At 46.2% G+C, this 144179-nt stretch overlaps 2 protein-coding genes across 2 annotated transcripts in view; both read right to left on the reverse strand.

Annotated features, from left to right (window-relative positions):
- Positions 1–9565: 9565 nt before the first annotated feature.
- On the reverse strand, positions 9566–110760 carry LOC137504676 (cytosolic phospholipase A2 gamma-like). Its single transcript, XM_068233258.1, has 12 exons — positions 110682–110760; positions 106474–106517; positions 94919–94941; positions 84340–84424; positions 76564–76709; positions 74043–74235; positions 70616–70706; positions 66107–66247; positions 54606–54659; positions 37829–37873; positions 13708–13755; positions 9566–9801 (listed from the first exon to the last, which is right to left on the reverse strand). The coding sequence occupies exons 2-12, from the start codon at positions 106486–106488 to the stop codon at positions 9566–9568; spliced, it is 1077 nt and encodes a 358-aa protein (XP_068089359.1). The 5' UTR covers positions 106489–106517; positions 110682–110760.
- A 28387-nt stretch (positions 110761–139147) lies between these two features.
- LOC137504677 (cytosolic phospholipase A2 gamma-like) overlaps positions 139148–144179 on the reverse strand; it is a 63813-nt gene continuing 58781 nt past the window's right edge. Inside the window, exon 17 of the mRNA XM_068233259.1 lies at positions 139148–139710. Coding sequence (XP_068089360.1) covers positions 139508–139710 — 203 coding nt within the window. The 3' untranslated portion in view covers positions 139148–139507. The remainder of the gene's footprint in view (positions 139711–144179) is intronic.

Below are 144179 nucleotides of genomic sequence, written 5' to 3' on the forward strand. Positions count from 1 at the left end.
GTGAGAGTGAGAGTGAGAGTGAGAGGCAAGGCCATGCCTGGCTACATATCCTTAAAGGTGTATTTTGATGCGATTCCGGAAACTTCCGTCGGAATTATAAATTTCCGCGGAATTCCGTTTGAGAAATTCCGTTCCGACTAACAAAATCGGAATGATCAATTCCGACCGGAATCACGGAATTAATAATTCCGCGGAATTTTCCGACCATGCCTGGTTTCAATCACTACTAAATCCAATCAACACTAAATTCAGCCAATAACCTTGTGCCTGAGTGATTGATAAAAGGGAGAACCTTATTGACTTGTAGGAAACGGGTCTATACAGAGGTTGCCCTGGTAAATTCAGTAAAGTGTGGATCAAATGGACAACCCCTCCACTATTAATATATTTTAGTTCTTGACCTTGCAATTTTGCCAACATGTAGCATATCATTTTTAACACCATAATTTACATACATAGCTAATGGCACACTAAATTATGATGGCAGACTAAAATTACTGGCTCAAAATTTTCCTATAAACACATGCACCCCCAATCACGAGGCCAGCAAGTACCCTCAGAGGTTGCATATTACACCCCTCCTTACAGCTCACCTAAACATGACATAAAGTAGCCTATACCCTTGGACTTAAGAATGCATATCCCGGCAAATAAACTAAGGTGGCAGTAGGTACCCCAACTCCAAACTAAGGGGGCAGCAAGCACCCTCACCCTAAATGAGGCTGAATGAATCCACACAGAGTGGCAAATGTCCACAAATGTACTCCTAAATTGCATGTTAAGGGACTTTCATGCAATATTTTTTTGGACAGCGCTACGATTGGATGGTTGTCTGTCTGTATAGATATCTGATTATTCCACTAAAAATAACAGTATTAAAAGTTCATAACAAAAAGTTCATAAAGATGCAATAGAGTAGATTATCCACTATGCACGCTTGTCTGTTGTGTGCGTTTGCGCTCTGTAGGGAGGGTTAAGCAGTTTCCCTTTAAAAGTCTTTTTAGTGTCACTCAGTAGCGCTCCAATTTCATCAAGGTAAAACCCATAGGAATTGCACTCACCCGTTCTTTATTAGAGAGGTCCCGATCGGTTCACCGGCAAACTTCGGTGGTTCGCGTTCGCCTGCCAAAAGCGAACTTTCCCGGAAGTTCGATTCGCCCCATAATGCTCTATTGAGTAAAACTTTGACCCTCTACATCACAGTCAGCAGGAACATTGTTGCCAATCAGACTGCACTCACTGGTGGAGCCCCACCCCCCTTATACAAAGCAAGGTCCTTGAGCCATTTGACTCACTCGTCTGCCTATACTAATTAGTTAAGGGACAGCTGCTTCCCACACTCTGCTAGGGAGAGTTTAATTAGCATCTTGTAGACTTCTCCGCCCTTCTACCGGAGGGAGGAGGGTCTCTTCTGCCTGGGAATTCCAGTATTTCAAAAGCCAGCTTACATACCGTGGCTGGGGATTGAACCCAGGTCTCAGTGTATGGTAGGTAACTAACATATCCATTATACCACCAACACTACTAGCTGAAACTAGCCTAGCATGTACCATTTATGCTCAATCCAAGAGAAATATTAGACAAGACAAAAAACATTTATATCACACTTTTCTCCTGGCGGACTCAAAGCGCCAGAGCTGCAGCCACTAGGACACGCTCTATAGGTAGTAGCAGCGTTAGGAAGACTTGCCTAAGGTCTCTTACTGAATAGGTGCTAGCTTACTGGACAGAGGAGAGATTCGAACCCTGGTCTCCTGTGTCAGAGGCAGAGCCCTTAACCATTACACCATCCAGCCACTGCTTAAGGATATGTAGCCAGGCATGGCCTTGCCTTTTGTGTTCAGTTGTCCAAAGAGAACCTCAGATAGCCAGGTAGATTCATCTCTCTCTAGTAGGGATGGTCACCGCTTTCCGCGGAATAGTATTTTTGCGCATAAATGGTACATGCTAGGCTGGCTTCAGCATGTAGTGTTTGTGGTACAGTGGCACTGTACTACATGCTGAAGCCAGCCTAGCATGTACCATTTATGAGAGAGAGAGCGAGAGAGAGCGCGAGCGCAAGCGCGAGCGCGAGAGAGAGCGCGAGAGAGAGAGAGAGAGAGAGAGAGAGAGAGAGCGCGAGAGCGAGAGATCTACCTGGCTATCTGGGGTTCTCTTTGGACAACTGTTGAACACAAAAGGCAAGGCCATGCCTGGCTACATATCCTTAAAGGAATACTATCAAACTTCATCAATTTCTGGCAGTAGCATAAATCAAAATTCAATCAACAGTCTGATGGAACACAGCATATCTTTTTGCTGTGCAGTGTCTTATTTTATTTATTTTACCTTATAGATTGCGTCCCCTGAGAAACTGACGGCGACGGGGAATGGGGCAGCTCATTATATGAGAGGGGATTCCTCTATGACAGTGTAGCAGTGCTTATCCTACTTTCCCCACATCATAGCGCATTATTCAGCACATGACCCGCCTAAGTAGCCTGCTATGAGGAGCGAGAGACAAGACAACCTCTCTCGCTCCTACTCTGCCCAGCCAATCTGCCCCAGGAGGCTTCTGTGTGTCGGGCTCGGGCTGCCGCCGCCGCATCGTCATTGCTGTTTGCTACGGAACGGCAAACACATTAGCTGGAGGAGGGCGTGTCATGAGCCTTCCTCCCCTTCCGCTCCTGCTTCCAATGCTTTCAGGAGCAATGACACGCACTCCTCCAGCTACTGCTGTGCTGCCTCCTGGCGGAATTTAATAGACAGCCAGGAGGGTTAAGCAGTGGCTGGATGGTGTAATGGTTAAGGGCTTTGCCTCTGACACAGGAGACCAGAGTTCGAATCTTGGCTCTGTCTGTTCAGTAAGCCAGCACCTATTCAGGAGACCTTAGGCAAGTCTTCCTAACGCTGCTACTGCCTATAGAGTGTGCCCTAGTGGCTGCAGCTCTGGTGCTTTGAGTCTGCCAGGAGAAAAGTGTGATATAAATGTTATTTGTCTTGTCTAATTTTTCTCTTTGTTTGAGCATAAATGGTACATGCTAGGCTAGGCTAGTTTCAGTTAGTAGTGTTGGTGGTATAATGGATATGTTAGTTACCTACCATACACTGAGACCTGGGTTCAATCCCCAGCCACGGTATGTAAGCTGGCTTTTGAAATACTGGAATTCCCTGGCAGAAGAGACCCTCCTCCCTCCAGTAGGGAGGAGGGAATAGGTAGAAGGGTGGAGGGTAGAAGGGTGGAGGTCCAGGTATTAGAACCCTTGAAACATGATTTCTATCATTTTCCCAGCCAGTAGAAATTTTACTAAATTTTGAAGTTCGCCTCCCCATTGAAGTCTATTGAGGTTCGTGACATCACTATTCCTTATGACCACTGTGAGATTGGTCACAAATAGCTTGTGTGTATGTTGCCTCTGCGGGATCTCCACTCTGTAGGCGGGCTGTCCAGTCCTAGATAGTTGATCCTTTCCAGATGCAGTGATATGTCTTTCACCTAAAGAAAGAGGTCGAATAGCATAATTCCGTATGGCATAAAAGGTTTTATTAAAAACTACACACTTTGCAGTAGTAGTAACAGCGCATAGAGTATTAACGGGCTCCTGGAGTCCCAGGTAGGCTCACTAGGGTTTCCACGTTATCCCCCACTGCTGTCTACTCCGTGCAGGCCTTCCTGGATGTCCGTGGCTCCACCCAATGAGTTTCATCATACGCTTGACTCATCAGGGGCGTGGTTTGCCAACGGACTTGTGGTATACATCTTGAGCACGCTAGGTCATCCTCCACGCTGGTGGGGGGGGGGTTCAATTGGCTGCCGCAGGTGGGAGTGGTCATGTAGTTTGTCTACTATGACCGATGTGTTCCAAACTAAGTACGCATGCTGGTGCAAAGGAGGGCAGGGAGATGCTCTGGCGCGTGTTTAAATCGGCATAAGCATCACATGGTTAGAAATCACAGAAATGCCAGCTGCGCTCCATTAATGGAGCGCAGACTGGTGTAAAAGACATCTCCTCCTGGATGTCAGCTAGGTTCCTGAAGCTTAACCTGGATAAAACTGAACTCATAATTTTCCTGCCCCGCTCTGCACCACCCCTCCCAGATATTCACTTCACTATCAACAGCACTACCATCCGCCCTACCGCCCAGGCCCGCGCCTGGGCGTCACCCTAGACTCTGCCCTCTCCTTCAGCCAACATATCCAAAATGTTACCAGAACCTGCAACTTCCACCTTCGAAACATCTCCAAAATCCGCCCCTTTCTGACCACAGACACTACCAAGCTTCTCATCCATGCCCTCATCTCCCGCCTTGGACTACTGCAATGCCGTACTATTAGAGTTGGGCCGAACCTCCGATTTTCGGTTCGCGAACCGGGTTCGCGAACTTTCGCGGAACGTTCGGTTCGCGTTAAAGCGCGAACCGCAATAGACTTCAATGGGGATGCGAACTTTGAAAAAAAAAAAATTATGGTGGCCACAAAAGTGATGGAAAAGATGTTTCAAGGGGTCTATCACCTGGAGGGGGGCATGGCGGAGTGGGATAGATGCCAAAAGTCCCCGGGAAAAATCTGGATTTGACGCAAAGCAGCGTTTTAAGGGCAGAAATCACATTGAATGCTAAATGACAGGCCTAAAGTGCTTTAAAACATCTTGCATGTGTATACATCAATCAGGTAGTGTAATTAAGGTACTGCTTCACACTGACACACCAATCTCACCGTGTAACGCACCGCAAACAGCTGTTTGTGTAGTGACGGCCGTGCTGGACTGGTGCGCACCATGGCGAGAACAGGTATGCAGTGGCGGGTTCACTAAACAGGTATACAGTGGCGGGTCCACTGAACAGAACAGGTATACAGTGGCGGGTTCACAGAACAGGTATACAGTGGCAGGATCACTGAACAGGTATGCAGTGGCAGGATCACTGAACAGGTATGCAGTGGCAGGATCACTGAACAGGTATGCAGTGGCAGGATCACTGAACAGGTATGCAGTGGCAGGATCACTGAACAGGTATGCAGTGGCAGGATCACTGAACAGGTATGCAGTGGCAGGATCACTGAACAGGTATGCAGTGGCAGGATCACTGAACAGGTATGCAGTGGCAGGATCACTGAACAGGTATGCAGTGGCAGGATCACTGAACAGGTATGCAGTGGCAGGATCACTGAACAGGTATGCAGTGGCAGGATCACTGAACAGGTATGCAGTGGCAGGATCACTGAACAGGTATGCAGTGGCAGGATCACTGAACAGGTATGCAGTGGCAGGATCACTGAACAGGTATGCAGTGGCAGGATCACTGAACAGGTATGCAGTGGCAGGATCACTGAACAGGTATGCAGTGGCAGGATCACTGAACAGGTATGCAGTGGCAGGATCACTGAACAGGTATGCAGTGGCAGGATCACTGAACAGGTATGCAGTGGCAGGATCACTGAACAGGTATGCAGTGGCAGGATCACTGAACAGGTATGCGGTGGCAGGATCACTGAACAGGTATGCGGTGGCAGGATCACTGAACAGGTATGCAGTGGCAGGATCACTGAACAGGTATGCACTGGCAGGATCACTGAACAGGTATGCACTGGCAGGATCACTGAACAGGTATGCACTGGCAGGATCACTGAACAGGTATGCACTGGCAGGATCACTGAACAGGTATGCAGTGGGCTGAGGGCTCACTGAACAGAACAGGTATGCAGCCAGGAAAAGCTAAGCCTAACTAATCTTTCCCTAGAGACAGACAGCAGCTCGCCCTACTCTCTCTAATGCAGGCACACGAGTGGCCGTAATGGCCGCCGCTGCCTGCCTTATATAAGGGGGGGTGGGGCTCCAGGGACTAGTGTAGCCTAATTGGCTACACTGGGCCTGCTGACTGATGTAGAGGGTCAAAGTTGACCCTCATGTGCATTATGGGGCGAACCGAACTTCCGCAAAACGTTCGCGTGCGGCACCCGCACGCGAACCACCCAAGTTCGCGCAAACCACGTTCGCCGGCGAACCGTTCGGCCCAACTCTACGTACTATCTGGCCTCCCCTTAAAACGCATTGAACCCCTTCAATCAGTCATGAATGCAGCAGCTAGACTGACTTTCCCACTACTATGCTTCCACTTCTCCCCTCTGCGAAGCCCTACACTGGCTCCCTATCAGCTTCAGTTTTAAGGTTTTGTGCCTTACCTACAAATCTGTGCACAAGACCTGCCCAACCTACATTTCTGATCTTGTCAACAGATATATACCTGCCTGTCCCCTCCGGTCCTCTAATGATCTCAGTCTGACCTCCCCACGCATTTCTCATTCCCATGCACGCTTACAAGATTTCTCAAGAGCTGTCCCCACGCTATGGAACTACCTTCCACTCCCCCTCAGACTCGCTCCTTCAACACCTTCAAGGAAGCCCTCAAAACACATTTCTTTAAATTAGCCTACCCCACATCTACCACACTCTGTCAATCACCCTTTCCACAGTCCTACCTTGTGTTCCCCCCACCCTTTAGATTGTAAGCCTTGGCAGGGCCTCCCCCTTCCCTTAGTATCAGGGATGAGCAGAAACTACGCCAGTGCAAATGTACGCATTGTAGTTCATAGGCGAAGTTTCAAACCTACGCTTACGAATTTACGCGTAGCGAAGTACCGCTACGCGTAGCTTACGCCCACTATGCGTAGTTAACATGTGTATTGCGTAGTGAACTACGAATGCGTTACTCGCGTCTAGTTTTCCGCATGTGATTGTATGCATACAAATTTACGCATTGGAAAGGGGAATGTACGCATAGAAGGGTTCCCAGTGTATGCATTTCTAAAGAAATTAATGCGTACAGTTTTCAGCATACGGGCATAATTATCCGCATACACAACGCTTCAAAACTACGCGTAATTGCGTATTTTAACGCGTATTCTATGAAATGCATACGAAGCGAATATTTGTTTTCGAAGCCGTAGTTTGGCGAAGCGTAATTGCGTAAAACTACGCGTATTTCCAGCATAGCGAAGTTGGCTGACTACGACCATCCCTGCTTAGTATGTCTTTAATTTTACTACCCCGGCAATTACACCCTTCTCATGGTGGACTAACTTGTACTCGTTTTGCAGGTCTCTGTAAACCGCATTTTATACCCAGATTGTATGCATAACCTTGTGCTATGTTGTATAACCGTTTGCTACCTCTGTCTGTCACCCCTTGTTGCAATGTATGTATCCCTATTTACTGTCCAGCGCTGCATAATATGTTGGCGCTTTATAAATACAAATACAAATAATACTAATACTACTAATACTAATAATACCCATTGAGGCTTCAGGGAATTTACGTCACAGGCGTCTCACAAACAGTTGAGACTTGGAGCGCATACAGCCAATTGAAGCGCACATGTCCATGTCAAAAATGGGAAGAAAGAGCCCCCCCCCCCCCATTTGTAAACAAACAAAAAAAAAAAGAAAACAAAAAAAAGCACCTTAGGGAGAGCCTTTTTTACAAAACATGATGGCATATATATCCTGGTTACAAAAAAATATGCATTAAATACTATTCTCATATATTAAACTAGGGACAGGGAATACATTAACTACTATGCTCATATATTACATAAATCCATGTATGCTTAGCATTTAGCAATATAGCAACTTACATCTATAGCAATAGTGTCCTCTTGATTGCAAAGTCCCCATGTCATAGATCCATTTTGTTTCTTTGAGCTCTCTGGTTTTGTTGCAACCTCTCCAGGAGTATTTGGCCTTTCCAACCCCACAAAATTTTAAAGAGCTTGGATCAGTTATGACATTTTCTGTAGTGTTCCGATATACTGCGTTACTGTGAATCCTCGCCTGATATTACCAATATGTTCTCTGATTCTTTTCAGTAGTCTGGTGGTTCTGCCTATATGCTGGATATTACAGGGACACCAGACCATATAGACTACTCCCTTTGTGTTTCAAGTTATATTTTGCTTTATCTTAAATGATTGCCCCTTAGCAGTTGATGTTACTTTACATTTTACCAGGGTTGCTTCCCTGCACAAATATAACTTGCAACACAAAGGGAGTAGTCTATATGGTCTGGTGTCCCTGTAATATCCAGCATATAGGCAGAACCACCAGACTACTGAAAAGAATCAGAGAACATATTGGTAATATCAGGCGAGGATTCACAGGAACGCAGTATATCGGAACACTACAGAAAATGTCATAACTCTGATCCAAGCTCTTTAAAATTGTGGGGTTGAAAAGGCCAAATACTCCTGGAGAGGTTGCAACAAAACCAGAGAGAGATAAAAAAAAAAAGAAACAAAATGGATCTATGACATGGGGACTTTGCAATCAAGAGGACAATATTGATATAGATCTAAATTGCTATATTGCTAACAGCTGAGCATACCTAGATTTATGTAATATATGAGCATTATAGTTAATGTATTCCCTGTGCCTAGTTTAATATATGAGAATAGTATTTAATGCATTTTTTTGTATCTAGGTTTTATATGCTAGTATTTATAATGACTAATAGAAGTGTAGTTTTACAAGCTACCACAAGATGGACCAATGTGACACAATGAGGAACCAATAGTGGAGAGAACGCTAGTACTGTAATTTTAACTATTTGGATTTATATGCCATCATGTGTTGCAAAAACGGGCTCTCTAACCTATGCTACCACTAAGGCATTTTTTTGTGCGTTTTTAATGTGGTTTACAAATAGGAGCTCTTTTTTTCCCCATTTTTGACATGGACATATGCGCTTCAATTAGCTGTGTGTGCTCCAAGCCTCAGCTGTTTGTGAGGCGCCTGTGACGTAAATTTCCTTAAGCCTCAATTCATGCGACGTTATCGGCGCATACCCATTAAGTCTTTTACAACAGTCTGCACTCCATTAATGGAGCGCAGCTGTCATTTCTGTGATTTCTAACCATGTGATGCTTATGACGATCTCAACACACGCCGGAGCATCTCACTGCCCTCCTTTACACCAGCATGCTTAGTTTGGAACGCATCGGTCATAGTAGACAAACTACATGACAACTCCCACCTGCGGCAACCAATTGAAACCCCCCCTACCCACCTGTAGGGGCGTGGAGGATGACCTAGCATGCTCAATAAGTATACCACAAGTTCGTTGGCAAACCACGCCCCTGATGAGTCAAGCGTATGACGAAACGCATTGGGTGGAGCCACGGACATCCAGGAAGGACTGCACGGAGTAGACAGCAGCTGGGATAACGTGGAAACCCTAGTGAGCCTACACAGGAGGCACGGAGGAGAGCCTATTAATACTCTATGTGCTGTTACTACTACTGCAGAGTGAGTCGTTAATAAAACCTTGTATGCCATACGGAATTATGCTATGCGACCTCTATTTCTTTAGGAGGTAACAGACATGTCACTGCATCTGGGAAGGAGCAACTATGAGGACTGGACAGCCCGCCTACAGAGTGGAGATCCATCAGACCAGAGGCAACATACAAACAAGCGATTTATGACCAATCTCACAGTGGTCATAAGGAACAGGTGAGTGCAATTCCTATGGGTTTTACCTTGATGAATTTGATGAAAGCGCAGCACTCCTGAGCGACACTAAATAAGGGACTTTCATGCCTTGTGACGCAACGTTGGCTGCAGACCCAGAATGGCCGTTCGCTTCCAATTTCCAGCTTGTAGCTGCTTATATGTTTGAGCATTACCTTCCCACGCAGTCAACTTTTGTTCAAATGTCATCACAGGTAAATCATGAAATGTCATTGCAGGTGAATAATTAAAGGTCATCCCAGGTGGATCATCCAAAATCATTTTTCTTATGAGCTCACATCCTCTGCATTCACAGGGCACTGGAAGAGAGCACAGATCAATGACATACTGCATGAGCGGTCACACTGACAATATTAAGTCCCATACTCACTGAAAGATTGGGGAACGATCCATCTTCCTACCCACAAGCAGGGGTGTTGCTAGCCCCAAAGATCAGTGGCACGTGCCCTGGATCTATTCTGGGGTGCCCCGGATGTCCCCCAGTCAGAGTCGGCTGTGGTGCCTCAATGGCGGGCATGATGGGAGCTGTGGTGCATCAATCGAGGTTATGCTGGGTGCTGTGGTGCTTCTATGTGGGCATACAGGGTGCTGTAGTGCTATGCTGAACATTTTAATACCTTTATGAGGGCATGCAGGGAGCTGTGGTTCTTCTATAGGGTTATGCTGGGAGTTCTAATGAGTCAATGGGAGCATGGGAGTGGGTCCACTAGAAGGTCAGAGAATGCTATGGGGGACTGCCAGATAACATGGCCATGCAAGCCAGACTAGCTAGCACTGAAGTCAGGTAACTGCCTAGACACTGCCCATTTATGTGATATGCTGCATTTTTTTTTTTTATGTAATGGAGAGGGGGGCTTCATCCAACATTTTGCTGGGCAGGCCTACTTAGACCACTGTTAAGTTCATGTAAATTTGGCTCCACACATGACCACACCCACATTCTTGTGCATGGCCACACCCATTTTCCATCTGTAGTGCCAAAAAGTGCCACCAATCTCTTCAGATCCTAGCAACGCCCCTGCCCCCAAGAACATTTGTCATCCACACGACAGGCATTGCACTTTTGCGCAGGAGGAGTCAGGGATTTGAAAGATCTGATCAGTCATGACGGTCAAAATTGCAGCATGTCACAAAATGTTAGTTTAGCTGTGCACAAGTATCCATTTTGCAAAATTTCAGCAACAATTACTCATAAGACTCGTAATAGACCAAAAAAAAAAAAGAAGACAGTGAGCCCGATATAGTGTAGTTGTAAGGCAAGTATCGTTATACTCACAAACAAGGGTTAAAACTTAAACAACCCTGTAAATGCAGGTGAGACCCTGCTTTAGGCAGTCAGATAGGAGCATACAGCTATTGCTGTCCAGGTCTGTGCCAAGCGACTCTGCGCTTACTCATAAACCACCACCTTGAAAGATAGCGAGTTGGGTACATAAGCTTTAGGGTAAGCTTGTACAAAGAAAAGCCCAGAGCCCGATAGTGTAGTATGTCAATATACCAGAGTATCAAAATTTGGGGATAGTAATACAAGTCAGGGTTAACTCCAAGGCAACCACTGTAAAGGCAAGTGGGGATAATATACATGACCCCATTTGGGTTAAGTTACTCCCTGTAGTGAAACTGACACCCCTCAAGGGTGGACAAAATCTGCAGGGAAAAAAAAAGTGTAAAAAGAAAAAGTCAAAAGAGGCACCAACAAGCATAAAATGTATCAAAAATGGTTAAGAGGAATTAGTGGTGACTTCCCCAATGCTGACCCAAACACAGCAGGATCATCCACAATGCAACCTAGGCAGGTGCCTGGGGCCTAGTGGGTATCAAAGGGCCTAGAGGCTGCAACCTTCTCTGATCCCTCTACACAGAGGTGGCCTTAGAGTACGCGGAGCCTGGGGCGAGTGTCATATGCAGGGCCTAGAGACATATGCTGTGGCTACACACACACAGTGGAAACAGTATAGGTTAGATAGGTAGGTGCCTCCTGTAGGTGCCCTGCAGTATAGATGAGGTAGGTGTCCCACAGTATAGATTAGATAGGTAGGTGCCCTGCAGTACAGGTTAGATAGGTAGGTGGCTGCAGCAGTGGGGAGAGCGGGCATAATTAAAAAGCCTCTTGCACACTGCAAGCGATTCCGGTTTTTAATCGGTTTTTACATCCAATTCGCAGTTTGCTCCCTGCACTCTGCAAATCGGAATCTGAATCGGATGTAAAAACTGATTAAAAAGCGGAATCTGAATCGGAATCGCTTACAGTGTGCAAGAGGCCAAACTCCCGTTTCTTCCACTGATGCTCACAGCTTCCATCTCCTTCCTTTCCGGCATCTGTGTATTGGTAACAGCGCCCCCTGTGGTGACATGCGGTCATGTCATCACAGGGGGTGCTGTTACCAATACGTCAGATGCCGGGACAGGAAATAGATGGAAGCTGTGAGCATCAGCAGAAGACAGGAGAGTTTTAAATACTATGCCCGCTCTCCCCACCGCCGCAGAGGGTGCGGGGCCTCTTCGGGCCTGGGGCGTTTACCCCACTTGCTACCCCCAAAGGCCAGCTCTGCCTCTACAACTGCAGATTACAAAAGGGCCATAAGGGAGAGCAAAATCTACTACCTTGCCTATAGACTTGCCAATTCGGGTCATCATTGGAGAAGTCAGTAAGTCGTAATGGACAATGAAGCAGAATAAATGGGCACCGGCAAATTTGGACGCAACATGCACAGCCATAGGCTTAATGTGAATTGTGGCTCAGAAGCTAATTCGGGTGGGTGTGAGCAGGGCTGGTTCTAGATGAAATGGGCCCTGGGGCAGAAAAATAGGGGGCCCCCCCAGATGACACTTGCTAACAAACTGGCTGGGTAGCAAATGGGAATCCCCCACCCTCCCCGAGTCCCCCCCCCCTTACATACAAAAAAAAAAAAAAAAAAAAAAAAAAAAAAAAATTTAGTGGCAGGCCAGGCATCAGGATCTCCCCACCACATTGATTAAGCTGTTGGGTGGCAAATGGGAATCTCCCTCCCTCCCCTAGTCCCCCCCCCCCTTACACATACAAAAAAAAATTTAGTGGAAGACCAGGCCCAGGCAGCAGGATCCCGATTCCCACAACCAACTAAACCCCTATCACCACCAAAGCCCCCCCCCCCCCCCACACACATACCTCCACACGTTTTAATATATTGATTTGCCTGACTGACTTACCATTCATAAATAAGAGTCAGTCAGGCTCCGGACAGGCTCACCGCACGCTGATGCCGCCAGCCAGTGATGACGTCACGTCAGTCACATGACGACGTCCTCTCCTTTTTCCTCGCAGGCATGGACGTCCGCGCACTGACGTCCATGCCTGCGTGATGTGCATCCAGGAGGTGGAACCAGCAGCGCTGAGTCACGGATGAAGAATGGACGGCTTGGGCTCAGGACGATGGGTGGTATCCATGGTGACCAGACGCTGGAACCGGCGGAAGTGGTATCTCTTTCTCCCCGCTCGGCTCCCCAGCTCTGGCACAAATGGTTTGTATACACCTGACCCACACACCCACCCAGGAGTCAGCAGCGGAAGCCCAGGACACAGGCAACAGCAGCAGGCTGCGCAGATTTTTTTTTCGTTTGCTGCCAGCGGGGGCCCCCCAGGCGGCCGGGGCCCTGGGGCAGCTGCCTTCCCTGCCTTAATTGTAGCGCCGGCCCTGGGTGTGGGGGGTGTTGATGTTCTCAAAAAACTAGGTCTTTATGAATCTAAACCCCGCCCCCCTGCCACACACACACCACTGTTGTCCTTAACATAGCTAGCGAAATTGGCGATTACTACATGTATGGAGGCTTTGCTGTAACCACTAGTCAGAATTTTCACTTCCATGCAATTTGCAAAACTCTGGCCGAAACTTTCATTGAATCATCTGAAGGGCAAGGAAATTCTTGGGAGACAGCAAGAGGCTGTATTAGTATGCAGCCGGTCAGTTGGGTGCAGAATGAGCACAATGACTGCTTACCCTGCTACTGCTGAACTTCCCCACAGCATACTACCCTTCCCCCTCCAAGTTGTAGCAACATGGGGGAGCAAGACACCTTCCAGCATCCGATTTACAGATATGCGGGCTATAACCTACCGATCTAAGGCAACAAATGCATTGCCAGGAAAAAAAAAAAAAAAAAAAAAATCATGACTTACATGGAAAAATTTAATTCAAAGACAAAAACACCACAATCCACCCCCTTACCTTCTTCCGGCGGTTCTTCTCCGGTTACATCCTCTTGTAAGGATCTTCCTGAGTAAGATAAGGAGGTAACACACAAGACAAATGAACACTGGTATAGATGCCAAAATCACAGCATATAATACATTTAAGAGCAGTGGCACAACGTCAAATCTCGGTGCCCCCAATAGTCACACTTCCCTTGCTGCCCATCACGGCCTGGGACCACCCACCCCATGCGATCATAAAAAAAAGTGCTGCACCCCTATAGTTATGTCTGTTTAAAAAAGTCTACTTCTGCAAAACAGTACAAAATCTGGCATAAAATGCAACAGATCGAGAGTGGCATCACATGGTGTGTGGGGTGAGGGCCACCAGGATTTTGCACAACCCCCCTCCCATTGGACCACCACTACAGATCCACCAGGAGCACCTATGTTCCCCCAAGTAGTCCTGTTATTCACCCCCCCCCCCCCCCCTCCCAGGTCTGGCCCCCTGCAACACTAGTCCTTAGGGCTGGTTCACACTGCAAGAGCTTTTTTTTTTTAAGTGCTTGTGATTTGAAAAAGTGCTCGCTAATTTAATGCTAGAAGTTTGTCCTCACTTGAGCAACGCAATTTTTTTTAAATGTATTTATAAAAAGACACCCCACACACAGTTCTAAATATTTAGACATGGGTGGAGAACCCCTGGTACCCCCTCATCAAGTATACATATACCGTGTTTTTCAGACTTTAAGATGCTCCTGACCATAAGATGCACCTAGGTTTAGAGGACAAAAAACAGGGGAAAAAAAATAAAAAACCCAGCTACCTACTGGTAGTACGGTTTCGACATGTCCTTCAGGATTGCTTCCTCCTGAGAGAAGACTGCTCCACCCCTAAAGGTAACAGGCAAATAATTAAACTAATCAGGCCTGGCCCATATAATCTCCCCCTCCTCCACAGTAAACCAGTTTCATACAAGAGAACTATACACCCATATACATAACACATGTAAATCGTAATATTTGTAAAGGGTGGGTTACGGTAGCCATCCTGAAGGACTCATCAAAACCCTTCTAACGGTAAGTAGCTGGGTCCTTCTCTCATTGTCCTTCAGGATGGATTCCTGCTGAGAGATCAGTGAGAAATCTTACCTTAGGGAGGGATCATAGCTTAAAGCACTTTGCGACGGAATGTTTGATCCTGGCTTGATAGGAGTTCCATTCGGTCTGGTCTTGCAAACTTTGTCAAGCACTACAAAGTCGTGGCTCTGCATATCTGCTCGAGTGAGGAGCCAGACGTCTCTGCCCATGATGTAGATAATGATCTTGTGGAGTGTGCATTAATACCAGTCAGGGTATTCAAACCTGACTAAATTAGAGTTGTGAGATCCTTAATCCATCTGGATATCGAATTCTTAAATACTTGTAGACCCCTACGCTTGCCTGCATATGCTACAAAACAATTGACTACTTTTCCTCCAAGGCAGAGTTCTTTCTAAGTCTATCAGAACTGCTCTACGCACATCCAAAGTACTTAATGCCACCTCTGTCTTTCTTTGGATTTGTTTAAAAAGGACGTTAGAACAATTTCCTGAGATCTGTGGAATGCAGATGCCACCTTCGGTAGATAGGAAGGATCAGGTTTGAATACAATCTTATCGTGTATAACCATATACGGGTCTTTAATGGACAGGGCTTGAATGTCACTCACTCTTCTGGCCGATGTAATGGCTACCAAAAATGCAACCTTCAGTGTTAAAGACACCAGTAAGAGGTTCAAAAGTATTACACAAAAAAATAAAAATAAAAAAAGGATTTCTGGAACATTTTTCCCTTTGTCTCCATGAACAAAACACACACACACACACACACACACAGTGTAGACTCGCCTACACCAGAGTTGCGATCACTGTCTGAAAGCCCTTGCCTCCTTACAGAGGTGGCCTTAGAGTATGCGGGGCCTGGGGCGAGTGTCATATGCAGGGCCTAACGACATATGCTGTGGATACACACGTTGTGGAAGCACACACTCTGTATAGGTTAGATAGGTAGGTGCCTCCAGTATAGGTTAGATAGGTAGGTGCCCCGCAGTATAGATTAGATAGGTAGGTGCCCCGCAGTATAGATTAGATAGGTGCCAGCCTGCAGTATAGATTAGATAGGTGCCCCGCAGTACAGATTAGATAGGTAAGTAGGTACCCTGCAGTATAAATTAGATAGGTGCCTGCCTGCAGTATAGGTTAGATAGGTGCCAGCCTGCAGTATAGGTTAGATAGGTGCCAGCCTGCAGTATAGGTTAGATAGGTGCCAGCCTGTGGTATAGGTTAGATAGGTGCCAGCCTGCAGTATAGATTAGATAGATAGGTGCCAGCCTGCCTGCAGTATAGGTTAGATAGGTGCCTGCAGTATAGATTAGATAGGTGCCAGCCTGTATTATAGATTAGACAGGTGCCTGCAGTATAGGTTAGATTGGTGCCCCGCAGTACAGATTATATAGGTAGATGCCCCGCAGTACAGATTATATAGGTAGATGCCCCGCAGTACAGATTATATAGGTAGATGCCCCGCAGTACAGATTATATAGGTAGATGCCCCGCAGTACAGATTATATAGGTAGATGCCCCGCAGTACAGGTTAGATAGCAAGGTGGCTGCAGTGCTGGGGAGAGCGGGCATAGTTGTTAAAACTCTCCGATGCTCACAGTCACAGCTACCATCTATTTCCTCTCCCAGCATCTGTGTATTGGTAACAGTGCCCCCCTGTGGTGACATGCGGTCACGTCATCATAGGGGGTGCTGTTACCAATACACAGATGCTGGGAGAGGAAATAGATGGTAGCTGTGACTGAGCATCTGTGAAGACACGTGAGTTTTAACAACTATGCCCGCTCTCCCCAGCACTGCAGAGGGTGCGGGGCCTCCTCAGGCGCGGGGCCTGGGGCGATTGCCCCACTTGCCACCCCCAAAGGCCGGCGGATTTGCCACTCAGAATCCATGCTGTCAGCATGAACTGGTCTGGATTCGTGTGAATCTAATGCCCCTGAAATAGTAGGTCTGGTCTGGGATCCAGATGCCCAGGGCCCTTCAGAGTTAGCTTCTGTACAAAAGGGAACCATGCTCTTCTCGGCCACCATTGGGCTATGAACAGGACTTAAGACTTCGATGTTTCTATCCGCCAGAGTACCCTTGGAATCAAATTGAATGGGGAAAGGCGTATAGAAGGCCCCGTGGCCATGTCACTGAGTGCATCCAGTCTGCTGGGTGAAGATGAAGGGTGAAGGGAACAGTAAATCGGCCAGCTTTGTGTTGGCTGGAGTTGTGTAGCCCTTTCAAGGAATAGAATGTGATGTGTTAATGTATTGACATGTGTAATGTAATATTTGCTTGGCAGGTGAAATTTCACCTTGTGATTAACCACTTGAGGACCACAGTCTTTCTACCCCTTAAGGACCAGAGCCTTTTTCTCCATTCAGACCACTACAGCTTTCACGGTTTATTGCTCGCTCATACAACCTACTATCTAAATGAATTTTACCTCCTTTTCTTGTCACTAATACAGCTTTCTTTTGGTGCGATTTGATTGCTGCTGCGAGTTTGTTTTTATTATAGTCATCAAAAAAGACATGGTCAAAAAAATGATTTTTTTTTTACTCTGTGCTGACATTTTTCAAATAAAGTAAAATTTCTGTATACATTGTCCAAATTTATTGTGCTACATGTCTGATTTAAAAAAAAAAACAAACAAAAAAAAAAGTTCCATTTCTGCTAACTTGTGACAAAAAAAAAAAAAAAAAAAAAATACAAAATAAAAAGAAATCTGCCACGGACTCACTATGCTCCTCTCTGAATACCTTGAAGTGTCTACTTTCCAAATGGGGTAATTTGTGGGGTGTGTTTACTGTCCTGGCATTTTGAGGGTGCCTAATTGTAAGCACCCCTGCAAAGCCTAAAGGTGCTCATTGGACTTGATGAGTTCATAGATTTTATTTTGTCACAAGCGGAAAATGACACAAAAAACAAACAAAAAAAAAAAATTTCCGCTAACTTGTGACAAAAAACAAAACAAAAAAAACCTTATATGAATTCGTCATACACCTAACAGAATACCTTGGGTGTCTTTCTAAAATGGGGTCACTTGTGGGGTTCCTATACTGCCCTGGCATTTTAGGGGCCCAAAACCGTGAGTAGTCTGGAAACCAAAGGTCTCAAAATGACTGTTCAGGGGTATAAGCATCTGCAAATTTTGATGACAGGTGGTCTATGAGGGGGCGAATTTTGTGGAACCAGTCATAAGCAGGGTGGCCTCTAAGATGATAGTTTGTATTGGGCCTGATCTGATGGATAGGAGTGCTGGGGGGGGGGGGGGGGGTGACAGGAGGTGATTGATGGGTGTCTCAAAGGTGGTTAGAGGGGAAAATAGATGCAATCAATGCACTGGGAAGGTGATTGGAATGGGGTCTAAGGGGGATCTGAGGGTTTGGCTGAGTGATCAGGAGCCCACATGGGGCAAATTAGGGCCTGATCTGATGGGTAGGTGTGCTAGGGGGTAACAGGTGGTGATTGATGGGTGTCTTAAGGTGTGAGGGGGGAATAGATGCAAGCAATGCACTGGTGAGGTGATCAGGGCTGGGGTCTGAGGGTGTTCTGAGGGTGTGGGTGGGTGATTGGGTGCCCTAGGGGCAGATAGGAGTCTGATCTGATTGGTAGCAGTGACAGGGTGTGATTGATGGGTGACTAGATGGCAGAACAGATGTAAACAATGCACTTGAGGTGATCTGAGGGTAGGTCTGCGGGCGATCTGATGGTGTGGGAGGGTGATCAGATGCCCGTAAGAGGCAGGTTAGGGTCTGATCTGATAGGTGGCAGTGACAGGTGGTGATTGACGGGTGATTACAGGGGAGGATAGATGTATACAGTACACGGGGGGGGGGCAGGGGAGGATCTGAGAGTGTGTTTGGGGGGTGATCAGCAGCCCCCAGGGGGCAGTTTAGGGACCAATCTAAAAAAGTAGTGTTGACAGATAGTGACAGGGAGTGATTGATGGGTGATTAGGTGCAAACAGGGGTCTGAGGGGTGCTGTGGGCGATCAGAGGGAAGGAGGGGGCAGATCAGGGTGCTTACCTTGGTGGCTGCAGCCTGCCCTGGTGGTCCCTCGGACACTGGGACCACCAGGGCAGGAGGCAGCCTGTATAATACGCTTTGTATACATTAAAGCGTATTATACACTTTGCATGCGGTGATCTGGGAGCTAGTAACCCGCCGGCGCTTCCAAACGGCCGGCGGGTTACTGTGCAAGGGGCAGAGCCTGTCGCATCACGCGATCGGCGCATAACCACGCCCGCCGCCGCCAATGGGCGTATTGCGGTCGTTTGGGCCCAGCCCTTGCCGCTGTGGGCAGTCGGCAAGTGGTTAAAGAGTAACTGTCAGGCTGCAGAAGCTAATTTAAACCTCTATTCTCCTGTGTTAAACAGTTTAGAAGGAAGCTCAAAAGCCATTAGTGAAGATAAACATTTCAGTTACCTTTGATGTGTGCTTATCTTAACCTCTGTTATAGACCCATAAAGCCGCAAGCCGCAGCTAAACTGCAAAGCATTCTGGGGCCCTCCCCTCGGCTGCTAATGAGACGGTACAGGAGCTTCTAATCAGTCCAGCGCGCGAAGCACTGATAAATCTCGGGCAGACTACTCTGCAGGAGTCAGCTATTGTTCCTAGCCACATGGCTCATTAATATTCACTGCACACCGTGTTGTTCAAGAACGAGTGTATCTGTGATCAGAAGCAGGCAGGACATGACGACACATTTGGCTTCACAAACATGGAGCCTGCCATGAGCTGTCAGGAGCATCTATCTCTGCATATACTATATACAAATTCTGTGAAATCCAAACGTGGACAGTGAAATGCATATGTAATGTAAGTACAGCCAATCTTTAGCTACTGATATATGTGTTTATTTTCTCTGAGACCCTATACCTAACAGCTCCTCTTTAAGAGACTTAGCCACTGTAGAACCAAATAGGTGCATTAGATATCGCAAGCATGGAGTCGCATTCACTTGCTGGTCGCTTAGCAACCTATACACAGAGCGGGGAAGCTTCTGGAAACAGCGCGAGAGGCCACGCAGGAGACAGCATGGTGACATAGAACTGGTTATAACCAGTTTCCTCAGCCTCACAGCGCAGTGATTCAGGCAACGGAGGCCCGCAGAGCAGCAGCTACCTCAAGAGGCCCAAGAGGGGCCCAGCGGCAGCTATCTGAACACAGAGAGGCAGCATCTTAAAGGAGAGATGACATGGCGACAGCGGGGAACAGATAGACACCCTGAGCCAGAACCAAAGATAGAGCTGAGAGGCTATGAGCCAGATGAGTATGAGTGTTGCTACTTCATTTTGCAACAGTTCAGGATCACAGTAGTAGTCCATAAGAAAGAAAAAAAAAAAAGAAAGAAAAAAAAAAAAAAAGAAAAAAAAAAAAAAAAAGAAAAAAAAAAAAAAAAAAAAAAAAAAAAGGAATTCAGCGTTAATTACCTGAAGAGAAAGACAGTTAACGGCAGTATACTGAATTATTTCCTCTGATCAAGGTGGCCAATATGAATCTGCCTGTTCTGAACTTAAACAGTAACCTCTTCATGATAAACAGTTCAGTTCTGCAATACAGCACTATGATTGCCTGAAGAATTAAGACTGCACAGGTTACTTTCCAGTTATTGTGAACTATGCTGCCAGAGAGTGAATAGCCTCCATGAGACCCCTCAGTTGATGTGTATGCTCAGCCCCCAGTAGTGATTGTGACTCAGGGACTGATGCAAGCTGACAGGCAAATGTCTCACAGTCTCTGTACAAACAGCCTAACAGTAAAGTGAATAATAAGTGATAGATGCTCTACCAAAGTGCAAGGCCTGTGAAGAAGAAAAGTGTTTAAAGAGAACCCGAGGTGGGGTTCTGACAATGCAATCCACAGAGGCTGGGTCTAAATAGCTGTGCAGTTAAGGCTATTCAAAACCTGCTTCTTTCCCAGACTGGCCGGAGCCACTTAGCCAGCCATAAGAAAAGCATGGGTGGTATGATTTCCTGTCGGTATACGAAAACCGGATGTCGCACAGCTATAAAATCCATATCGTCTTGTTCGGTAAAATCTGGCCATTGTGCTGATAGGACATTGATTGTGATAGCGGTTATTGAGATATGAATCTTCTCAGGAGCCTGACCCGCTGGCTTAGCCATGTCTGATGTCATATTAATCTGTATTTTCCAACAAGTATGAATCTGTTACCCCCCTAAATATAACGTATATGGTTGAGGAGTTACAGCATTTCATAAGTTTAGCCCTAAAATCTCTCAGAGGGAATGAACTGTCATTTGTTGGTAACTCAGAGGGGGCCAGCATTGCCACACCTCCAAACCAGCTTCCTCAAAAGTATCTGCAAGGGGCCCTCCCCTCAGTCCTCCACCCTGAACCACCATCTTGATCTCATCTGTGCCAGCTTGAGGATATGCTGGCATCCACCTGGTCTGAACTCTGAACTTTGATTGAAACCAAGAACTTTACAAGTTTTCCCACTAAAGGACATCTTTCCAGGAACTAAGTATTTTTTCTCCCTTTTATTTCTCATACTGGCTGTTACTGTTTTATTAATTGTTGATTTTAATTATTGTCTGTATATATTAATTTATATTGCTTTCAATAAACCGACGCTATCGTCAGTTGTTCTAGCTACCCTATTATTCAGCACACACAGAACTGATCCCAGGTCTCTGAAGAGACGCTACTATTGTTTGTTGTTGGCTAGACAGAATACAGCGTGTTTTAACCGTTTTTATTTGTAGATCTAGGCTCAGACAGTCAACGGGTTCCTCTGTCCCATGGTAACGGAGGTGGTGGCAGCTACCCTGGAATCGTGTGTAAGTTGTAATTACCGTACCTCACAGGCTCCCTTCTGGTTTGTCTGCGGCCAATTCCCAATGGGTCCTGCGCATTGACTGCGACCAGAGTTCGCACGATCCGTGCGCTGGCACCGTTTGGAAGGCCATTTGCGGTCTGACCACTGAGGGCTCCTGTGACAGTGTTTGGCAGCAGTTGGGACCTGTGTTGTGCTGAAAGTATCCAAGATAGTGCTAGCGCTATCCAGAAACGAACTAATTCGTTGGTGTAGCTGGAAGGCAATATATTTTTTATATATACAGAGAGACTGTGTAGCCAATACCCCTCCCCAAAAGTTTTATTTTATTTGGCATGGAAATGTCCGGGAACTACAACAACATGTGCCTATCAGACCTGCAAAATCTTTGCCGAGCGAGAGGCATTGACGTCGGTCGCAGGAAACAGGACCTGGTAACGGACTTGTTTCAATGGGATACCCAGTAACTGAAGGAGCTGGATGTGACTGCTGAGGTAGACGCCGGCCCATCTGACCCAAGACAAGGGGAACCAGAGACTGAAGATTCTGCCCGTACAGAGGTTGAGCATCCTGCGGGCCCTGTTGCAACAGTTACGCCAGAGACTGTCAGTGTGGACCCCAATCCCAGAGTTTCTGAAAGTACTCGCCCGGAACTGGCCAGTACTGGACTGTCCATGGGTGCTGACCCGGTAAAGCAGCAGGCATTACGAAACCTGATGGAGACTGACCTGGAAAAGTACATGCAGTACATGGAAGCCCGTGAGAAGCGGGAACGCCAATCTGCTGCTGCTGCAGAACGCCACGCAGAGAGGGATGCCACTGAACGGGAGCGCCAACGACATCATGAGCTAAACATGGCAAAAGTGCAACAGGCCAGCCGGAGTTCTCCGCCCAGCCTCCCTGCTGAAGGAGCTGCACCACCCGTAAGTGCAAAATTTAAATTTGCTAATATTGAAAAAGACACAGACATTGACTTGTTTTTGCGATCTTTTGAAAAAGCATGCCGTCAGTATCGTCTGTCCCAAGACCAGTGGGCCAGACATCTGACACCTTTGCAGCGCTACAAAGCGCTTTATGCTTTCGCAGAATTGCCTGCGGAGAAAGATAATGATTATGCCGCTATAAGACGCTATCATTACTAAGTACCAGCTGACGCCAGAAGCCTATCGCAAAAAGTTCAGGGCCTGGCAGAAAAAGTCTTTGATTCGTACCGAGATGTGGTCAGCAGCTTGCTCACCACACTCGGCCAGTGGACACTAGGCCTCACCAAAGGGTCTTATGGTGTCCTGGAGGACTTAATAGTCCTCGAACAATTTCTGAACATTTGCCCTGCTGATGTAAGACAGTTTGTGCTGGAGCGCAAGCCTGCGTCAGCAACTGTCGCTGCAGACCTCGCTGAGACCTTTCCAACTACCCGGCTGTCTGATACACGCAGAACTGTCCCATCCAGCTGGAGAGGAGGTCAGCCCAATACCCCGGCAGACTCTCCTGCCCCTGTGAGCCGTCAGCCACCGAGGCCACCCAGCGCAGCTGCTGCACCCAGGCCTGCAGCCCCTGGGGAGGTCACCTGTCACCACTGCCGCCAGCCCGGACACATGAAATTCGACTGTCCGGAGCGGAGACAGACATCACCAGCACCTGGATCATCTGCATCACCTGCACCTCACCCACAGCAGAGGCAACCCGCCAGCGAACCACAGCCTGGATCAGATTTTGTTCTGTTTGCCCGCGGAAAGGAAATCCGCGACCGAACCGACCAGCAGCAGCCTGTTAGAGTGAACGACAAAGTTGTCACCGGATTCCGAGACACCGGAGCTGACATCACGTTAGTTCACTCACACCTTGTGCCATAGGAGAGCATCAGCTCCAGCCGATCCCTTGCCCTTACTGGAGTAGAGGGCACCCTTTTACACATAGCCCACGCGAGAGTGAAGCTCGACTGGGGAGTAGGGGTCCAAGAAAGGATTGTTGGGGTTGTGAACGATCTCCCAGTCCCTGTGTTGCTGGGGACTGATTTGGGCAAGCTTGTGTCCTACTACGAACCTGCCACGACAGCCTTGTCGCTCACGGAAGGAGACGGACTCTCCACCCACCACCAGGTACTTTATACACTTGGGGGAGCACCAGGGGGAGGTGGGTTGAATGTGCCCAGTTCAAGGGTACCTGGTTCAATAGTGCCTGCTTCAAAGGCACCTGAGTTTGATGTACAGACTGTGTTGTGATGATGATGTAACTGTACCTGAGTTTACTGTACAACCTGTCTGTAATGAAAAAATGTCTATACCTGTCAATGTCATTAATGCATGCAACGATGATTTGAGTAATGCCCGTCTGTGCCCTTCTGAAGGTGTACCTGTGCTAGCAGTACCGCGCAGCTGTACTGCTCAGAACCCGAGCTCAGAACCCGAGCTCAGAACAGGTGGAGGGGGTTCCGGCCTCCTCCCCCTCCGACCGCAGGGATGAGACCTTTCAGCCGCTGGCCTCTTGTGAAATGAGCAAGTTGGCTGAAACTGACAGCGTCCTCACAGCAGCACTACAAAGCGACCCAAGCCTGGAGGTGCTCAGGCAGCAAGCCTCTGAGTCCCTCGCAGATGGGGCCGCTTTCAAGGTGTACTGGGAAGGTGTGAGACTGTACAGAGAGTCTGTACAGCCCCCTACCGGTGGATCACATGCGAATACCAAATGGCTTGTGGTCCCGAGTGCGTTCAGGGGACATGTGCTGAAATCCGCACATGCTAATCCTCTGACAGGGCACTCAGGTGTTCGCAAGACACTTGCCTGTATTTGGAAACAGTTTCATTGGCCCGGGATGAACAGGGATGTAGCCAAATACTGCAAAGCATGTGCCGTCTGTCAGGAGCGGGGGAGGTCCAGGGATTCCCGCGGGGTTCCCTTAGGTCCACAGCCGCTTCGCAGGGAACCCCTGCGTGGGCTGGCTGCTGACCTACCCAAACCACTGCCCGTTGTCAGCAGTCCTGGCAGACGCCCCATCCGAACGCAGTGGCGCGAACGCCCTGGCCGGAACGGTCCATGTCGGGTCAAGCCTGAGGGTAGCGGACCGCGACCTGTCCAGGGGAACCGAGCCGCCGGCTCCAACAGGTTTTCCCGCCGTACCGGCAACCTGAGACCCGTCAGCCAGGTTAGCGGCGCCGCCACACATCTTGTGGGTGTGTGGCTAAGCCGCAGACAAGAGGGGGGGGCTGTCACAGACGGTTGCGGGGCCTCAGACGCGTCCTGGAACCACACGTGAAGAAAAAGCGATCGCACTCGATTCTCTGCATCGATTGCGCTTCAGATCACTAGAATCGGGATTGGGTAGGAACCTCTGCTTAACTGCAGGATGGCTCTTTTGATATGCTAATGAGCAGGAACAATCCCTTGTGCTCAGGAAGCCAATCCCAGCAGGGGGCTATTCAAAACCTGCTTCTTTCCCAGACTGGCCGGAGCCACTTAGCCAGCCATAAGAAAAAGCATGGGTGGTATGATTTCCTGTCGGTATACGAAAACCGTATGTCGCACAGCTATAAAATCTATATTGTCTTGTTCAGTAAAATCTGGCCATCGTGCTGATATGACATTCATTGTGATAGCCCATCCGGTTATTGAGATATGAATCTTCTCAGGAGCCTGACCCGCTGGCTTAGCCATGTCTAATGTCATATTAATCTGTATTTACCAACAAGTATGAATCTGTTACCCCCCTAAATATAGCGTGTATGGTTCAGGAGTTACAGCATTTCATAAGTTTAGCCCTAAAATCTCTAAGAGGGAATGAACTGTCATTTGTTGGTAACTCAGAGGGGGCCGGCATTGCCACACCCCCAAACCAGCTTCCTCAAAAGTATCTGGGAGGGGCCCTCCCCTCAGTCCTCCACCCTGAACCACCATCTTGATCTCATCTGTGCCAGCTTGAGGATATGCTGGCATCCACCTGGTCTGAACTTTGATTGAAACCAAGAACTTTACAAGTTTTCCCACTAAAGGACATCTTTCCAGGAACTAAGTATTTTTTCCTTTTATTTTTCATACTGGCTATTACTGTTTTAATAATTGTTGATTTTAATTATTGTCTGTATATATTATTTATTTATATTGCTTTCAATAAACCGACGCTATCGTCAGTTGTTCTAGCTACCCTATTCAGCACACAGAACTGATCCCAGGTCTCTGAAGAGACACTACTATTGTTTGTTGTTGGCTAGACAGAATACAGCGTTTTAACCGTTTTTATTTGTAGATCTAGGCTCAGACAGTCAACAGGTTCCTCTGTCCCATGGTAACAGAGGTGGTGGCAGATACCCTGGAATTGTGTGCAAGTTGTAATTACCGTACCTCACAAGCTCCCTTCTGGTTTGTCTGCGGCCAATTCCCAATGGGTCCTGCGCATTGACTGCGACCAGAGTTCGCACGATCCGTGCGCTGGCACCGTTTGGAAGGCCATTTGCGGTCTGACCACTAGGGCTTCCTGTGACACAAGGGACAGAGACTGCTTAGCAGGGATGCTTGGATACCACTTTTCACTATCTGGAACTAATTCAGATCCGGATATCCAGATATCCGATCCGGGGCGGATATCCGAATTTGACATTTTTATACCTGACCTGAATTCGGGTATCCGACCCCAGTATCCGTCCGGATTTGGATATCCAAATTGAAAACGGAAATTGTCTTTTCAAGGCTTCTTATCCGTTTTAGAAGCTAACCTCTCTCTTCGTGGAGGCCAGCTATGCTCACCACTATACCACCAACCACTACTGATGTCGCAAACCTCCGATTTTTGGTTCGCAAACCCTGTTCGAACTTCTGCGGAAAGTTCGGTTCGCGAAAAAGTTCGAACCGCAATAGACTTCAATGGGGAGGCAAACTATAAAAATTTAGAAAAATTTCTACCGGCTGGAGAAACATGTTTCAAGGGATCTAATACCTGGAGGAAGACATGATTGAGTTAAAAACACATCAAAAGTCCCAGGAAAAAAAAAAACAAAAAAACAAAAAAAAAAAAACACATTTCACAAACCCCTATTTTAAGATCAGAAATCTCATTCTATGTTCAATTACAGGCCTACACTACTTTTCAACATCAGGCAGTGTATCCTCCTCCTCCTCAAGGGAGGAGGGTCTCATCTTCCAGGGAATTGTAGGCTTTTAAAAGCCAGCTTACATACCTTGGCCAGGAATTGAACCCAGGTCTTGGCCAGGAATTTACCCAGGTCTTGGCCAGGAATTGAACCCAGGTCTGAGTGCTTGGTAGTCAGCTCTCTTAACCGCTGGTCCACCACCAACCCTACATGATGAAGGCAGCCTAGCATGTACCATTATGATTATCCTAGAGAAAAAAAAATCAGCTTGCTCTCTCGGACTTTATGGTTTTAAGCTGAAAATTCACTTCAATGGCATCAACGGATACCAGCAGAATTTCACAGGCAATTTCGGAATTCTGCCGGATTGAAAAAGCAATTCTGTTCCGACCAAAGAGTCGAAAGAAATCTACATGGCTATCTGGGGTTCTCTTCGGACAACTGTTGGAACACAAAAGGCAAGGCCATGCCTGGGTGGGGTTAACCACCAACCTTTTAGTTAACAGCCAAACACTAACCATTTGTGCCACAAAGACTGTTCTACTCCTGGCCAATGTGAGTTGGCTTTTGACATACTATACAGAGATCATAGATCATAATAGTACATGCTAGGCTGCCTTCAGCATGTAGTGCTGGACCAGCGGTTAAAAGAGCTGACTACCAAGCACTCAGACCTGGGTTCAATTCCTGGCCAAGGTATGTAAGCTGGCTTTTAAAAGCCTACAATTCCCTGGAAGATGAGACCCTCCTCCCTCCGGGAGGAAGGAGGAGGCAGGAGAGGGGGAGTAAAGTAACAATTAGCTAGGAACAAGCCTATAAGAGCCTAACTAAACTCTCCCTAGCAGAGTAGGTCAGCAGCAGGCAGACTAGTGAGTAAAACTGCACAAGGTCCTTGCCTTTTATAAGGGGGGTGGGGCTCCAGGAGTGCGTGCAGTCTGATTGGCAACAATGTGCCTGCTGACTGATGCAAAGGGTCAAAGTTCTGTTCAATAGAGCATTATGGGGCGAATCGAACCTTCGGAAAAGTTCGCATGCTCTTGGCGAACGCGAACCACCGAAGTTCGCCTGGAACCGTTCGCGAGTCGCAACATCGCTACCAACCACACAGCAAAGGACAGCACTTTGAAGTCTGGAAGATTCCAGGGCAAGGGTGAGGAGGATGAAAAGCTAGGTGGCCATGTAACCCTTCCTGCTAACCTAAAGCTTACTTAGACACTCATATGAGACATGCTGGGTGCAGGGCTGTGTGGTGAGTCAACACATTGGCTTAAGGCTTTACCAAATCCAATGCTCCATTATGGGGAAGCTTCTCTGTTTGCTGTGTTTTTTTTTTTTTTTTTTTTTTTTAAAGTGTGGTGTCACAGTTCACTCATCTCTTCAACCACAAGAAAAGCCTAGGAGAAGAAGTCTTAGCTACCGTAATATCAATGTTACGGCAGGCCCTTATAACACTTTCTCTTCCAGGGCTATGGAAACAGTTTTGCCCATGCGATAAAGCAAGGTGCAAAAATGAAATCATACCTAGCACAGGAAGGTTTTGATCCATCAACCTCTGGGTTATGGGCCCAGCACACTTCCACTGCACCACTCTGCAGTCTGCTTACATTTGTATACAATCTTCAAGTTTAAAAAGGGTACATTAGTTCCCTTCACAAAACCATCCCTGGGTGGACTTGAACCACCAACCTTTTAGTTAACAGCCAAATGCACTAAATTGTGCCACAGAGACTAGTTGCTGCTACATGATTTTATGGGGATGTATGTGTGTCTTTTGGAGGGAGGAAGGGAGGAAGCAAGTCTGCTCCAAGAAGTTTAACGCCACTTTTACCTACAACAAAGCATTCCCTGTGTGGCAGCAGAGTGGTGCAGTGGAAGTGTGCTGTACTGGGATTTATATATAGTGCTGACTTCTTCCGCAGCGCTGTACAAAGTATATTGTCTTGTCAATTAATGGTTACTCAATCTAATCCCTACCATAGTCGTATGTATTGTGTAGTGTATGCATTGTAGTCTAGAGCCAATTTAGGGGGAAGCCAATTAACTTATCTGTATGTTTTTGGGATGTTGGAGGAAACAAGTGAACCCGAAGGGAATCCAGCGCTGCAAGGAGAAATTACTAACCACTACGCCACCTTGCTGTATACTAGATGCATATACTATGTGTTACTAAATTCTGCTATCACTATGCTTTAATATAAGATAAGGGACACTGCCTATTTATGTGATATGCTGCATATTTGTTTTGTGTATTGTTGGAGAGGGGGCTTCAGTGGACATTTTGCTGGCCAGGCCTACTTAGACCATTGCTAAGTTAATGTAAGTTTGGCTCCACCTGTGACCACGGCCTCATTGCGGTCTGTGGCCACGACTGAAAGAGGAGACAGTGACACTGACAGTAACGACTGAAAGCGGGGCGCTGCGGGGAACTGGAGGTTTGCTGAGCGATCATCGCTCAATGACAATGCAGGCACAGGGCAGCTGCAGGAGGCAGGTAGAAGCCCCAGGTAAGTTAAACTCGTGTTTTGTTTTTTACTTATATTAAGGTTCCCTTTAAAAGCCCGTGAGTGTGGTGGGACAGTATATGGCCTAAACTTATGGCTCCAGGCCACGCATATAACATTCGCGCCAGGCCCCGCGTACTCCAAGGCCGCCTCTGCTGGGGGAAGGGGGATCAGCCATGACGTGGTCTGCCGTCAGCCTTTGCTTCCCCAGGCTGACCATCCCAGCAGCACTTGGCAGTGGCGGGCCTTCACACTGCTGCTGGGGAGGGTGGAACCAGACCACAGGAACCTGCTAAACTTTCCCTGACCCTGCTGCGGGGTGGCACCATCTACTGGATTGCTGCTGTGCCCGATGCTGCTGTCCCTTCACCCCCTTCCACCAAACTGACCCAGTGCCCTGTGAAGGACAGATAGCGGCCTGTCCCGAACCTGCTGCTCTAGGAGTCCATGGTCACATGGACCCGCTCACCCACCGCATGATCCAGCCTACGCTCTACGTTGGCCATCGCGAAGCGGTGCAGTGCAGGGATGGCCGTGCATGAGAAGTAGTGCCGGCTAAGTATTGGCCAATCCAGCGCACGCGCATACATGTCGCTCCCCTCCTGCACAAAGGAGTACGGGAGAAACTGGGAAGACATGGCTTGTGCAAGCAGGCCGTTCAGCTGGCGGATGCGATGGCTGCTGGGAGGCTGAGCCCTGACCACAAAGGACTCGTTTAGCAGGGTCTGTTGGCGTTTTTGCTTGCAAGGAAGAGGAGGGAGCAGAGGAGACAGCTGAGGAGACCGCTGAGGCCTCAGTGTCGACAGGAGTGGCAAAGTGGGTTCTGGTGGTGCTTTTGGCCGGAGCACTGCCAGCGCCAGCTTCCTTCAGCCTCTTGAACTCCTAATTCTCAACAATGCTTTTTGGCCAGATGATTGATGAAGCTGGAGTTACCATAGTTGGAGGGGTTACAACCTCTACTCAACTTCATCTGGTACACATTGCAAGTGACAAACTGGCTGTCCACTGCACGCAGGTCAAAAAACTGCCAGATTGGGGATAGAAATTTGCCCTTACACCCTGAATGGGCTGCTGCTTCTTTCTGCCTGTGGTGGTTGGGCCTGGGGTTGAGTGGTGTGGCTGGTGGTAGCGGCAGAAGATAACAGCAGGCTGTGGGTCCCGCATTCCATGCCCACTGCTGCTCCTGCCAATGTCAGCGATGCTGATCCTCCGTGCCAGACCCACGCATGCCTCCTCTTCAGACTCAGAGCCAACATCCCCCTCCTGTGGTTGGTAGTCACAGTCCTTCAGCTCGTCATAATCATCAGCATCATACACCCCCCTCAAACAATTGCTGGGATGTTGATGACCCCATTTCCTCTTTTGCCAACACTTCAGGCAAGGAAAACCCCCCGCCCCCCCAACAATATCCATCACCATCTTAGACTCCTCCGCAAACCCCAGTGTGGCCAGAATGTCCTTGTTAAAGTCAGTGGTGGTAACAGCCCTAATTGTGCTTACGGTGTCTGACTCTGGACTACAGAGCGTGTTGACTGAGGGTCACCATGTAAACCCCAGCGGGCTGCCTACCCACGAGTCCCCAATGCACTGCTGCTACTCCTGCGAACAGGAGTGGTGGTGGGGGTGTCTGTTGTAGAGCTGGTGGTGGCCTGCTCATCCACCATCAGCTGCATCACAGGCTCAGCATTTTTCTCCTCCAATTTGCGGCGCCAACCCTGCTGAAAAATGGCCACTACATGCTGCTGCGCCTCTGCAGCGTGACTTCCCCCCATCAGCTGGGCGCCCAATGCGTCCACGGCCAGTGGCTAGCGGCAGAATGGACACTGGTGCGGCAGAACGGCTGGCGATTAAGTCACCAGATGGATGTGGGGTACTTGTGCTTTATTGAAATTGGGGTAATTGGTGTTGGACTTGAATGAATCTGCACGGAGTGACAGACAGCCGAGTAGTAGAACACAGTGTGCACACTGTGTCACACACACACTGGCATGCAGAGGCAGCAGCACAGCAGAAATGCAGTAATCTAATCTGTACTAGTAAACCAACACAGACATAGAGATGAGCGTAATGACCTAATTACGATTTTGCGAAATTTCGCGTAATTAGTGTAATTACGATTATGGCCGTAAGTACATAATCGTAATGAAGAAGGATTTCGCGAAATTTCGCATAAGCGTAATTTTCGCGTAATTTCGCATAAGCGTAATTTTCGCATTACAGTCGTATCATGCCGTAATTTCGCATTAAACGCTACCGTAATTTCACGTTAAACCGTAACGCTCCGTATAATATAAAAAAGCCGCCGGCGTAGTTACAATGTAACAAAGTTGTTACATAACTTTGTTACATTGTAACTGATAGAACATTTCCGAGGATATTGCGTGGGATCATTTATTTAAAGGGACAGGTAAGTATTAATAGTTAAGAATATTAAAGGACTTTTTTCGTGGTTATGTTTTTTGTTCAATTAAAATACTTTTTCTATGTGTTTGTGTGTTTATTTACTTTTAACTCTTAAAGGAAATGGGTAAGGGGTACTACAAGTACCTCTATACTCATTTCTCCTGGGAGGGGGGTGGGCATCTGGGGGACCCCTTTTTAAAGGGGACTCCCAGATTCCACCATGAACCCCCCACCCAGGAAATCGCGGCCTCCACCTCCACCGCCCATCGGAGGTGGAGAAGAGCCCCTTGTCCTTGGATTGGACAAGGGCTCGGAGGGGGAGGGGAAAGCTTGGCTGCCCCTCCCCTTCCGAGACCCCCTCAATCCATGGACCATGCGGGCTGGTATAGTCAGGGTGCGGAGCCCCACGCGGCCGGTGCTCCGCATTCTGGCTATCCCAGCCTGCATGGGGGACAAGGGGTTATGAGGTCTGGGAGGGGGGACCCCACGTCGTTTTTTTTTTATATTTCCCACACTCAGAACGAAGTAAGTAAAACTCTTCCCACTTGGGGGAATCTATGAAAATAATACACTATTGTTACCTGTGCAAAAAAAAAAAACTGACATTTTCCGCATTTAAAAGACATTTTTGCCCTTGAAACTTAAAAATCGATTTTCTCAAAAACTATAAGGTGTTTTTGAAAAAAAATTTTTTTCCTCTTATTCCCACTGATCCCCTTAATATACCCTAGGAATTTGGTGTTCCTAAACTTTAAGCAGGCTTTGCTATTAACCGTTAAAGTCGGCGGGTTTTTAAATGTATACATTTTTACTTTGAAACTTTAACATCGATTTTCTCAAAAACTATAAGGTCTTTTTGAAAAAAAAAATTTTTCCTCTTATTCCTCCTGATCTCCTTAATATATTCTCCAAATTTGAGGCTCTTAGCATTTAAGGGGGCTTTGCTATTAACCCTTAAAGTTGGCGGCTTTTTTATATTATACGGAGCGTTACGGTTTAACGCGAAATTACGGTAGCGTTTAATGCGAAATTATGGCATGAACGAAACGCGAAATTTCGCGTTGAAAATTATGCTTACGGTATTTTCAATTACGATTTTAATGGCAATTTCGCTACGCTAATTTTGCATCGTAATCGCAAATTTCGCATGCGTAATTATAGTAATGCGAAATTACGAAAATTTCAGCTCAACTCTACACAGACAGTACTACTCTAGCACTGCAGTACTAAATAACTACACAATACAGTAATCCCTAGGCCCTAAACTGCACTGTTTAGCTAAGGCAATAGCACCAGACCTGGCCTGTGTGCACAAACAGCACACACACCTAACTAGCAGAGCTGCTCCAGGCTGCAGCAGAGTGTCACAGACACACTAACTAAAATCACAACACAACTACTAGCTAAACAATAAAACAGTGTTCTAGTACAGGTGTTAATGTGCAAAAACGCTGGGTTTAACACAATAAAATGCACTTGCTTTAGCCAAACAGCACTGGAGTGTCTCAGTGTGCAGTCACAAAGCAAGGACGAGTTGCCTTAAAGAGGAACTCCAGTAAAAATATTGTAATAAAAAAAGTGCTTCATTTTTACCATAATTATGTATAAATGATTTAGTCTGTTTGCTCATTGTAAAATCTTTCCTCTCCCAGATTCACAGTCTGACATTTATTACATGGTGACATTGTTACTGTGGGCAGGTTATGTAGCAGTTTCTAGCTGTTCTGACTGTTACAGACAGCTGTAAACAGCCATTTCCTGTCTGTGAACATTGTTACATTGTGGCAGTTTGCCAGGAGTACCGCGGTATTCAGAACTTCTTGTGGGAGGGGTTTCAGCACAAAATCAGTCACACAGCGCCCCCCGATGGTCTGTTTGTGAAAATCATTCTATTTCTCATGTAAAAGGGAGTATCAGCTACTGATTGGGATAAAGTTCAATTCTTGGTTGGAGTTTCTCTTTAACATGGCCGCCTCTTTATACAGGGAGGGGCTGGCCAGAGTTCCTCTGATTGGTTGCTAGGGCTTATGCTGGGAGCCCTCTGATTGGCTCCAGGAGGTCATCTCCTTAGTTACAGTATTCGGATCCAGTTATCCACCGGATATCTGGTTATGCGACCAAATAAACCCATAGAGCTATCCGGATTTGGGCTAGGTATCTGGATTCTGAATCCAGCCGGATAGCTGAAAAAAAGTTTGGATATCCGTGTTACCCGGATATTCGAAATCCGGATGAGCATCCGAGACACTTAGAGATTATTATAGAGGATGACATTAACATCAATTAAATCAAATTACCTTAGGGACTCTTACTTTTTTGTTAAAGGAGTTATCAGGGATTTTTATAGAAAATAAACACTACTTACTGGGGGCTTCCTCCAGCCCCAAGCTCCCAGGACCTCCCTCGCCGCAGCTCTGCCTTCAGCAGTTCGCCGGAGCTCCGACCCAGTCCCCGGCGATGACGTCAGAGCGACCTCCAGGTCGCTCTGTACTGCGCCTGCGCGAGCGGCGCTGTCAATCACCGCCACGTGGGCCGGAGCGGACTGCGCTCTGACATACTACACACTGCTCTGTACAACATGGAGAGAGAGGCAGGCCCCTGGAGGAGCACAACAGCCCACAGAGCTCTAGTGGGCACTGTCAGGGATAGCTCTAAATTGATTTCAAGTAGTTACCTAAATCGATATGACTCAGATTCGAAACATTAGAGCACCTGGAGGGAGGGTTAAATTACCCATGCTGCAGTCTGCTTGTAACACCTTTCAATTGCATCCCACACTGCATTCCAAGTCGCATTCACATCACTACCATGCTTCCTCTTTCCAGGTTGAAGTGAACACCACTTGGAACGCAATTGAAAGGTGTACAAGTTAACTCTCCCTCACCTGCCCCTTCAGGTGCTCTGATTAAACCACTTGAGGACCACGGTGTTAACAACCCCCCCCCCCCCCTAAAGAACAGGCCATTTTTCTTACATTGGGCCACTGCAGCTTTAAAGAGGAGGAGTTGGCAGCCATACTATGCCAGATAAACAAATTACATATATAAGTAGATAAATACTAGCTCTACTTACATAACGTGTATTGCACGGTCCAAGTGTTGATTTCAGTGAACTTTATAAAATAAAAAAAGGTAAATTGAGAGAATTCTGTACGCTGGCAGAGGCCATCTTTACTCCCCCCAGCTGAAGCAAATGGTGAGGTCATTTCCTCCCTTACTTCCCCCTCCTCCCCACACCAATAGCGAGCTTGATTGGAAATGCAGGGAATTCCTAAGGAAATGGTAGCAGAGACGGGGCTCCCCATCGGTGCAATGTGATGGTGGCAGCCATTGCCCTCATGAGTCGGCTGAGACGCCTGTCAGGCTGGAGTGTAGGGAGGGGGCAGACACGGACAGTCATGGGAGGTGGCCAATGAGAAGAGAGAGCGAGTGAAACAGGCTGCAGCCAATCAGGCTGAACTAGCTGTGTGTTCAGAAACTCCCGCCCCTACCCCAGCCTGCACTGCAACTTCTCTTTTGTGGCTGATTACTGGCTGCGTACTAAGGAGCTCGGGACAGGAGGATTAATCTCTGCAATAAAAAAAAAGTAAGATTGATTTTAAAGAGAGTCTGAAGCGAGAATAGATCTCGCTTCAGACCTCATAGCTAGCAGGGGCATGTGTGCCCCTGCTAAAACGCCGCTATCCCGCGGCTTAACGGGGGTCCCTGTCCCCCCAAATCCCCTCCGTAATGCGGGGGAGCGCTTCTGCATTGGGGCAGGGCTAACCGCCGCAGCCCTGCCCCACGCGCGTCTGTCAGACGCGTATCTCCGCCTCTCCCCCGCCCCTCTCAGTCTTCCTTCACTGAGAGGGGTGGGGGAGAGGTGGCAATGCGCGTTTTATAGACGCGCTGGGAGGCAGGGCTGCAGCCGTTAGCCCTGCCTCCAGGAAGGAGAAAAAAGCGACCAAGTCTGCGACCAAGGTTTGCGGGGGGTGGGTTGGGGTGAAGGGACCACCGTTAAGCCGCGGGATAGCGGCGTTTTAGCAGGGGCACACGTGCCCCTGCTATATATGAGAGCTGAAGCGAGATTTAGTCTCGCTTCAGTGTCTCTTTACCACTTAAGCCCTCAGTCGTTTTCACTTTATGCATCCGAGCAATGTTCACCTCCCATTTATTAGCCTATAACTTTATCACTACTTATCACAATGAACTGATCTATATCTTTTTCCGCCACCAATTAGGCTTTCTTTGGGTGGTACATTTTGCCAAGAGCTACCTTACTGTAAATGCATTTTAACAGTAAAGAAAAACCTGAAAAAAATTCATTTCTCAGTTTTCAACCATTATAGTTTTAAAATACAAGCCTCCATAATTAAAACCCACGTATTGTATTTGCCCATTTGTCCCGGTTATTTCACCATTTAAATTATGTCCCTATCACAATGTATGGCAACAATATTTTATTTGGAAATGAGCATTTTTTCCGTTTTGCATCCATCACTATTTACAAGCTTAAAAAAAAAAAAAACACACCTTTAGACATTTAAAAAGTTTAGACCCTTAGGTAAATATTTGTGTTTTTTTATTGTAATTTTTTTTACACATTTTTATGTGGGTATTTTTGGGAGGGTGGGATGTAAATAGTGTTTGTTTGGGGTAAATGTGTATTTTTACTTTTCATTTACATTTAGATGTAGTTTTACTTTTTGGCCTCAAGATGGCAACCTTGAGTTTGTTTACATGACGTCACTAAGCGTACAATGTACACTTAGAGGGACATTATCGTAAGAGAACAGAGGCGCCAGCAGGATAAAAAGGTAATACAAATTTTAAAAATTTGCTGGGAGGCAGTGGTGGACTTACCTCCGGAAAGCAGACTCAAACCACTGTCTGAATTACCCAAAAGATGCAACGCGTTTCGCAGGCACAGCCCGCTTCATCAGGCAATAAGATAGGGGACAAACAGTAGCTCGTCAGTAGCACGAATGGCACCTCAGAGGTGCCATTCGTGCTACTGACGAGCTACTGTTTGTCCCCTATCGTATTGCCTAATGAAGCGGGCTGTGCCTGCGAAACGCGTTGCATCTTTTGGGGTACCAATAATAAATGTATTTGTTTAATTCAGACAGTATTTTGAGTCTGCTTTCCAGAGGTAAGTCCACCACTGCCTCCCAGCAAATTTTAAAATTTATTACCTTTTATCCTGCTGGCGCCTCTGTTCTTACGATAATACTGTGTCCACCCCTGGTGGAGGGGTGACCTACCCCTACTTTCCTGATCTACAGAGAGCGACATCTTAAGCCTGAGTGAGGACAGGTCTAATCTCCTCACCTGCATCTACAGTGGTTGCCTAAGAGGTAACCCATGATTGTGAGTATATTCATCTCACACTTACATTTATCCACGGTTTCCAATACATACTACACTATATTGGGCTCTCGGTGTCTCCTATTTATACTTAGAGGGACATAGGAGTCAGAAAAAGCGAAGCTTCGAGAGAAGCTGTTGCTTTTTATGCAGGGGAGAGGAATCAGTGATCGGGCACCATGGCCCGATTCATTGGTTCCTGGGCTAACGATCCATGGCCAGGAGCGTGCTTGCACGCGTGCGATCGGCCGCAGGAGCGCACAGGTCCGACGCATAACTACGTCAAGGAGGACAAAGTGGTTAAAGTTATGCATTGCCTTTTTAGCATTTTTTAATATGATTAACCGATAGAAATAGAGAATTGATTTTGTTTTTCTTAAGGGCTCGCTGCAGGGCCGCACAACTCAAAACACAAGTGATTTCACCAACACCCCCCCCCCCCCCCTCCTTTCTCCCCACCAACAGAGCTCTGTTGGTCAGGTCTGATCGCTCCCATTTTTTTTTTGTAAATTTTTTTTTATCATTTTTCTATTAAATTTTACTATTTTTGTGTCTGTCCCTCCCTCCACAAGCCAATCAGCATGATCGGCTGTCAGACTTCAGCTTATGACAGTCGATCACTTCCTGCACTACAGATCTTAGATCGCAGCACTGTACAGGGTTGTTAGACGACACAGTTTCGCTGTCTAACAGTCCGAGCGGCGATCGCTGCTGGGATAATGAAGGCGGACCTCCGCCTTCCTAGCGGAGGTGCACGCAATCTGCAAGCCCCATTGAAAGCCATTCAAGCGGTCCTGGGGCTGCCAACAGCTTTAAGTGAGTTAAGGTTTCAAATATGAGTAATTTCAAGTAAAAAGCTACTCAAAATCAAATTTGAAGCTCATCCCTGGGCACTGTACAACAATGTAGGATTAGTAAAGGAGTTTAAGGACTCACCTTTACGATTTTGAAATTTCCAGGGTACCAGCCGTTTTAGCAAATCTGTAAAACAAAATATTTTTTAATAGTGTATGCAATAACAATAGTTCATAGTCTGCTAAAACTATACTTCAAGCTTTGAAGTGTACTACAGCTGACTAACCCCCCCCCCCCCCCCCCCATTTACTTTTAAACAATGCACATTGCCTGGCTGTCCCGACCATCTGCTTCCATTATTTTAGCAAAAGACCCTGAGCAAGCATGCAGATCAAGTGTGAACAAAAATCTGACAAGATAAGCTGGATGTTTGTTTCAGGTGTGGTTGAGAGTGCTGATGCCCGGATGATCAGCAGGACTGCCAGGCAACTAGTATTCTTTAAAGCAGTAGGATCAGCCATACTATTCCAGGGGGAAAAAAAAAAAAAAAACACATATAAGTAGATAAGTACTTGATCTACTTACACAACACATGTATTGTACTGTCCACGTTTTGATTTCAGTGAATGTTATATAGTAAAGGACGAGAATTCTGTTCCTGGTGGGGGCCATGTCTTTTGCCCACAGTAAAAGGCTAACTCATGATGTCATTTCTGCCCTTTACTTTTTTCTTGTCTCCTCCAATCACTGAGTCACCTCAGCCTTGCTTGTAAACACAAGTGAGTAGGGGGATCAGGTTTCAGATAAGCAGCAGACAGGGAAATAAAGGGAAGAGGAATATATTATAGATCAAAAGAACCCCCAGCATGCAAGTCTTTGGCATTGACTACTAAAGAGCCAGTGCTCCTAAGGTATATGATAACTCCAAATCATAACAGCAGAAAACGTTTTGAAAGTTTTGAATGCAGGATTAGCCTCTATCACTTAATACACTCAGACCAGTTGCTGTTGAAATTTGATTTTTATGGTGACGATACCGCTTTAAAAGAATATTGCATCCTCTGAATGTCTCACCACAGGATCCAGTTCGGAACTACGTATAATTAAACCACGCTACAGTGGAGGTTGCTTAAAGAGAACCAGAGACGAAGCACCCTCATGTATTTTATTACATTTATCAGTGGGAACATGACAGTAAACACCTACCATGCTTTTAGTTTTATTCTTATCTGCCTAATCTGTCTGTTATCAGCTGAGATAAGAATCCCCGACTGAGCATTCAGTCTAGGTTTGACCTGGAATCATTACAGCTGAGTCAGTCTTTTCAAGCCCAAGCCTGCCCCCTTATGGCTCAGCTTTGCATACTTAGAGCTCTGATGACATGGGAGGGGCTGCTGCCGAGAAAGAAGCTCTGAAACAGACAAGTGTATCTGTGCAGCCTGTCATCTACTGTATGCAGTTTAATGTCTATGAGAGACTTCCTACAGGCAGCCACACAGCATGACAGAATAATAAAGTTGAAAGCACACAGATGAATGGCTGCAGCAGCCCTGCTTGTCTATAGTCTCAGAGGCTAGACAGCACATCCAGAACAGCTTATAACCTGGAAGCAGGGGGATATGAGCCGGCGGCCATATTGGATTTTTTCTGGCGCAATGGATAAAAATAAAAATAAAAAAACCCTCAAAAAGGCACACCAGAGTGGTGAAATTATCAGGTAGAGCATTTATTCTTTACAAGCTATCAACTGATGTTTATTTTGTGTGAATAGTTCATCTCTGGTTCCCTTTAAGCCCGATGTGGTGTAGTGGCCGAGATCTCTGCTGTATAAACACAGCAGAGTTCTGTAACATGAACACATTTTCATTGGCTCCTGACCACTGAGCCAGTCATAGTGATTGGAAGGGGGGGGGGGGGGGGGAAGGCCTCCAGTCCTGAAAGGGACCAGAGGCTCCCATGCGAAATGAGTTAAACTGGTGAGTGGAACTAGAACTGATGCTTGGTGTGTGGACTGTTAAACTACTGCTGATACCCCTGATCAAGTCCGCGATCATACAGTCCAGCACCCCCACAAAAAGGTGTGCAGGCAGTGCAGCCAACCACTTACATATTATTGGTTGCACCGAGGGGAGGAGGGAAACAATGGTGACAAAGGGGAACAGAGGGGGAATAGATGGGATAGAGGAGGCACAGATTACACTGAAGGCACAGAACACTGAGAAAAATAAGGGGGACAGAGCTGGAACAGTAACAACTTGCGAACAGATTCAGGTTAAGAATGAACCTACAGCTGACTGGTAATCGGAAAATGGATTTCTGAAGAAATACCACAACTATTTTTAGCCCAATGATAGAACTCTGAAGCACTGGACCAATCAGAGAAACAAATTTTGGCATTTGACCATCCTTAGTGGTAAATGGAAGGTCCTCAAGGCGACCACCAACTATAAGCCCCCCCCCCCCCCCCCCTCAACATGCTACACCCAGCATAAAGCTAGGTGAAGAGTGCACTGATTTCTACTCTAGGTTTGAGAACCAGATGGCACCAGCAGGGCTCTCGACCCCTCAATCACTGATGCTGCACCAAACTCATTTGCGCCAAGGGTGTGTGAGATTGAGGGTTAACGTTATCTGGCTACACCAAATCCCAGGAGAGCCCCTGGTCTGGATTAAGTTTCACCGGTGTGCCTAACCTGCTTCCAGCAGCTGGCTCCTGTCATCCCCATCTACACCAAGTCCGTACAGGAGGGCAAAGTCCGAGTGCTTCAAGGAGGTCCACAATCATCCCTGTCCCCAAAAAGCAGGGCATAGCCAACCTCATTAACTACAGGCCTGTTGCCCTTACCTCATGAAGACCTTGGAAAGGGTTGTTCCGTCTGACCTGAAGCTCTTCATGATGCCCTGACTGAATCTGTTCCAGTTCACATACAGAGCTAACAAGTCCACTTATGAAGCCATCAACATCTGCCTAGAGCTCATTGGTGATTACCTGGACAAACCTGACAATTTACATCAGAATCCTACTGGACTTCAGCTCGGTGTACAATACAATCTGCCCCTGCATTCTTCAGCGCAACCGGGCATACTTTGTGATCCAAAGTCGTAAGGGCGGGTGGACCGTCACTGGCGTAACAATAGGGGAAGCAGCCCCTGCCCCCACGGGGGGCACGCTCATGGCCATTTTGGGGGAGCAGGAGGGGTCGCAGCATGAGGGGAGAGCTTTGCACATCCCGGATGTCTCCAATCTGCAAGGGCTTCACATTACTTCCTGTTTAAACAGGAAGTAATGTGAAGCCCTTGCAGATTGGAGACCTCCGGTGGTGAATGGAGGTATTTATAGCTGCTGCCTCCGCCGCTGCTGCCACTTAGATGCAGGAAGGGAGCGCAGAGGAGAGAGCCTGGGGTGAGGGGGGGGGGGGGGGAAGAGAACTGTCCCCCTCCCCACTGATGTGCAAAGCTCTCCCCTCATGCTTAGACTCCCCCCTGCCCCACCCCAAAATTGCCATTAGCAGGCCCCGGGGGAAGGGGGGGCCCGCTCAAATTTTTGCAGGGGGCCTGGGGACTTCTAGTTTCGCCCCTGATCATGGACTTCCTGTCCAAATGGATCATGGACTTCTTACCCAACTTGACGACTTGGGATCTGTTGATCAGGATCTCCTCTCAACCAAGGGTTACCAACACAGGTGCCCGACAAGGCTGAGTCCTGTCCCCGAATCCAGTTTTCCCCTCTACACCAATAACTGCAGATCAACAGTAGACTCTCGATCATCCAGTTCATTGAAGACACCACCGGTCTTGTAACCAAGATTGATGAGCAGGCCTATCATCGGCAGTTTAACAGAATATGCGTTTGGTGCAAGGTAAACAGGCTGGTCCTCAATAGATATGGCCTGAACGGTTCGCCGGCGAACTTCCGGTGGTTTGCGTTCGCCATCTAAGGTGAACTTTTCCGGAAGTTCGGTTCGCACCCATAATGCACCATTAGGGTCAACTTTGACCCTCTACATCACAGTCAGCAGGCACAATGTAGCCAATCAGGCTACACTCCCTCCTGGAGCCACTCCCCCCCCCCCCCTTACAAAGGCAGGCAGCGCCAGCCATTACACTCACTCGTGTGCCTGCCCTGCACTGATTAGAGAAGAGACAGCTGCTGTAGACTCTCATAGGGAGAGATTAGTTAGGCTCTTGTAGGCTTCTTATTGGTAAACTAGCACCCCACAACAGCTCTTTGGAGAGCTAATCTTGTTGTTGTGATCTATTTTTTTGTGTGTATGCAACACAAGTGTCAGTGGGACAGAGAGCCTTGATAATCCATACTATGTGTGCGCGCCACTGCCAGGCCCAGCACATTCAGTGACTACCTGTGTGTGACAGGAGCACATTGTAATACCCATTACTGCACATACCTACCTGTTGTGTTCAGTGCACCCACCTACCTACATAAGTGCACACAGTGTGATATACCACTCCGTGCATACCTGTTAACTGCACATTGTATTAGTCAAGTCAGTGCATACCTTTCACTTCACCCCCCCCTCCCCGATATGGACAAAACCGGTAGAGGAAGAGGTAGAGGCAGACCCAGAGGAAGGCCACCTGGCAGGTCTGTGTGAGGTAGTGTTGATGTGATTTCGTGTGGCCCGGGCCCAAAGTACAGTGCTCAGAAGAAGGCACGTGCCTTCAACTCCCAAGATTGACAGGACGTGGTTGACCATTTAACACAGAACACATCTTCCACAGCCACCAGCACTACTACAAGCACCACATCAGCTGCATTTGACACGTCGCAGGAGTTATTTGGTGGTGAAATCACTGATTCACAGCCACTACTGCTACAATAAGATGAAGGCGCTAAGCAAGTTTATTTATTTATTTATTTAAGCAATATGACAATACAGGAATACAAGAAAACCAGATCACACAGCACAGTATGAGTACAAGGTAATGCTTAGTCAGTCACTGGATGGGAGCATGGAGTTAGGCAAGTTAGGTTCACTCAAATGCATAGCATGGGTGCACAGTAATAGAGGTGCATGATCAGGTAGGACACAAAAGGAGTGAGGACCCTGCCCAAAGGCTTACAATCTAGAGGGAGAGGTAGGGACACGAGAGGTAGGGGACCAGAGTTCGGCTGGGTTCAGAGCAATTGTGAGGGGTGGTAGGCAAGAGTGAAAAGGTGAGTTTTGAGGGCCTTCTTGAAGGTGTTGAAGGAGGGGGCTGCCCTAATGGGTGGAGGTAGGGAGTTCCATAGTGTCGGAGCGGCTCTTGAGAAGTCTTGGAGGCGTGCATGGGACTGGGTGATGCGGGGGACGGTCAGGCGAAGTTCATTGGAGGAGCGGAGTGAGCGGCTTGGTGTGCATCTCTGAGTAAGATCAGAAATGTAGGTTGGACAGGTTTTGTGGATGGATTTGTAGGTCAGACACAATATCTTGAATCTGATTCTGGACTGGATAGGAAGCCAGTGGAGGGATTCACGGAGGGGAGCCGCCCTGGTGGAGCGATGGGAGGAGTGGATAATTCTGGCAGCCGCATTCATGATGGACTGCAGTGGGGCTATTCGGGTCTTAGGGAGTCCAGACAGAAGGGCATTGCAGTAGTCGAGGCGGGAAATTATGAGGGCATGGATGAGGAGTTTGGTGGTGGCAGGGGTCAGGAAAGGGCGAATCTTACAGATGTTACGAAGGTGGAAGTTGCAGGACTTTGTGAGGTTTTGGATGTGGGGAGTGAAGGAGAGTGCGGAGTCCAGGGTGACACCCAGACAGCGGGCTTGAGAGGTAGGGTGAATAGTAGTGTGGTTAACAGTGACCTGCACATCTGGGAGGTCCAGGGATGACCGGGGTGGGAAGATCATAAATTCCGTTTTGTCTAGATTTAGTTTTAGGAACCTAGCGGACATCCAGGAGGAGATGGCAGATAGGCAGGAGGAGACCTTGTCCATGGTAGTGGTGGAGATGTCAGGGGTGTGGAGATAGATTTGGGTGTCATCTGCATACAGATGATAGTTAAAACCCATGGAGGAGATAACCTTGCCAATGGAGGATGTGTATAGGGAGAACAGTAGGGGGCCAAGGACCGAGCCTTGGGGGACTCCCACTGAGAGGTGGTTGGGGGTGGACGAGGACTCATTGAAGGAGGTCGTGAAGGAGTGGTTGAGGAGGTAGGATGAAAGCCAGGTCAGGGCGAGATTGTGAATGCCCATGGATTGGAGGGACTGGAGGAGTAGGGGATGATCTACTGTATCAAAAGCTGCTGAAAGGTCAAGGAGGAGGAGAATGGTGTATTTACCTTCAGCTTTAGCTAAGGCAAGGTCATTGACCACTTTGGTGAGAGCCGTTTCGGTTGAGTGGGCAGGCCGAAATCCAGATTGCAGTGGGTCTAGTAGTGAGTTGGCATTGAGGTACTGGGTCAGGAGTTTGTGAACCAGACGCTCAAGGAGTTTTGAGGCGAAGGGGAGGAGGGAGATCGGGCGGTAGTTGGAGGGTAGCGAGGGGTCGAGGGAGGGTTTCTTGAGCAGAGGCAGTACAGTGGCCTGCTTGAAGTCTGAGGGGAAGGTGCCTGTGGATAGGGAGAGGTTAAACATGGTAGTGAGGACTGGGGCCAGATCCGTGAAGTGAGGCTGAAGTAGATCAGAAGGGATAGGGTCAAGGGGGGAGGTAGTGGTATGGGAAGTCTGCAGTAGGTGGTTGACCTCCTCAGTGGTAGTAGGAGTGAAGGAGGTGAGGGGAGGATAGGGTGGAGAAGGAGTAGGTTGTGAGCAGGTGGGAGGTGAAGATTGAAGATTGGATATTTCCTGACGGATGGAGACTATTTTGTTGGTGAAGTGGGTGGCTAAATCTGTGCCAGAGAGGGATGAAACAGAAGGTGGGGGGGGTGGGTTTAAGCAGGGAGTTGAAGGTGCTAAAAAGACGTCGGGGATTGGAAGCTTGTGCTCCGATGAGCTTGGTAAAGTATTCCTGCTTCGCATGAGCAAGGGCAGTGTGGAACTGCTGCAGGTTAGTCTTGTACTGTAGGAAATCCTGGTTTAGTCGAGTTTTCCGCCATTTTCGTTCAGTGGCGCGTGTTTCCCTCTGAAGGTTGCGAGTATGGGTAGTGCGCCAGGGCTGGGGGTTAGGGGGTCGGTTGCGGCGGAATATTGGTGGAGCAGCTTTCTCTAGGGCTGATGAGAGAATTTGGTGATACTGAGCTGCAGCAAGATTAGGACAGGTTAGGGTGGGGAGAGTGGAGGATAGGCCATGGAGGGAGTCAGCAAGGATGCCAGGGTTGAGCTTGCGTAGGTCTCGCTGCCATCGACCAGGTGGGTGGGTAGTTTGGAGGTGCCTTCCGTGAGGAGGTTGAAGGCGAGAAGGTAATGGTCTGAGGGTGGAAATGGTGCGATGTCGAGGTCTGCAATGGTGGTGGATTTAGTGAATATAAGGTCGAGAGTGTGACGTGCAGTGTGAGTGGGGGCGTTGGTGTGTTGTACTAGGCCATGTGAGTTGGCTATGGTGAGTAGCCGGGTCGCAACAGAGTTCTTGGGTTCATTGATGGGTATATTGAAATCCCCGAGGATGATGGTGGGGAGGTCAGAGGAGAGGATGTGTGGGAGCCAGGAGGCAAGGTTGTCGAGAAATTGTCGTGTGGAGCCCGGAGGGCGGTATAAGACTGCAACAATGGCTGGGAGGGGATTGTAGAGGCGGATAGTGTGGGCCTCAAATGATGTGAATTGTAGGGAGGAAGGTGGAGTGAGGACACGGAATGTGCAGGATGGGGAGAGGAGCAGACCCACCCCTCCCCCGGTCCTGTTGTCTGGTCTGGGGGTGTGACTGAGGTGAAGCCCCCCGTATGAGAGGGCAGCCTCTGCGGCAGAGTCAGAGGGGGTGAGCCATGTCTCAGTGAGTGCGAGGATGGTGAGGGATTTGGAGAGGAAGAGGTTGTGGACCTCTGTAAGTTTATTGCGGACGGATCTGGCATTCCAGAGACCGCAGGGTAGGGGGAGCATGTGCTTGTGAGTGGGATGGATGGAAATGAGGTTGGGGCGAGGATGGGTGTTGAAGTTGTTTGTGGACAAAGGGCTGTGAAGCGGGTCAGCAGGGGATGCTTGTCTGGCAGCAGGCTGTGGCCCAGGGTTAGGCGATATATCACCAGCAGCAAGTAAGAGTAGGAGGGAGAGAGTAAGCAAATGTGAATGGGATTTAAATGTTTGTGAGGTTTTTGAGCTGCTGGAGGGAGAGAGAGTTTTCAGGAGAGCTAACAGTTCATGAAAAGCTGAGTAAGGTGAGCAAAGCAGAGCAGATGAAATGAATATGGAGTGAGGTACACTGGGAGGATGCATATTGCAATGCAACTTGTAGATGTTTGCAGACAGGCAGAACATAAGAAAAAGTGCAGTAAACATGGTAAGTGTCAATGATTATCAGCAGGAAATTTCCAACTCCTAAACAGTTTATATGAGTAAACACCACCTCATTTGTCTGAGTTAGGCGACACTATGGACGTAATGTGTGAGGATAATGATGAAGTACCTGCTGTTGGTGCAGTTTTATGGGGTGTCTGAGGCAAGCGAAGCTGGGCAGGATGACGATTATATGGATGCCACGTATGTTCCCAATAGAGATGAACAGGGGGACAGTTCAGAGGGGAAGTCAGTAGGAGGAGAAGAGTTCCTGAAAGAAGCAGGGGGGGGCTCGTCATAAGAAACTGGTGGCAGTGTCCGGTGCCATGTATCGCGACCTATGGACAGCCAGCCAACATGCCCTTCAACGTCAGCTGCGGATGCCACCATAGAGCCATAACCCCAGGGGGGGCTCAGCAGTTGACATTTTTTTAATGTGTCAACCTCCTGATCATTCTGCGGGCTAGCCAAAAAGAAGGGAAGTACAATATCTTGGGTCCTATGAAAGGATGTAGACACCTTGGGCAAATAAGAGGGATCTAGTCTAAAGACAATCTTATCAGCATGAACTACCATGTACGGGTCCTTTATTGATAATGCCTGGATATCCCCTACCCTGCGAGCCGAGGTAATGGCTACTAAAAAAAGCAACTTTAAGTGTAAGAAACTTTAAAGGGACTGAATCCAATGGTTCAAATTTGTCAGAAGCTAAGAAATCCAACACTAATGACAAATCCCACGGAGGAACCAGTTTGAGGAATCGGTTGTGAACGTTCAACCGACTTCAAAAAATTCTTAACATAAACATCGGCAGACAGCCGTCTAGAAAGAAAAACTGAAAGAGCCGACACCTGAGCTCTTAGGGTACTGACGGTCAGGCCTAACTGAACTCCATGCTGTAAAAACTCCAAAATTGAAGAGATGTTTGACCTGGAATCATTCTGCTTCCAAGCCAAGAAGGTGTACCAAACTATTATACTTCCTTCTAGTAGCTGGCTTCCTACAGGCTAATGTCTTAACCACAGCCTTGGAAAAACCCTGACTACTCAACATCTGCTCCTCAGGATCCACGCAGTCAGGTTTAAGAATTTTGGATTCGGATGGACCCGGCCGCTCTGCAACAGCAGATCTGGTCTGCACTGAAGATGCCAAGGGCCCCGGAACACTAGGGACTGCAGGAGTGGAAACCAAGCTCTCCTTGGCCACCAAGGAGCTATTAGTATCACCTCTACCCCCTCTGTCTGAATTTTCCTGAGGACTCTCGGTATTAACTTGAACGGAGGAAAATGCGTAAAGCAGACCCTCCGGCCAAGGAATCGACAGGGCGTCTATTCTGCTTATTGAAGCAGAAGGATCCAGGGTACAAAAATCTTCCACCTTTGCGTTCTCTGGATTTGCCAACAAATAGAGTACAGGAACTCCCCCAACACTCTGACCTCCCGGAAAGTGTCCGGATTGAGTTCCCATTCCGACTCCTCCACTAGGTGCCTGCTTAGGGAATCCGCCCGTCTGTTGTGAACACCCCGAATGTGGACCGCTGATATGGACTCCAGATTGGTCTCCGACCAGGCCATGATTTGAGATGTCAGGTGCTGCAGGTCCGGCACCCTCGTGCCTCCCTGCTTCCTGACATAGCAAACAGACAAAAATTGTCCGAAAATACCAGAACCTCCGAATTGGAGATTATCGGGAGTAGGGCTTGTAACCCCAGCAGAATTGCCCTGAGTTCCCTGTAATTCGATGACCTGTGGGACATCTGTTGGTCCCACAACCCCTGAGCTTGGTGGCCTAGGCAGTGGCCCCCCAGCCCCAAGCACTGGCGTCTGTACAATTTCAACGGAACTTCCTGAGTCCATCTGCGGCCTTGATTCAAATTAGCTAGCTGACCCCACCAGAGAAGGGAATTTATCACCTCTTCTGGCACTATCACCATCCTGTCCAGTGAGCGATGATTCCTGTCCCAATTCGCCAAAACCCAAGTCTGAATCTCCAGAGAATGGGCCTGGGCCCATTCTACTGCCGGAATGGCAGAAGACATCAGACCTAGGAATGAAACCAATCTCCGAAGGGAAACTCAAGGATTTAATCTGATTTCCTGAACTGTATCTTCTGTTCTGGTAGAAAGACACGTCTGACCATCGTGTCCCACCTGAGACCTAAGAAAATCAGCCTCTGAACCGGATCTAAGTGAGACTTCTCTGAGCTCACTATCCATCCTAGTCTGTTTAAGAGCTGAAGAGAAACCTAGCTCCCTTTGCAAGGCTTCCCGAGTCTCTGCCATAAAAAGAAAGTCGTCTAAGTAAGGCAGAACCCTTACATCGTGGAGATGCAGAAAGGACATCACCTCTGCTACAACCTTCGTAAAGATCCTGATCTGATCTCTCGGGAATCGATGTGATCGTAAACCGGGAGGGAGGAGATATAAATTCTATTCTGTATCCCTGCTGAATTAAGCTCAGAATAAACTCGTTTTTCATTATCTCTCGCCAAGCTGGCGCAAAGTAGAGAAGTCTCCCCCCCCCCCCCCCCCCCCGGGATCTGCCCGTCATTTTGTGGACTTCGCAGCAGCTGAGGTCTGTTGAAAAGGAATGGCCTGCCTCTGCCTACATTATAGGTCCATCTTTTATTCTGTCTCTGCCCCCTATTTGTCTGCTCCTGCCTGAAAAAGGGCTTCACCTTTTTATCCGGGAACTTCCTGGCCTTATTGGAGGATCTCTCCAAGACAGAATCTAAATCCTTTCCAAACAAAAGGTTACCCTGGAATGACATTCCACAAAGCTTCTGTTTGGAACTAACATCTCCGTCCCATGTATTCAACTAAACGGCTCTTCGAGCCGAGTTGATCAATGCTGCCGTTTTAGCTGCTGCCCTGGGAGATTCAGTAGCCGCATCCGCTAAAAATGCAACAGATTTAATTATAACTGGTAAGCTCTCTAAAATCTTTGCATGTGGAGTGCCATCCTCCAAACGTTCCTGAAGTCCCCGAATCCATTTATCTAGATTACGGGCTACACACACTGAGGAAATGGCTGGCTTAAAGGAGAAAGATGTTGAATCCCATGCTCTTTTAAGAAGGGCCTCTGCCTTCCTATCCATTGGGTCCTTCAAGGCCCTCATATCTTCAAAAGATAAATCTGTATCTTTTGAGCACAGAGAGAGAGAGGAGCATCCAATCGCGGACACTTAAACAATGATTCATGCTCCTCTACATTGAAAGGGAATCGGCGTTTGAACGATCTCGGAACAAACAGCCTTCCCTCCAGATCCTTCCACTGGGCGGAAACACTTAATCGCTCTGTGGACTGGGAAAACTCGACCTCCCTGATCCTCCAACCCCCTATAAATGTCATCCTGAGGAGTAGAGGTCGATCTAGGTTCTTCAATCTGCTCTGAATCATAGACCGCTTTAAGCAGTTCTGAAGTATCCTCAGCATTAAATAGATATCTAGGCATCTTAGCCCCCAAGTGGTCTCCCGAAGCATCTGACTCAACTAGTTCTCCTTCATCAGACTCCTCAGATATGTTGTCCAATGATAAAGGTGAGGAATCCTCAACCCCACTCGCCTGTGAAGCCCCCATCTCCCCCAGTGGAGCACTCAGAAGCACAGGCAATGGTGAAGGCTGATCTATGGAGACAGAACTAGTGTGAGGGCTCTGAGACTCAGAAATAACCACAATAGGCTGAGTAGTGGGTACTGGAGGCAAGGCTGCAGATGCCTGCGAAAAAGGAACCATTTGTACTGGACAAGGAGGTAGAGCTGCTCTAAATGCCGAAAATGTAGTAGCTAGCTCCTGTTTCATAGATTTCATTAAATCTAATAATGCAATAGTAGTGCTCTCAGGCCTTGGCGTATAAGACTGACTTATTGTAGCACTCTACACACAAAGTTTTTGAAGACCCCTCAGGTAGCCTGCAGCCACATTTAGTACACTTATTAGTCTTCCTAGAGCTTTTAAGTGGTTTCTGTATAACAAGACAGAAAAAGAAAAACCCATAAAGGGATATTTAGCTACTGAGCAAAATAGAATAAAAAAATGCAGCTATGTAACAATAGCTACAACACCTTACCGGCTGCTGTCCTGTCTCCCCAGTGACAGCCGAAGGAGTCTGCTGTGTCTCTGGAGTGGGCTCTGCTGACTGCTCCATAGCCCCTGCAGAGTCTCACTGCCCTTAGTGCAGTGTTCGCGGCGTGCTGGGTGGTCCGCTGCGTCCACGAGGATGCTGGAGAGGCCTCTGCGGTCCGGTGTGGCTGAGCTGCGTGAGGACGGAAAGTATAATGCCGACACGCGCACAACGCGACCGCCCCCTTTAATGCATGCGACCAATCTTCCGCATGACGCCATGCATCGCGTCACTTCCGGCTCCAACTTCTGGAATTTCAGATGCGGAAGAGGAGTCCCGCATCCACCCAGCCGCCATGCCATCTGAAAGAGCGGTGGAAATGGAAAAATCCTCTGATTCCTCCCACCCGAACAAGCGGATACAGGTATTGCTGCCCCCAGCTCCACCAGTTAGATCACGCCCAGCGCTGACCCAAACCGCTCTTCCTTAAATAAATTCTCTCAATAAGCCTGGCTTATACACAGTAGGTGCCAACAGGCTCCCCTACCACCAGGAACAACTCCATAGGTGCTTCCGTGGAGAGTCTGGGAAACAAACAAAAAACTGGAGGAGATTGTGGAGGGGTGGGATTTATACTAATTTGTTTTAATTCTTGTCAGGTGTTTCCGATTTCGGAGGGGAGACTTACACAATCTCAAGAGGGCCGTCCTGGAGGACGTAGGGAGGAAGGACCTTCAGCGCAGCTGGAGGCATTGTCACTAAGCGGAGAAGTCGCCCAAGTCACAAAAGTGTTCAGTACCTCACCTTTATCAAAATGAATGAGGCATGGATCCCGGAGGGCTACTGCCCGCCCCAAGACTAAGTCAATCCACACAGTCTCTCTCTCTACACAAACAGCAAAGGACAGCACTTTGAAGTCTGGAACATTCAAGGGCAAGGGTGGGAAAGATGAAAAGCTAGGTGGCCATGCAACCATTCCTGCTAACCTAAAGCTTACTTATAGACAGTCATATGACTGTCATTCATTCCCTTCACAAAACACAAAGCCATCCCTGGATGGGCGTGAACCACCAACCTTTCAGTTAACAGCCAAATGCACTAACCAATTGTGCCACAGATGCTGTGCACACAATCACTGCTAATTGGCTATCTGGGGTTTTCTTTGGACAACTGTTGAACACAAAAACACAAAGCCATCCCTTGGTGGGCTTGAACCACCAACCTTTTGGTTAACAGCCGAATGCACTAACAAATTGTGCCAGAGACTAGTTGCTGCTAAAAGATTTTATGGGAATGCATGTGTGTCTTTTGGAGGGAGGGAGGAAGTAAGTCTTAAACCAATGTGTTGACTCACCACACAGCCCTGCACCTGGCATGTGTCTCATATGACTGTCTATAAGTAAGCTTTACTTTAGGTCAGCAGGAATGGTTGCATGGCCACCTAGCTTTTCATCCTTCCCAGCCTTGCCCTGGAACCTTCCAGACTTCAAAGTGCTGTCCTTTGCTGTGTGTGGTTGGTGGTATAGTGGTGAGCATAGCAGGCCTCCACGCAGTTGACCTTGGTTCGATTCCTGGCCAAAGTATGTGAGCTTGCTTGAGAGAGTGAGTGAGTGAGTGAGAGATTCAGCGATCTCATGAGAGATTCAGCGATCTCATGAGAGATTCAGCGATCTCATGAGAGATTCAGCGATCTCATGAGAGATTCAGCGATCTCATGAGAGATTCAGCGATCTCATGAGAGATTCAGCGATCTCATGAGAGATTCAGCGATCTCATGAGAGATTCAGCGATCTCATGAGAGATTCAGCGATCTCATGAGAGATTCAGCGATCTCATGAGAGATTCAGCGATCTCATGAGAGATTCAGCGATCTCATGAGAGATTCAGCGATCTCATGAGAGATTCAGCGATCTCATGAGAGATTCAGCGATCTCATGAGAGATTCAGCGATCTCATGAGAGATTCAGCGATCTCATGAGAGATTCAGCGATCTCATGAGAGATTCAGCGATCTCATGAGAGATTCAGCGATCTCATGAGAGATTCAGCGATCTCATGAGAGATTCAGCGATCTCATGAGAGATTCAGCGATCTCATGAGAGATTCAGCGATCTCATGAGAGATTCAGCGATCTCATGAGAGATTCAGCGATCTCATGAGAGATTCAGCGATCTCATGGTGATGGACATTTAGTTCAACGCCTCGCCTTAGCCCTTCCGGACCCACCCTCCACCAACGTCTGGACCGGCAGGTAGCCGACTAAGGTGAAGGCTGTGGCGTGTGCAAAAAAAAGGGGCACGGCCATGTAAAAAATGTGGGCGTGGTTATGGGTGGAGCCAAATGTATAGGAAGTTAGGTGTAGTGCCCCGTATAGGTAGTAATAGTGCCCCAGCAGAGTCCCCCTCTGCCAGGCTTCACTCACGGTCAATACAGTCTCAGACAGTGCTGTGCCTCTGGTCACCGTCCACCTCTCCTCAGCCTGCCTGGCAGCCCTGGGCTGATCCGGTCCAGGCATACGGCTCCAATCCACGCTGCCTGTCTAGAAAGGATGGGGCTGGTGGCGCCTCTCGCTGCGGAGTATTGGATGCTGCGCGGCGGCAATGACGTGTGATGTCACTGAGTGCATGGGGAGACTCGGCCCGGCGCCGCTGGCGGTGAGATTCCCATAAAAAAAAAAAAGAAAAAAAAAAAAAAAAAAGGGACGCTCACACTGACCGCAGCTGGGCGCCCTTGGGGACCCAGCACGACTTGTCCTACCCCCGACCCCCCCCCCCCCCCAAGCTACGCGCCTGGAAAATAGGCACACAAAATAGACACTTAGCAAAATTTTGGCCTTCACGTAGCTTTGTAGCAATTTAGACGTTAATGGCTACGTGTAAATTTCCTGTCCCATCAAAATAACCATTTGTACACTGATACATTGTAAAGTAGACAAGGTGTCACCTCTTTATGGTTGTCCCATGAAAAGATTTACAAAAATGCGAGAGGCATTCTCACGTTTGAGATCATGAACCATATCCATGGGATTTTGAGATTTGCTGCATTTGTGCATACTACAGCATAGCTATGCACACTACATTTGTTGCCCGTAACCAGGGCAGCAATCGGGGGGGGGGGGGGGGGGGGGACACTGACACTGCAGTGAGGGGCCCAGGGCTTCTGGGGGCGATGGAATGGCTGCAGTTGCTGACTGCGGGCCGGAGGCTAACTAAGCAGCACACCGCGTTCCAGCACTGAGAGAAGAGTGACATCAGCGCTTGAACGTGGGGAGTAGATTAGTGAGCCTGCTACAGCGGACTTTTTATATTGGTGCACCACCTATATCTGGCTACAGGCTACCTTATACTGTGCCACTACCTGTACCTGGCTACCTATGCTGGGGCTGGAACCACCTGTACCTAGATACCTATACTGGGGCTGGAACCACCTATACCTGGCTAGCTATACTGGGGCACCACCTATACTTGGCTACTTACACAGGGGCACCTACAGCTTGCTACCTATACTGGGGCACCTGTACCTGGCCAACCTATACTGGTGCACCACCCATACCAGGCTACCTATACTGGGGGCAACTATACCAGGCTACCTATACCGGGGCACCACCTGTGTCGAAGTCATGCACATTTTTCGTCGCAGCGCACCTTGCGCATGGACACGGGTGGGGTGGCTAGTGGGCGGGCCCAGGGAGAGGGGGTGCCCAGGCCTGATGTGTGAGGGGCCCAAAATTTCTGATGGCGGCCCTGCCCGTAACAGTTTGCAATGGTTACAAGTGACAGCCTAGTACATGTAGAGGTGTCCCTGGATATTGGCAGCCTCTTTTAGTGATGGGTGTTAGAAAATGACTATTCCTGTAAGGTCCTGCTGAGAGCTGCAGTGGAACTCTTCCTGGATTAGGGATGCCCATTCGCATTTACCGAAACTAAAGATTTCTGTATTCGGAAGTAAATGGCCATTTTTGATTGGAATTACCACTTTACTGCAACTCTAGTTTAGTCCAAACACAGAACTCTGAAGCATTGGACCAATTTGGGATTGCAGAGTCAACTCAGAAGCATTTGGCCGGAAGATGGAGTGAAAAAAAAAAAAAAAAAAAAAAAAAAAAAAACACAAACAAACAAACACACACTTGGAATCCACAGAATCAGTAATCTGCATTGGCATTCCTGACCATCCCCATCCTGGATTTTTAATCCCATAGAATGTCTTAAATCTGCTTCCACGTTCAATCTTTTCAATGATCCGATTTAAATGATCCAAATCCTTAAAAAGATCTAGCCTTCCTTTCACTAACCTGGAGCGGCTGCTTTGAGAGCTGCATAAGGCAGCTCAATCTGACGTCCAACTTCAACACCACCATGCATTGCGTTAGGGGCACATTATGCGACCATAACGTCCTCTAAAACGCAACATCTTGGTGTGAAAGTAGCCTTAAAATTATTTGCCAAACACTTTTTGAAGCAATAAAGAATTGAGCATTCTTACCTGTAAGAGCATCACGAATGGCGTGATCCGATGCAGGTGCGCTACCCCAAAGTCCTGGAACGGGACAAGAGAAGGCTTTAGTAGTGGTGGGCAGAAAGTACGCATTGTAATTCATAATTACGCATTGTAATACGAAATTTACAGATTGTAAATGTAATCCCTAATCGTAATAGTGACACGTAATCGACCCCATTACAAGCACCACTAGGCTTTAGTGCCAAGCACACTTCTATTCCAAAGTTATAGGACACCTGAATTGAGAGGGATATGGAGGCTGCCATATTTCCAATACCAGTTGCCTGGTTGTCCTGCTGATCCTCTGCCGCTAATACATTTTTTTTAGCCATAGACTGAACAAGCATATGCAGATCAGGCATTTGATACTGTCAAAACTGACAAGAGTAGCTGCATGCTTGTTTCTGGTGGTGTCGGCACTAGTGCAGCCAAATAGACCAGCATGGCTGCCAGGCAACTGGTATTGTTTAAAAAGAATTAAATATGGCAGCCTCCATGTACCTCTCACTTCAGGTTCCCTTCAAAATGCAAATCTCTCATGTCAACTTAACCACTTCAGCCTTCAGTCGTTTTCACTTTATGCATCCGAGCAATGTTCACCTCCCATTCATTAGCCTATAACTTTATCACAATGAACTGATCTATAGCTTGTTTTTTTCTGCCACAAATTAGGCTCTCTTTGGGTGGTAAATTTTGCTAAGAACCACTTTACTGTAAATGCATTTTAACAGGAAGAATAAGAAAAAAGGAAAAAATTCATGTCTCAGTTTTCAGCCATTATAGTTTTAAAACACATGCCTCCGTAATTAAAACTCACGTATTGTATTTGCCCATATGCCCCAGTTATTACACCCTTAAAATTATGTCCCTATCACAATGTGTGGCAACAATATTTTATTTGGAAATAAAGGTGCATTTTTTACATTTTGCATCTATCACTATTTACAAGTTAAAAAAATAAAAATAAAAAATATTTCATCTTTACATTGATATTTAAAGAGTTTAGACCCTTTAGGTAAATATTTACTTTTTTTATTGTAATGTTTTGTTTTTTTATATTAAACATTTTATTTGGGTATTTTTGGGAGGGTGGGATGTAAATAGTAGTTTTCTAATGTGTGTCGAGTTTTTTTTTTTTACTTCGTTGTAGTTTCACTTTTTGGCCACAAGATGGCGGCCATGAGTTTGTTTACATGACGTCACTCTAAGCGTAACATACGCTTAGAGACGCAACAGCCAGAAAAAGCGAAGCTTCCGAGCGAAGCTGTCGCTTTTTCTGCAGGGGGAGAAGAATCAGTGATCGGGCACCATAGCCCGATTCACTGATTGCCTGGCTAACGAATCGTGGGCCAGGAGCATGCGTGCGATCGACCGTGGGAGCGCGCACATGGACTCCTGGGTGTAGCTAGTACGTCCAGGAGGCCGAAGTAGTTAAAGGACCACTATCGCGCAAAAACAAAAAAAAAAAAAAAGCAGTTAAAATCTGGCAGAACCGACAGGTTTTGGGCCTGTCCATCTCCTTAGGTGGTATTCTCACTTTTTGTGCGTTTTCAGCAGCATTTCCAGAACTGCATTTTAACTGCCAAAATAGTAAGATACCAGTCAGACTCCCTACTCACTTGCACACTATTTTGTCTGACTTTGCAACTGCTGTTCAAGAAATGCTGTTGAAAATAAAGAAAACCCTGAGAATTCTCCATGAGGAGATGGACTGGCTCAAAACCTGTTGGTTCTGTCAGATTTTAACTGCATACTTTTTTCGTGATAGCGGTGCTTTAAGTGCATTTAGCTTAGATTGCACCGATCCTGCACTTCTGTACAAGATTTCCATGTTTGTGTTTCTTTAAAGAGGAATGACTACCGTATTTTAAGAAAAATATGTGTAGTGTTTACTCATTGTAAAATTGTTCCTCTGATTTACATTCTTAAATTTATCAAGGTGTTGGCAGTTTCTAGAATGAATTGCTCCCAGGGTGGATGTAAATGCGACAGGCAGAGGGTAGCGACAGGCAGAGGGTAGCGACAGGGTTAGGCGGTGTGTAGGCATAGCCACAGTAAAATATCAGTATTAACCACTTCCCTGAATTGAGAGGGTCATTGTCACAGCTCAGCTCACTTTAGCAATAACTTTATTAATCACAACTAAATGATCTATATTTTTTTCAGGAAAAATGGGGCTTTTCGTGGCGGATGTTTAGTAATTACCTTATTTTCTACCATAAAAAAAAAAAAAAAAAAAAAAAAAAAAAAAAAAAAAAAAGGGAAAAAAGTGAATAGAAAATGTATCCACTTTAATGTACACAGTTCTAGTGTACATTAACCAGTTTACCCCCAGCGGTGGGGATTTCTGCATCCCTTTTTCCACCGTTACCACCAAGGGACAGAGAAATCCGCACCTGACGCCGCTCCCCATGCTCCCGCTCGCTCCCCTGGAGATCAATGAACGGGAAAACCATTCCCGTTCGTTGATCCAAGCCCCCGCAATGATCAGCTGCATCTACGAGAAGCAGCGCGATCATTGTGGAAAAAAAAAAAAAAAAACCCACACGTTTCTCAGCCTCAACACTTCCTGCAAGCGTCCTTCTGGACGCTTGCAGGATGCATAAACAAAAAAAAGTTACTGTGGCCATCTTGTGGCCAAATAGTACAACTACACCCTTAAAGCATTTTTATGTACCAATACATAAGTTATACACTAAAAATTAACTCTTTACCTCCCACTTTTTTTTGTAATTAAAAAAAAAACAAAAAACACATACATAGTTACCTTAGGGACTGAACTTTTTAAATATTTATGTCAAGAGGGTATAACACTGTTACTTTATAAACTATGGGCTTGTAATTAGGGATGGCGCAAAACTGAAAAAAATGCACCTTTATTTCCAACTAAAATATTGGCGCCAAACATTGTGATAGGGACAAACTGTTTTATAACCGGGACAAATGGGCAAATTTCATGGGTTTTAATTACAGTAGCATGCGTTATTTAAAAACTATAAAGGCCGAAAACAGGAAAAAAATGTGGGGAAAAATTTTTCAATTTTCCCATTAAAACATTAGAATAAATTAATTCTTGGCATAATATCCCACCTAAAGAAAGCCTAATTGGTGGCAAAAAAAATAATATCTAGTTCATTTCATTGTGATAAGTAATGATAAAGTTATAGCCTAATGAATGGAGTGCTGAAAGGTGAAAATTGCTCTGGTGCTCAAGGGGTAAAACCCCACAGTTGTGAAGAGGTTAAATACACACATTGTATTTGTCTGTCCCTCCTGTTTATTTAAACAGTTTTGATAATGTATTAGATGTAACAATTTTGTATACAATCTGCTACTATCTGCTCCTGGAATTTGTATTTTACACATGTTTACCAATTAACTCTGCTATTGAATTCCCTGGGAGGAGGAGAGGGGTTTGCTGTCATTACTTTACAACTCTTTAGTGTTATCAGGTCAGAGATAAACAGTGTTATCTAAGATTTTGTAGGGAGGAGAGTGTTGACTTATTTTCACATCATAGGGACAGGAAGTGGTTAAATACTGATATTTTACCATCGGATTACTGGGCGTCCAAATTTCCCTGTATGCAAATCCTAGTAATAGGCAGCAGTAATGAACAGTGATAAGGGGCAATGACAGTGGAAAGGCATTACAAGTGACAATGACCGTAGGGGATAAAAAAGCAAGGGTTTGAGCTCCTAGGCCCCTTTCACACTGGAAACTGACAGGTGGTGAATTCACTGCCTGTCAGCTGCTCTTCTGCACTGGCTGGGTGGTTGTTTGTACAGTACCAAGCACTGACGCTCCCCTCCGAGTCAGCTCTTAACACGGCTGCAATCAGACTCGACATGTTGCAGTCCTCTGTCGTCCTTGCACCTGGCAGCGCCACCATCCTCTTTAGAGGTGTGGCTGGGTCCTAGTGATGCATGGCCGGAGCAGGGCCTAAGGAGGCGTTTGCAAAGAGGCAGGCCAGCACAGCAAATGGCCCATTTAGACAATGCGTTGGTATGCGTTTTTCCATAGCAGTGCATTGTGAAAGATCTCAGGTAAGACATGTATAGTGGAACTGTGCCATAGGAAAACATGGGCATTACTTTCTTTAAACAGTTGCTCTCAGTTAAAACAGATTTTCAGAGTCTGAAGCCTTAAAATGTACCTCTATGGCAGAACGCCCTTCAGCCTTAAGAGCAAAGATGAGTCACCGCATCCCCACGGCAGTACGAGGCCTTTATCTCTCCCCCCACGAAACCCCCAGGCAAAATCCACTTGTACTTCATGGAGAAGGCAGAGCTTTGTGCTTTAGCTCTGCCTCCAGTCCATTCAATCACTGCGGATTGCCGCCTCTCCCCGCCCCTCAGTCTTTCACAGAGAGGGGTGGAGATCAGTGGTGACTGAATGGACTGGAGGCAGAGCTACAGAGCAAAGCTCTTCCTTCCCCGGGCAGCAAAATCTGCCACTTTGAAAGTTGTGGAATTTTGCCCTGGGATTTGGGGGGGGGGGGGGGGGGCTAAAGACCTTGTACATCTGCAGGGATGCGATGAATCATCTTTGCTCTTAAGGCTGAAGAGCATTCTGAAATAAAAAAGTTAATTTTTAAGGCTTCAGACTAAGTAAAAGGGGCTAAAGGGTACCAGAGTTACAGTAACCACTACAGCAAGGGAAGATTGCACAGCAGAGCATTAATATTATCCCTTTCCAAAGCCCCTGCTGCATGTGTCCTGTAGCTACTGGTTTGTTGCTGTAATTAACTAATGAGCAAAGCACCTTGTACCTCCTCTCTTCCCCCCCCCCCCCCCCAATCACAGAAGAACCGTGAGAAAAGAGAATGCAATCGGTAGAGATCTAGCGAACGGTTCGCCTGCGAACGGTTCCGGGCAAACTTTGGGGGTTCGTGTTCGCCTGCACCAGGCAAACTTTTGCGGAAGTTCAATTCACCCCATAATGCACTATGAGGGTCAACTTTGACCCCCTGCATCACAGTCAGCAGGCACATTGTAGCCATTCAGGCTACACTAAGCCCTGGAGCCCCACCCCCCTTATATAAGGCAGGCTGCAGTGGCCATTAGCCTCACTCGTGTTCCTGCTAGAGACAGACTAGGGAGAGCTGCTGCAGACTTCTTCTAGGGACAGATTAGTTAGGCTCTTAGCTGCTTATCTTGCTCCTGGCTGCACACTGTACTACCCAGCACTGCATATACTGCAGTACCTGTTGTGTTTACTTAACCCACCTCATCACTGCATCCTACTACCTGTTGTGTTGAGTGAACCCACCTCACTGCATCTAAGTACCTTTACAGTTCAGTGAACCCAGCTCACTGCATCCTACTACCTGTTGTGTTGAGTGAACCCACCTCACTGCATATACCTAGCATCCACCCGAGATGGACAAAATGGACAAACCAGGTAGAGGAAGAGGTAGAGGCAGACCCAGAGGAAGGCCACCAGGCACCGGCAGGCCTGTGCGAGGTGGTGTTGCTGAGATTTCGTGCGGACCTGCCCCAAAATACAGTGCTCAGAAGAAGGCACGTGCCATCACTTCCCAAGATCAGGACGTGCTTAACTATTTAACACAGAACACCTCATCTCCCGCAGCCACCAGCGCTACAACAAGCACCACATCCGCTGCATTTGACACTTCACAGGAGTCATTTGGTGGTGAAATCACTGATTCCCAGCCACTACTGCAACAACAAGAAGAAGGCACAGGTACACGACCTCATAAGTCTGAGTTAGGTGGCGATAGTATGGACGTATCGTGTGAGGAGGGGGATGATGAACCACCTGAAGTTGGTGCAGTTGAGGAGGTGTCTGAGGAAAGCGAAGCTGGCCAGGAGGATTATGATGACGATTATATGGATACCACATATGTTCCCGGTAGAGGAGATGACCAGGGAGACAGTTCAGAGGGGGAGTCAGAGAGAAGTAGGAGTAGACGACTCCATGATAGAAGCAGAGGGAGCTCGTCCTCAGAAACAGCTGGGGGCAGTGTCCGGCGCCATGTATCGCCAGCTATGGCCAGCCAGCCAACATGCCCTTCAACGTCAGCTGCTGATGCCACCGTAGCGCCATCACCCCAGGGGGGCTCAGCGGTTTGGAAATTTTTTCACGTGTGTGTCTCAGATCAGAGCAAAGCTATCTGTTGTCTCTGCCAGCAAAAATTGAGCCGTGGAAAGGCCAACTCTCACGTAGGGACAAGTGCCTTACGAAGGCACCTGGAGAGAAGGCACAAACAGCTATGGCAAGAACACCTGAGGAAAAGCAGCACCCCTCAAAAGACAAGCCACCCTCCTCTTCCTCCTTCAAGTGCATCGTCTTCATCCACTTTCTCCCGTGCACCTTCACAGCCACCCTCCTCCAAACCGCCTCTTCCCTTCAGCGGTTCCTTCTCTGCCCACAGCAGTACCCAGCTGTCCGTGAAGGAAGTATTTGAGCATAAGAAGCAAATGTCTGCCAGTCACCCCTCTTGCCCGGCGTCTGACAGCTGGCGTGGCGGAACTATTAGCTCGCCAGCTATTACCATACAAGCTGGTGGAGTCGTAGGCTTTCCGTAAGTTTGTGGCCATTGGTACACCGCAGTGGAAGATACCAGGCTGCAATTTTTCACAAAAGGCCATACCCAAACTGTACCGTGCAATTGAGAGGCAAGTGGTGTCATCTCTGGCACACAGCCTTGGGTCAAGGGTCCACCTGACCACGGATGCCTGGTCTGCCGAGCACGGGCAGGGCCACTACATTACGTACACAGCCCATTGGGTCAACCTGGTGACCGACGGCAGCAAGCAGGGAGTACGTGGCTGCGCAGCGGACCGACTTGTCACACCTTCACGGCTTGCAGGCAGGCCTCCAGCCACCTCCTCTCCACCTGCTACCACCGCTTCGCTGTCATCCTCCTCCTCCTCGGCTGGTGTCGCGATCTCTCCAGCTACACAGCCCCAGCACCCCAGGGCCTATGCTGCATGCCAGGTACAACTGTCACGCAGTGTTAGACATGTCTTGCCTGAAAGCGGAGAGTCACACTGGAGCAGCTCTCCTGGCTGCTCTTAAACAAGTGGAGCAATGGCTGACCCCGCACAAGCTTGAGATCGGCAACGTGGTGTGTGACAACGGCAGCAATCTCATTGCTGCGTTGAATTTGGGAAAGCTGACACATACCCTGTATGGCACATGTGCTGAATCTGGTCGTGCAAAGATTTGTGTCCAAGTACCCAGGCTTAGAGGACATCCTGAAGCAGGCCAGGAAGTTGTGTGGGCATTTCAGGCGCTCTTACAAGGCCATGGCACGCTTTGCGGACATTCAGTGTAGAAACAACTTGCCGGTGAGACGCCCGATTTGCGATAGCCCGACTCGCTGGAATTCCACCCTGCTGATGACCTCTCGCCTGCTAGACCAGGAGAAAGCAGTCACCCAGTACCTGTATCATTACAGTACAAGGACACAATCTGGGAGGATGGGGATGTTGTGGCTCAACAACTGGACACTGATGCGAAATGCATGCAGGGTCATGGAGCCCTTTGAGGAGGTGACCAAACTGGTGAGTCGCGATGAGGGCACCATCAGCGACTTGATCGCCTACTTCCTGGAGCGTGCCGTGTGTAGAGTGGTGGATACAGCTGTGGAGGAGCGTGAACGAGAACAGTTACAGCAGCAGGAGTCGTGGGAGCGATTTACATCTGAACCCGATGTTTCCACAACACCTGCGGCAGCACAGAGGGGGAGGAGGAGGAAGAAGAGGAGTCATGTGGGGAAGGAGAGGAGTCAGACTGATGATGGTGATGAGGAAGGTGTTTCTGTGGAGGAGGAAGAGGCGGCGGAAGAAGAACAACCATGGCAGCAGTCACAGGGGGCTTCTGCTGCTCCACGTTCGTGGTATTGTTCGTGGCTGGGGGGAGGAAGAGGAGTTGCGTCCCATCACTGAGGAAGAGCAAGAGGAGATGGAGTACGTCTGCATCCAGCTTTGTGCAGATGTCCTCTTTCATGTTGTCCAGCCCGTTGAGGGACCCCCGTATCAAAAAAACTCAAGGCGAATGACCTGTACTGGGTGGCCACGCTACTAGACCCTCGGTACAGGCACAAAGTGGCGGACCTGTTACCAATTCAGAAGGCCGAAAGGATGCAGCACAAGCTGTCGATGATGCTTTACAATGCGTTTAAGGGTGATGTGGCTGCACAACGCAATCAAGGTACCACTGGCAGTAACCCTCCTCCTCCCAAGTCCACGCAGGCAAGGACAGGACGCTCCAGCGATCTCAGGGTGATGTCGGACATGCGGACATTCTTTAGTCCAACTCCTCGCCATAGTCCTTCCGGATCCACCCTCCACCAACGCCTGGACCGGCAGGTAGCCGACTACCAGGCCTTGAGTGTGGATGTAGACACTGCGAAAAGCGACGATGAACCCTTGGACAACTGGTTGCGCAGGCTTGACCTGTGGCCAGAGCTGTCCCAATTTGCCATACAACTTCTCTTGCCCTGCTGCAAGCGTCCTGTCAGAAAGGACCTTCAGTGCAGCTGGAAGCATAGCTACTGAGAAGAGAAGTCGCCTAAGTCACGACAGTCTTCAGTACCTGACCTTTATCAAAATCACAGAGGGCTACTGCACGACCGAAGACTAAGTCAGTCCCCACAGCATCTCTGCCTGCGTGCCGCTTGCTTTCTCCGCCACCACCAACAGGGTCCAGGATTCTAGACGGATTCCTGAATTTTTAAGCTACACTAATTTTTCTGGTGCGTGTACATGCCTGCCTAATTTTTCTGGTTGCACTGTGGGCGGCTGCAACAAATAAAAGGCATGTACATGTGCCCATCCCCCTTCATAATCATTACCTTGGCGCAGTGAAGGGGCTTGCGTATCACAATGAAGCAATGACCGCCGGCTATTTGAGTGTCTCGGGTGGGGGTGGGACAAAAGATAATAAGGTCGTTGCTTCATTGTGGTCAGACCAAATTTGATCAGCTGGACAGTCACTGTTCTATCATTGAGCTATCACAGCCATGCGACCATATGGGCTTGAAAAACGCCACGGCCTACACTCTGGCCACGGTGCGCATCAGTCCAGCATGGCCGTCACTACGCAAACAGCTGTTTGCGGTGCTTTACACAGCGAGTTTGGTGTGTCAGTGTGAAGCAGAACTCTAATTACACTCCCTGATTGATGTATACCCATGCAAGATGTTTGAAAGCACTTTAGGCCTGCAATTTAGCATTCAATGTGATTTCTGCCCTTAAAAACGCTGCTTTGCGTCACATTCAGATTTTTCCCTGGGACTTTGGGCATGTATCTCACTCCGCCATGCCCCCCTCCAGGTGTTAGACCCCTTAAAACATATTTTCCATCACTTTTCTGGCCAGCATAATTTTTTCTATTTTTCAAAGTTCGCATCCCCATTGAAGTCTATTGCGGTTCGCAAACTTTTCCGCGAACCGAACCTTCGGAGGTTTGCGACATCTCTAGCAATTGGTTGGCTGCACCGATTGTCGTTGACGTGCCAGATCAAAATCTTAGGTGTAGGTCCTTGCAGTCAGCTGGGGGGGGGGGTCTGTTTTCTTCGTAGCTGTTAGAGTTTCTCATGAGAGCCAAGTATGCTCTCTGATCAGTCCGGTTTGTGTAATTAACTTGATCAAAAAAAGAGTTCCTTCCTGGGCCAGTGACACCTAGGTGTGAAAGCTCCCCAGCAGTAAGCCCAAATGGCAAAGTGTTGCTGCTTTTTGAAGAGACAGGATAAACCTAGCAGAAGATCAGATTTCGACCCCATTGGAGACAGAGGAAACAAATGCAGTATATGAATTTTAGCCTGTTTAAGGAATACCGTTTATATGAGAGGTATGAAAGTTATATCATTTGATTTGGGGTGTCTTGATGGACATTTTGATACCAGTCTTGGGGGGAGGGGGGGCAGGGATAAGCCACAACAAAGTATTAAACCTCTCAGGAACTAAACATATGGTAGACATAGGAATTGCCATATTCTTAAGAATATGAATCTGTCATCCGCACAAATATGGCATTTCCTGTTTTTGAATTACAGCATTTTATAATTTTAAACCTAAATCTCTCCCCAAGGACTTGAACTGTGATTGGTTTGTCAACCAGAGGAGCGGGCTTGGTCTCACCCCAAAACTAGCTTCCATAAAACCAAGCTTCAGGCAGAGAAGAGGGGTCCTCCAAATTCCATCTTCATGCAGGCATGCTGCTGCTCTGAGGATCGAGCAGCTGGCAATCTTTGTTTGAACTTTTCTTCAGAAACAAAGAAACTTTGTTTTCCAAGAAAGGACATATTTTCACCTGACCTTAAGTAAACTTATTTTCTTCCCTTTTTATTTTTATACTGCGCTACGATTGTCTCCAATTGTTGATTTTAATGATTTTCTGTATATATGAATTATATTGTGTTTAGAATAAAAAAAAAAAAAAAAGACTTCTAAAAGTCATCTTTCGGCTACACCTGCTATTCAGCAACACAAAACTCCAGCGTTCCGAAGAGTCGGTACTACTGTTGATAGGTAGATAAAATAGAGTGTTTAACTGTTTTATTTGCAGGTATTAGTATCCGCGAGATTAGGTCTCCTTACCTTCTACAGGATGGTGGCAGTTTCCTACCCTGAAATAGTGTGTAAGTTTTGTTACCGTAACTCACAAGATCCCTTCTAGCCGGCCTGCTGTTAAATTCCAGTGGTTTCTGCGCACCGATTGCGACCACAGATTGCATGGTCTGTGTGCTGAAACTGATTGGAAGGCATTGTGTGGTCTGGCCACAAGGGGGCGTGTGACCTCCCATATCAGTCCCTCCAGTTATTCACCTTCTATATTGCAGAGTTGTATGTAACAGGGAACATCCTGGAGAGCGATATAGCTACCTCTTGTTCCACCACCATGCTTTGCCAACCTGAGCCTGGCCAGTGGCCACTGTTGTCTGTTGCAGCCTCTCTGGATCCTGTTCTCCCATTCCTAAAAATGGAGGTGGTCATGCACTCTCCAGCACACATTGCGCTGCATAAAAACATGGTCAGTATGCAAATTCTACGTTGATGCTGTATTATGTAAAGTCATGCAGCTCAAAAAATGGATCCTGCTGGAATTCAATTGGTCCATCTTCAAGCTGCAGGCATATGCATACAGAATTTGAATAATCCTGCATCAACTTGGAATTTGCATCTCTTGACCCTCCCTACTCTTTACACGTCAGAACCAGGGATGAACATGTGAACTTCACAAGTTTGGTCTTGCAATAAGTCAGCCCCAATAGCGCCTGGCGAGATTCTTGCAGACTGACCAAGTTCACCATGTGGCTGGCTTTTAAAGCAAAAGAGGAAATTCAAGTACAAGCCCAGGAAATAGAATGGCAAGGAATTACGCCAGTGTTGAAATATTCAGTGGATCAGTTGGAATCTTGCTCATCTAAACAGAAAGCATGATAAAAACAAAAAAAACCAATACAGTTCAAGTGCGTTATTAACATGTTTTGTGCAAATTTTGCATCAACTCACCCCTAAGATAGCTCAACTTCCGTTCATGCTGCTTCTCAGACAAAGTCCCTGCTTCAAATTTACTGCCCAGAAGCTCAGTGTCCACAAAGGATTTGTACTTTGGAAATCCACACACATGCGGGGTGAACTCACACCAGGTTCCTGGAAAGAGAATTATTCCCAGTTATTTTACCTTCAGAAATAGTTTATCCAGTTCAGCCGGATAATCAGTGAAGAGGTTAGTTCACGAAAGGTTATCTGCAACAAAAGGATCCCACCAAGCAGTTAGACATTTCAAATACATGCCTTGTTGAAGTAATGTGCCCTTCTTGGAAAAGTTTACTTTGTCCCCCTTTCCTTCCATTTACTAAGCGGCAGCCATCCTACTGCCTTTCTTGCCTAGGGGTGGCTTCACCAAACTGCGTAAGCTCTTGGGCCCGATTACCTCCATTTTCAGGAATCAAATTATTGCATGTTGGGGGCCACTCTTATTCGAGCATTAGGCTTTGTTTTCTAACACATTTACTGAAAGAAATGGGCACAACTGGTGAAATCCAGTTTGCGGGAGGAAGCCAGAGTACCCGAAAGGAAACCCACAGAAACAGATGAATACACATCTCCACATTTGCCATGAAATCATGGGTAACTAGTAGGAACATTAAAAAAAAATATCATAGGGTATCAGGAGTGAGTGTCTCTTAACCTTTGACCTTTAACATAATGGGCTACTAATTTGGTTTCATGGATTTGACCAATGACCACCATAACAAGGTGTACAGACATGGGAGAAAAAGGGAATTGTATCAGGCCCATTACTACAAGTTTTCTTTGCTACTAATGGTTCTATTCATTATCCATACAATTCATACACTTTATTATTGAAATATATTATGAGGTTTAATTGATTTAGGATCCAAGCAATCTATATGTGGTATTGGTAAATCTGATTGAAATATATGCGCTCATTTGAAAATGTATGGAGAACAGGGTTTGAATGGAGGTATGTCAATGCCCCATCTTATCAGAAGACTGTCAATAATGTCTGTAGACTACCCCCTCGTTTGGAATGTATATGCTAGCCATCCCCATAGTGTAATGAGAAGCTATGGTCAAACAGCTGTTTCTCATTACCTCTCTGGCCAAGGCATACCAAAGGACTGCTAGTTCTGGTTTAGACCAGCAAAGCTGAATAGTTAACCCATTCAGGTTCCGTGGTTTTCACGAGAGAAATGTTCACCTCCCATTCATTAGCCTATAACTTTATCACTACTTATCACAATGAACTGATCTATATCTTGTTTTTTCCGCCACCAATTAGGCTCTCTTTGGGTGGTAAATTTTGCTAAGAACCACTTTACTGTAAATGCATTTTAACAGGAAGAATAAGAAAAAAGGAAAAAATTCATGTCTCAGTTTTCAGCCATTATAGTTTTAAAACACATGCCTCCGTAATAAACTCACGTATTGTATTTGCCCATATGCCCCAGTTATTACACCACTTTACTGTAAACGCATTTTAACAGGAAGAATAAGAAAAAAATGGAAACATTCATTTCTCAGTTTTCAGCCATTATAGTTTTAAAATACATGCCTCCATAATTACAACTCATGTATTGTATATGCCCATATGTCCCGGTTATTACACCGTTAAAATTATGTCCCTATCACAATGTATGGTGACAATATTTTATTTGGAAATGGTGCATTTTTTCCATTTTGCATCTATCACTATTAACAAGTTTAAAATAAAATATAGAAATATTTCATCTTTACATTGATATTTAAAAAGTTTAGACCCTTAGGTAAATATTTACATTTTTTTTTTATTGTAATGGTTTTTTTTATTTATAGTAAACATTTTATTTGGGTAGTTTGGGGAGGGTGGGGGGTAAACAATAGATTTATAATGTAAATGTGTGTTGATTTTAATTTATTTTCATTTTCAGGTGTAGTTTATAACTAGTTTATAGCTATAACTATCACAATGAACTGATCTATAGCTTGTTTTTTTCTGCCACAAATTAGGCTCTCTTTGGGTGGTAAATTTTGCTAAGAACCACTTTACTGTAAATGCATTTTAACAGGAAGAATAAGAAAAAAGGAAAAAATTCATGTCTCAGTTTTCAGCCGTTATAGTTTTAAAACACATGCCTCCGTAATTAAAACTCACGTATTGTATTTGCCCATATGCCCCAGTTATTACACCCTTAAAATTATGTCCCTATCACAATGTGTGGCAACAATATTTTATTTGGAAATAAAGGTGCATTTTTTACATTTTGCATCTATCACTATTTACAAGTTAAAAAAATAAAAATAAAAAATATTTCATCTTTACATTGATATTTAAAGAGTTTAGACCCTTTAGGTAAATATTTACTTTTTTTATTGTAATGTTTTGTTTTTTTATATTAAACATTTTATTTGGGTATTTTTGGGAGGGTGGGATGTAAACAGTTTTCTAATGTGTGTCGAGTTTTTTTTTTTACTTCGTTGTAGTTTCACTTTTTGGCCACAAGATGGCGGCCATGAGTTTGTTTACATGACGTCACTCTAAGCGTAACACACGCTTAGAGTGGCGCATCAGGAAGGGAACGGCCAGAAAAGGCGCAGCTTCCGAGAGAAGCTGTCGCTTTTTCAGCGGGGGAGAGGAATCAGTAATCTGGCTTCATAGCCCGATATATTGATTCCCTGACTACCGAATCCTCGGCCGGGAGTGCGCGTGCAATCGGCCGCGGGGGCGCGCGGTAGCGCACATGGTTTCTGGACGTAGTTTCTACGTCCAGAAACCAAAATAGGTTAAACTAAAGTTAGATTTAGTAGCCAACAAATAGAAACTATAGCATTATTTAAAAAGTGAACCTCCAGACTAAAAATCTACTCAGCAGCACTGAAAAAGCTTGGTGTTTCTTTAACAGTTGCACTGCATCAGAACTTTGTTTTTCTTTTCCAAAAATCATTTTTAGCTGCACAGAAGAAAACTGCCCGGGCATTTTTCCCCCTGATGCTGTGCAAAGCATGATGGGATTTCTGATATTGTTCTTGTTCTGCTGTTTTGGTGCAATTTTCTCTTTTTTGAATTTGAGATTTGAAGCGTAGCGTGTGCAGCTGGGAGGTGTAATCAGGACACAGGACAGTTGGAACTGTGTCTCATGCTCCCTGTCACCTCCTTTCAACCAAAAAGATGGCTGACCCCCATGAACAAGATGGCTGCCCCCAGGAAATCACAAACATTTGTCTGTTCTTTTAAAACCGGGTGGGTAAGAGATTATATTACCTGTCTATTTTAATTAATATAGCTAATGTAACTTAATGACAGTATGTTTAAGCCAGAAGTTCCCCTTTAATCAGACCAATCAGAAGATAGAATAGTGGTACATTGTAGGACCATCCATCCAGTGCTCAGACAGGAAACACACAGACAATAAGCCTTCATATACATACAGATTACTCAGCAATTCCGTTTTTTTAACTAATTTTGTAACTAAAGACTTGTAACCTTATTTTTAAACATTTTTGGAAGTCAATGCTTAAACAACCACATCTTTTGAATTTTTTATCTTAGTCTCCGAAGATTTGTTCTTAAACAAAGTCCCCCCATTTAACAATTGTACAAGTTTTTACTTCACGTTTGGTTTAAAGGGAACCCGTGGTGAGAGTGATATGGATGCCAACATTTATTTCCCTTTAAACAAAACCAGTTGCCTGCCAGTCCTCCTGACTGATGCTTTGTCTATTATACAGTAGCCATAGACTCAGAAGAAGCATATGCAGATCAGGCTTCGACTCAGACACTACATATGCCGAAAGATCAACAGGACTGCCGGGCAACTGGGATTGTTTACAAGGCAATATGGCAGCTTCCATATCGCTCCTCAGGTTCCCTTTAAGCCACCAGCAAGCAAGAAAATGTGTTTGGCAGTACTTTCACCTACTTTTTGGTACTTTGCTCACATAGGGCCCTATGCAATTCACTTTATCTCCTGAGTTATCTCCTGGGAGATAACTTTCATATTATCTTTAAAATAACTTAGTACTTTTTCACCAACTTTTCGGTGTTTTTTAAATTGTAAAATGCCTATCAAAATTTTGAGGATTTTCTAGCTTGCTGGTGGTTTAAAATACATTTTATGACAGTATGTGAAAATATCAACTTGGAGAAAACTAAGGTGAAAATGTGAATTGCATATGGGCCATAGTGCTGAAAAATTATCCCCCAGGAGAAAAAAAAAAAGTGAGGCCTCTTTTTCCCATGGGCAGTTGATAGGCAGTGAAATGCCTCAAACTCACAACTGCTTCCTGCTGCCAGCAACTGCTTGCTGAGCACAGTTCAAATACCCATGGAAAAGTGGCCTTAATTGGATTGGGCTCAATGTGTGCACTCTATAGATTTGCAACATCATGTAACAAGGTTGTCTACCCAATAAGAAGAAGTGCTAAATAAAAGTCATTTCCATTTCCCCTATAGTTAAGCTTCTAGTTTACACCCCTTCATTCCATTCTTAATTAGAAAATTGTTTTGGACACAACCTGTGTACTTTTCCACAGCAGAGAAGACTGGATATGGGGTGCTTCCATTCCCACAAGTATTCTTGTAATCAGACAGCTTCTCTTCAATGATCTGGACGTGGCGAGATTGAGAGGATATGCATCAGGTGAGAATTAAACAGAGCCAGATGGCATGCACAGGAAATTGTCAGATAAAAAAAAAAAAAATAGGCAGTTAAGAAATAATTCAGAACTAGGCATTAAAGGTGCATACACACATCAGACTATAGTCTTTGGAAAATGAAAGATCACAGACCAATCTTACCACCCTTCATGTAGTATGAGAGCCATACTATACACAGTCTTTTCTATGGAGCTGAACTCCACATCAGAAAAAAATCTTTGCAAGATGCTGCACACAAAGATGCTGTACAGACACAAAAGATCAGGATCTGCAAAAGATCTGTTCCTGCCAAAGATCCATTCCTGCAAATTGCAATGATAGTCTATGAGATCTGCAGATCATCATACACACGATTTAACTGACATTCATCTGCAGATCAGATCCACCAGGATGGATTTTCAGATCTGCAGATGACTGCTTGATCTGCAGATGAATGTCAGTTAAATCATGTGTGTATGATGGTCTGCAGATCTCATAGACTATCATTGCAATTTGCAGGAATGGATTTTTGGCAGGAACAGATCTTTTGCAGATACTGATCTTTTGTGTCTGTACAGCATCTGTGTGTGCAGCATCTTGCAAAGATTTTTTTCTGATGTGGAGTTCAGCTCCATAGAAAAGACTGTGTATAGTATGGCTCTCATACTACATGAAGGGTGGTAAGATTGGTCTGTGATCTTTCATTTTCCAAAGACTATAGTCTGATGTGTGTATGCACCTTAAGTATTTACAGATATAGAGAGACCCAAGAATTCTTAGCTTAAAGAGACTAACAAAATTTTGAGCCTTATTTTCTTCTATTCTATAAGTTCCTATACCTGTTCTGATGTAGTCTGTCTTACTGCAACCTTTTCTAGTTGCACTGTCTCTGTAATAAATCTTATCTCCTTTCCTCTGTCGTGTCTGTTGGGCAGAGGCTGGAATGTGTGAAATGTGCAGCACTGCTTGTCATTGGCAGAAGCTTTACACACCCCCTCCAAGCTCTGCATGAGTCACACCAGATAGCTGTTCACAGCCTATGATACTGTGGTTAGAAGCCAGTCATTTGTAAACACTGCCTAAAACTGTTAATTACAAGCCAGGATTGCAGCAGAGAGTGACAGAAACAGCACAGAGGGGCCCAGGAGAACAGAATGAATAGAATGGTATGCTTTTTATTGTACGAATATTAGAGTACAGATTCTCTTAAGGTCGCATTCACAGTGGGATGTTGTGGTTTAATGCGACATTAGTTGCAACGTGTCTGCATTAAGAGGTAACACTGCAAGCAGCGAGTTATCAGAACGCAACATTTTTAAGGTCGCACTGTGAATGCCAGATAGGATTAGCATTGTAGTGCGGTAAGCTGTGTTATAAGACTTTATAACGCGCGACCATAACGTCCCACTGAATGCAACCTAAACCTTTGCTTAGAGAGGAACTTTGCAAAAATATCTGCAAAATATCTGAATGTAACAATTTTTAGAAGTTAAGTCAATACTTGGCTATTGGAAATTTTGGCCACTTTGCTCACCGATTTACCTTCTGAAATTTATCACAGGTGGAGACATCCTTCCGGCTGGAAGGTGCAACTCTGCCATGTTTGTATACAATGTTCTGTAATGAGCAGAAACACCTGGGCCCATATGCAATTGTCTCTCTGAGTTTTCTCCTCGGTGATATTTCACCAGCAAGCAAGAAAATACTCAAAATAAAATTATAGTACCTTTTTTCACCAACGTGTGGGTATTTTTTCTAATTGTAGTATTCTGAAAAGTTAGTTCAAAGATAAGCTGAAACTTTTCTAGGAGATAACGCAGGCGTAAAAGTGAATTGCATGCGGCCCCTGGCCTCCCAGAATACTCTAGGACAGAAGGTACCCGTGATCCTGTAAAACTACCATTCCCCCCCCCCCCCCTCCCTCCAGACCACCATGGATTCGGGGGAAAAAAAACAAACAAAAAAAAAAAAAAAAAAAAAAAAACTTGATTTGGCTGCCAGCAATTGCTGGTGGCCCAATTATGCTGTTTAATAGTAATTTGGGCTCAGTTTTACTGCATCAGTAGTGTGTGAATCAGAGCTGAAACCTCCAATCTGCTTACTTGTTCAGGGTCTATGGCTAAAAGTATTGGAGGAGGACTGCCAAGCAACTGGTATTGCTTAAGAGGAAATAAATATGGCAGCATCTATATTCCACCCCCCCCCCCCCCCCATACACACACTTCAGTTTCCATAGGATCCAGATGCTTCCACCACTGGCGCCTGAGCAGTGCTGCTCGGATACCCCTTTTCAAAATCCGGATTGAATTCGGATACCTAGATATCCGAATCGGATATCAGAATTTGAAATTTTAGAATCCGAATTGGATATCCGGACCCAGCATCCCAGATATCCGCCCGGATTCGGATATCTGGGTAGAAAAAAAAAAAGTGTAAGTGGTCTTTAAATTGCTATTAAACTTTTTTTTTTTTTTTTTTGAGTAAATGAGGCATGTAGCATGTTCATGCTCTCTCTCATTGCTATTCACAGTTGGGATAGTGGAAAAAGTTCGGATCTGGATAAAGGATATCCAAAATCTTGCTGAGCAGCACTGCTCCAGGAGTAGTCCCTTGTCAGACAGAAGTAGCTGAGCCCAGTTGGGTCTGCTCTACTGGGCAGGAGTGAGCAGTTTAGGCTTGGCCATTTCCACCGGAGCGGAAAGCAGCTACTGCGCCTGCAGGCAGTTGTAAATATTATGGTGGTTGTGTGTTCAGGGCTGCCAGTGCTGGTGTAGGGAACCCTCATTAGGATCAAGAGGCTTCCCCATCTGAAGTCCCTAAATGCCTAATTTTACAGGTGTCCCTTGAGGGCCCATTTCCACTAGCGTTGAAACTGGGCCGAATCTGTAAAGTTTCCCCGCAGGGAAATCACGTGGGGAAACTGCCAAAGGAAACAATGGTGATGCTGGCCAAATCGCTTACTTTAGCGATTCGGCCAACATTGCCATCAGTTTCCATGCGGGAGGCTGTGAACCCCACAGCCGTGCATGTGGATTCGTCAGCGTTCCCACAAACCAGAAAGTGCCGCTGCGCAGCACCAGTGTAAATGGGCCCAAAGAGAAACAGGATGCGGTTAAGACAAAAGCCACTTTAGCTAGTCACTGCATAGCACATTTACTGGATTACATTTTTATTTCTGTTTATCAAGTCTGCCATCTTATTTCCAAATATTGTTCTGATGCAGGGTGTTCAGAGACAGTGGTTACCAAGAAGTCAGACAAAAGGGTTTCTAGACCTAAAACTATCCAAAAGGTGGGTTCCACTTACTTCCTTAGTCATGTAGTAGACCACTGCAAAAGCCCACAAGTCAGTCAGGGAGTGTTCTGCTCGCAAATATGCAGCCTTGGTCTTCTTCCATGATGTTGCCAGGGAAAAAGGCTTCTTAAATAATTGTTCTTCCATATTTTTCAGGACTTCAACGTTTGTCCAATTTTCATTCTTATACAAAGATGACATGCACCTAAGAGAACAGTATATTTGACATTCATATTATTGCTCAGGATAAACCATAGGTCATGGATAACCCATGATGAAATGCAAGCGATTTGTGAAGAAATGCAATCAATGCCACACAAGCACGGATTGGCTCAGGGGACTTCTGTCTCTTCCACCAATCCCTGTCTCCGGGACCATCGTGAATGCAAGCTTCCGCCCGCATGATAGTGTGCACAGCCCCGCAAAGTGCACGGATGAGGGTCTCGCGTCCCTAAAGCTAGGATGGCTAAGCGACCTCAGGACACATTTGTACACAGACTAGAGCCATGATATAGGGACAACCGAGTTTGAATACTGTTCAATCTGCATTGAGACAAGACAATGTTAAGCAATTTTTACACCCTGGGTGCAATTTAGCCTAGAAAAGAAAAAAAAAAAAAAAAAAAAACTTCCCTGGCACAGTGGACGGCGACTTTACAAACCATAACTGCGCCACAGCAGAGGAACGGAGGATCGGCGCAGGACAGGACGGCCTCAGGGGCTGGCAGAAGCCCCATGTAAGGTCTATTGGTTATTGCAATAACTGACTTGCCTAAGCTGCAATTGTTAGGATGATAGATTTTTCCCTCCTCGTGTATTGTATTCTCCCCTTAAAGAGAACCTGAACTGAGAAAAAAAAAAGTCAAAATAAGCATACACAGGTCATACTTACCACCGGTGTAGTCTACTACTCAATCTCTTTCTCCTCTCCTGCGTCCCATTTGTCCACTGTGATCAATGGAATTCTACGTCCCATTGTAAAAATGGCTATTACCCCCTAACAGCTTCCTGGTCATCACAATGTTTCCATTGCGTTCCGCTCGTGTCCGTCCGTGTTGGGCTTTTTTTCCCCTCTCCCGGCGCTTGGGTGGGCAATGTGGTTTTGTTAAAATGATTTTCTAAGCACTTTTCCCAAGAGGCTTTGCAATTCACTCCCTGACGCAAGTCAGGAAGTGAACGCTGTGTTTTTTTAAGAATACATACATTTATTTTTTTCCAGTTCAAAATTGCTGCACAAAGCGATTGAGCGTTTTGTCTATACCTTCCATTGAGGCAGAATCCTCAAAAAAAAGTGGTCCAGGCACCGCTTTGATGAGCGGAAACTAACTGCTCAGATGTGAACTCTCAGAATCATTGCACAAACGCTTTCAGGGCAATTTTGGAAAAAAGTAAAATGAATAAAAATAGATAAATAAAAAATCACAACACCTCTAGCGTGAACAAGCCCTTAAACTGTAATATCACCCACTCGAGCCATAGGGAAACATGGACATCAGCTTGCACATTCAGTTGTAACTGACAGCTACTGATAAATAACTGACAGCAACTGGTATATTTCAGTTCTGACAAAGGGAACCTGAAGTGAGAGAATATACGTATACAACAATTTTAAACAATACCAGTTCCCTGGCTGTCCTGCTGATCCTCTGCTTCTAATACTTTCAGCCATAGACCTGGAATAAGCATACAATTTAAAATCAGATTTCTGACAAAAAATGTCAAGATTATCCACATGCTTGTTTGTGATTAAGACACTACTGAAGCCAATGATCAGCAGGACTGCTAGACAACAGGTATGGTTTAAAGGCAACATGGCAGTCTCCAGATGCCCCTTTCTTCAGGTCCTCCTGAAAAAGGATACCTGAACTTACATGGGACATCAGAAACATGGGTACATCTAGTACCTAATTGCACAAAGCACTTGTCTAGTCACTTTTATAGCATACCCATCTGTGCAAATGAGGTAGTAAAATTATAACTGCAACTCCTGAAAACAAAAACTTCTGTTTGGCTGAAGAAACACTGCTGATAATTAGTCTAAGAAATCACATCAACCCTTAAATCTAAAGAATTTGAGATAGACCATACAAATACAATTATCCCACAAGTTCTTTTTTTGAGCCATGTACACTATCCAGGTTTTGTTTTCTGTTTAACTACATTAGGTGCCAAACGAGATATAACTGTTACATTTAACAAAAAGCTTTGTGTGTATTAGCAATTATATGGACCTCCATCAGTCTGGTATGCAGACAATGGTGAAAATCAATACGGAATAATGCCAAATTTAACCGCTACTAGAAAAATTGAGATGCCAAAATTGAAGGCGTTATATCCAATAGTGGACTGTTCCCATGACTACAAGAATGCATATCTAAAATCTTAAGATGGCTAGACAGATCTGGAAAAGTAATTGCAATACTGTGCTACTAGTGTAGCGAGCAGTTACACTGAGGCAGGATTAATAGGTGCAGAGACACCTTACAGAATGGCAGTATGGACACTGTTCTGTAGTTCTGATGAATGTACATACCAGGTGGAGCCAGACGTCCCGCCAATATAGGTAACCAGGTCTAATAGCTTCAATTCAGCCAGTTTGGAAAGGGTGCCAAGAAATGACACCATAGCACGGAGTCCACCACCAGATCCCAAGACGGCAATTGTAGGAGGGTCAGAATGCTACAGTAGGAAAAATGAAAAGTAGCTCAGTTTACAACTGTTCAATGTCCCATCGCTCACAACAATGCTACAGTCAGAAACCAAACAGCAAATCAGCCTAGAAACAAGTAGCATTAATACCAACTTTAGGGGAGCTGACAGTAACACTAAAGGAAAGGGGGGGGGGGGAAGAGACCACAGAAAATAGTGAATTGTATGTGTAGTACAGTTAATAGAACATTGACAATAGAAATGACTGACTCTTTGCTAGCAGTTATATAGCTTCATTGCACCATTCTCTAATATTTGCAGTGTACAACCTACATTCTGCATTTTAAACTATGAAACAGAGCAGAGCTAATGACCCTTTGAACTTCTCTGCAGTAAAATTTGATCTGAAGTTGTATGATTGTTTCTTTGATCTATAAGTGCTTCAGAGAATGGCATCGTTTGGACTAAAATTAGTTGGAGAACTCAGAGAAGCTCTTTGCATAAAAAAAAAAAAAAAAAAAAAAAAAAAAAAGCCCTTAACCACTTAAGATAAAAAGACATAGCTCCTACATCATGAATGGCTGTTGCTAGGGACGCCACGACATAGGAGCCATGTCCACTGTTTGATTGATTGCTGTGATCGATCGTGCACGAGCATGTCCGCTGCACTTCCTATCGAGGCAAGGGACCAAGTGGTCCCTCTACCCGATCAGCTCCCCGAAGCCACAATGATAGCCGTTACAGCTATCATAGTAAACCGCTGCATCAGGAATTACTTCCTGTGCGCGCACATGACCTCAGACCTGCACCACTGATTGGTTAAAGGGATCATGTGATCCCTTGATACTTGTGGCTGCAGTGATTGGTCCAAGGTATCATGTGATTCCTTGGCCAGTCAGTGTCCTCAATGAACATTGCCTCTGCTACAGTGTTCATTAAAAAAAATATATATATCTATATCTATCTCTCTATCTTATTACCAGCCGCATGAAATCAAAATGTACGTTCGATTCCCATAGACTGCTAGCAGGTGCTGGCAGTCTATGGTGGACGACGCGTGCGCAACAATGCAAAAAGGACGTGAAAACGCCAGTGTTTTTAGCAGGCACAACTGTGGCCTCTTTCTTACTGTCCCTCAGCAGTTCTGTTACCTCGCTCACATCTGTGTTTTGAGGTGGCAGGAGCTGCGGTGAGGGGGTCACCTAAATTTGTATGCAGTCAGCACTGATAAATTTGGGTGACGCCATTTGTAAAGCATTAAGACATCTATAAATCACACCGAGAAAAAATTGGTGCAAAAATTACAGGAATGGGCATGAAACAGTTTAATTTTACTGATATTCTATTATCCACTATAGTAGAATATCGGTAATTTAACTGATATTATGCTATCACCCATTTTACCCTAACTCTCACCTAAACCCTCTGCTAAGCCTTACCCCAACCACTCCTAACCCTAACCACCCACCACCTACTCCTAACACTAATCAGTCCCTATCTGAAATAACTGCAAAAAAGCTGTAGGCGCACCTTGAGAATAATGGATTGCCGTTCATCCAGTTTGTTATCAAATGACCTATATGTGACCTCCTTTTAATCATAATGAGTTGTAGAATAAATTTTGATGTGTTTTATAGCTTGGGCTAATATCATAGAGGGACACAAACTCAATTATGAAAAAAATTATAATTTTCAAAAGGATGATCAAACTTTGCAGAGTTTCAGCAAAACTACACTACAATTTTATGTTGGGTCTCAGTCAAGCAGGTTTTTAGGGATCTACCAACTGCAGTAGAAGCTACAGCAGGTTTAAAAGAAAGGGATGAAGATTCCCATGCTCTTAAAAGATTCAGTTTTCTTATCAGGTCTTTGAGGTGCCCAAAGTCCTCAAACTGCAAGTCTATTTCTGGAAACCCTAGACCAGTGATGGCTAACCTTGGCACTCCAGCTGTGGTGGAACTACAAGTCCCATGAGGCATTGCAATACTCTGATAGCTCTAAGCATAACTCAGGGAGGCAGAGGCATGATGGGATTTGTAGTTGTCACAGCTGGAGTGCCAAGGTTAGCCATCACTGCCCTAGACAAAGCTGGATCAAGGGACCCCAAAATTTCTGATCCTCTGCACTAAAAGGGTACTAAGAGTCATCGGCCAAAAGGCCAGTTTCTCTGTATTATCCCATTCCTTCCTAATCATAGCTTTGAGAGAAGAATGGACAGGAATAAAAAGGAGTCTGAGGGACAGATAAGCTCTCATACATTTGATCCAGCGGAGTCAGATTTTTGTTCAGTTTTAATAACCATTGTATTATGCATGGCAAATTGTTAAGATCTGGTGAGAAAGCAAATGTCTGCATCTTGCCACCTTTTTCACCTTCGTAGTTTCCAGAAATGTCCTCAGAGGATATGTCCAGTTCCCCTTCAGATAACTTAGATCCCATCGACTTCTCAACCCCTCTAGTCTGAGGGATTTAAAGATACAGGAGGAGAAGCAGGTGGAGGAATATTTCCTCAGGTTGTGTTGCAGGCTGAGATTCAGTAGGAACCTAAACTGAAGGAGGGTACAGCAGAATCCTTAATTTCTTTGATAGCTGTGGACATTTCTGATCTCATCCAAACCATAAGATCTTTAAATATCACAAGGGATTAACTTTTCACCATTTTATTAGTACAATGGTGACATAATTTTCTGCTTGAGGATGAAGAAATGTTTGCATTGCATAATGGACACTTTTCCACTTTAGAAAAGTAACAAATCGAATAAAAAGCTTTAAAAAAAAAAAAAAAAAAAAAAAGACAGAATTTAAAGGGACACTTAAGTCAAACAAAAAAAATGAATTTTACTCACTTATGGCTTCCAATAGCCCCTTGCAGCTGTCCGGTGCCCCCGCTGTCTCCCTCCGATCCTCCTGGCCCCGCCAGCAGCAACTTCCTGTTTCGGTGACAGGAGCTGACAGGCTGGGGACGTGAGTAATTCTTCGCGTTCCCAGACACATTAGCACCCTCTATGCTGCTATATGGTATATGATATATGCTATAGCAGCATAGATGGCGCTATTGTGGCCAGGAATGCGAAGAATCACTTGCGGCCCCAGCCTGTCAGCTACTGTCACCGAAACAGGAAGTGGCTGCCGGTGGGGCTAGGAAGATCGGAGGGAGATGGCGAGGGCACCGGACAGCTGCAGCGGGCTATTGGAAGCCCCAGGTGAGTAAAACTCATTTTTTTTGTTTGACTTAAGTGTCCCTTTAACACAATACATAAAATGTCACCTTAAGGCTTTTTTTTTTTTTTTTTTTTTTTATTATGTGTGCCATGATGGTATATTACTGTTATTTTGGCAAATGAGGGCTTTTAATTCTTGCTAGAGAAAAATTGTAAAAACAAAAGAAACAGAAAGAAATACACCTTTACTTCCAAATAGTATATTATCCCCATACATTCCACTAGGGACATAATTTAGACAAGACAAACAACATTTATATTGCGCTTTTCTCCTTGCGGACTCAAAGCGCCAGAGCAGAGCAGCAGCCACTAGGGCGCGCTCTATTGGCAGTAGCAGTGTAAGGGAGACTTGCCAAAGGTCTCCTACTGAATTAGTGCTGGCTTACTGAACAGGCAGAGGCGAGATTCGAACCCTGGTCTGTGTCAGAGGCAGAGCCCTTAACCATTACACCATCAGCCAACTGCTGCAACTGCAATTTAAATGTTGGGATTACCAGGACAAAAAATGTGTGGGTTTTATTTATGGTAATGGTATTTTGCAACCATAGTGGATAAAAATTGGGAAATTTCCCCCCCCCCCCATTTTTCCTTTTCAAAATGCATAGAAAATTTACGGAAAATGGATACCACCCCCAAAAAGCCTAATTGGTGGCGAAAAAACAAGATCTAGATCATTTAGATGTGATGATTAGTGATAGTTATTAGCGAATGAATAGGAGGAGCACTGAAATGTGAAAATTGCTTGGATGCATAAGGTGACAAAAAAAAAAAAAACACACCTGAAGGTTAAAGAACAAACTATCAAAGTATTCATTTATTTAATCACCCATGAGATGAATCACCTAAAAATTTTAATAGACTGATCGTAAAAATCTTTTTTTACCACAACGTCTCGTTATCTTTTGAACACACTTATGAACCCGGACTGTGGAATAGTCCATCTCCACAGGTGATGCACTCAAAGAAGTATGGGATATAACATTTATAGCCTCCCCACTTCACAGCGCAGCAAGAATTACCACATAAGGGAGGGGGGGGGATATGGGTTGATGAAGGTCACCTGCAGAGAGGAAATAAGCCTGGACATTAAATGGTCAGTATTATGTGCAGCAAGAGACAAGCAATTCGCTCCTATTCTGAGAGGCATACAGCGGTTACAGGAAGGAGAGACACTGGCACTCTTAATGCATACATAGAGGAGCAGCTCTAGGCACATTATGAACGCCAGTGCCTCTGGTTCCTGTAACAGCTATGTGCCTGTCAGAAGAGGAGCAAAAGTGCTTCCATCTTGCTGCGTGTACAGCCAGGATTATTCCTCTGATAGCTGTTGATGCAGTACGGTCTCTCCTGGCTTGCCTCTGCACAGGACCGAGCCTGGGCGGGTGCAAGGCACCCAGGCGCCTGTCAGAGGCGCCGGCCGCCGCTTTCCCCCCTGTGGCCGCCGCTTCCTCCCTCTAGCCACGTCAGACCTCGATCAGGCGGCGACCAATAGTGCGGGCGCTAGGACCTAGCACGCTGCACTGATATGCGGAAGTGACATCACTTCCGCATACAGAGCGGGTGCGTCCGGCGCCCTCTTACTGGTCAGGTTGCCCGCTGATCGCGGTCTGACACTGCTGCAAAGTGAAGGGGGGGGGGTGGGGGGAGCGGCAGCTACTGTCACTCACTACCTAAACAGGGTCCCTATATCTCTGCCTACATATACTGGGGACATATACCCCTGCCTACATACACTGGGGACACTAGCTGTTTGACATTATGTGCATTTACTGATGAAAGGCTGTCTGTCATTACGTGCATTTACTGGTGAACCGCTGTCTCTTATGTGCATTTAGTGGGCAAATTGTCAGTAAAAATAATCTTGTCAGTAAATTTTTAGGTATTTGTCAGTAAAAAAAAAAACGTGAAAGGTTGGCAACACTGGCAGGCTGTGCGGCGCAACAGGAAAGATACAGGCAGCCCACCTCACGCTTGGGCTTGGCAGGGGAGGAGCCAACGACAGCGAGCATAGGGTGGCTGCAGGCAGCCATAAATACGCAGTGTGTGACTGCGTCGAACTCGCAGAGCCTCTCAGCCTGAGTCAGTCCAGAGACAAGCAGACTCGCAGGCAGCCAAAGCCAGCCAGCAGCAAGCCCATGGAAGAGGGGTAGGAATGGGGGTATCGCATGCATGCGTAAAGAGGTGGAAGGTGTGGGTGTGATTAGGCAGGACATGGGTGTGGTTAGGTGCAGTTAATTTAACCACTCCCATAGGCGCCAGAGAAAACCTTGCACCCAGGTGCCAGGCACCCCAGGCTCACCCCTGCAGCTCTGCAGCACATTGCTAATGCTGGGTACACAAAGTTTTTTTTCACCAGATTTCCATGCGATCGATAGTACGAATCGAATCTCAACCAAAAATTGACAGTAATTTTTATTGTCCGCCTGCTACACACACGTACGTTTTCTGTTCTCACTATGTTTTCAAATAATTACGCCCACTATTGATGACACTGCAATCTGCTACAGCCCCCTAAACGCCTCTATAGTACATACAGTCGAGCCACACAATAAGATAGTCATCTCAACCGTTTATTTTCAACATGTCCGATACTATTCCGATCGAGAACACTAGATTCTGCCCGAAAACAAACAAACAAACAAAAAAAACGCTAATGACCCATCCCACCCAGGTTTCCGCTTCTTTAGTAGGCTCCCCTTAGGCCGGAGATTCCGATCCATCTACACCAGGAGCACAAGGCAGAGGAACAGTTTCTTCCCCTCAGCCATAAACTGAACTCTGAACTCTAAAGCCGCATCTACACAAGTAGATGCGGCCGCGATGCTCCTTATCGAGCCGCTAATGCGGCTCGATTGATAAGATCCGACAGGACGGATCTCCGCACCGCCGATTCCCTGCTCGATCCCCGCGAGTGGACAATGGCAGGGAATCGTGCGGGAGATAAGTGGCGCCGGCCGGGACGAGCAGGGAATCGAATGCGGCGCGGGGACGCAGCGGGCACGCGGAAGAGGCGATCCGGCGACTAATTGAGCAGCCGGATCGCTGCAATGTCCCATGGTGTAGATGGGGCTTTAGAACCCTCCTCATCCAACCACGACAAGTGGTGTCTGGTAGCACCTAGCCTGACTGCACAGCTGCACACTTCATATATAAGTGTTCGAATGTGTCCAATGCTGTAACCGTATCCTTTATATTGTCTGTCTGCTTACATGTATGTATCGTATGTCCTGCTCGTTCTCACACTAGCCCTGTACTTGCCAAACCCAATTCCGGGCACGGCCCAGTCGTGCTTGGCGAAATAAAAGATTCTGATTCTGATGTAACCAGTCTTCCATTATTACTTAACCACTTTACCACCACGGGTGCGTGTATCTACGCTCCTTTTATTATCCTTTCCCCACCAGGAGCGCAGATACACGCACCCCCCGCCACTACTGCCGCGGACCGCACTCGCCACTTGTCCGAAGATCAATGAACGGGAGAGGGAAGAAAAAAAAAAGAAAGTGCACATTTCCCCAAAAATATTGGCGCCAAACATTGTGATAGGGACATAATTTAAACGGTGTAATAACCAGGGCAAATGGGCAAATAAAGTTCATGGATTTTAATTACAGTAGCATGCATTTAAAGAGAGTCTGAAGCGAGAATAAATCTCGCTTCAGACCTCATAAATAGCAGGGGCACGTGTGCCCCTGCTAAAACGCCGCTATAGCGCGGCTTAACGGGGGTCCCTTCACCCCCAAATCCCCCTCGATACACCCGGGGAGCGCTTCCTGGTTGGGGCAGGGCTAACCGCCGCAGCCCTGCCCCACGCGCGTCTGTCAGCGCGTATCTCCGCCTCTCCCCCGCCCCTCTCAGTCTTCCTTCACTGAGAGGGGCGGGGAGAGGCGGCGATGCGCCGCTGACAGACGCGACTGGAGGCAGGGCTGCAGCCGTTAGCCCTGCCTCCAGGAAGGGAAATTCTGCGACCTTTCTACGACACACTTTTGCGGGGGGTGGGTTGGGGGTGAAGGGACCCCCGTTTAGCCGCGGGATAGCGGCGTTTTAGCAGGGGCACACGTGCCCCTGCTATTTATGAGCTCTGAAGCGAGATTTATTCTCGCTTCAGAGTCTCTTCAAAAACTATAATGGCTGAAAACTGAAAAATATTTTCCCCACGTTTTCCCATTAAAACACATTTAGAATAAAATTGGCATAATGTCCCACCTAAAGAATGCCTAATTGGTGGCGGAAAAAAAAACAAAACGATATAGTTCATTTCATTGCGATAAGTAAAGATAAAGTTCTAGACGAATGAATGGAAGAAGCGCTGAAAAGGTGAAAATTGCTCTGGTGCTCCAGGGGTAAAACCCCTCAGTTGTGAAGTTGTTAAACTAAGACAAAAAAAATTCTGGTTTGCATGAAGATGTAAAGAAAAAGAAATCCAAAAACCGTTTTACCGCTTTCATGTTGTAGCCTTGTTTCATAAGAGCCTGTGTCACATTATTCTTTCTTGCCTTGACAAAGGATTCTTCCCCTTCTGAGCTGTTAATTGCAAAAAGGGAGAGAACACATGACTAAATTATATCCACTTAGGCTTGTTTTTTTTGTTTTAATTGTGAAATAGAGTTCTGAAACATTTGTATTGAACTGAAGAGTAGTTTCTGGACACAAACCTAGCAGTAATATATTTACGGTAATCATTAAATATTTGATACCCTGCTAAGTTTGGCCACTTACAAAGAAATGAACAGTTGAAAATGTATGGTAGTAACAAAAAAAAACAACAAAAAAACAACAACTTTGTACTTGTATTTTTGCAGACTCTGTACACAAACTCTAAGGGCCCGTTTCCACTGTAGCGTTACGAAATCGCCAGCGAATCACCGCAGGCAAATCGCATGCGGGTGCGATTCCGCATGCGTTTTTTGCCGCGATTTCGCATGCGATTTCGCATAGGTAAGGCTGTATGCGATTTTAACCATGTCACTGCCTGTGTGAATTAACATGGGTACCTATGCGAAATCGCATGCGAAATCGCGGCAAAAAACGCATGGGGAAAACGCATGCGATTTCCCTATTAAATACATTGTGTGCGATTCGCCTGCATTCCACACGCAGGCTAATTCTGAGGCCCCTACCCTGCAGATTTTTTCTGCACAGAAAAACGTGCGGGGAAACGCACAAGTGGAAACAGTCCCATCCACTTCTACTGACTGTGCGGATCCGCATGCGTTGCCCGCATGCGGATTCGCGATAGTGGAAACGGGCCCTAAAGCCTTTGGGTTTCTTGGCTACTGCTTGACATGGAGACGCTTGCTCCCTCCACATTTTCTGTAGGACTGAAAATTTAAGACTGGCTAGGCCACTCCATGACCTTACAGCAGACCCAAACCAAATTTTTTCTCTTTTTTTTTTTTTTAAATATTTACTTGCACCACTGACATACAAAGATTTAAAAAAAAAAAAAAAAAAAAAAAAAAAAAAATCCTTCAAGCCTATGAGCATTTCAGTGCATGATTTTTCACCCTTCTCTTTTCATAACCAGGGTTATACAGGTGGCAACCACGCTCCATAACTCCTGGAGCGTGGTTGGAGCTAGCGTGAGTCAGAGCGCTTCCCCTATAGATGCTCTTAGGCTTTTAACTTATATGCCCAACACACCCATGCCGCATCCGCTACCATTTTTTTATTGCCTAAATCTTTTTTAACAAACAAGGGTGCTGACCCTGATACTTTTACGCTATGCGAGGCGTGTTTTTCTCTTTTCTTCTGGAGGACATTATTGCGTGGAGTGACAACATACAGTTGGTGACCTATTGCCTGGAAAGGCTTATAAGCGCCCAGCAGTTATTGCCAGTGTGGCTGAGGGGTGGCCTATACCCTTGAGGTGTTGTCGGGCCCTATAGGCCACATCATCCGGTGAGTTATTCCACATGGGGGGGGGGGGGTAGTGTGTGTTCCATGCTTCACCTATACAGTTTGTCATTTTACTACTAGCAACAAAGACTTTACCACAGAGCGCTATTGCCTTTTTACATTTGACTTTTTACTATTTACACCAATAGCAAGGAAGCGCCCCACTGTGACTGTTTGGTTTTGTCTGATTATTGTAATAGCCCTGAATTGTAATTCATCTGTGAGCGCTTGTGTTTTTTCTTGTTTTTTAAAAGTATTAGATGCCAAAGATCAGGACTGCCAAGCAATTTGTACGAAAAAAAAAAACAAAAAACCCCAACACACAAAACCACACAGTTATGAATATAATTTTTCAGCCTCCACATTCCTCTCACTTCAGGTTCCCTGTAAGACAGGCTTTTGCGTGTGCCTTCTTAACCATTTCTGCCGTCCAGACGTGAAGCTCACGTCCGGGCGACTGCTCTGCTGCTGCTCTTGCGGGCACGCCCCCTGGTAGCCCTGGGATCAGTGAACATGTTCCCAATCAGTGTCCCCAGCAGAAAAACCGAAGTGCTCTTACTAGAGGCCTTTAGTCTTTCCGCATCCCTTTGTGCTTCCGCTTAGCGAGAAGCACAAGGGAAAAAATAAAATAAATGTTTTTGTTTTAAAGGTGGCCAAATAGTAAAACTACATCTACATATTTTTTACATTACAAGTTACACATAACATTAAAAATTAACTTTATTTCCCACACCAAAATATTACCCAAATAAAAGGGGGGGGGGGGGGGGGGAGAAAGTTACTTAAGGCTCTGACTTTTTTTTTAACTTTTTAAATATGCATGTGAAGGGGGTATACTACAAACTTTTTTAAATTAAAAGCTTGTAAATAGTGATGGACGCAAAACGGAAAAAATGCACCTTTATTTCCAAATAAAATATTGGTGCCATACATTGTGATAGGGACAAAATTTAAATGGTCATAACCAAGACAAACGGGCAAATAAAATACATTAGGTTTTAATTACGGTAGCGTGTATTTTAAAGCTATAATGGCCGAAAACTGAGAAATTATGAATTTTCCCTTTTTTTCTTGTTAATCCTGTTAAAATGCATTTATAAAAATTCTTAGAAAAATGTACCACCCAAAGAAAGCCTAATTGGTGGTGGAAATATTACAGTTAGACTTACCGGTAACTGTATTTCTAGACGTCATACGGGACACTGGAGATGTGGCTCCGCCCATCCAATCAGTGGAAACCACCTGAAAGAGTAAAAAGAGTATTAATAGCCCCCACCCTCCCCTGGCTCCTCAGTGTAATGCAAGTAACTTCCAACTAAAACACAGAGAAGAGGAGAGGAAATAAGACACCTCAAAAGAAGTGTAACCCATAAACCCCCAATCCAATAGCCGTAAGAGAGTGCGACAGGAATAGAGGTGGGTTGGTGTCCCGTATGACGTCTAGAAATACAGTTACCGGTAAGTCTAACTGTAATATTCTCTAGCCGTCATACGGGACACTGGAGATGATAAACAAGTAGTCTGAAAAGACATAACTAGGGAGGGCCACAACCCTGGAGCACTACTCTGCCAAAACAACACCGTACTATGCATAGGTCCACAGAACCTTATGGGCAGTAAATTCCCATGCAGAACAGTTCTGCCACACAACCGCACTGGCCCTCAGAGCAGGATTGTCAACTCTGCTCTCCCTCTCTACAAGATTTTCAATCTCCACAGCCAGCATAGATAAAGTGCCGGCCTGTATATCAGACCAATTCGAAACAGGTTTGCAGACCAATTCGAAAGAGGCTCAAAGTTAAAATCAAACCAGACGAAGTCAAAACCGATAGAAAGTCATAATCGAAAGACTGAAAGTCATAATCGAAAGACTGAAAGTCATAATCGAAAGACTGAAAGTCATAATCGAAAGACTGAAAGTCATAATCGAAAGACTGAAAGTCATAATCGAAAGACTGAAAGTCATAATCGAAAGACTGAAAGTCATAATCGAAAGACTGAAAGTCATAATCGAAAGACTGAAAGTCATAATCGAAAGACTGAAAGTCATAATCGAAAGACTGAAAGTCATAATCGAAAGACTGAAAGTCATAATCGAAAGACTGAAAGTCAAAATCGAAAGACTGAAAGTCAAAATCGAAAGACTGAAAGTCAAAATCGAAAGACTGAAAGTCAAAATCGAAAGACTGAAAGTCAAAATCGAAACAGACTAGAAGTCAAAATCGAAACAGATTGAAAGTCATAATCGAAAGACTGAAAGTCAAAATCGAAACAGACTCGAAGTCACAATCGAAAGACTCGAAGTCATAATCGAAAGACTGAAAGTCAAAATCGAAAGACTGAAAGTCAAAATCGAAACAGACTAGAAGTCGAAATCGAAACAGACTGAAAGTCATAATCGAAAGACTGAAAGTCAAAATCGAAACAGACTCGAAGTCACAATCGAAAGACTGAAAGTCATAATCGAAAGACTGAAAGTCATAATCGAAAGACTGAAAGTCATAATCGAAAGACTGAAAGTCATAATCGAAAGACTGAAAGTCATAATCGAAACAGACTAGAAGTTAAAATCGAAACAGACTGAAAGTCATAATCGAAAGACTGAAAGTCATAATCGAAACAGACTAGAAGTTAAAATCGAAACAGACTGAAAGTCATAATCGAAAGACTGAAAGTCAAAATCGAAAGACTGAAAGTCATAATCGAAAGACTGAAAGTCATAATCGAAAGACTGAAAGTCATAATCGAAAGACTGAAAGTCATAATCGAAAGACTGAAAGTCATAATCGAAACAGACTAGAAGTTAAAATCGAAACAGACTGAAAGTCATAATCGAAAGACTGAAAGTCAAAATCGAAAGACTGAAAGTCATAATCGAAAGACTGAAAGTCATAATCGAAAGACTGAAAGTCATAATCGAAAGACTGAAAGTCATAATCGAAACAGACTAGAAGTTAAAATCGAAACAGACTGAAAGTCATAATCGAAAGACTGAAAGTCAAAATCGAAACAGACTCGAAGTCATAATCGAAAGACTCGAAGTCATAATCGAAAGACTCGAAGTCATAATCGAAAGACTCGAAGTCAAAATCGAAACTAGACTCGAAGTCATAATCGAAAGACTCGAAGTCATAATCGAAAGACTCGAAGTCATAATCGAAAGACTCGAAGTCATAATCGAAAGACTCGAAGTCATAATCGAAAGACTCGAAGTCATAATCGAAAGACTCGAAGTCATAATCGAAAGACTCGAAGTCATAATCGAAAGACTCGAAGTCATAATCGAAAGACTCGAAGTCATAATCGAAAGACTCGAAGTCATAATCGAAAGACTCGAAGTCATAATCGAAAGACTCGAAGTCATAATCGAAAGACTCGAAGTCATAATCGAAAGACTCGAAGTCATAATCGAAAGACTCGAAGTCAAAATCGAAACTAGACTCGAAGTCATAATCGAAAGACTCGAAGTCATAATCGAAAGACTCGAAGTCATAATCGAAAGACTCGAAGTCATAATCGAAAGACTCGAAGTCATAATCGAAAGACTCGAAGTCATAATCGAAACTAGACTCGAAGTCATAATCGAAACTAGACTCGAAGTCAGAATCGAAAGACTCGAAGTCAGAATCGAAAGACTCGAAGTCAGAATCGAAAGACTCGAAGTCAGAATCGAAAGACTCGAAGTCAGAATCGAAAGACTCGAAGTCAGAATCGAAAGACTCGAAGTCAGAATCGAAAGACTCGAAGTCAGAATCGAAAGACTCGAAGTCAGAATCGAAAGACTCGAAGTCATAATCGAAAGACTCGAAGTCATAATCGAAAGACTCGAAGTCATAATCGAAAGAATGTAAGTCAAAAACGAAAGACTGAAAGTCATAATCGAAAGACTGTAAGTCAAAATCGAAACAGACTCGAAGTCATAATCGAAAGACTCGAAGTCATAATCGAAAGACTCGAAGTCATAATCGAAAGACTCGAAGTCATAATCGAAAGACTCGAAGTCATAATCGAAAGACTCGAAGTCATAATCGAAAGACTCGAAGTCATAATCGAAAGACTCGAAGTCATAATCGAAAGACTCGAAGTCATAATCGAAAGACTCGAAGTCATAATCGAAAGACTCGAAGTCATAATCGAAAGACTCGAAGTCATAATCGAAAGACTGAAAGTCAAAATCGAAAGACTGAAAGTCAAAATCGAAAGACTGAAAGTCAAAATCGAAAGACTGAAAGTCAAAATCGAAAGACTGAAAGTCAAAATCGAAAGACTGAAAGTCAAAATCGAAAGACTGAAAGTCATAATCGAAACAGACTAGAAGTCAAAATCGAAACAGACAAAGTCAAAATCGAAACAGACTGAAAGTCAAAATCGAAACAGACTGAAAGTCAAAAATCGAAAGACTGAAAGTCAAAAATCGAAAGACTGAAAGTCATAATCGAAAGACTGAAAGTCATAATCGAAAGACTGAAAGTCATAATCGAAAGACTGAAAGTCATAATCGAAAGACTGAAAGTCATAATCGAAAGACTCGAAGTCATAATCGAAAGACTCGAAGTCATAATCGAAAGACTCGAAGTCATAATCGAAAGACTCGAAGTCATAATCGAAAGACTGAAAGTCAAAATCGAAAGACTGAAAGTCAAAATCGAAAGACTGAAAGTCAAAATCGAAAGACTCGAAGTCATAATCGAAAGACTCGAAGTCATAATCGAAAGACTCGAAGTCATAATCGAAAGACTCGAAGTCATAATCGAAAGACTCGAAGTCATAATCGAAAGACTCGAAGTCATAATCGAAACAGACTAGAAGTCAAAATCGAAACAGACTGAAAGTCAAAATCGAAACAGACTGAAAGTCAAAATCGAAACAGACTGAAAGTCAAAATCGAAACAGACTGAAAGTCAAAATCGAAAGACTGAAAGTCATAATCGAAAGACTCGAAGTCATAATCGAAAGACTCGAAGTCATAATCGAAAGACTCGAAGTCATAATCGAAAGACTCGAAGTCATAATCGAAAGACTCGAAGTCATAATCGAAAGACTGAAAGTCATAATCGAAAGACTCGAAGTCATAATCGAAAGACTCGAAGTCATAATCGAAAGACTCGAAGTCATAATCGAAAGACTCGAAGTCATAATCGAAAGACTCGAAGTCATAATCGAAAGACTCGAAGTCATAATCGAAAGACTCGAAGTCATAATCGAAAGAGACAAAGACATAATCGAAAGAGACAAAGTCATAATCGCAACATACTAAAAATCATAATCACAACATACTAAAAGTCATAATCGCAACATACTGAAAGTCATAACGTACTGACAGTTATAATCGAAACCGACTGAAAGTCGTAATCGCAACAGATTCGAAGTCAAATTCGAAACAAGGGACTCCCTGAAAACTAACCAGAGATTCATTTCTTGAAAGTTTCCATTACTCCTTAATTGTCAATCACCATCGCTTCAGTGCAGGTTTGACAAATCATCATGTTCTAATATTGGGGAAGCCAATTGCTGCCCCACCTGCTGCTTAACATTCACAGTTAGATCACATGGACACAGAGGATAGGTGAAAAGAAAAAAATATATACAGGGAAAATCACTCTCTAATACTAAACATATGAGTGCACATCCCTGTAAAATGTTAGTTTCTGCATCTAGCATAGGAAACAAATGATTCCTTAAAACTGCTCAGGGCTTTCCTTACTCATCTCGTTATAATACTGGGGAAGCTTAATGTTGCAATAGCAAATTTTCGTTTTTGGCTTCTCCAAACATTATCCTATACCTCCCCCGCTTTTACTTTCAGCTTGCTATGATATAGATAGCGGGAAAGGATAAAACACAGGTGAAATCACACTCTAAACTGCATAATATGAGTGTATATCCCTGCAAAAAAGCGCTATCAGTGCACACACCTCATCTGCTGGAACAGACAAGGAAGCCTCATGCCTGTTATCCCATCTCTCCAGCATGGTCAATGCACTCACCTCTGCTGCTGGAACAGACTGGGAAGCCTCTTGCCTGTGATCCCATCTTTCCAGCCTGGTTAATGCACTTACCTCTGCTGCTGGAAAAGACTGGGAAGCCTCTTGCCTGTGATCCCATCTCTCCAGTATGGTCAATGCAGTCACCTCTGCTGCTGGAACAGACTGGGAAGCCTCTTGCCTGTGATCCCATCTTTCCAGCATGGGGGAGAACAACAGGAGCAGTTCCATTTCTTATGCTGCCTAGTTCTCCTATATTAGACTCCCCCACCAGCGCCAGCTTCCCAACCATCGCTTGTGGCCCAGGGATTTCCTGCATGCGCAGTGCTGCCATGCCAAGCAGCTGGGGGAGAGTCCCACGATCCTTGCCCGCACAAATGCATACGGAGGGCAGAGGGATCGACATCCGAACACCGCGTTCGGCAGAAAACCGGGTGCATAAAGAGACGCCACTTAGCGCTCACAACGATCACCCAACACCCGGTCTCTCTTGGCCTCACCCTAGTGAAGCTAAAAAATAATAAAAACTAAGGGAGCTACTCCTCTTCGGTGTTTCCGGGACGGAAACCAAATTAAACTGAGGAGCCAGGGGAGGGTGGGGGCTATTAATACTCTTTTTACTCTTTCAGGTGGTTTCCACTGATTGGATGGGCGGAGCCACATCTCCAGTGTCCCGTATGACGGCTAGAGAAAAACAAGATATAGCTCAATAAAATGTGTTAAGTAGTGATAAAGTTATTAGCGAATGAATGGGAGGTGAAAATTGCTCTGATGCATAATGTGAAAATTCCCTGTGGGCTGAAATGGTTAAAGAGGACCTCCGGTAAAAATGTAATAAAGTAGTGCTACATTTTTACAATTATGTATACATGATTTAGTCTGTTTGCCCATAGTAAAAGCGTTCCTCTCCCTGATTTACATTTTGACATCACACAGTGACATTTTTACTGCTGGCAGGTGATGTCAGTGTATGTAGCTGCTGCTTGCTTTTTTTTGGCAGTTGAAACAGCTGTTAACAGCCATTTCCCACAATACAACAAGGTTCACACACCGGAAATTGCCAGGACCATGGTCCTCAGTTTCACCATAATATTAGCCATACCGAGCCCCCTGATGATCAGTTTGTGAAAAGGAATAGATTTCTCATGTTAAACCCCCCCCCCCCCCAGTATCAGCTGCTGACTGGGATGAAGTTCAATTCTTGGTTACGGTTTCTCTTTAAATGAAAGGGCACTTTCTGGGTGCTGCAAAATTTAATCCATTTTGGCCTGGTGTTTTGCCAATGATTTGGGACTAGAGTCCCAACCATCCTTTAGATCATTAAAGGAGGAGAACTGTAGTGAGGTATATGGAGGCTGCCATATGGATTTCCCTTTAAGCAATACCAGTTACCTGGCAGCCCTGCAGAGCCATCTGCCTGCAAAATCCCACCAGAAACAAGCTAATCACCTGATCTGCTGCATGCTTGTTCAGGGGCTATGGCTAAAAGTATTCGAGGCAGAGGTTCAACAGGATAGCCAGGTAACAGGTATTGCTTAAAAGTAAATATGGCAGCCTCTATATACACCTCTCTACAGTTCTTTAAGCTCCTCCCATGTAGTAGTGTGCTGATCACTCACCATTCTCACAACCACCAACACCCCATGAGGCAAGATCATGCATGGAGCTCCAGACCAGGGGTGGAGGATGGTCAGGTTATATATTTCTTCCATTTCACAGTAGTTGCACCAATTGTCACTTCTTAACCAAGCTTCTACTCACAGAACTCCCCCTAGCCGGGTGGGTTGCAACGACAATGCAGGGCCAGGGCTTCTCTACATAACTCTGCTTACAGCATAGGAAGAGGTGAGCTGATGGCAGCTGGGTGCTCACCAAAACTAGCTGGGTGGAGCACCCAGCTCAAAGTTCCTGGGGAGAACACTGGCAGCAGCTGACTTTAATAATGGGCACTCATGCCATTCTATCAGGTGCCATGATTGTTTATAGCTGGCAAATGCAGCTTTTATGATTGCACTCTATAGCAGTCTTTTTACCAGCGCTTCTGGACCATTCATACCTTCTCCGCTCCTTGTGCGGACAACCACCTACGTGGTCAATATTTGTGGGTTTAACTTGTATTTAGGTTTTTTTTTCTTTTGGATTTGGTTGATTCTTGGAGGGGGCAGCATTATACAGCAGTGTAGGGAGTGGTTATGCTAAATTTATGGCAGTTAAAAACCAGCCCTTGGATCCTTATCCTTATGTTGAGGCTACTACAAGGGCACGGAATGGCAAGCCATGGGGCTTGGTTATAACAGAGAAATCACATTTCTAATATCACGCACCCTTAAAGAGAACCCGAGGTGGGATTACTTATGTTAGTGGGGCACAGAGGCTGGTTGTGCACACTAACACCAGCCTCTGTTGCCCCATGGTGTGCCTCCAGGACCCCCCTGCACGCCGCTATAAGCCCCGCAGTGCTAGCGACACAGTGTGGTGCCAGCATAATGTTTACCTCTGCTTGTGTTAGCGCCGCTCCCCCGCCTCCTCTGTATCGGCGCTACCTGCCCGTGTCCCTTCCCTCCCGCTGATTAGAGGGAAGGGACGCGGGCGGGTAGCGCCAACACGGAGGAGGCGGGGGAGCGGCGCTAACAAACAGGCATAGGTAAACATTGTGCTGGCGACACACTGTGTCACTAGCACTGCAGAGGGGATAGCGGCGCGCAGGGGGGTCCTGGAGGCACACCATGGGGCAACAGAGGCTGGTGTTAGTGTGCACAACCCGCCTCTGTGCCCCACTAAAAATTCAATCCCACCTCGGGTTCTCTTTAAAGGACAACTGAAGTTTAAGTGATATGGAGTCTGTTGCCTGGCAGCCCTGCTGATCTATTTAGCTGCAGTAGTGTGAACATCTGAAACAAGCATACAGCCAAGCTTGTCAAATCTGACAATGCCAGCAACACCCCAACTGCTGCATGCTTGTTGAAGGTCTATGGTTAAAAGCATCAGAGGCAGACGATCAGCAGGACAGCCAGGCAACTGGTATTGCTTACAAGGAAAAAAAAATATTGCAGCCTCCATATCCCCCTCACTCCAGTTGTCCTTTAATATAGGTACTACAATGTGTTATGCAATCAAAAACTAAACAGTTACTTACCTGTTTACAATGCCCTCTTTAGTCTGTAGGAATAAAGAAAAGTTTAGTGTTTATACATATACAAAGTAGTAAGCAGCGCTCAATGCAAAAATATGTTACGTGGCTATCATAAACATTAAGTGACCAAAGTCCAAATGTAACTGTTCATGCCCAATCCACGGGCGGATGGCTCTAGTGAGATGTGTATATCTTCAAAAGCAATATTGCAATGTTCTAGCAGCGCTCAGTAACAGTTCATCAGATAAATGCTGGCTTAATACCACTTCACGAAACACCATGGGGTCTGCCCCCCCCTCCCCCCTTCGTAGAGCAACTCACCAGAGGATGCGGCCGCACCGGCCCGATATCACTTCTGGGGTATATGGCCACCCCACTTCCTCCAACTGGCAACCTCAACAGCTCACTGTCGGGGGTGGGGGGGGGGAATTAAATAATCAGGCCTGTGCCTTTAAAATGGTCAAACCAATATTGCTACTGGATGATAGTCACTTAAGATTAAGTTACATGTAATGCCCATACAAGTCTTTGCAGGGTTTGCGGAGTAGGATCACGCTATGTCCGCACGGGGAAACAATAGTGTGCAGTACACTAAGATACCGCCGCTCACCGCCCGTAATGCGGTGCATAGGTGAGACACCGTGTAAAAAAAAAGTGCAGCGCCAGCTAACGTTGCGTGTGACGTAGTCGCCCTGCGTTACGTTGATTACAACTCATCAGGGGCTATGGAGCCTCAGAAGCTACATGGCTATATCCACATACTGCATGCAAATTAGCCACCCCTCGGCCAATCCGCATACAGATAGCTTGTTAATACACTACACCGCACCCCCCCCCCCCCCCCCCTCACAGGGAAACCAAATATACATTGAACATTTAAAAGCAATGGATTCAAATTGCTAGACATCTCTGCATGAACTGTGCTAAAAACTCCATATTCAACATACCCGATTCAAGATTTTCATTTATATAATCATCTGCGCTGGATTGATCATAAACCTCAGTAGTTACTAACTCCAAAGCCGTGACAAATCAAAATCTCCCTTTAGACATATTCTTAGTACCCATTGCTTACAGGTTACTACATTACAGCATGACTAGCACACTGCCATATTAAAGGTCCTACACAAGTGATTAGCACCCTGCTGCAGTCAAGTACACTAATTAAAAATGTAAATAGTCCAACTTGAACTCAGTCTGGGCAACTAGCACTCTACTGCAGCCTGAATTATATTTAACACATCTTTTCCTCAGTGTATCTATATGTACTGCCATACTATTGTTAAAGTCCCAATGTGGGTAATTTAACACACTACTGCACAAGCACTAATGCACTAACAAGCTTACAAGAGCCTAACTAATCTTTCCCTGTGAGAGTCTACTAGCAGCTTTCCCTTCACTAATTAGTACAGCGACACTAACGACTATAATGGCCGGCGCTGCCTGCCTTATATAAGGGGTGGGGTGGCTGCAGGAGATAGTGTAGCCTGATTAGCTACAACAGGCCTGCTGAGCTGACTGATGTAGAGGGTCAAAGTTGACCCTAATAGTGCACTATGGTGGCAAACCGAACTTCCAGGAAAGTTTGCGTTCGCATGCGAACCACCCAAAGTTTGCCTGGAACCGTTCGGCCATCTCTACCCATTGGTCCATAATCTTTTTGGATGGACTTGTGAATGGGAAAGGTTCTACCTTCAGATCCCTGCAACCCCAAATAAATGTTGTCCCAGACAGAAGCCAACGATACAGCCTCCTGAATCTGTTCTGCATCATATACCGCCTTTAAACAGGGACTCCAGTGAAAGCACCAGTTAGTCTTACCGGTAACGGTGTTTCTATTCAGCAGCTGGTACACCCTCTGGAGGAATGGCTCCGCCCAGTCCTGGGGAAACACAGAAGTAAAGTATAAAAAGCTCCCACCCCCCCTAATCCCCAGTGTATATAAAGTAAAACGCCCGAACACCAGGAAAAAAGGGAGGAGCGAAGCACCTCCAAGTGACCACTAATCATAGATCTAGGTATAAGGAAGTGCGACAGAGTAGGGTTGGGCAGTAGACGGTGTACCAGCTGCTGAATAGAAACACCGTTACCGGTAAGACTAACTGGTGCTTTCTCCCATTCATCAGCTGGTACACCCTCTGGAGGGATACCAAAGTAAATACCCACCTAGGGAGGGACTACAGCCTGGAGCACTCTCCTGCCAAACGACAAATCCTGCTGAGAAAGAACGTCCACTCTATAATGCTTGACGAAAGTGGAAGAACTCGCCCAAGTTGCCGCCTGACATATCTGCTGGACTGTAGCGCCTGCTCTCTCTGCCCAAGACGTAGCCATCGATCGGGTGGAGTGTGCCTTTATGTTGGATGGTGGAGTGGAGTCTGAAGTCTTATAAGCCAAAGAGATAGCCTCACATATCCACCTAGCAATGGTTTGTTTTGAAGCTTGCTGACCCTTGTTGTTACCCATATATAATACAAACAAATGTGATGATTTCCTAAACTCTCTAGTCCTGGCTAGGTATGATAGCAGGGCCCTCCTGACATCTAAACAATGAAATTCTTGTTCCTTTGGGCAGGAGGGTTTATCACAGAAAGAGGGAAGAACTATATCCTGGGATCTGTGAAAATCTGAAGAGACCTTGGGCAAATAATTTGGGTCCAGACGTAAAACAATTTTGTCTGGAAAAATAGTCAAAAAAGGATCCTTAATTGAAAGGGCCTGTAAGTCACCCAATCTTCTAGCTGAAGTAATGGCGACCAAAAACGCTACCTTCAGCGTCAATAATTTTAGCTCTATATCCTCTAGCGGTTCAAATGGGGCTCTAGCTAAAACATTCAGAACTAGGGATAAATCCCATTGAGGGATAACCTTTTGTCTAACCGGAGTGGATTTCTGAACTGCCCGAAAGAAATCTTTAAACAACTTTTCCTGTGCTAACGGCCTGTCCAATAAAATTGACAAGGCCGAGCACTGAACTTTTAAGGTACTTAAGGCTAGATTCATCTCTAGACCTTCCTGTAAAAAATCAAGAACAGCTGCACTATTCGTCTGAACTCGATTACGTGTTGTACACCACGATGTGTATATCTTCCAAACTTTTCTATAAATCTTTTGAGTGACTGGCTTCCTACATTTTAATAGTGTGTTTATAGTCTTTTCAGAAACTCCCTTATTCCTCAAAATCACCCTTTCAGGGTCCAGGCTGCCAGACAGAATAATTCTGGCTTGGGGTGGAACAACGGCCCCTGACGAAGAAGGTCTGGCCTGATTGGGAGATTCAGAGGAGGTCGGACAGACAATCGAAGCAGAGTGGAAAACCAAATTCTCTTGGGCCCATAGGAGCTATGAGTATTAGCTCCACTTTTTCTCTCTGAATTTTTTCCAGTACATGTGGAATCAACTTTAGAGGTGGATAAGCGTAACCCAGCTGGAAACTCCAAGGGATTGAAAGAGCATCCAACCCCAGAGAACTCGCATTTCTGTGAAGAGAATAAAACCGAGGAACCTTGGCATTCGTTGGAGATGCGAAGAGGTCGATTTCTGGAAGTCCCAGATGTTCCGTGATCTCCAGAAATGTCTCCTGATTCAATTCCCACTCGGCATGATCGATCTCGTGGCGGCTCAGAAAGTCCGCTTCGAGATTGAGCGACCCTTTTACGTGAACCGCCTCTAGAGACAGAAGGTTGGCCTCTGACCAGACAAAAATCTCCGTCGCCAACAGGGCAAGACTCTGAGACCTGGTCCCTCCCTGTTTGTTGAGGTAAGCTACCGTGGAAATGTTGTCTGAAAAGACTCGGACATGCTTGAAACGGAACATGTCCCGAAACCTTATCAGAGATTCTCTCACTGCTGCGAGTTCCCTGAAGTTGGAAGATCTCCTGGCTACCATCTTGGACCACCTCCCCTGGCCATGCTGACCCATGGACGTGGCCCCCCAACCCCAGGCGCTGGCATCCGTGAACACCTTTATAGGGAATTTCTGCCTCCAGACTCTGCCCTGAGTTAGGTTGCTCGATTGCAGCCACCAGTGAACACTTTTCACCTGTGCTGGTATGTAAACCTGAGAGTCCAAAGACTCCTGATTCTTGTCCCATACCTCCAATACCCAAGTTTGAAGAACCCTGGAGTGAAAATGTGCCCAAGTTACCGCCGGAATGGAGGCTGTCATGAGACCCAAAATTCTCATCCCTTCTCTTATTGAAATCTCGTGGAGTAAGAGCAGCTGCCTGATCCCATTCTGTAGTTTCTCCACCTTCCCTGTGGTTAGAAAAATCCTTTCGTGTATAGAATTGATCGTATAGCCCAGAAATACAATGGACTGGGAAGGCACCAGATTCGATTTGGGGTAATTTATCCTCCATCCTAATTGGGACAGAATCTGAATGACTAAATTTGTGTGCAACTTCAGGCCGTGTTCTGTCTTGGCAAAAATGACTAGGTCGTCCAAGTAGGGGATGATATTTACTCCTTGTTCCCTTATTACTTTCATTACCTCCGCCAGAACCTTTGTGAATATGCGTGGTGCTGACGCTATCCCAAAGGGGAGAGCTTGAAATTGGTAGTGACAAGTTTGCCCCCTTATTCGAATCGCAAACCTCAGAAATTTTTGATAAGGCTTGGCGATTGGGATGTGGAGGTACGCGTCTTGTAAGTCTATTGACGCAAAAAATTCTTGACCCTGTAAGGCTGCTCTGACCGAAAAAATGTTCTCCATTTTGAACTTTTTGTAAACTAAATAGGGGTTTAATGACTTCAGGTTCAGTATGAACCTGAATTCCCCGCTGGTTTTGGTCACCAAAAAGATATGGGAGTAATACCCTTTGAACTCCTGCATTTGCGGAACTGGTACTATTACTTCCTTTGAAATCAATTTTTGTATCTCTGTCTGCAGACCAAGTGCCTTGTCTGGGTCTTTCGGAAACTTGTTTACAAAAATTCTGGGGGGAGGGGTCACCGAAAACTGTGGACGGTAACCGTCTTTTATAATTCTTAAAATAAAGGGATCTGGTTTGATCTTTTCCCAATGGAACAAAAAATAACGAAGTCTCCCCCCCACCGGCAAATCGTCATTTATTCTTGGGTTCGCCTGGCTTGGCGAGAGCAAAACCTCCTCACCCCCTACCGGCCGGAGAAGACCACTTCCTTTGTTGAAAGGGCTGTTTGTTCTGTTCCTGAGATGGTTTTTTGAATAAGTTCGGTTTGGTAGAACGAAAAATTTTATGTTTAGTAGGGAATTGTTTTCCTTTCTCCGCCGATCTTGAGAGTATATTATCTAACTCTTTACCAAATAAAAGGTTACCCTCAAAGGGAACTGCACAAAGTTTATTTTTAGATGTTAAATCTCCCTTCCAAGTTTTGAGCCAGAGGGCCCTCCGGGCTGAATTAACCAATGCAGTTGTACGTGCAGAGATGCGCACAGTGGCGTAGCTACAAACCTCTGGGCCCCGATGCGGAATCTGGATGTGGGCCCCCCCCCCCCACGGCAACAACAGCCCCCCTCCCCCGGCAACACCCGCACACACATATCCGAATCCCTATAGCCAGCTATAGGTCCCCCCAGTATAGGTAGCCAGGCATAGGTACGCCAGTATAGTTGCCCCCGGTATAGGTTAGCCAGGTAGGTGCCTCCAGCATAGGTAGCCAGTATAGTTGCCCCCAGTATAGGTTAGATAGGCAGGCGCCGCCAGTACAGGTTAGCTAGGTGGGTGCCTCTAATATAGGTAGCCAGAATAGTTGCCCCTAGCATAGGTTAGATAGGTAGGTGCCCCCAGTATAGGTTAGTTAGGTAGGTGCCTCCAATATAGGTAGCCAGTATAGTTGCCACCTGTATAGGCTAGCTAGGTGCCCCGAATACAGGTTAGACAATTAAGTGCCCCCAGGTTAGATAGGTAGGTGCCCCCCAGTATAGGTTAGATTAGGTAGCTGCCCCCCAGTATAGGTTAGATGAGGTAGGTGCCCCCCAGGATAGATTAGGTAGCTTTCCCCCAGGATAGATTAGGTAGCTTTCCCCCAGGATAGGTTAGGTAGCTGGCCCCCCAGGATAGGTTAGGTAGCTGGCCCCCCCAGGATAGGTTAGGTAGGTAGCTGGCCCCCCCAGGATAGGTTAGGTAGCTGCCCCCCAGGATAGGTTAGGTAGCTGCCCCCCCAGGATAGCTTAGGTAGGTAGCTGCCCCCCAGGATAGATTAGGTAGGTAGCTGGCCCCCCAGGATGGGTTAGGTAGGTAGCTGGCCCCCCAGGATAGGTTAGGTAGGTAGCTGGCCCCCCAGGATAGGTTAGGTAGGTAGCTGGCCCCCCAGGATAGGTTAGGTAGCTGGCCCCCCAGGATAGGTTAGGTAGCTGGCCCCCCAGGATAGGTTAGGTAGCTGGCCCCCCAGGATAGGTTAGGTAGGTAGCTGGCCCCCCAGGATAGGTTAGGTAGGTAGCTGGCCCCCCAGGATAGGTTAGAGTAGGTAGCTGCCCCCCAGGATAGGTTAGAGTAGGTAGCTGCCCCCCAGGATAGGTTAGAGTAGGTAGCTGCCCCCCAGGATAGGTTAGGTAGGTAGCTGGCCCCCCAGGATAGGTTAGGTAGGTAGCTGGCCCCCCAGGATAGGTTAGGTAGGTAGCTGGCCCCCCAGGATAGGTTAGGTAGGTAGCTGGCCCCCCAGGATAGGTTAGAGTAGGTAGCTGGCCCCCCAGGATAGGTTAGGTAGGTAGCTGGCCCCCCAGGATAGGTTAGAGTAGGTAGCTGGCCCCCCAGGATAGGTTAGAGTAGGTAGCTGGCCCCCCGGATAGGCACGGAAGCGCTGTAGGCGGAACTCACCTCCGTCCCTGCGCCGCTGGTCTCCTCCCGCTCTGTATAGATGTTACACACTGCTTCCTGTTTAGCCGGAAGCAGTGTGTAACAGCAGATCTATGCAGAGCGGGAGGAGACCAGCGGCGCTTGGAACGCAGGCAGGTGAGTTCTGCCTACAGCGCTTCCGTGCGCTGCGCACTCTGCATCTGAGGGGGGGGGGGGCCCGGGGAGAGGTCGGACTGCCCTCCCCACGGCTGCAGCTCTCCCCTCCCAATAACGCACGCAGGGATCCCATCTCCGAGTCCAAACGGACATGGGCCCCCCCGGGCCCCTCCCCCGCCTCTTCAGGAGCCGGGCCCGGTCGCCCAGGCGACCGTTGCGACCACAGGCCCTACGCCCCTGGATGCGCACAATTTCTACCGCTGCATCGGCCAAAAAAGCCACGGCTTTTAACACCACTGGAAGAGATTTAACATAAGTGTTAAGGTCCGAACCGGTTTTGACATGGGAAAGTAAATTATCCATCCAAACACGTAAATTACGCGAAATGCAAGTCGACGCGACACTGGGAATAAAGGCAAATGAGGCCGATTCCCAGGCCTTCTTTAACAGTAAGTCAATTTTTTTATCCATAACATCCCTTAACACCCCCGTATCTTCAAAAGATAGGTCAGCTTTTTTAGAATGCTTGGATAAGGCTGCATCCAACTTGGGGCATTTAGTAAACTGATCCATATCTACCGGGGAAAAGGGGAACTTCCTCTTTGCCGATTTAGGGATGAATAATTTACGTTCAGGATCCTGCCACTGAGATACAATAATATCTTTAAGAGAATTATGAAAAGGAAAAACTCTACCCGACTGCTGCGCCAAACCTGAGTATACTTGACCCTGTGCCGAGACTTCCCTCTGAATTTCAGGGATTTGCTCTGTGGCATAAACAGCTTTAAGTAATTCATTTGTTTCTTCAGTGCTAAAGAGAAATCTAGCTGCCCTTGCATCGCTATCAGATTCTTCCCCTGAAAAGGCATTTTCCCCTTCCTCTAGATCCGAAACTTCCTCCCTGCCTTCTCTCTCCTCTTCTTCCCCCTCCTCCCCCAAAAAATCAATGTTAGCCGGGATTTGGGGCAACTCAGCCTGTACCGAATCTGATGCCGGCACTGGAGAAGGCTCAGTCGGATTAAGCACAGGTGGTACTGAGGGACCTGCAACCACTAAATCAGGATTGGATAATAAGGATTCCTTAAATTTTCCTAAAGTTTCGTCCATATCTTTTTTAACTGACTTCATTATATTTTTAAAAATTGAGGAAGTTTCTGCTGCTATGACTGCATCTATACATGATTGACACAAAGCTTTGGCATAGCTAGAAGCTAGTTTTGTCAGACACTGACAGCATCTTTTAGATCTGGGCCTACTGCTAGAAGAAGACCCAGACTCCACTCTTGTCTACAGAAAAGGGAAAACAGAAGACAGGAGAAAAACACACATTGCCCATTAAAGAATTAAACTCTGTAACATTAATGGAAAGCATCTTTCTTTAAGGGAGGGGAAGTCTCCCCACTCACCACACCATCAGCCTGAGAACGGGCGGGCACTGCTGATGAGGCGGCAGGAACAGACAAGGCCGCCTTAGAACCGGCGGCTGTACCAGCAGCGGGATCTGCAGGAGCGGCAGCGGCGGCGACCACGCTAGCTCCTTGTTCCTCCATGTTGCCGCCGCCCGCACGCCCAGCCGGAGCCTAAATAGTGCGTCCACGCTAGATCCCGCTGCGTAATTTCCGGTCCGCCTCCTCTGACGTCGGCGGAAGTGACCTCACTGCCTGGCATAAGTTCAGAGCGGCACTTACGCGCGGGGAAGGCGGAAGCAAACTCTGACGCCCAATTCCACCCGTGGGCGTTCAGAGTCAATGGCGGCAGCACCTCCGGCGACCACGCTAGCCCTGGAGTAGGGATTCCTTCGGAGCCTCATGCACCATTGCCAGGTACCACCGCCAGATAAAGAGGAAACTCACCCTCTGGTGAGCGTAAGAAAAATAAGAAATTGGGAGCAGAAAAAATCTCCTGTGTTCCCGGGCGGAAACACAAATGAACTGGGGATTAGGGGGGGTGGGAGCTTTTTATACTTTACTTCTGTGTTTCCCCAGGACTGGGCGGAGCCATTCCTCCAGAGGGTGTACCAGCTGATGAATGGGAGAAAATAACGTAATTAACAAAATGAAATTTTTACAATTCTGTATAAATGATTTAGTCAGTGTTTGCCCATTGTAAAATATTTCCTCTCCCCGATTTACTTTGACATTTAGCATATGGCGACATGTTTACTGCCAGCAGGTGATGTCAGTGGAAGTAGCTGCTGCTTGCTTTTTCGGCAGTCTGAAACAGCTGTTATTTCCCACAATGCAACAAGGCTCCCGCACTGATGTCAGCACCATGGTCCTGACATCACACTGTGGGAGGAGTTTCACCACAATATCAGCCATACAGAGCCTACTGATGACCGTTTGAGGAAAGGAAAAGATTTCTCATGGGAAAGGCGGTATCAGCAAAGAGTTGTGGCGAAGTACATTCCGCATTTTGTCCTAAGTGAAAGGAGAGGTTTCTGGCAGCCCTGTGTATTAGGGTCTCTGGAAACCCGATGTTTGGTTTCACACTGCATATTGACATATCCGGTGGGTCGAGCCCGCCGCACCGTATCGTCGAAAACAGACCTTCAGGGAATACCACAAGAGTAGCATTCGGCCTAGTAATTAACTGCGTTGCCATAGACTAACATGACTTCCGGGCCGGCCGAAATTGCCGCAGAAGCCACGCAGTAACGTAGGCATGCACTAGCGTTAAGTCAAGCACTTCCGGCGTAGGGGGGGGCATAATTCCATCTTTCGGTGCAAATTATGTTTCATGCTAAATTTTGTAATTTCTAGAGAAAACATTTTAAATTACTAAAATGGACGCTAATAACGCAAATTAAAGTGATTACTAAGGAAAGTCACTCATTGATTGCAATTACTGATAATGCAAAGGTTCCTGCACCTGCTGTCGCTTTAATGCATCAGGAGGCTTTACTCGCTGCTACTTCTGAGTAGGGCTGCTCAAATCTAGATCCGGGAGATACCTGGATAGTTGCTATCTGGATATCTCCCAGTAAACCTGGGCGGGGGCGTCAATCTTACCTGTCTGACGTCTTAGTCTGTCCCTTGGCGCCTCCCACGTTGCGCTCCACGCACGTCACGTAATTACAAACACTTCCTCCAACCCGGAAGGAGGAAGTGTTTGCAATCACGTGACCGCCGGTTGGACCGCATTGTGGGAGGCGCAGGGGCGTAGCAATAGGGGGTGCAGAGGTAGCGACCGCATCGGGGCCCTTGGGCCAGAGGGGCCCCGAAGGGTCCACCCTCTATCACAGTATTAGCTCTCTATTGGTCCTGTGCTGGTAAAAAACACTTCTATAGATGCTTTGAATAGTAGTAATCCTTAACACACTGTTCCCCATCCCCTTCTTGCACCTCTGACACTGTAGTTGCCATTGGCAGGTTTTGGTGCGCCATATCAATTGTTATGTATAGAGTGCTTGGGGGGGCCCCATGTAAAACTTGCATCAGGGCCCACAGCTCTTTAGCTACGCCACTGGGGAGGCGCCAAGGGACGAAGAAGACGTCAGACAGGCAAGATTGACCCCCCCCCCCGCCCAGGTTTACTTGGAGATATCCGGATAGAACTATCTGGATGTCTCCTGGATCAGATTTGAGCAGCACTGCTTCTGAGGCCTCTTTTCCATGGACTGGTGATAGGCAGTGAAATGCCTCAAATGCTCACAACTGCTTGCTGCTGCCACCTGGTAACTGCTCACTGCAGCCTGAAAACTGCTTGCTGAGCACATAGGTCAACAGTCAGTGGAAGAGAGGCCTAAGACAGGTGCCCTTTGTCAAGGTGCACAGTGGTCATACATACTGACACTTGGTTTTGGGCCTTGCAATATCTGATAATGGAAAGGTCCCTGCACGTTAAATGTATCATGAGGCTCTGGACTGGAACAAAATTTTGAGAACGGCTGAATTTCCACGTAAAAACAAAACAAACAAAAACCACAAAATTCTGGATTCGTTACAAAAACCATAATTACCAAAAAACAAATCGTATTTATGAAATGCGGCATAAACGTAACATTTAACAAAATGATTTTTCGATTACAACCGTAATTTGAACACTACACTCATCCCTACGGAGGAGTTGGCTCTCATTTATTAGTCATCCTGGAGGATATGGAGTGAAATGTTTAGTGAATTTCGTAGACCAACAATTTAATGTCCGTACAGTCACCTTGCAGTCACTAAAGTGTAAACAGCAATGTGGCCAGTTGGAATTCGTTTTCACTAAAGCCCAACTAGTAAAACTTAATTGTAAATACTGTGATCTGTGCTGCATTTACAGATGAAACTCAATTAGAATATCGTGCAAAAGTCCATTTCAGTAATTCAACTTAAAGGCAAAACTAATACATGAAATAGGAACCCTTTGCAGGGGTTTTGGATTAATTAGCTGATTAGAGTGACACTTTAACATTTTAACATTTTTACAATATTCTAATGGTCTGAGATTTTGGGGTATTCATAAGCTGTAAGCCATAATCAAAATGATAAAGGTTTGAAATAGACTCCTTACATGCAAAGAGAGATATTTCATATATTAGTTTCACCTTTTAAGTTGAATTACTCAAATAAATGAACTTTTAGATATTTAATTTTGAGCTTCAAGTTTATGTCAACTGTGAATAAAGTCACTCACCTCACCACCGTCCATTGAAAATGATGAATGTGATCACCAAGTTTCTAAAACACAAGAGGGATAGAAAACAATTGAATACATGCACTAGATTTCAAAAGCAGGAAAATGTGGGCGCTGGTTAAAGAGACACTGAAGCGAAAAAAAAAAAATGATATTATGATTTGTATGTGTAGCACAGCTAAGAAATAAAACATTAAGATCAGATACATCAGTGTAATTGTTTCCAGTACAGGAAGAGTTGAGAAACTCCAGTTATCTCTATGCAAACTAGCCATTAAGCTCTCCGACTAAGTTAGTCGTGGAGAGGGCTGTTATCTGACTTATTATCTCAACTGTTCCTGGACTATTTACTTTTCCTCTGCTAGAGGAGAGGTCATTAGTTCACAGACTGCTCTGAAAGATTTATTTTGAATGCTGAGTGTTGTGTAATCTGCACATATTACAGAATGATGCAATGTTAGAAAAAAACACTGTATACCTGAAAATAAAAGTACGAGAATATTTTCTTTGCTGCTAATCTAGTAGTTATTCATAGTACACAACCAATTCACTATATCATATTTTTTTCTTCGCTTCAGTGTCTCTTTAAGTAACCAATCTACTAGTAAGTAGTGGTAATACATTCTACCAATATTTTCCTATGCTTAAATCTAGTTTAAACAGCACACGTTAATGATCGAGATTAGCAGCTATGAAGATGAATTTGGGTGCTGCCCGCTATACAAATGTGGCTAGAAATAGCAGGCGCCTCGATATTATACGATCAGAATTACAACAGCCAATTACAATACCAGTAATTTTACAGATTTTCTGCTAGTGGCCCCCAATTTAAATATACGCCTATATTACGGTTTATAGCCTAATGCTACACACAGTAGAACGCAGTGACATTAGGCTGCAGTGAAGCGGGTGAATGACAGTATGATCCATGTAGGGAGAGTGAAAATGGTTGAGATTTATGAGGTTTTACAAAAATGTCCACTCCTTTACTCCTGAACTCATTACAAAACTCCTTGGCATCAATTCCTCAAGGGCTGTACCACACACAGACCATACAATTTTCTGTTAGATTTACCTGCCAACAGATGTACTGGTAACCTCAGCAACAGCTATTTCCCTCACACACACTGCACAGGCTGAGAGACCTTCCTAAATCTTCCTATTCCTAACAGTTTAAGAAGGAATCTGCAAGGTTTAGTGATTTATTAAAGAGAAACTCCAACCAAGAATTTAACTTTATCCCAATCAGTAGCCGATACCCCCTTTTACATGAGATGTCTATTGCTTTTCACAAACAGCCCATCAGGGGGTGATGTATGAATGATGTGGTGAAACCCCTCCCACAAGAAGCTCTGAGGACTGCTGTACTTTTGACAGTTTGCCACAATGTAACAAGGTTCACAGACAGGAAATAGCTGTTTACAGCTGTCTCCAACAGTCAAAAACAGCAAGCAGCAGCTACATAGCCTGCCCACAGTAAAAATGTCACCATGTAATAAATGTCAGAATGTAAATCGGGGAGACTAAAGATTTTACATGGGGCAAACACCGACTAAATCATTTATACATAATTGTAATAATGAAGCACTTTTTATTACATTATTTTCACTGGAGTTCCTCTTTAAGATGTCTGAGACAGTTCTGCACAGATTTCAAAAACCTGTCTCAGACAGACACTCTTGATAAATGCCCCCCAGTATGACTATAGCAAAGTCTCCTTAACCCTTTCGGGACCGGCCGCCGCTCGCTCTGTACTGCGCGAGCGGCGCTGTCAATCACAGCCACGTGGGCCGGAGCGGACTGCGCAGTCTGCTCCGGCCCACGTGGCGGTGATTGACAGCGCTGCTCGCGCAGGCGCAGTACAAAGCGACCTGGAGGTCGCTCTGACGTCATCGCCGGAGACCGGGACAGACCTGCGGCGAAGGGCTGCGGCAAGGGACGTCCTGGGAGCTTGGAGCTGGAGGAAGCCCCTGGTAAGTACCACTTATTTTAGCATTTTTCCCCTGATAACCTTTAAGTACCAGGCATTTTTGCTGGGGGGGGGGGGGGGGGAAGCACATTTTGGGGGGTCAGGCATCCGGATCCCTAGTGGGGATTTCTGGGCACAGCGTTCCTGTTGTAGCCCGGTGTCTCCCCTGCCACTGGCAGCCATCACTTGCCTTCAGGGCTCCAGCGATGAGCCACAGGGGACCCCTCTGCTCCAGCCGGAATCTCTGCTCCTACTGCCGTTCAGTTCCGGGTCGTGGCTTGATGACGTCATCAAGCCGGGACCCAGATCTGGCGTCAGAGGGAGCTTAGATGCTGGTCACAGCGGATAGGAGCGCTGATAGTCATGGGAACGGCAGGGAGGTGAGTGGATCCTCCCCCCTACTGCCGCAGCACTGTTAGTGATCACTACGATCCGCCGGCGATCGTAGTGATCAAGTGATCAAGTGATCAACAGCCATACGCGATGGATGCTGATCACTGAGGGGAGATGTCAGCTGTCATGACAGCTTCATCTCCCCTCAGGTGCGCACGATCATGTTGGGGAGTGGTAACGGCAGGTGGCTTAGATTCTACGCTGCATCAGGCTAGAACAGCCACAAGTGTGGCGTAGAATCTAATGCACGCAGCCCCGAAATGGTTAACTGATACAAAAACAAACAATTAAATACACACATTGGGCTCTATTCAAAGGGCAGGTCGGTAAAATACCTCATCCAGTATTTTACACTTTTTTTCCAAATTCACTAAAGTTTTCCCTCATGAGGCAGAAGTTCAGTAATTTACTAAACAAACATGCCTCAATTCACTAGTCGCTGCTCGGTAAGTGTGACTTACCAGCATAGATGCAATAAGGATACAAAGTCGGCACTGCTGTTGGTGCGTTTATTGCCAGATGGTGCTTACATCATATTGCGTGCAAGATATAAGAAAAACACATTACCGTGCAAAAGAGGCTTATAGCTGTGAGCTGGTGGTGGGTGCTGGGTGCAGGAATAGCCTGACGGCCGTTTCGCGCTGTCTAGGCGCTTCTACGGAGGCTGTACAGGCTTCTACAGCCTCTGTAGAAGCGCCTAGACAGCGCGAAACGGCCGTCAGGCTATTCCTGCACCCAGCGCCCACCACCAGCTCACAGCTATAAGCCTCTTTTGCACGGTAATGTGTTTTTCTTATATCTTGCACGCAATATGATGTAAGCACCATCTGGCAATAAACGCACCAACAGCAGTGCCGACTTTGTATCCTTATTGCATCTATCTGACGTCTACCTACTCCAGTCAGAGCACGCTGAGTGCGCCATAAGAGTTTAACTCACTATAGCCCCGCAAGTCCTGTACATGAACAGATGTGAATTTTTTGCAGTGCCGACTTTTTCCTCTTCCCCTCCAATGTCTCTCCTGACTTACCAGCATGTAGCAGGTCAGGGGCAGGCAGGGGAGCTGTGTGTAGGACTCTGAGGTTTTCCATCCTGTGAATACTGTCATCCCTTTAGATGTGCTGCAGCCACCAGAGGGAGCTTTTCTCTATGCTACAATACAAATAAGCACATCTAAAGGGATGCCTTTTGAAAATGTTCCTCCTCTGCTTTGCTACACTGAAAGTCCCACCCGATTACCCTTTGCTTCAAATCAGCGTGAGAAGCAGGGCTGTGTGCGCTCCCTATTGGCTGCCTGGCTCTTCCCAAAGGCTGTGTCAAAGCTACCGCACAGAGACAGCATGGGGAGAGCTTGTTATCCGCTGCTGTGAGCTGGAGAAATTACCAAACTCTTTTGGCCGGTAAACTTAATGCCAAAAGCTTTGTGAATTACAGTTTCTTGACATTTGTTGAGGCAATTACCGCACAAGTCAGTAATTTACCTCACTAGTCCATAACGTTTATCTTCTGTGTGGTGATGGGTTTAGTGAATTGAATTATGGGAAGGTGATCAGCAAAATCAGAGGTTTTCAGCATTACCAAATGTGGTACCACTTTATGAATAAAGTCCATTTAGATCAAGTCAGATATACTTGATTCTTAATATACATCAAATCTTGAAAGTATCAGCAATAACGGATTCACACATGTAAGGAACCCAGTTAAATAGACTGCCTAGAGCAACTTGCCTGGCAAAAGGCAATCAAGGCATAATACTCACATAAACAAAATATTAATTCTTTGAATAGATTTTTTTTCATTTACTAAAGAAAGGACAAATAACAGACTAAAGTAAATACCCACTTACCCTACACAAACAAGAGTAATGCGTACTTCTTACAAGCTCCTCACTCTCCCTGCGCTGCTATTTATACTGAATTGAGAAGGGGGTGTGCCCTTATGTTACTTCCCCTGGAAGTGTATGCAGCCAATCCCTGATGGGGACTGGAATACATGTACTGTGAGAGGGCGTACCCAAAGAGACCTGCATTTCAAAATAGGATCCAAATTGTATTATTTAGGCCTCTTTTCCACGAACTGTTGAGCTGTGTGCTCAGCAAGCAGTTGCCAGGCAGCAGTGAGCAGTTGCCAGGCAGCAGCGAGCAGTTACCAGGCAGCAGCGAGCAGTTACCAGGCAGCAGCGAGCAGTTTCCAGGCAGCAACAAGCAGTTTCCAGGCAGCAGTGAGCAGTTGTAAATGTTTGAGAGGCATTTCACTGCCTAGAAACAGTTCGTGGAAAAGAGGCCTAATAGGGATGATCAAAGAGATGCAAATATTTCAGAGTTTATGTAGATGTATGTAAATGTTTATGCAAATATATGCAGCTAGTAATTGTACCAATCAAGTCCCACCCAGGTTTAAATTGATTGGTCCAATTTCAAGCTGCATATATTTGCATAACAATTTACATACATTTGCATAAACTCAGAAGTATTTGCATATTGATCATCCCTAATTATTGACTGATTGTCTGAAGCAAGGATCCCACTTGTGAAAACTGTGTGTTTTGCTGCAAAGTGAAAATACATGAGGCAAAGGACACACTTGCAGGATCGCAAACGCATGCATTTGTGTGCTATTGTGCTCGAGTATTTTTACAAAGATTATCCGCAGATTATCTTTGATCTTTCATTTTTCCAAGACTTTTATCTCATGTGTACCCATCTTTAGTATTCAAAATCTGTTGGCCGTCATACTACATGGCAGTGGTAAAATTGGCCAGTCATCAGCAGATAAAAATTGGATGTATGTGTGTGGACCTTTTAGAGAGGGATCCCACTTGTGCAGTTTAGCAGCGTTTGTGCCACAATGGAAAATTGCATGCAAAATTCGAAGCCATCTGCATTGGGAACTGCCATAAGCAACCAGGACACATTTATATAAATGTATAAAGGTTCAATGGGCATCAGAACTGAGATTGCCAATGTTTTAAATCAAGGCCTCATTTCCACGAGCAGTTGATAGGCAGTGAAAAGCCTCTCAAATAGAGATGGCCCGAACCGTTCGCCGGACGAATCTCTCTGTGCCCTGTACTACTTCCAGGCCGCTATGACCCTGAGCAGACAGTTCAGCTACCAGTGGAAATTAGCTCCAAAGGGAAATGCTAAAGCTGTGTACACACTTGAAAGATTAACCTTCCTGGCGGTAAGCCCGAGCTGAGCTCGGGCTATGCCGCGCAGGAAGATATCTCAGCCCCTGGTGGGGCGATTTGTGCCATTTAAAGTGCTGTGCGCGCAGCTAGCACTTTGCTAGCCGCGCGCGCAGCTTGATCGCCGCCGCTCTGTGGCGATCGCCCGCACGCAGCGACAGAAGAGGGCCCCCGCCAGAGCCCTGCGCTGCCCAGACCAATGAGTTCCGGGCAGCGCTATGGGCTGGATCGGAGGCGTCTGACGTCAGGACGTCGGCTGACGTCCATGAGGTCATTCCGATCGTCGCCATGGCGACAGGAGAAGCCAAACAGGGGAGCGCATTATATACACGTTCCCCTGTTTGCTATTGATGCCGGCGACGATCGCACTAGAGGGACACATGCGCCCTCTAGTGGTGTTTCATGTAGCTACCACTCTGGTAGCTTTACATGAAACACAAAAATTTAAAAAAAAAAAAAAAGGATTTTTGCCTATTTGGCAAAAAAAATGAACCGCCAGGGAGGTTAATGAAAGGTATCAGACCAATTTTACCCCCTTTCATGTAGTATGAGAGCCATATTCTACACAGTCTATTCTATTGGGGTGAACTCCCCATCAGATAAAAATATTTGCAAGATGCTGCACACACAGATGCTGTACACATTCAAAAGATCAGAATCTGCAAAAGATCTATTTCTGCAAAAGACCCGTTCCTGCAAAATGCATTCATAGTCTATGATATCTGCAGATCTCATACACAGCTTGTTTCACAGACATTCATCTGCAGATCTGACAATCATCTGCAAAATTGAAGATCCATCCTGATGGATCTGATCTGCAGATGCATGTCTGTTAAACAAGGTGTGTAGGAGGAGGTCTGCAGATATCATAGACCAGTGATGGCTAACCTTGGCACTCCAGCTGTGACAAAACTACAAATCCCATCATGCCTCTGCCTCCCCAAGTTATGCTTAGAGCTGTCAGGCGCGGAGCTAGGGGGGGTCGGGGTAGGACAAGTGCCCCGGGGCGCCTGGTCCCCGAGGGCGCCCTCAGCCTGGCTGAGCTGCGGGGTTTTTTTTCTTTGCGGCGGAGGGGAGGGGAGCAGCGCAGAGAAGAGGGAGAGCTGTGCGGACGGTGGGGAAGGGGGGCCATATCCCCCCTCCTTCCCTCACCTTAGGTGCTCTCTCTCTCCCTCACTGTCCCCTCCAATGTCCGGGTGGCTCAGGCTGGCAGCGGCGGGCGGAACTCACCTCCGTCTCGCTCCAGCGCCGGCCGGAAGTTCGAGTGCGCAGCCGCTGCTCTGGTCTGGACCAGACCAGAGTAGTGGCAGATCCATCCGGCGCTGCGACGAGACGGAGGTAAGTTCCGCCCGCCGCTGCCAGCCTGAGCCACCCGGACATTGGAGGGGACAGCGAGGAAGGGAGAGCAGCTCTTCTCTGCGCTGCTCCCCTCCTGCTGGGGAGGGGGACACCTGACCTGGTTACCTACTCTGGGCACATATACCCCTGGCTACATATACTGGACATATATCCCTGGCTACCTACTCTGGGCACATATACCCCTGGCTACCTACTCTGGGCACATATACCCCTGCCTACATATACTGGGCATATACCCCTGGCTACCTACTCTGGGCATATACCCCTGGCTACCTACTCTGGGCACATATACCCCTGGCTACCTACTCTGGGCACATATACCCCTGGCTACCTACTCTGGGCACATATACCCCTGGCTACCTACTCTGGGCATATATACCCCTGCCTACATATACTGGGCATATACCCCTGGCTACCTACTCTGGGCACATATACCCCTGGCTACCTACTCTGGGCACATATACCCCTGCCTACATATACTGGGCATATACCCCTGGCTACCTACTCTGGGCACATATACCCCTGGCTACCTACTCTGGGCACATATACCCCTGGCTACCTACTCTGGGCACATATACCCCTGGCTACCTACTCTGGGCACATATACCCCTGCCTACATATACTGGGCATATACCCCTGGCTACCTACTCTGGGCACATATACCCCTGGCTACCTACTCTGGGCACATATACCCCTGGCTACCTACTCTGGGCACATATACCCCTGGCTACCTACTCTTGGCACATATACCCCTGCCTACATATACTGGGCATATACCCCTGGCTACCTACTCTGGGCACATATACCCCTGGCTACCTACTCTGGGCACATATACCCCTGGCTACCTACTCTGGGCACATATACCCCTGGCTACCTACTCTGGGCACATATACCCCTGCCTACATATACTGGGCATATACCCCTGGCTACCTACTCTGGGCACATATACCCCTGGCTACCTACTCTGGGCACATATACCCCTGGCTACCTACTCTGGGCACATATACCCCTGCCTACATATACTGGGCACATATACCCCTAACTACATATACTGGGTACATATACCCCTGGCTACATATACTGGGCATTTATACCCCTGGCTACATATACTGGGCATTTATACCCCTGGCTACATATACTGGGCACATATACCTCTGGCTACATATACTGGGGACACATACCCCTGCCTACATATACTGGGCACATATACCCCTGGCTACCTGTTCTGTGGACATCTCTACCCCTGGCTACCTGTTCTGGGGACATCTATACTGCTGGCCACCTATTCTGGGGACACCTATAGACCTGGGGCTACCTATTTTTGGGCAAGCATTGCTGTCAGATTGAGTGTATTTTGGGGAACTGCTGCCAGGTGAGAGGTGTCTACCATATTAAGGGGACATTCTGCCTATTTATGTGAAATGCTGTCTATTTATGTGCCTCATGACTGCTGAATTTGTCTTGTTGGGGGCCTCATGGTTACTGAATTTGTCTTGTTGGGGGCCTCATGATTTGTTGGGGGCCTCATGATTTGTTGGGGGCCTCAAGATCGCTGAATTTGTCTTGTTAGGGGCCTCATGATTGCTGAATTTGTCTTGTTAGGGGCCTCATGATTGCTGAATTTGTCTTGTTGGGGGCCTCAGGATTGCTAAATTTGTCTTGTTGGGGGCCTCATGTTTGCTCATGATTGCGGAATTTGTCTTGATGGGGGTGGGGGGCTCATGATTGCTGAATTTGTCTTGGAACATGCTGGAAGGTACATACTGAGGGAGGGTGGGTGAGCGTGAGCCTGCTAACCTCCATGTACATTTGAAGGGGCGTGACCAAATGTGGAGTACCCATAACCACGCCCACATTTGGTCACGACCCTTCACCTTAGGGGGCGCATTAATAGTCTTTGTCCCCGGGCGCTGAAAACCCTATCTACGCCTCTGAGAGCTGTCAGAGTATTGCAATGCCTCATGGGACTTGTAGTTCCACCACAGCTGGAGTGCCAAGGTTAGCCATCACTGTCATAGACTATGAATGCATTTTGCAGGAACAGATCTTTTGCAGATACTGATCTTTTGAATGTGTACAGCATCTTTGTGTGCAGGATCTTGCAAATATTTTTATCTGATGGGGAGTTCAGCTTAATAGAATAGACTGTGGGCTCTATTCATAAAAAAGTTGTGGCGAAAAAACTCCTGGAGGGAAAATACCGCAGCGGTATTTTACACTTCTGGGTGGTCATTCATAGAAATGTTGCCAGCTGCGATGCAAGTGCGGAGATCTCCCGCTGAAAGCTGGCGGTAAGCTGTCGGAAGGCATGCGGAAACACTTCAGCCGGCAGAGTCCCTCCGTGCACTGCTCTCTCTGGGAGGTCTGTCCCATTCACTTGTATGTAATCCGCAGGCTTCTCGCTACATCCGAGGAAGCGGTATTTCCCGTCCACATACCGCTTCCTCTAATCTTTATGAATGGCCATTTTGTTACTTTTTTCTAGATAAATCTAGAAAAACACTGGAGAAGGCGGAAATTTCTCGCTCTGCTGGGGGATTGTAGATTTTCATGCGGGAACAGCTTTTATGAATGCCCACTTTGCTAAATGGACGGGAAAATCCGCTGTTTTGAGCGGAAAACTTGCGGTAAGGTTTTATGAATAGAGCCCTGTGTAGACCAGGCATGAGCAAACTTGGCCCTCCAGCTGTTAAGGAACTACAAGTCCCACAATGCATTGCAGGAGTCTTACAGCCACAGTCATGACTCATAAAGGCAAATGCATTGTGGGACTTGTAGTTCCTTAAGGCCTCTTTTCCACAGACTGTTGAGCTGTGTGCTCAGCAAGCAGTTACCAGGCAGCAACAAGCAGTTACCAGGCAGCAGTGAGCAGTTGTGAGAGTTTAAGAGGCATTTCACTGCTTATCAACAGTCCATGGAAAAGAGGCCTTACAGCTGGAGGGCCAAGTATACCCATGCCTGGTGTAGAGTATGGCTCTCATAATACATGTAAGGGGGTAAAATTGATCTGATATCTTTCATTAATCTTTCAAGTGTGTACACAGCTAAATCTAAGCAAAATCTAATGAATGATATTAGGCCTCCTTTCCACGAACTGTTGAGCTGTGTGCTCAGCAAGCAGTTGCCAGGCAGCAGTGAGCAGTTACCAGGTAGCAACAAGCATTTACCAAGCAGCAGGCAGCAGTTGTGAGAGTTTTAGAGGCATTTCACTGCCTGTCAACAGTTAGTGGAAAAGAGGCCTTAGTGGGCTCTATTCATAAAACCTTACCGCAAGTTTTCCGCTCAAAACGGCGGACTTTCCCGACCATTTAGCAAAGTGGGCATTCATAAAAGCTGTTCCCGCATGAAAATCTACAATCCCCCAGCAGAGCGAGAAATTTCCACCTTCTGCAGTGTTTTTCTAGATTTATCTAGAAAAAAGTAACAAAATGGCCATTCATAAAGATTAGAGGAAGCAGTATGTGGACGGGAAATACCGCTTCCTCGAAGCCTGCGGATTACATACAAGTGAATGGGACAGACCTCCCAGAGAGAGCAGTGCACGGAGGGACTCTGCCGGCTTCAGTGTTTCCGCATGCCTTACCGCCAGCCTTCAGCGGGAGATCTCCGCACTTGCATCGCAGCTGGCTAGATTTTTATGAATGACCACCCAGAAGTCTAAAATACCGCTGCGGTATTTTCCCTCCAGGAGTTTTCTCGCCACAATTTTTTTATGAATAGAGCCCAGTGTGTTGGAAATGTATTAGTGGCTGCTCAGTGTGGTATATTAATATCAAAAGGTCAGGCGATATGGAACATTAAATGGTCCAACACAAGGTGGTAGAGTTAAATTTTAATTTTTTTTTAAGATTTTGGGTGCATACAATTGCCATTTATATAATATGCAACCTACTTTATGTGCAAGTGCATAGAATTTTCATTCAATTATATGTACATGCATACAATTTGCCACATACTGTGATTATGGGTGCACATGATTTACATTCATATATGACAGTTTCTCTTCAATTTGGAAATGCTTATAACATTTAGGGCTCGTTTCCACTGTTGCGGTGCGGAATCGCCTGGATTCCACCGCAGAAGAAATCGCATGCGGCTGTGTTTCCGCCTGCGGATTTACCCGCGATTTCGCATGCGATTTCGCATGGCAAGGAGCCAGGCTAATTTAACCATGTCACTGCCTGAGTAAAGCTCCATAGCAAACCATGCGAAATCGCGGGGAAATCTGCATGACAAAGCTGCGTGCGATTTCCCTATTAAATGCATTAGTGGCGATTCGCCCGCATTCCTCCCGCACGCGAAATCTGACGGCCCTGCCGTGCAGATTTCTGCCGCACCGAAAAACGCTCCCGCCGCCGCACAAGTGGAAACAGCCCCATCCACTAACATTGACTATGCGAATCCGCATGCAGTGCCCGCATGCGGATTCGCTATAGTGGAAATGAGCCCTAAATTATGTCTAGGTGCATGCTGATTTTAGGTGCATAAAACTTGTATGCAATATAACTTTTTATGGGTCTATGCAATTTGCATTTATATATGATAGTTTGTTTGATTAATAAATGCATATAATTTGTGTTTACCTTTGGATGCGTGTAAATTCCAATCAATTATAATAATACAGTATGGCTGGGATCACACTAGCAGTGTGCACTGTGCTTTTTTTGTTATTCTACTGCATTTTGGTGCATTTTTGTACGCATTTGGGTTTCGAGTTTGCATTTTTCATTTATTTTCATGCATTATTTTGCGTTTGCATTTTTTTAATTAATTTACCTAATCAGTGGCGTTAAATACAGAAACATTAAAGTATGGCCTCTTTTCCACAGACTGTTAAACTGTGTGCTCAGCAAGCAGTTACCAGGCAGCAACGAGCTGATAGTATGATACCAGGCAGCAACAATCACTTACCAGGCAGCAATGAGCAGTTGTGATAGTCTGAGAGGCCTTTCACTGCCTTTCAACAGTTCGTGGAAAAGGGGCCTATCAAAAACACATGTAAAAACGCATGCCTCTGCACATTATATGCATTATACATTTGGGTTCTTTTCTGTTAGCCGGGCGCATCCACTAGGTGGCGATAAAACTCCACCAGAGATGCATCTTTCCCTACTATCCATGGCGGCCTGGAGGGGGAATCGTAATTAACGCCACCTGGTGGTTGCGCCCGGCTAACGGAATAGTACCTACATTTGTTACAGTTACTGAAAATTATGTAGCAAGATGTGTGTTTTAAAAAACGCACCCTATAAAACACACACACACATATGCATTTTTTTACATGCAACCCATAGCCTTTCATTAGCTCAAAAACGCTAGCCTTTCTGTCTAGTGTGTTCCTAGCGAGTAAGGAGAAGTGAAAGACAATATATTGTGCTCAGGTGTAATGGAAATATTCCTGGAAAATTAGGGAAGGAACACACTAGGTAGAATCGAGTGAGTTTTCGCCATAGCACATAGTGGAAAACGCATATGCGATGCTGACTAGTGTGTTCCTACCCTGAAACAAATTGGTTAACTGACGCTAAGGCCACATACACACATCAGACTATAGTCTTTGGAAAATGAAAGATCACAGACCAATTTTACCCCCTTCCATGTAGTATGAGAGCCATACCTTCACAGTCTATTCTATGGAGCTGCACTCCCCATCAGACAGAAATCTTTGCAAGATGCTGCACACACAGATGCTGCACACATTCAAAAGATCAGTATCTGCAAAAGATCTGTTCCTGCAAAATGCATTCATAGTCTATGAGATCTGCAGATTTCATACACACCTTGTTTAACAGACATTCATCTGCATATCAGATCCACCAGGATGGATTTTCAGATCTGCAGATGATTGTCTGATCTGCAGATGAATGTCAGTTAAACAAGGTGTGTATGATGATCTGCAGATGATCTGAATGCATTTTGCAGGAACAGATCTTTGGCAGGAACAGATCTTTTGTGTCTGTACAGCATGTTTGTGTGCAGCATCTTGCAAAGATTTTTTTCTGATGGGGAGTTCAGCTCCATAGAAAAGACTGTGTAGGTATGGCTCTCATACTACATGGAAGAGGGTAAAATTGGTCTGTGATCTTTCATTTTTAAAAGACTATGGTCTGATGTGTGTATGTGGCCTAAGGCAGTGAAAGGGAAGGCATGATCAGGAGAAGATACAGTGGCCCATATGCAATTCACTTTTTCCTGCGTTTTCCACTAGGAGTTCTTTTTTAATCTTCAACTTAAAATAACTTTGTAATTGAAAAAGTAATGAAAAAAAGGTGAAAAAGTACTAGCAAAATTATTTGAAGTGTTTTCTTGCTTGTTGGTGGATTAAAAAGCACTTTATTGACATGTTTGGAAATATCACTTAGGAGAAAACTCAGGAGAAAAAGTTAATTGCATATGCGCCAGCCCAGAGTGTGGGGTTAATTAAGAAAGGAGGATAGACGAGTTGGGACTATACACTAGACTATAATTGCATTTGGCAGGAATGGATCTTTTGAATGTCTACATCATCTGTGTGTGCAGCATCTTGCAAAGATTTATGTCTGATGGGGAGTTCAGCTCCATAGAAAAGACTGTGTAGAGTATGGCTCTCATACTACATGAAGGGTGGTAAGATTGGTCTGTGATCTTTCATTTTCCAAAGACTATAGTATGATGTGTGTATGAACCTTAAGGCCTGGGGCCATATGCAATTCACTTTTTCATCAGAGTTTTCTCCTAGGTGATATTTTCACAACTAAAAATAAAATGCCTTTTAAACCATCAGCAAGCAAACAAATACTCAAAATACATTTTACAATAATTTTTACCTACTTTTTGGTACTTATTACATTGCAGGGTCCTCAAAAGTTATTTTAAATTAAAGATGAAAAATGGTACTTATCCGTTAGCCGCAGTGGCGTAGCTAAGGAGCTGTGGGCCCCAATGCAAGTTTTACAATGGGGCCCCCCCAAGCACTCTATACATAACAATTGATACGGCGCACCAAAACCTGCCAAGAACAATCACAGTGTCAGAGGTGCAAGAAGGGGATGGGGAACAGTTTGTTAATGATTAACACTATTCAAAGTATCTATAGAAGTGATTATTAAGAGCACAGGACCAATAGAGAGCTAATTTTGCAGTTAAGGGAGGGCCCTTCGGGGCCCCTCTGGCCCAAGGGCCCCGATGCGGTCGCAACCTCTGCAACCCCTATTGCTACGCCCCTGGTTAGCCGGGCGCATCCGGCAGGTGGCGCTAATTACTATTCCCCCTCCAGGCCGCCATGGTTAGTAGGGAAAGATGTAACTCTGGTGGAGTTTTGTCGCCACCTGCCGGATGCGCCCGGCTAACGGATAATTACCTGAAAAATTATCAGTACTTATCCGTTAGCCGGGCGCATCCTCTAGGTGGCGACAAAACTCCACCAGAGTTACATCTTTCCCTACTAACCATGGCGGCCTGGAGGGGGAATAGTAATTAGCGCCACCTGCCGGATGCGCCCGGCTAACGGATAATTACCTGAAAAATTATCAGTACTTATCCGTTAGCCGGGCGCATCCTCTAGGTGGCGACAAAACTCCACCAGAGTTACATCTTTCCCTACTAACCATGGCGGCCTGGAGGGGGAATAGTAATTAGCGCCACCTGCCGGATGCGCCCGGCTAAGGCCCGGTTCACATTAGCGGTTTCCATCCGGAATCGCCGTGCCGGAGCCGGACCGCATGTAGAACGGACGGAACGGACGCACGGCATAGCAATGAAAGTCTATGCGTCCGTTCACATTCGTCCGTTTCGTCCGGACCGGATCCGGACCGGATCTGGACTCCGGCGTAAGACCCAACATGCGCTATTTTTTGGTCCGGCTCCTCCGGCAGCCGTATCCGGAGCGGAGCCGGACTGTTGCATCCGGCCAATACAAACCAATGAGAACCGGAGAGCGCACAACACACTGGCTATAAAAACCGGACGTTCTACCCCACTTCCTATGCTTTTTCTATGGTATAGTGGCCATTTTGGATGGGGACCACATGGGCCCAGCGTTCACAGAGTGGAGCAGCAGTGATTTTATGCTGGAGCTCTTTGGCAGCAACATGTCCGACGATCTGTCTGATAACGAGGGGGTGAGGCCCTACACAGCAGAAGACCTCATCCTACAGGTGCAGCAGATACCAGCCCTGTGGGACAAGGGGGATGCGGACCACAGCAACGTCAAGAAATGCAGAGGCCTGTGGAAAAAAAATTGCCAAGCTGTATGTGGAGGGCTTTGATAACTTGAGCAAGAGACAGCAAGGCACAGAGGGTATGTTGACTAGAAGTGTTTGGGGGGGCTTGTGGTTTTGTTTGCTTGTGATGTATTCCACTTTTGCTATTGATTTGTGTCACCGACGTGTTGCTCATCCACCTGTGGCCCACCCACCTGTTCCCCACCCACCTGTACCCCACCTGTGATGTATCCAACCCACCTGTGATGTATCCCACTCACCTGTACCCCACCTGTGATGTATCCAGGGGCGTTTGTGTCACTAGGCAACTATAAATTGTTGCCTATGGCGCCGTGGGTGGAAGTGGGCGCCCTCTCGCCAAGTCACCCCTCTGCCTCTGTGCGTGTTTATTTTTTTTTTTTTCAGCCAGGTCGGCGCCGGCTGTGACAGGCAGCTCAGCCTGTGCCCGGCGCCGCCTACTGGTCCGCCCCCTTCAGTGTTCTCCCCAGGGCCAATTAGATGACAGGCCGCTAGGCTGTTTTTAAACCCGCCCAGCTGTTGTCATTGGCCCACCTAGCTAGAAAAAAAACAGCCGAAGCAGAAGCAGCCAACCGCGCTATACATCATCATGCCGACACAGCTGCAGTCTGCACGTACGCTTACTCGCCTCTCTACCTCCGTCTGTAGCCTGCATAAGTATGCAGATAGGCAGGCTAGCAGCAGTGGGTGGCCGCGGGCAGGCTGGAGGGGCTCGCCTATTACTGATTCTGGCCGACATTCTTTCTCCTAGTGATGGGTCGTTCACGAACGAGCCGGCTCTAAGAGCCGGCTCTTTGCTGTGAACGACAAGAGCCGGCTCTCAGTTTTGAAAGAGCCGATGCCTCAGCCGCCCCACACAGCTCTGATTTGCTGTGTAATAAAGGGCGCTGAGGCATGCTGGGAGATGTAGTCCTCCTCTTGCAGCTTGTAGGAGCAGGGCCGGAGCTACCATAGGAAAAAATAGGCAGTTGCCCCAGGGCCCCAGAGCCTGTAGGGGCCCCCAAGTTGTCCCTCCCCATCTGAACTGTTGCTCCCCAGGGACACTGCAGAGTCTGTTAAGTTGGTGGATGATTGGGGGAGGGTCAGCAGCCAGCTCAGGGGCCCAGGAGGGAAATTTGGCTGCAACAAAGGGCCTCTGATGACGCTTTTTGGTCAGAGTGGTGTCTGTTGGGGGGCCCCCAGGCTAATCTTGCCCTAGGGCCCCATTGTTACTTGAACCGCCCCTGTGTAGGAGTGTATGGGGCGGAGCAGAGCAGTAGCAGAAAGGATAGTCCCAGTCAGCAAAGCAGTCAGGAGTTGTCATGGAGACGGGGGCGGGGCTTTTCTTCCGATTCTGAGTGGTGTCCAGTAATATTTAATGAAGCCGATTGAGAGCCGTAAGAGCCGGCTCTTTAATGGGAGCCGATTCAGAAGAGCCGATTCTCCGAGAAGAGCTGGAATTCCCATCACTACTTTCTCCAGGCTCCGGTGGATCTTGTAGAGCTGTCCGGCTTCCTTACTTTGAAAACAGGCCTGTGTAACAGCGCAGCCAATCGCTGCGTTCCCAAGCAAATCAGGGGTGCCCAGCCATCCAATAGCATGGCTTGGGGAGTGGCTTATGCAGTGCTGTGTTGTGACACACGTGGAGGAAGCTGGCGGCAAATGAAAGATCATGGAGGGAGCCGGGGTCTGTGCACGGAACAGCCAGGCAGAGAGAAGCAACAGCTACAAACACAGGTTAGCATAATGTGAAGTCTGCCTGGCTGGAATGTGAGGAATTTCTTTTCATCTACTGAGCGGCTGCGCTGGCAGTGTGGATTCGCGCCCCCTCTCCCCCTACTCACTCCTCAAGATGACCCGGTGTGTGGATTGCAGATCTCAGCGTCTCCCAGACAGGACACTGGCCAGCTGCATACAGAGGGGACTCTTCTTGTCCTGTCACAGGGCTTTGTTATATAGCCTGATTTCAGTGTGCAGGTGATCATCTGGGATAATATAGGTGGTGGCTGTGTGTGTTGTTTTGTTTTGTTTTTTAATTCAGCTTTTGCTGCTTATTTTGGTTCAATACCTATTATTTATGATAATTGAATTACCCCTGTCAACATGTTAATAACTATCCACAGAAGAGCTTGCAATCTAATTCCTGCCTTCATGTCACTATCTATCCACAGAAGAGCTTACAATCCAAATCCAAATCCAAATCCAAAAAAGCTTTATTGGCAGGACCAAATACATTTAGCATTGCCAAAGCAAAATAGAACATTAATGTGGGGGGGATTGTGGGAATAAGGGAAGGACATGGGTATACAGTCCATAGGAGGATATACGGGATGGTATGGGGGGGATGGGGTATATAGTCCATAGGGGAGGGGGGTATAGGCATACAGTCCATAGGGGAGGGGAGTATGGGGTTATACAGTCCATGTGTTATCATGTTCCTCTCAGTTGGTGGCAGGCCGTGACATATCGGGCAGCTATTTGCACAGTTTCTTCCTCTTCCCCCAATATGATGTAGAGTTTCCTCTCCTCATCTGTGGAGGTGAAATCTGCAATGTGGGCGGAGAGTCTTTGGAAATGGGCGGTCCTCAACGGTGTATATTTGCTGCAGTGTAGCAGGAAGTGGGCCTCATCCTCCAGGACCCCCTGGTCACATTGCCTGCACAGTCTCTCCTCCCGGGGCTTCCATGTCTGTCTGTGTCGTCCTGTCTCTATCTCCAGGTTGTGGGCACCTGGAGATAGATCTAATTCATGCCTTCATGCCACTTACTTTCCAGGAAGGATTTTACAGTCTAATCCCTGCTGTGATGTCACTAACTATCCACAGAGGATCTTGCCATCTAATCCCTGCTGTGATGACACTAACTATCCACAAACGATTTTACAATCTAATCGCTGCCGTCATGTCCCTAATAGTTGGTACACACTGAGATTTTCTGGCAGATTTACTGCCAGATCGATTATTTCCAGCATGTCCCATCTGATTTCCAATTGATTTTTCATTCAAATCTTTTGGAAAATTGGGCATGTTGGAAATAATTGATCAGGTAAAAAAATATGCCAGAACATCTCATGGTGTGTACCAGGCATACCTATCCACAGAGGAGTTTACAATCTGATCCCAGCCATTATGTCACTAACTACAAACAGAGAAGTTTACAATCTTATCCCTTCTGTGATGTCACTAACTTTCCACAGAGGAGCTTATGATCTAATCCCTACCGTCATGTCACTAACTGTACTAAGATCTTACAATCTCGTCTTTGCTGTCAATCATGTCGCTGGGGGAACCTGAGCACAATAATCTGAAACAATTTCTCCCTAACGCTAGGTACACACAATGCAATTTTCTGACAGATTTACTGTCAGACCGACTATTTCCAACATGTCCAATCTGATTTCTGATCACATTTCTGCTCGGTTTCCCATAGAAGTGAACGGAAAATCGATTGAAAATCAGAGTTAACATGTTGGAAATAGTCGATCTGACAGTAAATCTGTCATAAAATTGCATTGTGTGTACCTAGCAGGTACATTGGGTCGTCTCCTCATCCTCCGCCTATGCTGTAAGCAGAATTGCACTGGTCCTGCATTCCCCTGTCACACCCCACCCGGCTACTTTTTCATGCCACCCGGCTGGAAAAAAATCCTGGGGAGTACACTGCCCTTCCTCTCCTCTTTTCCGAGCGAGCAGCACGCACATTAGTTTATGTGCGAGTGCGGTGCTGCCGCCTACTGGTCCGCCCCCTCTCCCCAAAGTGAGTGCCATCTGCAGATCTGCTGCTGCTCTCGATATTTTTTTTTTTATATGCATCCTGGCTGGCCCTGATTCCGCCCCCCCCATATCGCTGCAGGCAGTGGCTCCTGGGATGAATAATAAATAATACAGGCATATAGCATCATGCCTGCTGCTGTGTGGGTCTGGGCAGGACTCGGAGGGAGGGAGACACATGCTGCACAGTGTGCACACAGTCTGCAGAGCAGCAGAGGGGAGACCCTCATAGTGAGTGGCGTGCCCCCTCTTGATATAACCCATGCCGCAATAAGTGTATTTTCTGATGAAACGCTGCTGTAGTATGATTTTCGGGGGTCTTGAGGTGGGGTTCACCACAGGGGTGGTGTTCACCACGGGGGCGGGGAGTATGGGGCTGCGGGGCAATCACGGGTGGGAGGGGGGCGCCACAGGATTTCTCGCCTGGAGTGACAAAATGGCTAGAGACGCCCCTGGATGTATCACACCCACCTGTACCCCACCTGTGATGTATCCCACCTGTGATGTATCCCACCCACCTGTACCCCACCTGTGATGTATCCCACCCACCTGTACCCCACCTGTGATGTATCCCACCCACCTGTACCCCACCTGTGATGTATCCCACCCACCTGTGATGTATCCCACCCACCTGTACCCCACCTGTGATGTATCCCACCCACCTGTGATGTATCCCACCCACCTGTACCCCAGCTGTGATGTATCCCACCCACCTGTACCCCACCTGTGATGTATCCCACCCACCTGTGATGTATCCCACCCACCTGTACCCCAGCTGTGATGTATCCCACCCACCTGTACCCCACCTGTGATGTATCCCACCCACCTGTGATGTATCCCACCCACCTGTACCCCACCTGTGATGTATCCCACCCACCTGTACCCCACCTGTGATGTATCCCACCCACCTGTGATGTATCCCACCCACCTGTACCCCAGCTGTGATGTATCCCACCCACCTGTACCCCACCTGTGATGTATCACACCTGTGATGTATCCCACCCACCTGTACCCCACCTGTGATGTATCCCACCCACCTGTACCCCACCTGTGATGTATCCCACCCACCGGTACCCCACCTGTGATGTATCACACCTGTGATGTATCCCACCCACCGGTACCCCACCTGTGATGTATCACACCTGTGATGTATCCCACCCACCTGTACCCCACCTGTGATGTATCCCACCCACCTGTGATGTATCCCACCCACCTGTACCCCACCTGTGATGTATCCCACCCACCTGTGATGTATCCCACCCACCTGTACCCCACCTGTGATGTATCCCACCCACCTGTACCCCACCTGTGATGTACCCCACCTGTGCACATAAAACATACACAATGACCAATTATTAAACAACTATTTATTTTAAAAAATTAACACATTTTAAATCACTTAAATACTTGAAACTACAAAATATACACATTTCAACAAAACATATTAAAAACCAAACATTCACCCTCGTCCTGGTGGTGTGTTAAAATAAAGTCTCAGTCGGTCCCTGTTCCGCAGTGACACTACCCTTGGCCTGGTTGCATACCTCCTCAGGGGCATTAGTGGAAGCACATTCGGGGGTTCCGGAGTCTCTCTTTCCTCCTGCCGCACAAAGTTGTGGAGGATGCATGCTGCCTTCACCACGACAACTGCGTTGGCCGGTTTCAGCAGCATGGGCGTGTGGAACACCCTCCACTTTGACACCAGGATCCCAAATGTGCACTCCACCATTCTCCTTGCACGGCTCAACCAAGCATTGAAGTGTAGCTGGCTGGCATCAAGTCCCCTGTCTGGGTACGGACGCATTACATGGTCGGACAGGGCGAAGGCCTCGTCCCCCACAAACACATAGGGGTAGGCCGGTGCCCTTGTCCCAGGCCAGGGTGTGTCACGGGGGAGACGCAGTCTGCCTTCCTCCATCAGCCGGCAAAGGGTCGTATGCTGGAAAATTCCAGAGTCATTGGAACTACCGTACGACCCCACGTCCACGTACACAAACTTGTAGTCCGCATCTGCCACTGCCATTAGAACAATGCTAAAGTATTTTTTGTAGTTGAAATAATGGCTGCCACTCCCCACGGGTTTCTGAATACGGATGTGTTTCCCATCCAGTGCGCCAACACAATTAGGAAACTTGCACTCGGTCCAGAAGCCCTGGGCGATCTCCTCCCATTTCTTGGTGTCTGGCACTGGCATGTATCTGGCCCTCTGTCGCGTCCAAATGATCCTCGAAGTCCTCATGACGATGCCTGCCACCGTGCTCTTCCCAATACGAAATGTCACATGTAGCGATGTATATGTTTGTCCAGTTGCCATGTACCTACAAGAGAAATAATCAAAATCAATTTTTCATGTCGTTACAGGAGAAAGGTTCAAGACAAGGTGGCGCAATATGCGTGATGCCTACGTGAAATTTCTACGCAGGAAAAAAACTTGCCGAAAGAAGTGGCAGTGGCGGGGGAAAGCGCCTAAAGGAATACCAATTCGCCAAGCAATTATCTTTCATAAATGCAAGCTTGGAACCTAGACTGTAAGTACTACTACTGTGGCCAGGAACTGAGAACTCATTGTAGCAGACAACTACCATGACTTCGGACATGTATTGCTATAAACTGGCCTCAATTCCCATGGCTTTAGCAAACTTTTCTCAAAAGCTTTATCAAACGTTTGGTACAAACGGTTGATAAAGTGTTTGATTAGTGTTTGCTAGCTTTGTGAATTGACGCCACATGCTGTTTGGCAAACCAATAAATATTGTTTTTATCTACAGGACTGAAGACAATTTTGAGCAAGAGGAACCGACCCAGGAGGCACGCTTCAGCAGTGAGGAGAGCTTGGTGGATGATGAGGTCGCTGATGTGACTTATTGCCCCGAGGAGAGGAGTAGGAGGAGGGAGTCCTTCCCTATCGAAGCTCTCGACTTTGAGGATGACTTGGGCGAAGAGAGCTGTGATTTGCAGGTTGCAGGACCGAGTGTGGCAGAAGCTGCACCTCCACAATCGACCGGTATGGAAGCTCCAGAGGACCAAGAGCAAAGAGGAGCACAGAGAGACTGCAGCACAACCAGCGCGCAGGGCAACCCCGATGCAGGCCAGAGGACGGGAAGATGCTACCACCCCACCAGTGAGGCGTCGAGGTGCCCTCCCCCCAACAAGAAGAGAGACAGAGTCCGAGATGTCCGGGGCTGTCTCCAGACTTCTCGGGATTATGCAGAGCCACCAAACTCTCATAACCCGGCAGTTGCAAGATGGGGACAGGGGCCATATCATGGAGCAGTACAAGGCCCACATCAGTTCACTGCAATGTGAGCTCGAAGCTGTACATGGGGCACTACAGGGACGAGCTTAAAATGATGCATGAGATGCACAAAGGAGAAATCGACCAACTGCATGCGCAGCATCATCAGTCAGGGGGCCAGCTGCAGAACATGATGCAGCAAATGCATCAACAAAGTAAGGAACTGCTGAAATTGCAGGCACACCCGTGTTTTCACACTGTGATGTCTCTACTACCGTATTTGGAAAAGGTGCCTTCCCAAAACATGATGGCGTGCCATTCCACTTTGCTGGAGGCGATCAAACAACACATGGACACGCCATTGCTCCAACCACCAATTTTTAGACCCCCACAACCTACAGTGGTGCCCCCCTGGCAATCTTCATCACAGATGTACACTGGCTACAGAGGCAGTCAATATGGACCGCCGCTGTCAGGGTCCAGCTCATCCACGACCAGCACCCAAGAAAGTCCGGATTTCCAGGCAGCAACTCCCACCTTCTCTAGTAGTGGTGTCGATACAATTTGAAAAAAACAGTCATATTGTTCCTGGACATGCTCCTCTGAATATCTCCGAACCTCGGAGGAAGGATACCATCCCAGGGCTTTTTAGCCCAACCTTTTCCCTGCCCCAAATCCTTCAACCAAGGTTCAGAGGTGTTCAGATGACCATGTTAGGGTACTTTTGTTTTTGCTGGACTTGAACGTTAGGGCCTGGTGTCCCCGAAAGACACTACCTGGGTCACAACCTTGTGCCTGTTGCACTGCACCTGTAGTCCTGCACCTGTGCCTTTGGTTCCTCTTGCTCCTTACTTTGTTGTTGTCCCTAACCACTTGCACAAGACCCTTGGAACCATGGATGAAGGACACCTTGACTGGTCGGTGAGAGGCCTAGCCTTTTCACTGACCTGTGTCCTTGATCCATGGCCCAGAGGGTCATGTGCCAGTGGTTAGGTTTTGAAAGCACTAATTTAGGGCCTGGTGTCCCCTAAAGACACAACCTGTAGTCCTGCACCTCTGCCGTCGGTTCCTCTTGCTCCTCACTTTGTTGTTGTTCCTAACCACTTGCACAAGACACTTTGAACCATGGATGAAGGACACCTTGACTGGTCGGTGAGAGGCCTAGCCTTTTCACTGACCTGTGTCCTTGATCCATGGCTCCGAGGGTCATGTGCCGGTGGTTAGGTTTTTAAAGCACTTTAATTTTAGGGACTAGTGTCCCCGTAAGACACTTGGGCAGCTATGCCCTGCAACTCTTCCTACACAAAGTTGGTGGTTGGTGTTCCTCAACACTGACCGGGCTATACCATAGAAATGTTTTGTCTTCCATGTTGGAAGAATATTTTCATGTTGAAAAGGTTAATAATTGTTTTTTAAAATAAAAAAAAAATTGTTTTTACATACCTCAGTGTGATGAGTAGTTGTTCTTGTGGTGTGACTGCTCTCCTGAACGTGGTATCCTTCTTCCTTAGGTCATCCTTCACCATCTCCAAGAGGGTATCAAACCTGTCAGGAGATGGAAAGGAAGAAGCTGTAAAGTCTGTTGTGGGACAAGGTGTTGGGTGGAGGATGGGGGAGGTGTGTTTACAGAGGTTTGGGAGTGTTGTGGAGGGTGGGGGTGTAGTGTATAGCTAGGTATACAGGGGTGTGGGGGTCAGGGTGGTGTGTTTAGCTAGGTATACAGGGATGAGGTGTTGTGGGGGTGAGGGTGGGGTGTTTTAGGGATGGTGGGGGTTGGTGTATTTAGGCCTAAATACTTAAAGGGGAATAGACATCCGAGTGTAGCTGTAGAACTTCTGTGGGTGTCGTCTGAGGTCACGGTAGAGGGCCTGGAACTCTCCCTTCCTCTGCCTCCTGGCTAGTAGAGGGTGCACCCACCATCTCCTGCGAGGAGCACGCCTTCTCCCCACATAGTAGTAGGTGAACAACAGGAAGGAGAGAATTCCCAGGTAATAAGAGTAAAAAATGACTGGATCCATGGTCCCAACTGCAGTCTGTGAATCCAAGGATGGTCTCCACACGTCCACCTGTCTCCAACAATGACCCCAGAGCTTCTGCTGACCTCCCAGAACCCCAGGTATTTATACAGGTTGTTATCTTTTTAAGAAACCGGATCCGGACCGCAACAGTGTTCACACTGCACGGAAAACGGATGCAAACGGACCGGATCCGGACCGGAACTGTACGGATCAGGTCCGGTCCGGATCCGGTGCGGTCCGGACATCCGGTGCGGTTTTTACAAAACCGCAAGTGTGAACGTTACAGGCTCACGTTAGAGCAGCCTGTAACGCAGCCCAACTCACATTAATGAAAAATCGATGGGCTGTTCACAGTGCCTACGTTGCGTTACATTGTAACGCTGGACGTTCAAAGAAAGTGCAGCATGCTGTGCGTTATATGTGGTTTTAGCTGCGTTAGACTGTTTGCACATGCTCAGTAAGGGGAGAATGCGCTATTGTTCCTAGCCACATGGCTAATTAATATTCACTGCACTGTAGTGTTGTCCAGATCATGACCGATTCGGATCTTTGATCCGGATCTTTTTTTGTGAGTCGAATCATCCGGATCATCACCATGAATGATTCGGTTCACAGTGGATGTCAGGAAGAAACAGGAACTGCAGCGTCTGTGCACAAGCACAATCTTCCTGCTGCATCCCCCCTTCCCTATTAGCACCCTCAATTTGCCTTCATTCTCTTGCACCTCTCACTCTGCTGCACTCCTGCTTCCCTAGTAAAATGATTCAAAGATTCGGTTCAAAGATCCGAATCTTTTCAATGATCCGATCTGAATCATTGAAAAGATCCTGACTTCCCAGTATAGCACCAAGAGCCTCATAACGCGGCTCAATCTGACGTCCAACTTCAACACCACCATGCGTTCCGTTAGGGGCACGTTATGCGAGCTTAACGTCCCCTAAAACGCAAAGTCTTGGTGTGAAAGAGGCCTTAGTGTGAAGAATTCCATTCTTCATTCCATGAATTCCATTTTTTGCAGTATGTACCGCATAAAGATTTTTTAAAAGCACTTTTTACAACATGATACTGCAGTCTTATCACATTTTTATTGCATTGTCATTTGCATTTTTTTATATCTGCAATATTTAAGGCTAGGTTGGTTCACAGTGGGATGTTGCGTTTTAAAAATGCAACATTACAACTCAAAATAGTGGTAACGTGTCTATTTGAAAAGGGCGCCTGGAAAAAAGGTCTCCTGGTGTAGCCCATATATACCAAATTCGGCTACAAAAAGGATGCCTGGTGTAGCCCATATACCAACTTCGGCTACAAAGGGCACATGGTGTAGCCCATGTATGTCAACTTCGGCTACAAAGGGCACCTGGTGTAGCCCATGTATGCCAAATTTGGCTACAAAGGGCACCTGGTGTAGACAGAAAAGCTAGTTTTAGTGTATAAAAAGGAGGCTGTTATAGGCAAAATTTGTTGACTGTAGAAGGGCTCTAGATATAGCTATTATGATGACCTAACTGCTCCCTACTCTCACACAGAACCCTCCCCTGATGGTACCTAACCCCCCCAGGTGGTGCCTAACCCTAAGACTCCCCCAGGTGGTGCCCAACCCTAAGACCCCCTCTGGTGGTGCCCAACCCTAAGACCCCCTCTGGTGGTGCCTAACCCTAAAACTCCCCTGGTGGTGCCTAACCCTAATACTCCCCAGGTGGTGCCCAACCCTAAGACCCCCCCCCACTTGTGATGCCTAAACCTAACCTCCCCTGCACCCTCAAATCAAAAATATCGGCTATAAAAGGGTGCCCTTTTGTAGCAGAATCAAAAACCTTGTAGCTGAATATAAAATATGGGCTACAAGGGGGTGCCCTTTTGTAGCAGAGAACCTTGTAGCCGAATAAAAAAAATATGAGCTACAAAGGGGCAAATGGCATTGCTGTTAGACGTGCACAAAAAAAATTGCCACACTGCTGAGCCTTGTGATGAAGCATTCTGGTGGTTGTAGCAGCAGAAGTTGGTGGGTGTGTTGTCTGGCTGAGTCCCAGGTGCCAATACATGCTGTTTGCCGGTCTCACCAGCTGGTTGCCACTTGCGAACTCCCACTGCTTCCAACTCATCTCCTTCTCCCCATTTGAACTGATCTCTTCTTGCAGGACACCCACATCACATCCATGGAAACAGTCACCATCAGCTGCTTCACTTGTATCACAAAAGGCAGAAGCAGCGAGTACATCACACCTTACGTCCATCTGTGTAATGTTGCCTTACTGAGACTAATCAGGGGTAACATCCTCATCTCCATCCTTTAACAATAATGCTTGCGCATCACTCATTTCCACAAACTCATGTGTAACTGACACATCAAGTGAAGCAGCTGTGGTGCTAGTGTTGAGGGGGGAGGGAGCCTGAAACAGAGCAGGAGGCAAGGTTTCAAGAGGAAGCGGTAGAAGATAGGGTATACTATGTAGACCAGTCAATTATATCGTAAGCCCCCTGAATACTGGGCTTTATTCTAGGGCAACAGGAAATCACATCCCCTATGGTGTGACCTGCCTCTGCCTGTTTTATTTCACATTAAAAATGTCCATCCCCCCCCACCCCCCAATAAAAAAAAATACCATGCTAGTAATGAGGAACTGGTCCCTTCACACAGGTCAGTTGACTGATGGTTTATATAACATTATCTGCAACAATCACACTATAGGCTCAATGCAGGTGGCAGTAGTGGTCTGATAGGAGATTATGCCAGTAGTGGTGGTGAAGGATTATTGGGTTATGTAGTCCGTGCACTACCATGACCACCAGCAGACCAGTCTCCAACCACTAATGTGTGCAATGGACAGAGAAAAATTACAAAATATCTAGAGAGGGGAAAAAAAAAAAAACCCACATGAGAGGGTGTTGAGCAAGGTACTGTAGTACCACTAGTAGCAGCATGTGCACACCTGTGTAAAACAGCTAATAAAGTCAGTGGTGCACTGTGCAGAGTCAAAAATACAGAACTGCAAAGCAATATCAATAGAAAAAAAGCCACTTCTGAGAAGGGTTATGCAAGGTACTGTACCAATAGCAGTAGTGTGCACTCCTGTGTCCATGCACTGTTTGACAGTCAGACACACACAACTGAAATATTTCAATAGCAAGAAAAACCTACACACTAGCCCTCAGACTGAATGCTCAGGACGCTGTAATAACAGCAAGAAACTCAGACACAGAACAGAGGCCTAACAACGCTTCCCCTAACAGCAGTACAGCTCTGTCCCTAGTCTCCTCAGCCGCTACAGACAGACTAAAGTGGCTGCAGTTTTTAAAGAGGGGAGTGGTCCAGAAGAGAGTGCTAGCTGATTGGCTGCCATGTCAGATTTCTGCCGAACACAAGAACTTTCATTTTTTCAGAACAATCACTTATCAAATTGGTGAAAAATTGGATCTTTTCATTGTATGCTGTGTGGCCACCTTTATTTTTTTATTTATAAAAAGTTGCTGTCAGTTATAACTGAAAGGATAATTGTGGAGCAAGGAAGGTGAGGTTTATATTTCCTTATGGCCCAAGTGAAGTTTGTTTTGGTGGGGGATGTATGATCGCATTCTGGTTAGAGGGTGATATATCCCTTACTAGAGGTCTGATCAATGGACCAAGTACCTGATCCCTCCTCATTTCATTTGAAATGTATCATTTGTGATTTTAAGGCAACAGAAGAAGTAAACGTTATTGTAAGATACCATTAGGCCTATGCCAGCATAGTTCCAACTAGATATAGTGGAAAAGGGACCTAAGACTTCCAGTTCTGACTAGACCAATTGCTATAAAAAAAAACACGAACAACTGATGTGCAAGGTAATGGCCATGTGTTCCTATGGTCCATGTTACCGGTTAACAGATTGCTGACCTGGAAGATGTGACATCATATAAAAAAAAATGTTTTTGCATTGATCAGTGAACCAACAGGGCGTGGGAGATGAGAAAGTTTGAGTAGGCTATGCAGGAGGCAAGAATGACATTTTAGCATATTTTTCCTCCATTAAAGCAGTTTAAAACCTTGACTTAATAGTAAATAAAACATGGTTTTCCTACTTTTTATTTGCCATACAGTTATAATTACATTTGTGCATACATATTCATTTAGTAGTTATAGGTTTCAAAAAGTACAGTTTTTTGCTTGGTGAGCTGACTTTGCATTTTATTAATAACTGGTTTTATTCATTGCTGTTTTGCAGGCAGACATGCTTTCAGGGATTATTCCTAGCAGCTTCTCCGCAATCAAAATGTGTCACATTTCTCCCTTGATACATTTAAGTAAGCACAAGATAACATTAGCTGAAATTCGGATGCATCTGCATTTCACTACTTTGAACTGAACTTTCAAGCTCTATATAATCCTTTGAATGCTAGTCTAGTAAAAAAAATGCTGATTGCATATAATATACTTTAAATAATGTTTTAGAGCAAAGATGATATGCAGGGTTATATTCCACTTTAAGGTTTGTTTTAAGTTCTTGCACAATACATTAGTGTCCTCTTCCTCTCACCAGTGGTGCTCAGATACCCCCAATCACTAATTAGAGTAAATCCAGCCATGGTAGAATCAAAATCCAGATAAGCCTTGATCCGGAGCTCCAAATTAGACTTGGATTTTAGCCGTGATTAAATTTAGAATCCAGTCCATGATCACAGATTAACTTTAATGCTAATAGCAAGTCACCCATACATACTACAATCACAAAAATTGCATGGATTATATAGGTGATCAGTGGCTACAATGTAAAAAATTTTTTATAAGTTTAATGAAAAAAGTATTAGTGATTAAAAACTGCCAACTTTAGCAGTTAATAGCAAATCCCCCTTACATGCTAGAAACACCACATTTACAGGATATGTGACATAGAACAGTGGGAACAAAGGTTTTTTTTTTTTCAAAGACCTTTATAGTTTGATTTTCTCAAAGTTTAAGGAGAAAAAAAAAAGTACATATTTAAATGCAGTAATTATAATAAATATACCACATTTATAGGTATACTTTTTCCTTTGAGAAAAAATTGATTTTAAAGTTTCAAAGGAAAAAAGTATACATGTAAATTTGGTATATTAACCGTCATTTAAAAAGGTGTATTTTTTTTCTTTGAAACTAACATTTTCCCAAACTATAAAGGTCTTTGGGAACAACTGGAATTTTTTTTCACTGTTCTATTTCACATACCCTGCACATTTGGTGTTTCTAGCAGTAAGTAAGGGGGCTGTGCCATTAACCGCTAAAGTTGGCAGGTTTTGGCAGTTTATAATCACAAGTACTTCTCAAACTTATAAAACTGCCCAAACCAGCCAACTTTAGCGGTTAATTGCAAAACCCCCTTACATGCTAGAAACACCAAAATTGGGACCTTTTAGTTTGAGGGAAAAAAAAAAAAAATTTTAAAAAAAAGTTTCAAACTAAAAAGGTCCCAATTTTGGTGTTTCTAGCATGTAAGGGGGTTTTGCTATTAACCGCTAAAGTTGGCTCGTTTTGGCAGTTTTATAAGTTTAAAGAGGAACTCCAGCCTAAACATACTGTTAAGTTACATTAGTTATGTTAATTAAAATAGATCGGTAATATCTCTTACCCACCCTGTTTAAAAAGAACAGCCAAATGTTTGATTTCATGATGGGAGCCATCTTTTTGGTTGAAAGGAGGCAACAGGGCACATGAGACACTGTTCCAACTGTCCTGAGCACCTCCCAGTTGCTAGGCAACGTGAACATAGGAAATCCCATCATGCTCTGCACAGCATCAGGGAAAAAAAAGCCTGGGCTTTTTTTCTTTGATGGGTGGAGCTTAGCTAAAAATGATGCTTTGGTAAGAAAAAAAAAAAAGTTCTGATGCTGTGAAACTGTTAAACACCAAGCCTTTTCAGTTCTGCCGAGTAGATTTTTAGTCCGGAGGTTCACTTTAATGAAATGTATTTGTTATAATAGACTGCGAAAACCCATCAACTTTAGCAGTTAATGGCAAAGCCCCCTTACTGCTAGAAACGCCAAATGTGCAGGCTATGTGAAGTAGAACAATTGAAACAAGGGGATTTTTTTCCCCCCAAATACCTTTATAGTTTGAGAACATTAAGTTTCAAAGGGAAAAGTACACATTTTTAAATGCAGTAAATGACAGTTAATTTACCAAATTTACTTGTCATTTACTGCATTTAAATGTACACTTTTTTCCCCCTTAAAAAAAAAAAAAAAAAATTGATTCTCAAAATATAATTTTTTTTTTTTTTTTCAAACACAAGTTCACCTTGTTCCCACTGTTCTACTTAACATTCAGCAAATTTGGCGTTTCTAGCATGTAAGGGAGCTTTGTTATTAGCGGCTAAAGTTGGTAGGTTTTCAGGTAATCATGCCCATGATCACAGCTAAATCAGTGATCACGAGCCGGATTTTGATCATGATCGCATTCGGAACTGAAGGCGTGATTGAGAGGAGACCACGAATTTGGAATATTTCCTGTTCATGAGGTCTAACAGCTTGTGATAACAGGTTACCCGTGATCACGAGGCTGTGGAGAGCAACACTGCCTCTCACATAATTCCACAGCCACTGCTGTTCTCTAATATGCCACCGCAGAATGCACAGCATCCTCCAACCTCTCCCCAGTGGACTTCCCACCGAATAGAGACATTAGGGATGGTCGCTGGATTCCGCGGAATTAAAATTTCTGCGATTCCATCCGGAATTTTGGCAATTCCGGTTCCGTTGCGACGGAACGGAATTGCTATAGCGGAATTTCTGCTGAAAGCTGTGGAATGCAATTTTTTTTCCACCAAACGGATTTCTGACTAAAAGAAAATAATTTCTGCTCGCCAGACTTACAACTTCCACCCAAGTCTTCCTTCCTACGGAGGAGGATCTTGTCTTCCAGGGAATTGTAGAATGTCAAAAGCCAGCTTACATACATTGGTCAGGAATCGAACCCAGGTCTAGTACTTGGAAGGCAGCTCTCTTCAACACTACATGCTGAAGCCAGCCTAGCATGTACCATTGTGATATACCAAAGAGAAAAATGAGCTTGCTTAGGGATTTGTAGGATGTCAAAAGCCGACTTAAATACATTGGCCAGGAATTGAACCCAGGCCTACCGCTTGGTAGGCAGCTATCCACACCATTATACCACCAACACAGCACACTACAATGCTACATGCTGAAGCCAGCCTAGCATGTACCATTGTGATATACCCAAGAGGAAAAAAAAAGGAGCTCTCTCTAGAACTTGATGCCATTGAACTGAATTTTCAGCTTAAAACCATCAATGGATAACGGCAGAATTTTACAGGCAATTTCAGAATTCCGCCGGATTGAAAAAGCAATTCTGTTCCGACCAAACAGGACGGAATGACCAATCACTGCCCAAAATTGTGGAAAATACAATTCCACGGAAAGCAGTGAGAGAGGGAGAGGGTGAGAGTTAACAGCCGCCACCCTATAGCCCATATGTTCCACCTGCAGTCCATGTAATTTCACTAAGTCCTTCAAACCCGTAAGGAGGAAAGTAGTGGAATTAGCTCACAAGACCTGTTTACTGCAAGGAATGTGCATTCAAGCAAGTGCTCATTCCCTGCAAATCTCAGAAGGGCTGCAGTGATCAGCCTGCCAGCCACAATCAGCTGGGAGGCTAAAACAAAAAGGAAATACATGTTTATAGCGCTGTGATCTAGAGCAGCGCTGTACAGAGGACAACATTCATTTAGGTGCCAAGTTGTATGCCTGAGCAATAAACCATTAAAGCTGTGAAGTGCTGAATTGTAAAAAAATGGCCGGTCACTAGGGTGGTATAAACCTGTGGTCCTCAAGAGGCTACATTTCAATTACAAGTAGCTACATACTTGTAGTGCACACCACTAATAGCCACCTATCCTTCAGTTGCGTTCCTAGGCTCCAGTTACTGGAGTCCTTTAACTGTTGCCTCCTGGGTCCTAACGAACATGAGGTCCTTTAGGACCCAGCTGCTGTGTGTCATGAGTCCTCTGTTGCAAAAGCCATTATTTTTAGTATGGGTCTTATTCTTTGCTGCCACCATTATGTGTAATGTCACAGGACAACATCAGTGCATTCAGGAGCATCAGTGGAAAGAATGCTGTACTGCATGATCTGCACAGTAGAGCAATAGTTCAAGATTCTTGAAGATAAACTAGGCTGTGGAGGATTGCCAACAACCTAATACTATACTACAGCATGGTGTGTAAGACCATACAGTGGTTTAACAGGACTGGTTCCTCTCAGAACATGCAAGACATGGTCAACCAATGGCATTTAGTGCATGTGCTTAGCATCTTATACATCTATTTTGTAAAAGAGAACATCTGGATGTGCTGGCAGCATTGCTGTAGAGGTTGAAAGGGGAGGGGGGGGGGGTTAAAAACCAGTCAATGCTCAGACTATACGCCACACAACCTCAAATTGGTCTGAATGGCTGTCAGAGGGAAGTTTCACAAGAAAACTGCCAAACAGTTTTCTAAATAGGCAAAAATATTTTATTAGAAGTGCAGAAATGCCATTACATCCTATTAAAGTGCATACATTAGCCCCTCAATGTTGACTAGTTTTTGAAGATTTACCAAACATTTTCAACTAACTTCAGCAATAGATCTGATACACTTGTCATGTCAACCTCCACAATGTGCAGCAACAAGTCAACGACCATGCCAGTCTGTTTCAGGTTCCATGAAGCCCTTCAAGCAGTTAAAGTGTATTACACCACAAATATTTAGTTGCACAACTACAAAGGGCCAATGACCGGACCTGGATGGCGTGCTACCTGTCAAAAAGTTATGTGGGGACACATGGCATTCATGATAATTGGGGTTCCCTTACACAGGGGATAATTTACTAATTCTGGAGCGCACGAGTCACTGAAAGGGAGATGCCTGTTAGTCACATTTTCAGGGTCTGTCTAATTCACACCACTAGCAGCTGCCTCTTCAGTTTCTGCTCCCATCTTGTTACTCCATTCAACTGAACGGTTACAATACTCCTTTATCTTCTCATAGCTCTCCTCCACATTCTTCTTAGCCACTTCCAGCAGCTTTGTCACTTCAGATTCTGAATAGTTCAGTTTGAAAGTGGAATATTCATCCCTCAGTTCATTTACTTTGCCTGCAAGCAAAAAAAAAATAAAAATAAACTACTACATCTTTGCCACTAATTGTCAAGAAATAAATCTGAAGACATGTACATAATGTGCATAAACATACTAACACTGGTACAGGTGTTTAATACCTATATTAGTAAGAAGCTTTGCAATACTGGGGAGGAAGGGGTTTAGGAGGCGAATCATGGCTATGAGGCTAACCACTGCACTGGGAGGAGGGATGTTACTTTCCCAGGGCTGGATTCACCATAAGGAACTGTAGGCATGTGCCTACAGGCGCCTGATGGAGGGGTGGCCCTTTTCCCTAGTGCTTTCCTCCTTCCATAGGAGTCACAAGCAGAGCATAAGTGAGTTTACCTACTCTGAAGGGAGATCTTGTCAGTGGAATGCCGAGAGAAGTCGGGGCACACCACTAGTGACTTAATACTGAGGGTACCTCTGGCTACTTCATGCTAAGGGTAGTGTTGGGCGAACAGTGTTCGCCACTGTTCGGGTTCTGCAGAACATCACCCTGTTCGGGTGATGTTCGAGTTCGGCCGAACACCTGATGGTGTTCGGCCGCATGGCCGAACTAAGAGCGCATGGCCGAACGTTCCCCGAACGTTCGGCTAGCGCTGTGATTGGCCGAACGGGTCACGTGGTTCGGACCCGAACGCACTCGGATTGGCCGAACTGTCACGTGGTTCGGGTAAATAAATACCCGAACCACGTCATATCTCCACCATTTGTCTGTGGGTTTAGCTTTGGGTAGGCAGGCAGGGTAGTTCGCGCTCCAACCACGCTAGCCAGGGTCCCCCCAGTCATTGTGACGCTGCTGGGAATAGTAGTACACCGCTCGCTCAGCCACACTATATAGCATTCTGTTTACTGCCACTCTGTGTACCTCGCTCAGCCACACTATATAGCATTCTGTTTACTGCCACTCTGTGTCTGCTGGGAACAGTAGTACACCGCTCGCTCAGCCACACTATATAGCATTGTGTTTACTGCCACTCTGTCTGCTGGGAACAGTAGTACACTGCCACTCACAGTCACCCCATTACTATATAGCATTGCTGGGATCTGTAGTACTCTGCTCACCCACCCATACCATTGTACTGCCAGTCACTGTGTATATTGCTGGGATCAGTAATACTCCCCTCACCGTCAACCACTATATGAGCTCACCATGAGTTCCTCAGAGACCTCCGCTGTGAGCAGCACTCCCAACAACAGCCACAGCCAACGCCCCACGCAAGCTATAACATTCACCCCAGCAGCCAGTGGTCAGCAGCAGCCCTCCCCGGAGGAGAACGTTGTGTCCATCGGTCCGGCGCCAGAGCGATTGAGGGCTGCCATTGAGGAGATGGGGCCTGATGTGGAGGAGGAGGTCGGGCTCAGGCCAGCATCCCAAGTTAATGTTGAGGACGATGAGGGGTCTGTCTGGGGATGTTGGGGTGGCAGAGGTGGTGGGTGGGTCAGACTCAGGAGAAGAGTTGTATGATGAGGATGATGATCGGGACCATCTGTATGTGCCTCAGAGTCCGACCCCGGAAAACATGTTGTATCGTGTGTTTAGGTACTAAAATCTGCGTTCCCACTTCCCAGTACTGCCCGGGTCCACGGATCCATATAATTTTTTGGGCAGCACTATCAAACTGTGGTACTATGAGTGAGTTGCCATGGTCCTTCTGTGCTGTCACACTCACCGTCTGTCTGCAGATGGATTGTTCAACACAGCTACGCCATCTGACATGTAGTCCTTGACCATCTTCTCCAGGCGATTGGTGTTGGAGGACGTGGAACTGCCCGATTGCTGTTCTGTGGGCTGCTGCATGGGTGTCAGAAAATGTTCCCACTCCAAGGACACTGCCAATACCATTCCCTTTTGGGCACTAGCAGCAGCTTGTGTTCTTTGCTGCCCTCCTGGTCCTCCTGGGTTTGCTGAAGTCAGTCTGTTGGCGTACAACTGGCTAGAGAAGGAGGAGGATGTCAATCTCCTCTCTAAAGTCTCCATCCTCAAGGGCCTGCTGGAATTGTTCCATTTTTGACCTGTCTGACACTTTCTTCAGTTTTTTAACATTGTGTTTGTATAAACTGGGTATAAACCCAGTAATTGGTGTTGTCCAGAATAATGAATAATAATGAATAGTGAATAATGCGCGGGCTGCGTTGAATGCAGTCTAGCATGAATTGAGCCATGTGTGCCAGAGAATCCTGCCAGACTCCTCTGTCTTCATGTTCTTGTGAGCGTTGTGATGCACCATATTCGTCACCAGCATCACTTTCTTCCTCTTCTGCTGTCCATTCCCGCTAAATTGTGGAAGTCCAACGTGCACCGCTCTGTCCCTCGGCAGTGGGGGCATCCAATTCCTGCTCCAACTCCAGCTGTTCCTCGTCCTGTTCTTTGTCATAGCTGGGACCAGCGTTTCCTGAGGCAGGTTGCCTGATGTTGGCATCATCACGCTGATAGTTTTCATCTTCAGATTCCCCCACTTGCATCATGCCAGCGGTTTCCATCTTCAACATTGATTTCTTCAGTAAACACAGCAGTGGTATTGTAATGCTGACTGTAGAGTTGTCACTGCTCAGTCACAAGCAACGTGGATTGCTCAAAATTTTGGAGGACTTGGCAGAGATCCAACATGGTGGCCCAATCAGATCCACAGAAGCTTGGTAGCTAGCTGCTGGAATGCGTCTCGGCACTGCGCAAAAGCGTGCTAGCATGTGCAGCGTAGAATTCCAGCGCGTAGGGAGGGACATCACCCAGCGAGCGATGGTGCGCTAGATTGAAGCGCTCCTGTATCTCTTGGTGAGTCCTTCAGAAGCGGTACTGGACTTTAAAAAAGGTTTGTTTTTTTTCCTTCAACAGAGGATCTGCCACGTTGGAGTGAGGAGGACGCCGCCGACCCCGACACCAAGCTGAACCCCGGCGAACTCCAAGCAGAGGATCTTCAGGAACCCTCAAGGCTTTGAGCAAGCTGAGGAGGATCAGCAGTCCCGACGAGACCTCTCCTCATATGTGACTGTGTGCAGTGGAGTAGAGCTCCCCAGAACAACCTCTCACTTGTCACTTGGTCAGATGATCTCGGTACACCTCCTGCGATTCAAATTCCTGCACACATTGCTCTGGGATTTGGGTGTGATGAATGATGCATCTAACTGGCCACCGGAGGCAATTAAGGCCTTCAAAACATTGAAAGCAGCTTTCTGTTCCGCCCCCATTTTGCGACATGTTGAGTTGTTGACGTCATGTTCATCCTCGGCCTCGCCTTGCATTTCAGTGCGAGGTGCATTTTCCACAGAAAAAGGTTGTGAATCTGGGCACAACATTTGTGGCTGTTCCATTGACCTTTCACAGGTAGAAGATTGTGGGGGTGGGAATAGCTCCTCCGAATAGCCCATTGTGTCCTGAAAACTACTCATTGCTTTGCGCACGCATTTTTTTTTGTCCTCATGCAAGGCCTGAGTTGCGCCTGAAAGCGTGGCCTTCTCCTCCTGCGCCTCCTCCTGTTCCATCACGTCTGCTGCTGCTGGGTTAGCGTTGCCGCCCGGTCCCTGTTTATGGAACCTCTTATCTTTATTACATTTATGACTGCATGGTGGTACAAAGCATGCTATCCGCACACTTCTTGTCCTCATGCAAGGCCTGGGTTGTTGTGTCTCAAAGCGTGGCCTTCTCCTCCTGCGCCTCCTCCTCCTGTTCCATCACGTGTGCTGCTGCTGGGTTAGCGTTACTGGTCCCTTTTCCTGGAACCTCTTCTCTGTATTACATTTATGACTGCATGGCGACAAAAAGCATGTTACCTGTGCAAAGAAACATGACATTTTCCACATTTAAAAGACAGTTTTTCCTTTGAAACTTTACAATCAATTTTCTCAAAACTATAAGCTCTTTTTCAAATTTTTTTTTTCCTCTTGTACCCACTCCCAAGGTGCACATACCCTGCAAATTTGGGGTATGTAGCATGTAAGGAAGCTTTATAAAGCATGAAAGTTCGGGTCCCCATTGACTTCCATTATGTTTGGAGTTCGGCGCGAACACCCGAACATCGCGGCGATGTTCGGCAAACGTTCGCGAACATCTAGGTGTTCGCCCAACACTAGCTAAGGGACACCTGTAGCTTCCTATGATGGGTAAGTGTGAAGTGACAGCCAGCACACTGGTGCAGTTCAGCAGAGGTTTGTGGGTTCATGGACGGTGAAGTTTAGGGTGCCAGGACATCTGTGCCTATAGGCTCCTGTAACAAATCCGGGCCTGCCCTTTGTGGGTAAAAAGATGGTAAGGGCCCTTTTGCGCTGAGCATGCTGCATTGTGATCAGTGCCAAGAAGGTATGCAGCACTGCCATTGTAAATGCACACATTACCGGGTTCAGTCATGGCATGCTGTACATTACTGCATCAGAACATGCTGCACTCCACGTGAAAGCCCCACAGGAAACCTATTGCGATTATATTGTCAGTTGCAGGGGAAATGGCCATGAATGGTAGCCA

The sequence above is a fragment of the Hyperolius riggenbachi genome, chromosome 4, assembly GCF_040937935.1.
Source record: "Hyperolius riggenbachi isolate aHypRig1 chromosome 4, aHypRig1.pri, whole genome shotgun sequence".
Classification (NCBI taxonomy): Eukaryota; Metazoa; Chordata; class Amphibia; order Anura; family Hyperoliidae; genus Hyperolius; species Hyperolius riggenbachi.

Coding starts and splice junctions, on each gene's coding strand:
- LOC137504676 (XM_068233258.1), bottom strand. Junction 70,707..74,042: donor TCTACTACATGACTAAGGAA/GTAAGTGGAACC, acceptor CGCCACGTCCAG/ATCATTGAAGAGAAGCTGTC. Junction 9,802..13,707: donor AGAAGAACCGCCGGAAGAAG/GTAAGGGGGTGG, acceptor GCTCTCTTCCAG/TGCCCTGTGAATGCAGAGGA.